Genomic DNA, 144,179 nt, shown 5'->3' on the forward strand with positions numbered 1-144,179 from the left:
TATATATATATATATATATATATATATATATATTCACCCAGGTTACCTAGAGGCAAGGCTCATATATCTGGTCATTTCCCCTTCACATTGTGGTTTACGAGCAGTTTGGAGCCACCAATTAAAGGGTTTGCAGGCAGGGGTAGTATGGGCATATATCATAGTTTCAGACTTAACACACTCCATGATGTTCATGCATCTACGGCCCCCACTCTGTTATTCTATCCTCTTCCTAACATTATGCGAGTGATATCTGTGAAGTATCACAATAGTTGACCCTTCATCCCAGTGGTATTTATGGATTGGTCCACAGTTCATGCAGTTGGACATGGGGAGCATGCTACTGGGATTTGTCAACATGGCCTTGCATTTGTGTTCTGTTGACTGTGTTAGTTTGTTAGTTGTGATCTCATGAGATACCATAAAGTAGCACTATGGGTGAAGCACAAGCCTTTGACAGAGGACTGTAGGCCATTTGGTAGTAATGCAGGCCATCTGCAGCAGACCGCTCCATTCTGTCACTCCTACATTCCCAGGCTGGGAGCCAGTGGATTCCCCTGGGATGACAGAGTACATGTGCAAGATGTTAATGGTAATAGTTCCTGTCGATATTGATCCATTGGTCTGGATGCAGTCAGGGTGCTGCTTACAGCTAAGGACACACCTGCATAGGACAGCTCTTCAGCATGCTGCATTCTGTGGGTATTCCAATACAGAAGTGGGGTCATACTGTACTCATTCCCAACAGCAAGGATATGACCTGTGATACACCTGTGGCTGATGGTGGGGTGAGATGAGTGCATGTGTGATGTGGAAGCTACCTGCAGCTGACTCACAGATATGCCTGGGATATTCCCCTTATGCTGCCTTGTGAAGGGACTTAGGCGGTCTCTCATTACTTCATAATTGTGCCTTTTGTGGTCTGCCATTGATTGGCCAGACTACACTAGTATTCCATACTACACAGACAACTAATGTGCTGCTAACCTGTCTGTACAATTCCAATGTTGTGTGCAGCTGACAGTTAAATTTTATGCACTCTGTCTAGGATACTTCCACCTGTGTACTGTGTGAATGTATGGCCCCACATTCATGGCATGTCCATCTTTCAGATGGTGACAGATATTCACATATGGAAAGTGAGTATGGATGACTGCTGACATGGGTATTGCTAAGAAGCATTGTGTTTGGCACTGCATTTGTCAGAACATGGCCCTGTCAACCACAGTACTGGCCATAGGCCACCAAGACACAACCCTCCATGCCTACATGCTGACCATTTCCAGACAATATTGAACACACAACAGCCTAACACACAGACCCTTGCATATTGTACACATGCAAAAACCTATCCTGTAGATTGGGCCAGCTCAGGTAATCTGTGATCCACTGATACTACTCCTCACACTTACATGTTACTGCATTTCTACATAGGATTGGGGGGGCACACTTGACAACTTTAAACTGTGCTATGACTGTACTGATATGTCAGGCACTCTGTTGGCTTCCACCTCAGTTTGTATGCTGATCTATCATGCAGACTGGAGGCATATCAGTAGAGTACAGATCTTGGGTTTTATTGACCTACATTTCAGTTTCAGACTTCTCACCCTTCGGAACTAACATACAACTGTTAGACCTGTTGCAGTCTGTCTGTGTAGGTCTGGAGGGGGGCTGTTAACCACTGCCATCAATTGGTGGCCTTAGCTCAGCCTTTATTTATGGTCATCTGCACATGTCCTGCTGGCTGAGGCTGGTGGTGGGCATGTGAACCTCACTGACATGCATGTGTGTGTCTTATGGGCACACATTTGGGCCATCACATGCACTGCAGTGGGATTTGTCACCTTGTCTAGTACTGCCTAGTGTATTGGCACAGGTATTTGTTATGGATTTCACGCTGCCCATATAGGTGTCCAGTATCTGCTGCCATCCCATTCAGCCACCCAATTCCCTTGCATGCTTGCGTCCATACCATACATACAACTATAACCTTGTGGCTGGGTCAGTATTCAGGATGGTGCTGGAGGGCTAACTATGTTGGCTGCACATAGTACACACCTTATATTTGGTAAAGCACAGGAAGTGTCATGTTTGGGATCCCTTTTACTGTATGTGCGAGTCAGAGAGAGGTGTCATTCCCTGGATCCCTACCGTGTCAGTGTATGTGCTATGCATTGCCCCTTTGCCAAGGTCTGGGCATACTGGGCATGCCTCCTTCTGCCTATATGGGCAGGCTCAGGTGGTTCCTCCTCCAAGTCCCCTCTGTACCTGTGATGGCCTTGGCAATGGTGGGAGGCTTTGTGGCCTTGCGCCGTGGTGTTCCTGCTGCAGCTGTTTCTGCAGGATCCTATTGTGTAGCATGGCACATACTATAAACATGTGTGCATATGTGGCTGGAGAGTACTGGAAGGCTCCACCGGATATGTCCAGGCAGTGGAACCATGACTTGAGCATCCCAAACACACGCTCTATTATGATTCTGGTTTGTGCATGTGCCTCATTATGGAGTTCTTGTTCAGGTGTGTGTGCATTTCTGAGGAGTGTCATCAGCCACAGCTCCAGTCCTTAGCCAGCATCCCCCACTAGGTGTGGCCATATGAGATGTCCCCACTGGCAAATGACTGGTACAGCTGTGTCATATGCCAGATGTGGGAGTCATGACAGCTTCCAGGGCTGCCAGCACACACATTCAAGATAATGCCCTGGGCATCGCACATGACCTGGCAGTTGATGGAGGGGAAGAACTGTAGACCATAACCTGCTCACCGGGTGGTGCTTTGATGTGTATGTGCATTCAGTCTATAGCATCCAACACCTCAGGGTATTCTGCTATTTGGTGGAAGAGATGCATACTGCTGGTCAACACCTCACGGGTGATGGGGAAATATATGTGCTCACTGGCATATGCTGCCATGGCATCTTAAGCCTACACATATCTTGGTATCCACTCGGATGGGTTCCCCTCTGTTGGTTCTGTGTGTGAGGTGGGGCCAGCACAGTTCCACAATTTGCTGTAGAATGTCCCTATCCACCCTATACCACTCCACTATCTCCAGCTCATGTAGGCCCTAGTAGGATACCCTGGGTCTGTACACTCTTCTCCTCCTCCTCACTGTAGGGTGGTCATCAGCATTCACATCTTCACCATCCTCAACTTCTTGCACATATTGATGTATGAGAGTGACAGCAGCCCCTATCATTTTGTTAGTTTTGTCAGGTAAAATTTCCCCGTCTGTGTACACCGATAGTGTAAAGTTTGTGGGAAAAACCAGAGTGAAAGGGGTTTGCATAGTTTATTGTTGTGTGCTGGGCTGGGCTGCTGCCTGTGTAATTGGCTGATCCTGATACATTTCACCTGCCAGCTATGCTAATTCTCCTTCATTGCCTTCCTACTGCTGTTTTCCCTTCCCATTGCCTTCCTGTTTAAGCCCCGAGGCACACCATGCACACTCAGTGCTCAGATGTGAACTGAGCTGCTATTTACTGTTTTTCTTTTTTTCTTTTTTTTTTTGTTTAAAACCCAGTGCGTGATGCGCACACTGATTTAAGCAGGGATAACAGTGCTAAACAATGTGAGACAGACCTCCTTCCTTTGCTCTGCTTAGCTAAGAGCAAACACGGGTCACAGGGCTCCAATAAGTTTACCCCAAGCATGACACACCCCCTACTGAATTTATCTTCTTATCCTGCCTACATGGCTCCCTATTTCTGCACCTGCACAATTAGGTGCAGGCTTCCACTAGGAAGAAATCTGTGATTCAGTATAGGTTCCTTCATTTGCATACCCCAGTGTGCAGGTCCATAGTTACAATTCCCAAGCACACCCTTTCCCCTTGGCAACCTGTGGTCCTTTATCTTGTTTACATTCTGCCTGCCATTAACTATAATGGCAGAATGCATATTGCTGCTAAATGGCAGTTTTTCCTTTTTTTTTAAATTTTTGGCACCCCTGTGTTTGCACGTCGCTGCCCTTAGCTTAAACGACTGAGATCGGCCAAAAAAAATAAAAGTTTTATTTTTAAAAAAAATGATGTGGCTTTTCATGCCAGTGTGGCCTTAAATTTGGCCATTGGCTTATCTATTCTACATAATATATGCTTTTCAGAAGCTGTCATGCCTCTGTTTTGTCAGATGCAAAAATGTATTCGGCTACTAACCGAATATATTTTTGCACTGACACTGTTCCTATATGAAATCCGTTCAGGTTGCTGAATCACAAAATCAACTAATTTGCATGGTTTTCATCAGCAAATGAGGTGATTTGCATACTGAATTGAATTTCATGCAGGAACAGTATAGGGCCGCTCATGCAAGTGAAAACGACCCTATCCTGGATCGCACAGTGGCCATATTTCATGGAGGAGCTGCTACACTGTTCCTGCATGGAATTTGGCTGTTCGTGAATCTCGGCACCTGTCTTTCATGATTGTAGGGGAAATAAAGATTAAAAAGAAAAATCAGTCATTGCATGTTCACAGATCACCCAGTAAGCAGCACTCATGATTTTAAAACAGTTTTCTATTCAGATAAAAAAAACAGTTTGCAGCTTACCTCTTCTGAGATCAGCTTCACATACTTTAGAATCCAAATAGGTAGGTAGCTTTTCCTAACACCTTCAATGAACTTTGATTTTATTTCAGCCTCTATATATACCAGCCAAATGTAGGCACTTCTAGTTCCAGGTTAATCCTCCAAGTTACCATTCATCAAAGACCCAGTGTGCACTAATGCATCTGCCTTAATTTTGTTTACGAGACATTCAAGGTCATGATTCTGTCTCCCTCTAGTGTTCCTGGTCATTACATATTTCCTTCTCAATGGAGTATGTTCTCGGCCCTGTATCTGCCTACACAAACATGCCCTCTGGGAAATGTATTCCTTCATATGGCACATGCCACTGCTAGAATTTAAGATTCACACCTCCCACATGCATATATGTTATATATTGAATAAAAGGGTATCAGGGCTTTTGAAACAAACTTCTGAAAGTTTTGTGGATTTTCTTCTCACTGCTTTCTTTCTGAAAATGTGGTTCACATTTCTACCTTTCACACTCATTCCCTAGGCTCATGTACCTTAAGCAAGGTGGAAGCCATAATGCTGCTACTTCAAGTGCTATTCTAGGCCCTCATGAAATACTGCACCCAGTTTGAGGATATGGAAAAAAAAATCCGGGAAGAAGTCCAGAGGAGGAACAATAAAATGTTTCTTCTGGTTAATGGCCAAAGTATATAAACACAGACTGGTCATGTTGTGGCTTTTCTCCTTGCCACCGTACAGAGAAAGGGACAATTCCAATACCTTCTGTGAAGAAAATGAAAAACACTGTCACCTGTGTGAGCATGTCTGGCAGGAGATTTATGTATATTCTTAGATTGACTTGTATTGTATGTCAGCATGTCTAATTGAGAAAATGTAAATATGTTTTAAATGTTGAATATCTCCCTGTTTAAACAGAATGTTTAAAGAATCTGTCAGTGTTTTGATGCATCCTTAACTGTGCGTGTTTGAGAGGGACATTGTAAAGTACTGTGCAGAATCAGCTGAACAGTGGTTGATGTCAAGTTCCTCGTTGCTAAGTGATTATTTAAACAGTGGATTGACAGAAAAACAGCTTTTTCAAACAGCTGACTGCTATTTTTTTAAAAACAAGACAATTGAGACTGCAGTTTGTCAAGTGCTGAGCAGTTTTGTGAAGTACAGCCAGTGGACACGCATGAAAGAGAACTCACCAAAAACTGTAAGCCTGCCTTTTGCCTCACTGTTATGTGTTAGATTAGATCAGGGCAGCATTCTTTAGTTAGATTAGGAAAACTAAGTTATTAAGATAGAGTTTTTCTAGAATATTGGACTCCTATCCTGCAGTTTAGATTTACATTTCTGGTGATTGAGGTCTGGTGTTTATTGAAAGCAATTGATTTAGATTCTTGTAATCATTTTACTCATTATAAAATGTTTTTCATTACTTTACATTGTGGCTGGACAGTCAGTGTATTCTTTAGAGATTATAGAGTGTTTATACCTGTCTGATACTTCCCAGGTCACTTTGAATGCCTGGCTGCTTCTAGTCATAGCTATCATTTATTTTTTACATTTAATTTTTAATAATTGATCACCCTTTGAAGGGCATGTAGACCTGTCTGACTCTGGTGGCAGCATTTACCATTTGTATTGTGGAAGGGACACAGCTGGAAATCTGTGTCAGGCTTTCCATAAGTGATTGAGTGTGTGAGATTTGAATTTAATTTGAGTGTGAATGAATCAGAGGTCTTAAACTGGAACACATTGCTCTGAAGTGTTCTAAGGGATTACATTTGGGATGGACAGAGGTGTATAGTCTAGTCCCAGAAAATAGAGCATGCTCCTGTTGTGTTCTTAAGGGAAATTGCTGAGTTTTACTCTTGTGTGTTCTGTGTTCTGGTGTTTTCTGTGATGCTCCCACACTGGAATCAGTGGTGAGGATTGAGGCCCCTTAATTACTGACCCAGGTTTTAAGTGGAGGGCATCACATTATTGGTAGCAGTCCAGTGAGATATTAACTGGACATCACATTTAATTGTTGACAGCTTAGCGGGATTTTTAATTGGATTTCAGTAGACTGTGGGTGGTTGTCATTAAGGTGTGCGCTTTTGACAGCCACAAGATAAACATTCAGAATTTCAATCCACCACAGTTTTATTTATTTTTTTAGTTAGCTAGTCAAGGATAGCAGGCAAGGATGTCAGCAGAAGATTTTAGTAAGCTGACAAAAATCCAGTTGGCTAAGGAGTGTGAAGTCAGAGGATTGGTGCATGCCAGCCTGACCAAAGAAGCAGTGATTTTAGCCATGGTTGCAGCCACATTTCAGACTAGCTATTCGGAGGACATCCAGTTTGGTGTTGGGTGTAGTCAGCCTACCGAGGCAGGACAGTCCACATTTTTTCAGAGGACCTGAGAATCCATCTAGAGTTAAAGAGACTGGAACTGGAGGCTGAAGAAAGTGAGAGAATGTGATGTCTGGAGGCCGAGGAAAGGGAGAGGAAGTGCCAATATGAACTGGAAACCAAACGTCTGGGGACCGAAGAGAGACTGAGGCATTTAGCAGCTAAGGACAACAACAAACAGTGTCAGCATGAAATGGAGCTTCAAACCCTTTGAGATTGTCATGGAGGTAATGGGGAAGGGAATAACTGGACCCCAGAATCATTAAAAGTCATTAAGCTTTTTCCTCAGTACAGGGATGGGGATGTCTTTGATAGTTTTATTCATATTTTTGAGAGGGTATGAAGATAATATGATGTTAACCATGAGCTCTGAGTTTGGCTCCTGACTCCCTCACTGTATGGTAAAGCTGTTCAGACTATAGCAAAGTTAAATGATGTAGATTGTTTGAATTATGACAAAGTGAAATGTTTCTTGCTTGACTGTTTCAAACCTACACCTGAGGCATATATAAAAAAGCTTTGTGAACATAGACACAAGGCAGATGAAAGTGTACGTGATTATATTGCTGACTTAAGTGCTTACTTTCACAAATGGGTGAGTGGGGTGTCAGGTCACCACTTTGGAGGGACTGGCAGACCTTTTGGTGAGGGAACAAGCCCTAAGTATTCTGTGTGATTACATGAAAGTCTGGTTAGCAGACCATGAGTGTAACTCTGCAGAGGTGTTGGGGAGAAAAGGGGGTCTCTACTTGGCAATCAGAGCACCACTGCATAAGAAAGAGATACCCAGTGCGGCACATGGATATAAGGCAAACATTGGGGGGCAGTCTAAACCACTCCAGCAGAGTACAACAGTAAAGGGGGAACTACTAATCCAAGTGCACTGTTAGGGAATGGATGTTTCAAGTGTAACCAGAGGGGACATATAGCAGCCAAATGTCCATCAAGGCAAGTTGAGAAACAAAAGGTGAGGGAGCCAGTGGCAATTTGTTTAGAAACAACTACAGTGTCAAATTATCACCAAAATGTATATCCTATTTTAGTAGATGGTAAACAGGTAACTGCTAACAGGGACACAGCTTCTGATATAACCATTGTGAAGCCTGCAGTGGTTAGAGAAGATCAGTAATTGCTTGGGCAGTCCACTCGAGTCAGAGAATTGGGAGGGACACCATTCCAAATACCTTTGGCTTGAGTTCAGTGACTGGGAGGGTGGAAGAGGAAGCAAGCAAGACAACAAGTAGGTGTGTTTGAGGATATTCCTGCAGATGTCCTGATAGGAAATGACTTTGATGATGCAGTACCTTGTGTACATGCAGTGACATGCAGTCAGGCTTGGAGAAAGGCATGTAGATCCAGTAGTTTGTGAGAGACCCTGAAAGATCTCATACCTGAAGCTGGGACTGGTGCGGTGGCTGTTTCAGAGAAGGTGTTGTCTGGTAGCAATAAGTCTGAATGTGAGCCACAGCTGATGGGTACGGATGTTCCCTTGGACATGATGACTGCAAGGATGGAGGTGAATGGTGGTACTCAAAGTGACAGCGAGGCACAGGTGTCAGAAGTGACTAGGCTTCCCATGGAAGAAGAGCTGGGGAAGGTCACAAAGGCAGAGTTGAGACAGGCTTAACTTATGGATCCTACATTACAAAGCTTGAGGGAGATTGCTAAGGAGGCAGCTGAGGCTTAAGGAAGAGGGAGTCTGTATACTGCAACAAAGGTTTGATGTATAGAGAGTGGACTCCTAGAGGTGGGATAGAAGGTGAAGTAATATGGCAGTTGGTATTGCCTAGAGCTTACAGTCTGCCACTTTTAGCCATAGCACATGGCATTCCTTTCTCATGTCATATGGGCATAAGATGTAACATGCAAAACTTCTATTGGCCTGAGATTGGTAGGGATGTGGTAGGATATTGTAGGACTTGTGAGCAGTGCCAAAAGGTTGGTAAAGCACGGGACAAGGCTAAGGCTCCATTAATGCCTTTGCCTTTACTGAAGAGACGTTTCAGACAGTGGCCCTGGATATTGTGGAACCTTTGAGTAGTCCAAGTTCTAGAGGAAAGAAATACATCTTGGTGGTAGTAGATTATCCAAGCAGATATCCTGAGGTGGTGGCTCTGTCATCTATTGAGACAGATAAGGTGGCAAATGATTTATTAGAGATCTTCAGCAGAGTAGGCTTTCGACTGGAAATAATGGCTGACCAAGGTGCCAGCGTCATGTCAAACCTGCTGAATTGTCTGTAGAAGCATTGTGAGTGAAACATCTAAAGACCACCCCCTACCATCCCCAGACTAGTGATCTTGTGGAGAGGTCAAACTCTACATATTGAAGACTATGGTATGGGTATTTGCAGACCAACATGTTAGGGAGGTCCTGGATTGATTAGGTAGGGCAGGATTGACCATCAAACCCAGTAAGTGTCAAGTGGGTATGGCAGATGTCACTTACTTAGGATACAGGGTGGGAAGTGGTAAAATTTGGCCAGAACCTGTCAAGGTGGAAGCTATTCGAATGTGGCCAGTTCCTGTTAAAAGAAACATGTGAAAGTATTTTTAGGGGAAGCGGGGCACTATAGGAAATTTGTGCCCAGTTACAGTACCAAAGCTGTACCTCTTATTGACCTAACTATGAAGAATAAACCAGACAAGGTAGTGTGGACCACAGATTGTGAACAGGCATGCCATACACTTAAGGATATTGTGGGAGCACCCCCTGTGTTAGCCAGCCCAGATTACAATAAAGAATTTATGGTACAGGGGGATTTTTCAAATTAAAGGGAGGGGGCTGTACTTAGCCAAGTTTCTGCAGAAAGAGAAGAGCACCCAGTGGTATATTTGAGCCTTAGAGTCCAACCAAGAAAAGAGGTTTTGTAGCCATGGAGAAAGAGTGTTTGGCCATAGTGTGAGCATTGCAAAACATGCATCCCTATCTTTATAGGAGAAAATTCACTGTACTCACAGCTCATAACCCTTTAACATGACTTGATAGGGTCAATAAGCAAAATGCCAAGTTACTGAAGTGGAGTCTAGGATTGCAAGCATATGATATGACCATACAACATCGCAGCGGGGTTAGTAATCCAAATGCGGATGGATTATTCAGGAAGGGAGTGGATTAGTATTCCCAGGTAAACCTACTTTTCTCAAGCTTTGGCTTTCAAGGGTCACTTGAAATCATGCTCGAGTCATAAGGGGGATGTAAAGAAAATGAAAATTACTGTCATCTGTGTTAGCATGTCTGGTAGGAGATTTGTGTATATTCTCAGAGTAACTTGTATTGTATACCAGCATGTCTAACTGTGAAAATGTAAATAAGCTTTTAAAATGTTGAGTAACTCCCTGTTTATACAGAATGTTTAAAGAATCTGTGTTTTAATGCATTTGAGGGAGATTCTAAAGTACAAACTGTCTGTGTATAATGAGCTGAACAGTAGGTAAGGTCATTAGAATGCTCCTGGTTGCAAGGTGATTATCTGAACGGATGGTAGACAGGAACATTAACTTTTTTCAAACAGCTGACTGTTATTTTTAAAACAAGACAGTTTAGACTATTAACCTGGTCTATATAAAAGAGATTGCTGAAGTCTGTTGTGAGCAGTTAGTTAAGAGCTGCGTGTTAGCTAAGATTTGCAGTCAGTTACAGTGCTGTGCAGTGGATACCCAAAAAAGGACTCACTAAAAACTGTCAGTTTGCCTTTCTCTTGTTGTTATGTTTTAGATTAGATCAGGGATGGTATTCTCTAGTTAGGTTAGGAAAGTTTAGTTATTTAGAGTTTTTTTTTAAATGATGGAGTTCTATCCTACAGTTTAATTTTATATTTCTGATGATTAAATTCTGGCATTTATTGAAAATTATTGATTTATATTCTTGTAATCATTTTACTTATTATTAAATGTTTTTCATTACTTTACATTGTGACTGGACAATCAGCATGTTCTTTAGAGATTAGAGAGTTTTTATATCTGTTTGATACTCCCCAGATCAGCTTGAATGCCTGGCTGCTTCTGATCATAGCTATCATTTATTCTGATATTTAATTTTTAATAATTGATCACCCTTTGAAGGGCATGTAGACCTGTCTGACTGTGGTGGCAGTGTTTACCATTTGTATTGGGGAGGATTGAGTGAGTCAGATGTCTTAAACTGGAACACATTGCTCTGAAGTGTATATCAAGGTATTACATTTGGGATAGACAGTGGTATATAGTCCAGTCCCAGGAAACAGAGCATGTTCCTGTTGTGTTTATGTATTTAACATTTGTTTACTGGGAAAGTCGGACTTGGAACAAAGCCAATTTTCAGCAAAGGCCCAGAGAGAAAACCCATACAAATGCAGGGAGTACATGCAGACTCCGCACAGAAGCCACTCCAGCTGAGGTTCTCCAAACCGGAGAACCTCTTGTGGTGAGGCAACAATGCTACTACTGCACCACTGTGCCATCCATTGTTCTGAACATCCATGTTCCTAAGAGAAATTGTGGAGGTTTACTCTTGTGTGTTCTGTGCTCTGGAGTCAGTGGTGACGACTGAGGCTTCTTAATTACTGACCTGGGTTTTAAGTGGGGGGATATCAAATTATTGGTGGCAGTCCAGTGGGATATTAACCGGACATCAACCCTAAAAACTAAAGGAATGGATTAACTTTCCAGGGGGAGTAGTATGGAAGGTCCATGAAATGGAAAACTTGGACATGTTGTCCAGTAGAAGAATGTCATGTTTATCCTTTCTAGATGCAGATATGACATGCAGCGAATAAATTACTGGGTAATCTCCAAGAAAGAGAATGTACCAGTACATATGAAACAGTTCTATCCTCTTCAGGTTGGTACTTTCCAAACTAGATGATATCCCAACCTGTCTTTCCAATAAAGGAGAGTGATTTCTGGATGCTCGACCCACCTTCTCTCCTCATTCATCCCTCATGTGATTCAGTTCCATTTATAAGCCTGAGATGTAGACAACGTCTATGTTAAGTGGTGTCATCTTATGGTTAACATCTCTCAATAACCTCAATAATCTATAGAAGCTTAATAATGTCTGTGCTTATTCTTCAGTCATGTGAGAGGTTAGCAGATTGGAGGCATGACTATAACTGCTTGCAGGGAAGTATATAAAGCCTTTATCTGCAGCTTTAAATGAAAGCTTTATCTTAACCTATAAGGACCAATAAAATGTAAATGGTACTGGGGTTTCGGCACAAAATTAACATATGTTCAAGATCAAACAGCTCATAGTATTGTCAATACACACTCACCACAAATACATTATGAACAAATCTCAATAAGATCTAGAAAAGTATTAAGCACAAACATGGACAAGGACTGCTGCATCATACTGATGCATAGACAAGATCTAGGCCCTCTGAAGTTCTGGATGTGTACAGCTGACAATAGAGTTATACCCATCTATTTCTTTATATAACGCTCTATCCATCCATTGCTGTCAAGTCACATCCAACTCCTACATGAAATGTTATCATCATCATCATCATCATCCACAGAGTTTATTAGGCAAGGAAAGAAAGTACATTGCCAGGCATTTTTTTTAGGTATGACATACACACACACACACACACACACACACACACACACACACACACACACACACACACACACACACACACACACACACACACACACACACACACACACACACACACACACACACACACACACACACACACACACACACACACACACACAGGTGGGCCCGCACGTGCACTAGAATGGGCTTGCTTCAGCTGCTATGTAGCTCATTTCTACCTACTGTACTAAATGGCCTATCAGTATGCATGTCAGCTACCTCTGTACTTCCTACATTATGCTAACAGAGCCAGGCAATTCCCAAGTCTACTGAAATGAAAAAAATGTGGACAGTGTATAAGTTATGTGCATCTGCTCTTCTTGCTTTTCTTCTTGTACTGATCATACTTTGTTAAAGTCAACAGCATTCTTCTTAAGCCTGCTGTGCTTTGTGAAATGATTTGTGATAGTCTGATCCCACTAGTACTGATTTTTCATAAATATAGTCACTAAACTTCTCACAAGTATATATAATAGGTAACAACCCTTTGTATTTGCACATTCATTGTGCTTATATTAGTGCTCACAATAAGTGATCATGATTTTCTTGAAACAATACTACTCCTGGCATTCCTTTTTTAACATCTTTGTCCTGCAATGCTGTTTTAAATATGTCCTGTGATTTTGAACTCTTATGTAACTGATTACTTATCGAGTATTGTCTTGCTCTTTTACTATTCATTTATTATTAAATATATTTAAACTTATCTTTGTGGATGATATCTTTGAGACATATTTAAGCTCTTACAGTGCTTGCATGTCTATTTGGCGACACTGTACAGGCCACTCCTAAATAGCCTTGCTCTCGGTCAGACTACCATTTGGATAATAGTAACATTACACAGAAGGATTGGACACCCTTTGTTAAATGCCTTAGAGTAGCTGATAAAGAGTTGACTGGTGGCAGCTAATGCTACCTTATAGTCTGGGCAGAAGGGGGAATAGCTAATAAACCTGTGCCAGCCTTTCTCAAGTGTGTGTGTGTTTGTATATAAATTAAATCTTTAAGTGTGTGTATGTCAGCTACTTGGGCAGGGACACAAAGCAGTAGTTGGACAGAAAGGGCACTGGAGGTTTTGGCTTGGCCACTCAGCTGAGATCTCAACCCTATAGCTGTGCCAGTGGGGAGTCTTATTGTGGATATGGAGAAAGAGGTATAAACCAGACCCAGACTGACTGTGATCTCTATGTGCTCTTAAGGGAAATTGCACTTTACTGTGTGTGTACTTGTCATCCTCCCAGTGTGTACATTCCTCACTGTTGCCAGTGGTGAGGATTGAGGCTCCTTGATTACTGGGCCAGTACATGAGTGTCACATACCCCTCTATTTTTTCAAATGTTTTCTATTTAAAAGTTTAGTAGCAGTAGGAAATAGGTAAGAGGGTACAGGTGAAAGGATAAAAGAAGAATGGCTCAATCATCTGGAGGAATCCCAGCGCACAAAACCTCAAGTATTTCCACTGCAAGATGGTGGGGCAGTGAAGACTCTGATGCAGCTAGCTGGAATAGCATGTCTTCAACATGCTGCAGCAAAGCCTCAGCTGGCTGAATCCTCCAAACAACTGCTTCTTCCAGCATGTCCTGAACCCAGTCTTGAAGTCCCCATTCTGTAAATCTTGCCAGCCTGCCACATGTTGGGGTGCCTGCTGGACCTCTGCCACCTCCCCAACCCTGGAAGGATATCACTGGATGTGCAGAGATTGAGCATTCCCTAACCCTGGGAGGTATGTGCCTGGGTTGCCCGAAGGGATTTTGAAGCTGCAGAAAAAAGAACATAAATGGCAGAGAAATAAAATAATAAAGGACAAAGGAATGCATAATTAAAATAACAAAAACTGAGAAAAAGGGAGGGTGGGAGAGACAAAAGAGAATAAACTCAATAAAATCACACATCATGGTACACAGTATTAAATTTCTAACTTTAGAACATATCTATTTTTATAAATCTTTAGTGAAGTAAAACATAATGTATGGAAAGTGTTCATGCATAGTTTTATTTGAAAGTGTACGCTTTTGCAGCTTTGGGATAGAATGTTGAGGAGTGCTTAAGCAGTCTTTTGGGATGAAATGAGATGGGAAGTGTTTATGTTTACTTGGCAGGCCAGTGGTTGATATCATGCAATGGTGGAGTTTACATTTTGCAGTCTGCTACTCAAAAATAATGAACTTATTTGCCTGATATGCTTTTATTTCTAATACTGCAGTAAGGACACCCATCATAAATAAATAAACAGAACTTACAATCATTTAAAGACAGAAATGTTGCACGTATATCACTCTTGCTCGCAGTGATTTAATGAGTGCAAATTTTTCTTTCAGTTATTATAATCTGCCAGTAATTTCATTATATGCAGTAGTAATGTTATTGTAAGTATAATAATAAAGACAGAAGTACTGCTCTTATATGCTGACATCTGTCTCACTCTTGCTTGATACAACATAATTAATGCACTATATTGCTTCAGGTAATTCTGTATGAACTACGATTAATTATTTCCCTATATATATATATATATATATATATATATATATATATATATATACACACACACACACACACACACACACACACACACACACACACACACACACACACACATATATATTATTGAAATCAGTTAAACACAGAATCTCTATAAACTAGTTTATCTAGGCTTACAGGAGGACTCATTCAGCCTCTAAAGCACCACTCCTGCTGCCTCCTGTTATAGGGGAACCCTGTCTCAGCTATAAAGAGAAGAAATACGACAGTTCTTGTTTACCTGTATTTTGCATTTTTTGCCATTTACATACAAGTATACCATTATTATTTCTAAGCAACTGCATTCATTGCATGTTTTGCTTACCCATATATTTGTTCAAATAAATAATACTATCTGAAAAAAACTTTCTTGCGTATGCAAACATGTGTGTGGTGTCATATCCTTTGACTTCTCTGTGGGCATATGTTTCAGGCAACAATTGTCTTTTGTATGGGTGACTCATAAACTGTACTTTTGATAAGGTGGCAACTTAGGAATGCTGGCTGTTCAGTATGGTGTGCATCCTCTAAATATGTATCTTCCTAAACATATGTGTGTGTGTGTGTGTGTGTGTGTGTGTGTGTGTGTGTGTGTGTGTGTGTGTGTGTGTGTGTGTGTGTGTGTGTGTGTGTGTGTGTATGTGTAGTTAGATATATATCTATATATACTTGTGGGTGTATATATATATATATATATATATATATATATATATATATATATATATATATATGGGTCTACTTCATAAGATCGACAGAACATTTGATCGACATTCATTTGGTCGACAGCTCATTTGATCGACATCTAGTATTCAATGCAAAAACCTGGGATTTGCCCCCCTCCCCAATGTTGTGCGACCCTGGAGATGGTATATATAGTTGGGGGGGTGGGGGGGCAAAGCCCCCCACCTATTTTCTTTAAAATGTGTAGTTTTGTTGTATTTTAATGTTTTAAATGGCTGTGCCCCCCACACCCCCCCCAACTATATATACCAACCTCAGGGTCTCACAACATTGGGGAGGGGGGGGCAAATCCCTGTTAAGTGCCTTAAATAGTGGTTGCTGATCAAATGAGCTGTCGACCAAATGAATGTCGATCAAATGGTCTGTCGATCTTATGAAGTAGACCCATATATATATATATATATATATATATATATATATATATATATATATATGTATCTGCATATAAATGTGTGTGTGTATATGTATCTTTGGAATGTTTATTGCTTCCACATTGTACATTCCCTATGGTAGCCAGAGTGTACTGCATGATATTTTATTGATACCATCCTGACATCGTACAGGTGGGATGGATTACTGTCAACGTCTTGTGCCCATGCTGTGTCGGGTACTGGGTATGGGACTTGTAACAGCTGGTATTGTATTGCAGGGCAGATCTGTGTGGGGGAGGGGGTGATATCAATACTTACAAGACGTATTAAGCTTGGGCACCCTCACCCCCATTAACAGTGTCTTTGGTCATATATGTATTTATGTTCTCTTTTATATCTATAGATATATATCCGTATATACATATATATATATATATATATATATATATATATATATATATATATATACACATATATATGTGGACATATATATATATATATCTATAGATTTATGCGTATGTATATATTTATATATATATATATATATATTTATATATCTATATAGATATAAATACACACACACACACACACACACACACACACACACACACACACACACACACACACACACATACATCTACATTTATAAATACATTTCCTGTACTGTTGAATGACTGTGCGGGCTGATATGTTTGTGAAAACATCAGGGTTATGTATATCTGACATGGCTTAGTAGTAAAATCACTTTGGCTATGGTATGTAGGGTCCTGGGTTTGAGCCTTGTAGAGGCTTTTTATTTTGTTGCTGGGGAGAACAAGGGCTGTTCGATACAGAGTGATTAAGGTACTTTTAAGCAGTTGTAAGTGGGTTTGCACAGGTTTGCACAAAGGTAAGCACTGCTAACTTCCAGTTACAGTTTCTTATACTGATTTAGCTTCTCAATTGCTTAACCTGTGTAGACATTGCTTACCCCCACGCAGACAAGCTTAAATCCGCTCACTGCTGCTTAAAAGTGCTTACTCCCACTTACTCCTGCGCTAATTTCTTTAAAAAAAATGAAAAAGGGTTGATAGGAAAGTGGCGAAAAAGGGGCACAAAGAGGGAAAGACAATAGGGAAAATAGCTTGGGATGTGCAGGATGGGTTTAGGGAAGGTCCATAACTGCCCATTTCTTCTACAGCAAAAGCTGTGCATATACACTGAATTTGGAGATAGATTTGGACACTCAACCCCCTGATAGAGGGGTGAGGACAACAATAATATATTGTGAAGCCAGTTAGACCAGATTACATGTGTCCAGTGGACACTTGTGCAAAATGGACAGCTATGCATGGGGTGGGATTATTTTGGGGGTAACAGATTGCCCTTTATTTCAGGTGAGAGTGGGATGTTGGGGAGGATAGCAGGTATATTTGTGGAGGTAGGTTGGGTAGGATAACAGACAAGACAGCATACAAGGACAGTATATGGCACATGTGGGGGCAAACTCCTTGATGGGGAGGGGTGTTTTGAAATCGGAAGCCCATTAGCCCCCAAGTGGATACAGTGGGACTGAGGTCCCCACCTATGGGCAGTCACCACTGCACCTTCACAGCCTCGAAAGTGTCTCTGCTGGGGGCTGAGTATGAGGGCCAGGCTGACCCTCTAGTTGCAACATGCTGCCCTCAAGCTGGTGTAGCAGATCTTCAAACTCCCTGCGGAGCTCACTACGCACCACTCCCTGGACCTGGTGATGGGTGAGTGTCCTGTCCGCACCAGGTCCCGGGAGGGCAAGCCCCATCCCCTGAGGCAGTTGCACACGAAGGTGGTGCAGGACCAGCAGACGAGGAGGTCCCGGGGTGGGCCCCAGATGCGCTGGTGCCTGGTGCTATGGCCAGATGAGGTGGGACAGGTGGGTCCGCTGGGAGCGGCCTTCCCAAACGTTCTATGGTGTTTCAATTTTACATCATATGTGGGTTAGTAATAGTCAACACATTCTAGGATTAGGTATGACAGCATGCATAGATATTCCCATTAACCCAAAACACCAGATATGGAACAGTTGCATAGCAAACAGAACACATGCATATATGGAACCAGAGTGGCCATTACAACAGCATGCAGGTACATTGATGGCAGCATGCCATCAGTGTGGGAGTATTTCAACGTGGCACATGCATAGAAACAAATTTAAATATTTATAAAACAATGGGACATATGTCCTAACAGTAGATTTAATGGAGCACATACCAATCGAGTTGTGTATTTAGTTTATTTTGCAGATAATTTGGTGGGGAGAGAAAGATGTCAATTAACAACTAGTATATTCCTGTAGTTCTCATTACTTTCCTAGTCATTGCTGTGATCCGTACCTTACAGGTATTAGTACACTACCCTATGGCCTTAGTTTGTACAGTGGTATGGATGTAGACAACTTTATACATGAACTGAGTTTTACCTGCAGTATACACCTCTTACCTGGTATACCTGTGGAGGAATTGTTGGTTAACACTACCTGTTTCTACACATATTCCCAGATTCCGGGTTGATGTTATGCACATACCTGTCCATCTCTTATTACACACACTCTGGGCATGTCTTGACCACATGCAGGTGAACCGGGACATATTTTGACTATTGCCCTCTTAAATCTTTGGTGAGTTGTACAATGACAGGTTTGTTTTCATTGACATTTTCCAAATATTTACAGACTTGACAGTCAATTATATGACATGAAATGCTGCCTACATGTCAGAGATTAGCACGCTGATATTCCAGGGGGGCAGGGTAACAGCCGGCAGATATGGGCCAATTAACTGGACATTCTGGACAATTCTGTACACTTGTGGGGTATGATTCTGCATACAACTTACTACCACTCCCAGGATTCGAACCATGGCTGTGTCTGCTAAAATAAAACAGTGTCCATCACAGTTGAGTGTGCTATATAGATTTTGCTGTGTAGCTCTTCTCTGATTTCTGTCTATAAGTCTCCTGTGGTTTTACAATCTGACCTTGTAATTACAGCACTCATACAGGATTTCCTAGACAGTTTTATTATGTAGCATAGTGTGGGTAACAGTGATGAGTAATACCTTATTATTCAGAGCAACTGCAACACTAACAATGCCATATAATACCGGAGTAAACATTACCAGTATAGGATATCAATCTTTTATTTCTAGGAACAGTTTTCGTACCTGACAGACCTGTGGGGGCAATGTTTGTTAGCACTACCTGTATGTTGCCACACATATTACAAGATTCCACATTAGTATTATGCGGATACGTCTCACTCTGTTACTGCACACACTCTGGTCACAGCTTGACAACATGGGGGTAGAGATGGGACATACTTGGCTTATTACTAACATTTTGGAAAGTTGCTAGAGTGACAGGTTTGTTCTTATAGTTGTCTGACAATCAGTTATATTTTGTATTTGCTGCCTAAATGCCTGGGATCATCCCACTGATTTGCCAGGGGGACAGGGTGACAGGCAGTGGATATGGGCCAATTAACTGGACATTCTGGACATATCTGTACAGTTGTGAGGTATGATTCTGCATACAGCCTACTACTACTCCCTGGATTCAAACCACGGCTGTGTGTGCTAAAAATACAACAGTTCACGTCTCAGTTGAGTGTGCTATTTGGATTATGTTGTCTATTTTTTCACTGTTTTCTAAGTCTCTCTCAGTTGTACTGTGATTACAACAGTCATATACAGACATTCCTACACATTTTATTTATGTAGCACAGTGTGGGTAACAGTGCTTAATACAACAGCACTATTAAGAGACTGCAACTCTACATTACCATATGATACCAGAGTAAACATATGCAGTCCAGCAGTTAAACCTTTATTGTCAGGTTATTATACTTTTATTTGCATACAACTCATATGAGACTCTTCCTGCCATATTCTCTGGTGTATGCAGTACATGCCTTATACAATACAGGTTTTATACAGGCGATTAACTTTCTACTACTTTTAGATTTATTTCCTATGACAGCACATGCAAGAGTATCACTAACCTGCCTCGCGTTGCAACCGCTGCAATCTACAGGGATGGGCTTTCTGGTTTGCAGCCTGCTCATCTGCCACTGTGAAAGACATAAGAGGAATATTTAGCCATACCTATCCATAATATACATGAGCTGGCAATTATTAAACAGGTAGTGGACTGATACTTACACATGGCTGGGCCATCCCCCATCCTCCTAGCCTCTTGGATCCACTGATCCAAGATTTCCCCTTTCTCTGCTTCAGATCGGCATAGTGATGCCTGACCTGCTCACCAGTTTGACGTATGCCAGTAGCACTGGTGAGGTCATGGGCGAGATGGTCCCAGGCTTATGCTTTGTATTGGGAACCCTGGTACTGGCCCTGTAGCAGTCTCTGGTCATGGTATTTAACAAGGAGACCTGTCATGACTCTGGATTTCTGGATGCCCCAGCACTGTGCCAGAAAGCGCACACCCTCTCCCATACCAGTCATAGTGCCTACAGGAGGAAGCTGCAACCAGTTATAAGATGTATTCCCACTTGTTGGGTTCAAATAGGGCAGATTTCCCACATTTTGCCATGATTACCTGAGGCTGGCATTGCTTAAAGGGGTATACCAATGGACAAACTGATTTATCTGGCCTACATATTGATTACACCTACTAAGCTGGGCTGTGCAATGCTTAGTGTTGCATAATTTTTAATTTGCATACTATTTGCTGTTTGGCATTGATTTATTATTCATTATATGGTATATATGTGTTTGGTATCCATGATTCATTTGTAAGTACACTGTATGGGGTCCTTGTGTTTATTAGGGGATTTCAACACTTTATTACAATGACACCTCACATCTTGGCTTAATGCAGTACTCCAGTTCACATATTTATGTTATGTAGTAGGTTATACAACATAAAACTGTATATAGATTCCTTTCAGATGTTAAGTTTGATTTTCCTATAGAGAGGATCTGTTTGTTGATACGTCAGTCTTTTGCACTGCTGTGATGGCTTAGTGGTTAACTACTGTGACTATAGTGTGCAGGGTCCTGGGTTCAAGACCTACAAAGGCTGTTTATTTTGTTTCTGGCCAGAACAGTGGCTGTTGCATACATTGTGATTAAGGCACTTTTAAGCAATTGTAAGTGGGTTTGCATGAGTTTGCGTGAAGGTAAGCAATGCTAACCTCCAGTTAAATATGCTTACAGAGAGTTAGCTTCAATATTGCTTAACCTGTGCGCGCATTGCTTACCCTGTGAAAATGGGCTTAAACCCACTTACTACTGCTTAAATATGCTTACTCTTGCTTAATAGTGCTTAGTCCTACTTACCCCCCACACTAATTTAGACAGTAATGTAAAATGTTTTTTGGGAAGGTGGTGGATTTGGACAGTCTATGGATGTATTATTCATTACACATTGTACCTTCAATTTGTATCCCTAATTCATGTGTACATATACCGTATGGGGCACTTGTGTTTATCTGTGGATTTTACAACATTATGACAATGACAGCTCACATCTGCATTTAATGCAGTACTCCATTTCACAAATATATGCTGTTTAGTAGGTTATGCAACAAAAAATATTGTTCATAAAGTGATTTGACATGGAAAATGGAGCAGACTGGAGTGAGACTCGAACGGGGGGATGATTGCTCATAAGGCGAATGCTCTGCCACTTACACTATTGCAATATTGCTTCATTTGCATATATCTTGATATTTATCCTCTTGTGCTATCTAAGCTGCAATAAACGTAGCTAAGCAATGGGCAAACCCACGCACCCATGGTTAAATTTTATCTGTTTGATAACAAGAAATTAGCTTGTTTATATTTTATATTTTAACTATTGCTCTTATAAACTTGGGGGGATGTTGTTGGGGGTATGCGAACACCTATGAGTGGTCTTGCTCATTCTTATTGCAAACTTGCTGTTCTTGCTTTCAGGGGCATGTATATTCTGAGAGGTCTGCTCTCAGACATGCCCCCTGCACTCATACATGCTCTGTGTCTGTTTAGGAGCTCAGGCAGAGCGCCTTCATTAATATACCTGGTGCGCTGCCGTGCTGCTCCTAAACGGCCACTTCCATGCAGGACTAAGCTATTCCTGCATGGAAGAATAGTGAATCTGGGGGGGGGGGTTGTTTTACTTGTATTCTGCTTTTAATTGCATATTTAAACTAGGAAAGAGACCACAGCTCTGTCTCTTGTGAGACACACAAAAATTAGAATAGGTCAATTAAGGTTAATACCTGTGAAATGAGGGTGGAGCTAGGAACTAAACCTTATATTTAAGAAATAAAATAAAACATTTCAAAAGTTTACTGGAAAAGCTTACCCAGACTCTGCCACAACTTGCTATGAGGTAAAAGTTAGTTTGCTTTTGCTTTTTTGTGTTTTGTATTGCTTCATTGCCTTCTTCTATTTAAATATTGTGATTTATTTTCTTCACCATGTTTTATTTGTATTCTGCTTTTAACTGCATAATTAAACTAGGAAAGAGAACATAGCTGTATCTCTTTTGAGTCACACATAACTTTTCCCCATCCTCCTACTCTAGTAATGGTGTCTTTTAAACTCAACTCTCTTGCAGTTGCTTGACCCTTATGTAAATTTGACCACATATCTCATTCCACCTCCTCTTTCATTAGCTACTGTTGAGTAAGCATAAAATTATCATTTTGTAAAATCACTCTGCTTCAGATCTTTAAATTGATTGGCCATCCCACTGTGTTCCATAGAGCCAGATTAAAAAATGCCCAACCCTTTCCAATCTATCTTGCAATTTAAAATTAGTGGCTGCCCACTTAGATAGCTAAAACGTAAACTACCCCCTTTTTCATATCTAACTGCTTGGTGCACATTGCAGCTCTTAGGATATTAACCCATTTTCCCCATCTTACCATTAAAATCTGCAACACCTACTCCAAGACCACCAACTATTGGAGAGCCCACATTCTGTCTCTCAATGACCATCTTGGGAATAGTGTTTCTTTTTTTCTCCTGATGAGAGAAGGAGCATAAGGACATTATTTCCTGGAGACTGCTGATCATCAGGAAAGCCTGCTTCATAGCTGCCAGCTTGGAATTTGTGCTTATTCATATTTTTCTCCTGATGAGAAAAAGATGGAGTGCATTGATTCCTGACTGTTTCTGACTGGGTAGTGAGTGCCTGTGTTTGACCACCCTGATTGGTCTGGTTGTTATTCAAAGCATCTGCTAGGAAAAGGCTACAACATGCCTACAGACCCTTGCTTAATCAGGGACAAGACTGCTGATGACCAAAGAGCCAGTGACCTATTTCTCATCTTGAGATTCGTGCTGTTTTGCTTTTGGTGAGAGAAGAAGCAAAGATGCATTGTATCCCAGCAGAGTGAAGCTGTGGAGAGACCAGCACTAGTAGTAGCCAGGCAGTAGCCATTCAGACAGATCCCCTCTTTTCATCATTCTTGACAAGCTAATTCTTTCTTTTCAGTAAGTACTGCTTGATTTGCTGCTGTCTAACCTAACTTCAGAATAAATGCCTAAATACTTCATCTATAAATCATCAGAGTCTACATATTAGTTCCTCTTCAAATGTTAAGAAGTGCCTTGTATAGACACTGACATCTTGATTTCCCATTTTTCCTGTAAAAGCACCATTGAAAATTCACCAATACCTAGTTGCATACAGGAAAACTAGTCTGCAGTGACAAGCACTGCCCCCAGAGTTGCAAACCAGATACTCCTGACATTACTTTATATTCTCACTCCAACCATAAATTCAATTGAAAAGGGTCTGTTGCCATTAATCTGAACTTCCCCACTATTTCTGCTACTAGCTTGGTGGATATGGGCATCCTGAGGCAATGCAGAAATTGCCTCATGTTAACTGACAACCAGTAAATTCTCAAACACACTGATATGGTATGTGATAGATGTATTTACACAATCTCACTGGAAGCAAAGTTGTAACATAAAATAACTCCTAATGTCTATCAGGTTGACAGTAGTACACACGCTGCACCCATCGCACACAATTCAAAGTAGACAATAGATCAACAAATGCTGAGCTACTTAAATGTAACTTTCTAAACCCTAAAGACATCCTACATGAAGCACACATAACAAATACCCTCAGCAGTTCTGAATGCACTCTTTCTAACAATACCAACATCAGCACATACAAACACATCTCATGGGGCCTCTACTTCTTAGTTTATAAGTCATGCCACCACACAATCCCACATTCTGGTCATTGGAGAGTCCATTGTGAGACATACTGATGTCTCTGTCACCAGGCTGAGTAAGGAAAAAGTAACATTAGATGCTTATCATGAGTCAGGATCTGCCACATTACTCATGCACCCAGGTCATTGGACCAAAATACCAGTATGACTCAGTTGTAGTCCATGTGGATGTAAATGACCTGAGACATACCTCACTAGACTATATGAAGATGGGCATCATGAAGCTCTCAGAATATGTGTCTCAGGCTGGTATGAACCTAGCATTGAGCAACATTTTACCTTCCTCAAGGATGATTCCACAATACAAACAAAAGATGACTGACTGTAATAATTGGCTTAGTTTCTAGTGCAACTCTAACAGGGTGCAATTTTTGTCAGGCTGGAAGGAGATGGTCAATAAACCATGCTGCTTTGTCAGGGATGGTCTGCACCTCTCCCTCTAACCTTTCAAAATTGGCTAAAACATTGTCCTCCCCCATAGTGCCTTTTTTAGGTAATGCCAAACTGAAAGCACTTCTGACATAGCAAAACAAAATCAAGAAAATCTAAAGGTGTTACTGCTCAATGCTATGAGTCTAAACAAAAAACTCTACTCCCTAGACGGTCTTCTCACCCTAGAGAATGATGATGTCTGCTTAGTCACTGAGACATGGTTTAAAGCCACGGAGAGCATACCATCAGTGCAAGGTCATAATGCCTTCCACACATTTAAACCAGCTACTGCACAGAGAAGGACTAAATGTGGAGGTGTCTTGAGTTACATCAAAAATAAATGTACCTCAAAGCTGGTCAAACAGGAAAATGCACTTGAGCTTCTCCAATTTCAAATTACCATAAGCAAAATCCCATACCACTTCCTTGAAAACTGTTAGATCCCCCTCTTTGACCTAGGAAACCCATAACATATATTTAACCTTATTGGAAACATTCACCACTCAGGCCAATACCATATTCATGGATGACTTTAATTACCCCACTACTAACTGAAAATCATAAATGATACCAAACATACAGGTACAGAGATTCCTGGATTTTGTGAACACAAACTTCCTGAACCAGCTTGTCAGTATGCCAACCAGAGGTACAACCATACTAGATCTGGTCCTTACTACTATGGGAGAATGCTGCACATCCCCTAGTGTAACATCTTCTCTGGCAAGGTCAGACCACAAAATGGTCTCTTTTGAAGTAAAAATAAAACCTGAAACCCCAACTAACCCTGGAATATTCAGGAACTACTCTAAGGCTGACTTCCAACTGTTAAGTGATAACCTGGCAAAATTTTAAACCCCCATAAACCCCGGGAACACTGCTGCCTATGTGGAATCGGCAGAAACCCTATGCAAGCATGTTAATACCTCTCAACTGGACAGACTCTAGCAGAATGTTCAGATTTTTGCATCATATTTTTGGTCAATTTTTCATAAAATTGTGGTTTTCTGGCAAATCAGTGGCAAATTATTAATGATTTAAGTTAGAAAATAATGACAGACATGACTTCATACCCTTCAGAAAATTTATGCTAACACAAATCCTGTAATGCTATCAACTTTCTAAGTTTGTAAGAGCAATATTTAAAAATCATCCCTATTTTTAGGCCTTTGTCCCCCTTTTATTTATGGCTTTGCCCAGATTTTGCGTTCTAAGAGGTTGAGATGTATGTCAATAGCTGCATAGAGGCAGCTGTACCCACCAGGAAGTACAGAGCTAACTAAAAAAAACAAGCCACCCTGGTGGAATCACAGCATCAATAGGCTGTATAACAGAAGGAAGAAATAATGGCAACAACTAGGAGATGCAGCACCCAGCAGGATAAAAGCACTCTCAACAAACTAAACAAGCAACTCAAGCAACAAATAAAGTCGACCAAGTCAAATTTGTGGTAAATTTGGCCTCCAAGGCCAAGGACAACCACAAGGCATTATTTTGCTATGTCTACAACCTGAAAGGCAATACACAATTGTGTGCATAGAAGATATAGCAAACCTACTGACCACCAAATTCAGCTCCAACTTTACTCCTCTCTCCCCCTCAGCATTCCTTCAGGAAATACCATCAAATATAACTCCCCCTATCACTAGGAAACAGGTCCCTAATGCACTCTCTAAGGCCAAGAACATTACATCCATGGGCCCAAACAATATCCTAGCATGCCTTTTAAATAGCATGAAACATGACTTATCCTGACCTCTGAAATTACTATGTAACTATAGCCTCCAAACAGAATAGACTCAGTGATTATTAATAATTTTACTATAACAACTCCTTTTTATTGCACTTGCAATTCTAAGGATTTAGTGTATTTGGCAAAATGTCAACACTTTGCTTTTTTTACATTGGCAAGATGGAGAAGAGATTTAAAGAATGTATCTATGAGCACCAGTATGACATTAAAAGTAAGAATGTAAATAATGCTTTTTTCAAACATATTCAAAAAATAAAAACACATATTTTTTTATTTTCTTTGTAGTGGACAAATTTGAAAAAAAAAACATGGAAAGACTTAATGGAGTTTAGAGAATTAGTCAGGTAAATAAAATTGAATTCCCATAATTATCCAGGAATAAATGAGGTTGTTTCCATTGCTTTTGTTGTAAAACTTCACTCGTGTGATGTTTGATGTAATTTTTTATCCTCAGCATTGTTATATACAATGTAATTATTATACTTGGCAGTTGTATTAGATTGTATTTTGTAAACACTTGTGTGTTTCTTTAGAGATTTTTGTAATTACTACTTGTTTATTGAATGTAACACCTATTTCATTTTTTTTAGGTTACTCAATGTATCCAGGTTTTGATTGGATGAATTTGTACATGTGACATCAACATTTTGTTTTTTAAATGCCTTGTTTGTAATTTATTTTCATTCTGAAGAAGTGTTTTGCTACATACAGATGAAAGCACTAAATCTTTTTCTTTTATTAAAGTTTTGATTTCGTTCAGCGGTGTGTGCTGGTTTAGCAATAGGTTGGTTTGTTTTAACTGTTCAAATGTGCTGTGCCAGGTGAGTCTAGGGCTGCCACTTTTTTAAATGCCCAAAGTGGGAATTTTTTGTAGAAATGTGTGATTTTTCAGGACTGACATACCCACTGCCGGTGCAAAGGACAGAACTTCACTGCTTTTGCCCAAATAAAAGCTTATTCTTGTACCATATGAGTTGCTTATACTATTTCATATAATATTTAGGTGTTTCAGATACAAAATAAATGTTTTGTGGAACTATTAATGAAAACTTGGTTAAATATTTTTTGTCTTACAATCTCAGGCCATCTGCCATTTTTTTACATTTTTTCGCATGACAAAACTGCCCAAAGTGGGACTGTCCCTCACAAAGTGGGACAGGTGGTAACCCTAGGTGAGTCACATGATGAAGCTTTCACGTTGTCCATCCACCTATGTCCTCATCCACATTTATAGCCAAAAGCTTTGGGGTAGTGACAGGAAGACACTGCAGATGTGAGTCAAACAAATGAGTTACTGTCACAGTGCGGTTGGGTCACTCTCCATGACAGAGTCAGGAACATAGCAATCCAGGAAGGCACTCCTGTATCTCATCAGAGTGCAACAGACTTGTCATCTGTAAAACATATGCATTAATGAGCTGGGAAATGTTTTTTACTGCAATATGTTCATGCTTTTCTCTCTGTTTCTACGTAGCCCTTAAGTATATCAATGATAATTTGCATATTTGGTAAATCATTGCAATAATGCGAGCTTCCTAAATGTATGTATCACAAAGAGATGAACTAAATCCTGTGACTAGGTAAGATATAGATGTGCACCCATTGCATTGGGGTATAAAGCCTGTGCACCCATTGCATTGTGGTATAAATCCTCAGGTGTTATGCTTATTTCTTCTTAGCCAGAATACTGTTATATAACAGAACCATAAATGTTATCTATGTAAAAGCTGAACTGTGGTGTTAAAGTATTTCTGGTCAGATGGGTACAAAGCAGATTCCAATAGTCTACCTTTGTCAATATGGTAGGCTCACTAAAATATTCTATAGCTCAGTCCTATCAGCACTTGTCATTATGCAATAGTAATTTCATTTTCAGAAATGGAAAGTAAATGACATAGCTCTCAAATGACACTGATCCTGATTTTACATTATACTTGCGTTTTTTTTTTTTTACATTTTTGGTTCCCTCAGACCTCAATGACACCATCTCCCAGACCTCAATGACACCAGCCCATCCCCCAGTGCCCCATGTCCATGCCACATGTACTGGCTTTCTCGCTATAACCCCCCCACAACTTGCTCTGGTGTTCTTCAGAGCTTGGCTGTCTGTGCTTCCATCTGATGTTTTTTTTATTTATTTTATATGCCCTGTCCACTATTCCCTTTCCCTGCCCCCCCCCCCCACCACACACACACACACACACTTTGTTTGCATCCAAGGGCAACTTCCCTCTTTGGACCAATCCACCCCTTAAGGAATATAATTGAGCACCCTCCTCCCAGGACAGGCATGCCCATCCCTCATTGCCACTCCATCAGTCGCCCAATCCACTACTTGATCCTGGGTTAGTTAGTCCATACTTAGGGTTTTATACCTCTATGTCACGAGTGATTATATTTTTGGTCTGTTTTTCATAAAATTTGTGGGTTTTTTTGGCAAATCATTGAGGACTGCAGTAATTTCATTTATTTGAATTATTTATTGCAGTTTTATAACTGGTTAAGTGGACTAGTCGACAAGCCTTTTTCAGCCACAGCCCAGGCACCACTGTGCATGACTCAAACAGAAAATTATATTGATTAAAGAATGTACATAGTACTGCAATATTAACTATAAATGCAAGTGATATTATTTACAGTATATACAATTAAGCTAGGCATTCAGCCAGTGGTCATTTGTAAGAAGTATATCTGTACAAGAAAAATGTGACAACAGTGTGAGCTGCAAGGACTAGCAGTTGTCATGGAGGCAAGAGCATTTTGTATCCATAAACAGTTGTTCTTTTAGTTTGTTTCTAAATAAGAGAAGCATCTTTTACTGCCTCACTTCTGCAGGAACTTAATTCCAAACAGATGGGCTTAGCCTAGCGATATTTCCCTCCTGCGGAGGTTTTACAATGAGGTCTGATGAGGACAGTGCTTTCTTCCTGGCTGACTCTTAAATGTGTAGTGAGTCTGTTTGATTTTTATATATTTATTAATTGGTGCACAGCAGTGTTCTATTTTAACAGCTTGTAGGTTTGGCAACTAAGCAGAAATGTGGTTCTGTCATTTACAGGTAGTCAGTTACACCCCTCTAGAAGCTGGCAGTGATGTTTGACATTATGCAAGAAGTAAAAGTTTGCAAATTTTGTTCTTAGCAGTTTGTATTTCACATGTGCTTGAACTGGAATGTAAGGTTACAAGAGGGACACCAAAGCCATGGAAAGCACTCCAGCAGTGCATGGCTATAACACCTTTCATACATTCCAGCCACCCATTGAACATGAAAGAGCAAAAGGTTTAGGTGCATCTATCGACATAAAGGTTAAGCACACCTCAAGGCTGGTCAAACAATATGACATGCTTGGACTTCTCCATATCCTCACTGGTAAGATCAGTTCACAAAGTGGTCTTCCTTGAAATAAAAGTAAAACTAGTACCCCCACCTAACCCCAAAAACTTTAAGAACTTTTCTAATGTAAATTAACCCTATTAAAGGATTGCATAGCTAGTTTCCAACCTCCTCAAATCCAGAAAATATAGAAACCTATGCAGAGGCATACACAAAAGACCCGTAAAACCTTATAAACAACTGCATAGAAATGGTAGTACCAGATTGAAATAAACACAAGTCAAACTGCAAAAACAAGCCACCCTGGTATTAATAAGTTGTATAACAAAAGAAAGAAAATACTGCTGAGAAATAATAGGGAATGTGCACAACAGAATGAAAAGTCCCTCATTTGTCTAAACAAGTGAATCAAGGAACTAGTGAAGTCTCTGAAAGTAGACTTTGAGGTAAAAATAGCCTCCAAATCTAAGGATAACCATAAGACCCTTTTCAGTTATGTCAACAACCTTAAGGGCAACACCCAACAATGTTCAGAATTAGTTGTAAATGGCGTCATCTATACTCAGCCTTACTCAACCCCACGCAAGTAATTCCGAGTGCCCAGACCAAACCAATGTAATCAGAAGCACCAAAAAAAAGTCCAGCACCATTTGGGAGATAGATGAAATTAGGATATAATGTGACAGAACAGCAAAAACAGCATAACGGTTTCGGCAAAACCTACAGCCTTCTTCAGTGCATAAACTCACATGAATCCATTACACATTTAAATAATATCAGATTAAGCCTTATTTAAAGCTGATTGGTATATACCATAATTAACTTAATTCATTAAGGCCAGGCTTAAACAAAGCCCCCAGCCTGACAATCCAACCAGATTCCTTAGTATTTAATATGGAATGCCAACTTGCTTTGTTAGATTTATGTCCTTGGATTTTATCAATGATTGTGAATTGAAATTTAGCAGTTGACATGGGTCACTGTATGTTTATAGAGAGCATTAGAAATTCTTTTAGTTCTTATGTCACTAAGATGTTCACTGATCCTATGTTTCAATGGCTTAGATGTTTGCCCTACATAAAAAGCAGAGCAAAAACAGGTGGCCAGATAGATGACCCAGTCACTGCTGCAGTTGCCAAAGCATCTGATTTAAAAAATATGTGGTATGTTGCTGCTGGTAAAATCTTTTGTTTTTCATAAATGTGTACAAAAGCTACAGTGGCCGCAAGGGTTACTGCCCACTAACTTGTCCCCAAATAAGGTGATTTGTTGTGTGGTGGTAGGTGTAAAATGTTTGTAGTGGGTTAAATGGGAATTGATCGTACAACCTCTTCTGTAAGAGAAAAGACACCATGGGGAAGGCATTCCAGCTAATTTCTCATTTGCCAACAAAATATCCCAATGATTGTTGATAATATTTCTGAAGCCATCTATATTGCTTCCAAATGTTGCACCAAACGAATGGGTTGGGGAGACTGTGCATCCCCTCCCTTGGATCCCTTGCCATAAATTAACAAATTCTTCCTGTCTTGTTCAGTGGCAAAACAGCATGCCCTGTTAATGTTGTTTGCATGGTGCTGGACTGTTTTTGGTGCTTCTGGTCATCTACACTCAGTCAGAAGATATATAAAATCTGCGGACGACAAATACAGCTCAAATTTCACCTCGCCATCACCTCTAGTTCTACCCTAAAAATGCTCTCCACCACTCCACCACCAATTATCACCAAAGAACAGGTTTCCATTGCACTCTCTAAGGCTAAAAACATGACTTGAATGGTTCTGGCAATATACCAGGTTGCCTCTTAAATAGATTAAATCAGAACTTATCAGGCCAATTAGGATCTCTGTTTAACAATAGCCTCCACACTGGCTTTGTCCTGATAGAGTGGAAGACAGAAATAGTCATTCCTCTGCATATCAGAGTGGAGGACAGCAACAATCATTCCTCTGCATAAAGGGGGCCATCTACTGACCAGGGAAGTTAGAGACCAGTAAGTTTGACTAGTCTTATATGTAAGGTCATGGAAGAATAATCATGGACATCATAAACAATGACACAGGAAACCTCCAAACACTGGATCCGACCCAATTTGGCATTGTCAAGAGCAGGACATGCCTAGCAAATCTGGTAGATTTCTTTGAGAAAGTCAAGGCCATGGATGAGGGCAAAAGAATACATACTGCCTACCTCAACCTGGTCAAGGCATTTGACATAATTCCACACTCAGGTATTATAAATAAACTCGCAAAACTGGGCATAAATCCTTACATTACAAGATGGATTGTCAATTGTCTCATGGACAGGACACATATTGTTAAAGTGGGTGAATGCAGAACCAGCAAGAGGCAAGTTACTAGTGGTGTGCCACTGACTCAGTGCTGGGCCCACTCATGTTCAGAATATACTTCTCTGAAGTCAAGACTAATGTGGAAGGCCTCTGGATGATGATGTTTGCCAATGACTGCAAGCTGGAGCCAATTATTGAATCCTCCATTGATGCAGATATCCTTCAGTAGGGTCTAGGTCAGACAAATGATTGGTATGGGGACCATGGCCTAAAACTAAATGTGAGAAAATGCATTATCATATCCTTTGGGAAGTCAAATACCCCTGCAAACTACAACATGAATAACAAAACCCAAAGAGTAGACTCAGAGGTGAGAGATCTAGGTACACAGATAGATAGTAGCCTGAACTTTGACCACCATGTGTCCACAGTGGTGAGGAAGTCTTTCTGTGTGGCAGAATGTATGATTAAAGGTTTGGCATCCAGACCCAAGAAATTACAGTCCAGCTGTACTCAACTCTCATTAGACCAATAATCAAGTACAGTACCCCATATGGCATACTTGACTAAGCACTTACGGCATCTGGAATGACCTCAGAGGTTCCAAACTCCTCCTTCTGCAGTTCATAGAGACTTACATGTATCAGTATATAAATTATTTTTTATGAGACACATGGCTCCTACTTTTATTTGAACTGCCTGGGTATCCTTCCAACACATTGCCCTTGTTTCTGTCTGCAAATCCTTGTATTTTATGACTTTGTGTCTGTACGTAAGACATTATAATTACTGGGTGTAACAATTTTAATGATCAATGCTACTTTTGTCTTCTTTTCTTTGACTACTATATCTGGTTTTCTCGCATCTATTTTCTGAATGTTTGGTAACGGGTGATCCCATGTGATATAAATTTCATTATTCTCTATAATGCATTGTAGCTCATGTTTCCAATGCTTTATAGCTACTTCAATATTATAGCATTTGAACAATCCCAGTATAACAGTCTTGCCACATTATTATGCCTTTCATTATACAGGCCCTCTGCCATTAGCATGTCATATACAGCAATAAGACATATGACTGTTTCCAGTTCTGTTCTACAGAACCTACATTTGTCTGTTTCTTCCACATGTTCAATGGACTTTGTAAATCTTGTATGTAGTCCACTATCCTGGGCTGGCAATATTGACTGTTCATGTGTGATTAAAACTCACCTCTCCTTAACCATTGCTGCATCAGAGCCTGATCGGCATAAGGTCATTCAAGGAATTTTCTGTACTTGCAACTATATTTATGCTTTTGCCATGTTTCTTGCTATCCTAACTGATCCTTCTCCTTAATTTCTTTCTTTTGCTTTTTGGCACATTCATTTGCTTCCTGATTTTTGCCTAGTTCTGCTTTGGTTTCCATTCCAGCTCGGCACTGATACGCTTCTGTTAAACTAAGCAGGGAAGTCATCTTAGACTTCTTCACTTCATGTTTCAAAACTTTCACTATGTTTGGATCTGGTGAGGTCAGCAGCTATGTAGGCAGTCCTACGATTGGAGATCTATTCATGTAATCAATTTCAGAAGGCCCATACGTCTTTAAAAACAAGGAATATATAATCCTGGTATACACTGATTTTTGTATATCATTGGATAAAAATGAAGCATTTTTCTAGCTTCCCTGCCACACTGATCCAACACCTTTTGGGGACAGTCAATCACTCCAAAACTGTAAGTTAGAACAGGAGGAGCAAATTGGTTTATAGTCTGGAATTTGTTCCTAGATGTCAGACCTGTTTACAGTATTAATTTTAGTCTTCTGAAATATACCTTGCTGAGTTTTGTTCACATTAGTACATGTTTTATTTTTGATGCTTCATTAATTCCCAAATATGTCCACACTCCCCTGCTCAAATTCCTTTATATCATATTCCTATCTCAGAAGGTTATTTTTTTGTTTGTGCTGCAGCTTTCCTGCTTTAAATTTTACTTTTGCACCCTTATCAAGATCAAATTACACTTACATTATTTGAAAAAGTTTTGACAGCCTCCAGTTGTGCTTTCAGTTCCTCATCTGATGAACTATACAGTTTTTAATTATCCACAAAAAGAAGATGAAAAATGTTTAGACTTTGTTGTTTTCTGGGAGCCAAATTGTAACCATAACCTAACCTGCTAAGTAGACAGCTTAATGCATTAAGAGAAAGACAAAAGATCAAAGGTGATAAAGAGTCACCCTAGAGTATTCTTTTTTGAATCTTTATCCTTGGGATAATAATTTGTCCTCTATCATGCCTGCAAAGTGAATTGCCACTGTTTTATGGTCACTGTAATGTAATTGATCAATGCAGTGTGTAGTTTGCATTCCTTTATCAATGCCATACCCCTTTTTACAATTCTCCATTATGACTTTATTTAACAACAAATGATCCTTTGTTCCATATGACTTTCTTTTGTTACCTTTTTGTTCTATTGCCATGATTGAGTTTTCTTCTACATGACTATAAACTCTGTCAGCATAAATTCCAGTGTATGGTTTATACGTCATCAGAAGGCAAATTATTGATCTATAGTTTTTAGGATAGCTTGCAGGTTCACTCTTAAGGAGGAATATAATTTTTCCTGTTGTTAACCAGATTGGTGTCTGTTATGGGTGCGCATATAAGTAGTTCTTACTTGGGGCTAAATTTTCATGTAATGATGCTAATCCATTTAACCAGAAGTTAGGTCCTGGATCTTTTCTTAATGTTCTTTGAATTTCTCTGCCTGTTACTTCATCCATTTTCATATCCTGTACATTTAAACTTTTTACTGTTTCTTTTACTTCCTCTATCCATCCATCATCTTTATTATGTTCCACAGGGTCTTCATTGACATTTTTCGAAAATATGCCTTTTTCTACTTTTTGATGGTGTTTCTGCTCCTTTTCCTTTATTTCCCAATTCTCTACACACCTTTTTTGGGTCATCAATGAATTGTTTATTTTGTACTTTTCCTTTATATTTATCTGCATATCTTCTAAGTTTTTCAGCCTGTGCTGATATCTTTAGTTTATTATTTGCAATAGTATACGATAAATCCTGGTCTGTTCTGATACTGCACATTGCTTTCATCACGCCTGTCTTTCTAAGTATTTTTGTTAACCTGTTCCCTCTTCTATACTCTTCTAACAGTGACACTGCTTGCTTTATAGTTTCCTCTATTCAACACTTCCATAATGCCATCTGATTTCTGGTTTCTTCCCTTTCCCCTTTCCCTACTGCCCTGTACCTTTGTGGTAAGATTTATCTGTTATTAATTTAACTCCACAGTAATATATCCTATTTACTTCTGTTATGTCACATGAATTTCTGTTAACAGTCTTGAATACTGTGTTCATTTGTTTTATTAGAGCATTATGGCTCTTAATGACTTTCTGTAATCTATTTCTTTCATTGATCTTTACATGTCTATCCATCTATATTAAATGAAGCAACTCTTCCCTTAGATCATTTTCTTCTAAATCGAGGGCACATTGTTTGTTCTCAGTTTCCTATGGGCATTCTACAGAAAGTTCCACAACATTTTCCTGTGAAATATTCTCTTCAGCTGCATCCTGCATGATCCATTGCTCTTTCATATGGGAACTCACTGGCCTATCACGCCACAACATTGACTGCATCATAGTTGCCACCGTTTCCTGTTCCTTCCCTTGTTGTGCAATTCCAATTGAACTTTTGTACTGGTTTTCTACTGAAGGCACTGAGTATCTTTGTGTGGCAAATGATCAAATGCTTTCTATTCCACCTGCTTCTCCTTAACTGGGGACTCAGTTTTCCATCATGCTGTGACATTACCAGACTTGGATTTTCTGCACCGAGTCCTTCACTTTGCAGGTAATCCATAACTCCTATTTCTCTTTCTTTAACATCCCCATTGCTAATCTGCTTTTCTACTTCCCCCTTTGTTTTCTTATTTTTTGTATTGTAAAATTTTCCATATCTGGATGCCTTTGTCTGTATTTCTCTTCAAATATTACATGCTGCTTTTTGTATTGATTAGTTTTGCTTTCTGCTTTGCATAAACATTGCGCTATATTAAATCTCTTTTTCTTTCCCATATACATGTTTCTTCTTCAGATGTCTCCCACTCCACCTGTTTCTCCTTACGATGAGGATTCATTGTTCCATCATGTTGTGACATAACCTGTGTTAGACATTCCACGCTAAATCCTTCTCTTCACAGGTATTCCATAATTTCATCTTCTATTTGTTTAAATTCCACTTTAATAATCTTCTGTTCTACATTTCCCCATTGAGATCTTATTTTTGTACTGTAAAATTTTCCATATCTGGTTGCCTTTGCCTGTATTTCTCTTCAAATATGTTTGGAGATGTTTTTTTTATTTATTTTTTGTATTGATTGGTTTGGCTTTCTGCCTTACACAAATATTATACCATATCAGATCTATTTTTCTTTCCCCTGTCCATATTTCTTTTTATACCTTCAAAAAGCTCTAGGTTTCGTTATTTATATTTTATACTGCCTCAGTCACTTCTTTTTCCAAATGGCCCAAGATTTATTGGTCTATATAATGTTTTTCATAAATCTGCTGTATTAATGAACACAAATTTGCATTTGAAGCTTTTGACAGTTTTTCTTGTGCAAATGTTTTTCTTTCCTCTAATTTATCTCTTAATTGTTTTAAATATCTTCTATCCAGAAATTCTGAGCCTCTTGCATAATAGTAACAATACTTATCCTCAGTCATCTTTATGGATCTTTCTTGGCATGTCAATTTTGTTATTTCCGTGGCCTACTACTTCCTTCTACAACAGGGTGCCAATCCTCCCCCTGAGCCTGGCCTAACTACATTCTAGGAATGTTTATTTGTCTTGGGGATTCTACACTGTCATTTTTCCAGGCCTAGTATCAGTGCATCTACCAGAATTGGGCACTTTTATCCTGGGACTTGTGCACCAAACTGCCTTTTTTTTTTAACCTACTTCTGTCCATGATAGATGCTATATAAAATGCAGTCTATGTATCAGTGTCATCTTGGTGAGATTTTGTAAAAACAGAGTCCGCCTCATGAAGGTGCTCACCTAGACTTCAGGATGAATTTAATTCCAGCAATACTACTCTCCTTTGCTTGCTGATTTTATTACCTTTCCATCCAGACCCGAAAATGTCATCAGAATAGCTTGGCCAATGAAAATGTGGGGTCCAAGGTGATCCCTAGGAACTTCTCTTCTGTTACTAGTGGTAGTGAGTTGCCATCTGTATAAGCACTAATTCATTTTGGAGATTTAGGCAGTTTTTGCAGGGTGCCAAATATTATTCATGTATTTGTTTATTTATTTGTCTTTGTTTACCGGGGAAGTCCAGTTTGGCAACACTCATTTTCAGCAGAGGACCAGGAAAAAAGCTCCATTTGTTTACATTGCATTATACTTAATTTCAGTTAAACACAGAGTAGCTACATTTCTATTTACATTTGTCCACATAAAGTAGTTATATTTATATATTCTAAGATTTTACAGAGAAGAAATATCAGGATGTAATCCTTTAGAAGATTGACTAGAAGCTTATTGTTATTCATACAGTGGCATAAATCAATAAAGCTAGTTTTCAGCTTCTTTTGAAGGGTCAAAGTGTTTCTACATGATTCAAGTAGTAAGATTTCATCTACATAAAGGACCAAATTGAGGTGAGTGATGTCAACGGATGTGTAACATTGATGAATAGGGAAAATAACAAGGATCCTTATCGAACTTCTATACTAAGAGTGCCTTCAAGTCTAAAAGTAGGCTCCCAGGTGTACCTGGAATTTTCTGTTTTGGAAGTAACTTAGGTTCATAGGTTGGTACTAGACTATTGGTCCTAGGGCCTATACAAGCCTAGCCATAAGAATTCCCTGGCTATTTCTTCCCACAATATTTACTTCCCTGGACCCCTGTCTAGCAGGGCGACTGACATGATCCCCGGGGTGAATTTCCTATCTCCGATCCAATCATAGGTTCATACTAGGCTATCTGCCCTAGGGCATTTATAAGCCTAGCCAGAATGTGTTTGGCTTTCACCACCCATTTTAAATTTATTTTGCTATGCCCTTTTTCGAGGTTAGTATACTGTGCCTCTGTCTAACAGTGACACAGAAGTGATACCCGGGGTAAACCTATAATCTCCCATCCACTCATCAAGATTTCACTTGAAGAGAGTCAATGAGGGACTCTGCCTAACCTGGACTGGGATTTTATTCCAGAGTGAAGGGAGCCTCTGAGTTATGAATCTGTCCCTCCAGCATGTCCTATTTATTTCAGTGCTGAGGTTCAAGTCTCTCGTGTAGCTCGATGGGATTTGGATTTTCTGAGGTGCAGCATGTCCATTAATTCCGGGATGGACATGGCTTTATACGTCAGGCACAGATCACCTCTGAACAGGCGGTATGCCACTGAGTAGAGCTGGAGTTTCTTTAACCGGGCAGCATATGGCATCTGTTTGAGCCCTTTGATCCTCTTGGTGAGGTACTTTTGGGGTCTTTTCAGTTGCTGCAGGTGTCTGGTAAGGTACATCCCAAAAGGGGCATTGCACTCAATTATGGGCCTGATGAGGGATGAGTTAAGAGGCATGATGACCTCCCCTGATCTAGATGTGAATCCCTTCATGATTAGGTGGGCTATATAAAATGTTTTTCTAACCACTTTGGCCATGTGGTTGTCAAATGAGAGATTGCTATCAACTTGGGTCCCCAGGTCCCTAATTACTTCTTCTGTACTTAATGGATTACCACCTATGTGGTAATTTGTGAGCACTTTGTTTTTGCCAGAGGGATGACTATACACTTTTGGCATTTAGCTTGAGGCCATGGCTCTGGCACCAGTTGTCTGTTTCTATGAGGCCCTTTTGGAGGATGCTTGTGTCGGCTGGAGAGTGGATTATGGCCCAGTTTGCAGTCATCTGCGAACTTGGTCAGCCACAGTCCTTCCGTGTTGGCCTGTACCTCCGAGAAATATATACCGAACAAGAGAGGTCCCAGGACTGAGCCTTGTGGGACACCACTTGTAACTGTTTGGAGTCTGACATGGCTCCAGCAATTCTAACCATGTGGGTTCTGTCCTTGTGCCAGTTTGCAATCCATCTAGTGACATAGGGGTTTATATTTAAGCTGGTGAGCTTATCTATAATGCCCGAGTGGGGTATTGTATCGAAGGCTTTTGTGAGGTCCAGGTAGGCTGTGTGGACCACCTTCCCCTCATCAATGGCCTTGGTGACTGTTTCAAAGAAATCAACCAGGTTTAAGAGGCAGGATCTGCCCTTAACAAAGCCAAACTGGGTAGGATCCAGTGTCTGTAGGTCCCCAATATCTTTATTTATGAGGTCCATGATGATCCTTTCCATAGCTTTGCAGACCAAGCTAGTCAGGCTTATGGGGCGATAGTTTCCAGGATCCATTGAGGCACCACCTTTACGGAGAGGGACCACTGTTGCTGTACGCAACTCTTTGGGCACATATCCTGTAGTAAGGCTGAGATTGAACAGTAGTTTTATGTTTGGGTTTAGCTCTTCTTGGAGTTCATGTAGGACGCAGCCCGGGACACTGTCTGGTCCCATTGATGCTGTGTTTTTTGCTTTGGAGAGGGCGGCTCTTACCTGAGCATCTGAGATATCAGGGGGGCAGGACTCTGCTGGGATAGATATTTGCCCTTTTGGTGGGGGGGGAAAGTTTGCGCTGAACCTGTCAGCTAGGATGTTGGCAATGTCTGTGGGTTCAGTGTATTTTTTGTCATTTTGGACTAATTCTGAGCATATCTGGGAATTACCACCCAGGTTCCTAACATAACTAAAGAAAGCCTTGTGATTATCCTTACTGTCCTGTGCAATTTTTCTCTCGAAGCTGGCCTTGGACAATTTTATGAGTGCCCGTAGTTTTTTGCTAATACTGATCAGTGATGTCTTCCCTTTTTGGGATTTTGCTCTATCAGTTAGTAGCTTCCTCCTTCTATTGTATAGTTTGTTTATGGCTGGGGTTCACCAGACAGAACATCTGCCTTTGGAGGATTGGGTCTTGGTTTTATTTGGGATCGCATGATCCATGCATTCCTGAAGGTGTTCATAGAATGCATTTATAAAGGATTCTGTGGTCTGGGCCATATTTTCCACAGGCTCGGGGGCTTTGAAGGATTCCACCTCAGTTTTGAGGAGTGTGAAATTTGCTTTAGAGAATTTTTTCACTGTGGTTTTCTGGGCAGGGGGTGGAGTCGGGATGTGAATATCCAGTGAGATTAGTTTATGGTCTGATCTTACCAGTGAGGGATACACTTCTGGTCTGGAGCAAAGAGTCCCCATGTTGATGATGATCAGGTCCAGTATGTTTTCCCCTCTTGTGGGAGTGGTAACAAGTTGTTCCATAGCATTTGAGTTTATAAATTCTAGGAACCTTTGGGCTAGGGTGTTGGAGCTAGAGTAATGCTCCCAGTCTATGTTTGGGTAGTTGAAGCCGCCCAATATAATGGTGCTTGGAGAGACCATCATATTTTCCAGTGTTCTCAGAAAGGCTGAGTGGGGTTCCTGGATTTGAGAGGGTGGTCTCTAGCAGGCTATAAACTGGAAGGCAGTTTTACCCACTGTTAGTTGCACATGGATAGTCTCTGATGCTTCGTGCTTTGCCACCAACCTGGAGGTGTGGGTATCTTTGATGAATATCAATACTCCTCCTCCTTTTGTGGTTCGGTCCAAGTTTTGGGGCCGAAAAGCATGGTATGAGGTATAACCTGGTAGTGCTGGGGTGCTCTCCGGAGCCCTGAACCAGGTTTCTGTTACTGCACAGATATCGATGTTCTCCATGCTAAGGAGACTTTCGAGTGCGTGCATCTTGAGGTTTAGACTTCTGGCGTTGAGTAGCATTACTCATAGTTTCTTATCCCATGTGATACCTATGGAGGTGGGTTTGTCTTTTGAGCCTTGCCTAAAAAAGGCACTATGGGGGTAGCAAGAGCCTTTGTCAATATCTGAAAGCCCAGGGGTGACAGGTGCAAGCCGTCCCTAGCGAAGCATCGTGGCTTGTCGAGCATATCATCCCAAGCTGACATTCATTGGATCCCCTTTGAATGACACCAGTACTTAAGCCAATTGTTGAAATTGATCATCTTGTCTTCATATTGTGGCATCATTCTTGGTGAGGGTAAGATGCTACTCAAGGTCAGGGTCATACTGGCCTGGGCTACATGCTCAGAGAGCTCCTTTATGTCTCTTTTCATGTAGTCCAGGGAGGTACGTCTCAGGCCATTCACACCAGCATGGACAATGACTGAGTCATATTTGTACTTGCCTTGGAGTGACCTGAGTGCTTTTGTTATGTGGCGGATCCTAGTGCCTGACAGGCTGCTCACCGTGACCCTCTCCTTGTTCAGTCTGGTGAGCGGGACGTCAGTGTGCCTGACGATAGAGTCACCTATTACTAGTGTATCAGGTGTGTTGTTTAGGTACCAAGGTATCGAGGTACCTTTTGAAGAGGGCCAAAGAGGTGCTCTGCTTGACATGTATGGGCAGTCTATTCCAGAGTATGGGGAGTCTCTGGGTCAGGAACCTATCCCTCCAGCATGTTTTGTTCATTGTGATGACAAGGTTTAGATCCCAGGAGTGTGTAGCTCTGAGAGACTGGGATTTCTTTAAGTGGAACATGTCCAACAGCTCAGGGTTTGATATGGCCTTGTATGTTAAGCAGAAATTGCCTCCGAGTAGACAATATGCCACAGAGTATAGCTGGAGTTTTTTTAGATGGTCAGCATAGGACATCTGCTTTAGGCCTGTGATTCTTTTAGTGAGGTATTTCTGTGGCCTTTCCAGCTGTTGCAGATGTCTTGTGAGGTACATAACAAATGGGGCATTATACTCTATAATCTGTCTAATGAGGGATGAGTACAGTGGGACAATGACCTCCTTTTTTCTGGATGAAAATCCCTTAGTGATGAGGTGTGCCACATAGAAGGATTTCCTGACTGTTGTAGTGATGTGGTTATCGAAGGTGAGACCACTGTCCACCTGTGTCCCTAAGTCTCTCATCACACTTTCAGTGTTTAGTGTACTACCACCTATGTGGTAATTCATGGGTACATGTTTTTCCCCAAAGGGGATAACTATACATTTCTTGGCATTAAGTTTGAGCCCATGGCTCTGGCACCAAGCATCTGTTTCTATAAGGCCTTTTTGTAGAATATCTAAATCATTTGGGGATACAATAATGGCTCCCAGTTTGCAGTCATCTGCCAACTTTGTTAGCCATAATCCCTTAGTGTTGGCCTGTATTTCAGAGAAGAAGATGCCAAACAAGAGCGGTCCCAGGACTGAACCCTGAGGTACTCCACTTGTCACTTGTCTGGAGCTGGATTTGGAGTTGTCTACTTTTACAGTCTGGGTTAGCCAGTTGGCAACCCATCGAGTGACGTAGGGATTTATGCCCAGCTTAATAAGTTTATCTTTGATTCCAGAGTGGGGGATGGTGTTGAAAGCCTTGGCGAAGTCCAGATAGGCTGTGTGGATGACCTTACCCTTGTCCACAGCTCTGGAGACTGATTCAAAGAAATCAATCAGGTTCAGGAGACAAGATCAGCCCTTCATGAACCCAAACTGGGTGGGGTCCAGTGTTTGAAGGCTGCCAATGTCTTTGTTTATAAGTTCCATGATAATGCATTCCATGCCCTTGCAGCTCAGGCTCGTCAGACTGATGGGACGGTAGTTCCCGGGATCCAAGGTGGATCCCCCCTTGTGGAGTGGGATAACTGTAGCTGTGCACCACTCAGTGGGCATGAAGCCTGAGTTGAGGCTATGATCAAACAAGACACTTAGGTGAGGTGCCAGTTCATTTTGTAGTTCATGTACTACACAGCCTGGGATGTCATCTGGTCCCATGGATGCTGTATTCTTAGCTTTGGAGAGTGCGGTTTCTACCTGTGTGGCCATGATTACCAGAATTTGGCAATCTTTTGGTATTGAGATGGGCCCTTTAGGGGGTGAGAGGGGGGGTGAAGTTGGCACTAAATCGATTTGCCAGGATATTGGCGATATCCTTGGGAACAGTATATTTAATGTCATTCTGTTGTAGCTCAGAGCAGATCTGAGAATTGCCATTTAGATTCTTGACATAACTATAGAATGCCTTGTGGTTGTCTTTGAAATCTTTGGCAATTTTATTTTCGTAACTAGCTTTTGAGGATTTTATGAGGGATCTCAGCTTTTTACTGAGACTAGTAAGGGAGTTTTTTGCATCCTGGGATTTTCTTCTTTTCTGCAACAGTTTCTTCCTTCTGTTGTATAGTTTGTTTCTGGCAGGGAACCACCAGATTGGTTTCCTTTTTTTGGAGGAGAGCATCTTGGTTCTATTTGGGATGGCACGATTCATGCATGAGTGGATGTGCTTGTACAGTAACTTAGTGTAGGATTCAGCAGTCGAACTTTCAGATCCCGTCTGCATGGGTGCCATGAAGTTTGTCACTTCTGACTTGAGTAGCATGAAGTTGGCTTTGGAGAAGTTTTTTATGGAGGTTTCCTTACTCGGGGGTGGGGGTGAGATGTGGATGTCAAGGGTGATTTGCTTATGGTCAGACCTGATCAATGAGGGGGTGACGACTGGTGTGGAGCATCTATCTCCCATGCTGATAATGACTAGGTCTAGGATATTGGAGCCCCTGGTGGGACAATGGATTAGTTGATCCAGGGCATTGGAATTTATGAATTCCAAGAACCATTGGGAAAAGGTGTTGGTACCCGAGTAGTTTTCCCAGTTAATGGCAGGGTAGTTGAAATCACCCAGTATTAGGGTGTTTGATTGTATCTTAATATTTGAAACTATCTTTCTTGTATTTGGTCCAAAATAGAATTTACTAACTTTGCAGAAGAGCAAGCTATAATTTACTGTTTCAGGTGTTCTTGTTATATCAGTGAAGAGCTCCTCTGTTAATTTTGAATTGTTCATATTGTTCTAAACAGTATCACTGGCTATGTATAGTGCTGTCAAGCTACTGAAACAAATTCCTGAAACCATGCCGTTTATCATAATAAAATACATATTTGTTTAGGTTATCCCAGAGTTTTATGTATATAAGTTCTTTAAAAAACTGTTATAAGGCACAGGTTTGATATTGGTATGCAGTCTTTGTATTTCCCAGGGTTTATTGTTTGGGGGAAGGGAATGATGTCCGAGTGCTTAAAGGTTGTGGGGAAAATCAAAGTGGTTATGGAAAGGTTGAATATATGAGTAAGTGGTGCTGCTATGAAGGGACCTGACATTATCATGAAGGTAGAGTATAGTTTTGAGCGCTTAGAGATGGCTTATGTCTATTCTGGCTTTTTAAATGATGACAGACATTTGAGTTTCAAACTTCATATCCTTCAGAATATGTGTTCTAATGCAAAACCTGTTATCCTATCAACTCAACTTTCCAAATAAATTAAGAGCAACATTTAAAACATGTTCCTGTTTTAGGGTTTGTCCCCAGTTCTTGTACTAACAAATGGACAGATATGGTAGAGAGTCTGACATTTTAAGTAACATATGATACATAATACTTTCATTAACAGATTTCTCCAGCTTCATACAATGTCTGTAACAAAACCTGGGGTTTATTTAGTGACCCAGGTACTGCTGGAGGCAGGCAGGGAGGATGAGGAGTGAAGAGACTTGGCTTGTTTGTCTTCCCAAGGTAGGAGGGCAGCACATAGATTAGCGTAAGTTCTCCAGTGGAAACTGGTGAAACCACTTCCCATGCTTTTGTGGAGGGGGTGGGGTGGGGCTTCTTGCTGCCAAAGTCCATTGTGAAAGTGAGGGCTGAACAGCACAGTCAGCCCCATGCATGGCCCCAAGCTCCATAAACTGGGCTATGCATTTGTGGGTTGGTAGAGCTAAAAGAAGAAAACCTTAGAATGGTCATGAATGGCTATCTTGACAACAGCATTTCCTGGTCAATCCTCTCCTTGGTAGTGGGAAAGAAATAGGATGTTTAGACTGATGGGTGCCAATAATCAATAGGCAGAGGGGGCAAAGAGTAATTAAAATAATAGTAAGAGCTGCAACTATATTTGAAACACAAAGTTAAGGTTCCACATGCTGGCAATTCTGTCTTGACAGAACAGGCTATTAAATATGAATTTAGCATGCATCAAAGCATTTAGCACTGAATCCATAAAACAGAAATCAAAACAATGAAAACACACAAACCTATAGGAAAATATACTTTCATACAAAAAATAAACATTCCAACATCCTTGCTTAATAAATATGCTGACTCCCCAGTCATATAGCTGTGGGACCCATTGCATCAAACATTCACCCCACTCCCTGAATGTAGAGCTCTGATCACTGAAACACAAAAACACAACCAAACTATGTTCATATAACTCTCAACCTCTTTGTGCAAGAAAATTATTAGGGGACGAAGACCCAAAAATAGGGATAGATTTTAAAAATTAAACTTAGAAAGTTGCTAGAATAATGGGATTAGTGTTAGTATGCATTTTCTGATGGACAAAACTTCTGAAACTCAAATGCATGTCATTGTTTAGAGACTTTGATCCTCACTGATTTTTCAGAAAATCACAAGTTTTATGAGGAAAAGACAAAAAATATGAGGTAGAAATCTGGACATTCTGCAAAAATCTGGACAGTTGAGAGATATGAACAAGCTTAAAACAGGAAAAAAAACGTTTAAAACAAACTACCTCATAATAAAGCATAAACTGAATACATGTTCAGCAAAACATTTAAAAACAAAACTTGTTTAAACTGTCATTCATCTCCCATACCAAAGTTTCACTCAAGAAATTGTCACCAGTGGAGTGACATGCTCCTCTAGACGCAGCATAAAACCATGAATCATAAATATAAACATTTCTGTCTGGCTACCTATAGTATATTCTGTAAAATTTCTGGGAAATCATTAAATACTTCCTCTAAACTCCAAACATGCATAATATCTGTCTATCTATATGTGTATATGGATTCCTATAAGATGATCAAATGCCTACAATAACAAATGTCACATTAACAGGCCAAAAAACTTGGACTATAAAATATTGAATTGCTAAAACAAAGCAAACAACAGTATTTTGCAGGGGGATGAGCCCCCTGCCCTACTGCACCCCAACACTTCCTGCTAATTATATATACTAATTCTAAGATCATGCCACAGTGGGGTAAGGACCAATATGGCAATCTCCTCTGGGATCCAGTCCTGTACAATGCAGGTCTCTACTAAAAGCAGCTGTTTGCTTTGTTTTGACAAGTCAAAATTTCATGATTAGTGCTTTTTGTCTCATATGATATAGTATGTGACTTGGCTAAAACTGGCCTTTAAGGGGATTTGTTCTCATATGTTGCATCAGCTGTTGCAGATATACATGTAGGACTCAGGCAGTATAAGAAGTAATTGCTTCAGTCACTTTGACTTAAAAAGAAACTAAACAAACAGAGATTGGATTACCTTGTATTTTTCACTGTAATCTGACTTTAAAAGTCAATATTCTCCTCTGAGAGCCATGGCCTGAAGCTCAATGCCAAAAAGTGTATTGTCATCCCCTTTGGTAAATACTCCGTATCCATGAACTACCACATAGCTGGTAGTCTACTTAACACCAAAAATGTGATGAGACCTTGGGACACAGGTAGACAGTAGTCTCTCCTTTGATAATCACATCACCACAGTGGTCAGGAAATCCTTCTACGTGGCTCACCTCATCACAAAAAGTTTCTCATCCAGAAAAAAAGAGGTCATTCTTCCCCTCTACTCATCACTCATTAGACTCATTATAGAGTACAATGCCCCTTTTGGTATGTACCTCACAAAACATCTACAACAACTGGAAAGGCCACAGAGATACCTCACAAAGAGGATTACTGGCCTCAAACAGATGCCCTCATGAACCGTCTCAAAAAACTCCAGCTTTACTCCGTCACATATCGCCTACTCAGAGGCGATCTCTGCCTAACATACAAAGCTATGTCAAACCCAGAGCTATTGGACATGCTCCACTTAAAGAAATCCCAATCCCTCTGAGCTACACGCTCTAGGGACCTAAACCTTGTCACCACAATAAACAGAACATGCTGGAGGGATAGATTCCTGTCCCAGAGACTTCCCATATTCTGGAACAGACTACATACCTATGTCAAACAGAGCTCCTCATTAGCACTCTTCAAGAAAAATCTTGATGACTGAATGTGAAATAGGAAATTCACCCCAGGGATCACTTCTGTGGCTCTGCTCGACAGGGTCACAGGAAAATAATTTTCTTGGGTGGCAAAAGCCAGGGTACATTTTTGGCTAGGCGTATATAGGCCCTAGGGCCAATAGCCTAGTACCTACCTATGAACCTATGGACCTATGAACCTGAGGCTTGCATTGTAATGTTTTACCATAATAGGCTGATGATCCTTGCATAACTTGTACAACTGTTTCTTGTTATTATTATGACTGACACTCTTTTATGTAGTCGCTTATTGCTTTCATGTCTTATCATTATTCTTCTATGTAGTTATTTAAAACAAAATAACCATTCTATATTTTTCTGTATATCAAGGTTGTCAAAAAATATTGCTTGTCAATAATGCTGAATTCAAAATGCAGAATTCACAAAGCTGTATTGCTCAGACGTGAGGAGGGCCTTGGCTCAGGAGTTATACTAAGAAGAGATGCATGACAGTGGCTGCTACATGAATCATTCAGATCATGTATGAACCGGTCAAAGATGCTTTCATGCAGATGAGATGTGCCCGAGGCATGCACTTATTTATCCAAAATGCAGCCAGAAGATTCATCAAATGAACTGAGATGGTCACAACCAAAGTATAAGCAGAATGGAGGTATGTTTGTCTTCTGCAAAGAAATAAGAAGTGGTCATGAATGATGTCCAAAGCTACAAGGCCAGAAATGCAAAGCAAAATATTTACTGTAACTGCAGGCCATGCAGAATGGCAGCATCTGCAAGGTAGTTGCTGCATTCCAGGTGTTTAAAAATGATGTCTGAATACCAGTAAAGTAGTAGGAAGCATTGGGGTTTTCCAAACAGTATGCTGAACTGCATGTGTCACAATGAACACCACAGAAACTACTGTTAAAGGCAGCACAGTGTTGGATAAGTTACAGTGTTTCTTAGAAAAGAATGGTGCATAGAGATGGATGGCTACCTTTACAGGAATGTTGTAACTAGAAAACACATGATAGTATGTCATACAAAACATGCACGACACTCTTGATAAAGGAAAATGAACTGCAGTGGTAGGAAGGAATTCCTGAGATATTCTACACCAGAGTGTTAAAACTGAATGCACAAACAGAGCTCCACAACTTGTATGCAAGTGTGAAGAGGAAACATAAATGGGCTCCACTGTAAAAATGTTTATTCAAGCCACGTAAATCACAAATGCTGTGTCACTACTGTCTGAATTTCAGCCTATGGAAACCATGTATACAAACAGCTTCAGACACAGCCTGCATAAAAAGAATGAAATACACAAACATAAAGCTTGAGGATATGCTTCCAGATGACAGGTCCTGTGGCACCCACTACCCTTTTTTAAATTATCACCCTGAGATTCATCTACAGCAAACAGCAGCAAAACACTTGAGAGATATTTTGCTGTATGTCCACGGTTGTACCACCTTAGAATAAAAATAACCACATTAAACAAACTGCATACCCACAAAAAACATCAAAGAAACAAGCAAGAAACAATGCTGAGGAGAAACACATTCTGGTAGGCATGATGAACTAGTTGAGAATCAAGAGCTGAAATATAAAGATTAATGATATAATAAGCTAGACTACATACGAATGGGCCACATGCTGCATTCATTAAATACTTCTGTAGTTTAAAAATATAAAGAAACTCACACCATCTAAATAGTTAAAAATAAAACTCCAGTGAATTCTATGTTCAGAAAACAGTTAAGACAAAACTGATATTTAGTTCTGTAGATGTCTTACTGTAACCATTTTTCTATTTAAAGAAAGGTCTTCCTATGTCCTTCGAGATTTCTGGAGTTTGCATTTAAAGACTGCTGTAACACAGTTTGAACTAATACCTGTGCTTAGCTTCCAGTGTTTCACAGAAATTATGAAGTAGCCCCATGAGGCCTGGAAATATTACAGACAGCTTTTATATGCAGATATTACTCTGAGTCTCAAATAAACATATTTATTTTGCAGAGAACAAAGTAAAACTTCAGAGAATAGTGTATTCACACAATGGTATTGCAGAACTGCTCTTCTGCTATGTTGCGGTCCCGTTGTAGGTATTCTTTAACAGGTGTGCATACCTGGAAGTGCTGCAGTATGGTGGTTGTAGAACAACAATATATAGGTAGGCCTTCTGAAAGATGCTCGATCTTCCCAATTGCTGGCACATCTGCAGATATTTTAGCTAAGGGCTCAGCTTGGCAGAACAATCAAGAATGGCTATCCACTGCAGGGGCACATAAGGTCAACACAGACATCCCAAAATAAGCTAAAAATGGACTATCTTGCATAATCAGAGCTATCTTGAATAACTGTAGGCTCTAAGACAGCTGAAATAGTAAAACAGAGGCTTGTATTTCCAAATGCTACTTGCCACAGTTTTCTTGGTCAGTGCCGCAGTGTTACCAGTCAAAATTTAGAATAAAACAGAGAACCTTCACAGATGGCAGCTACAAGAATATGGCGGCAGTGATGGTGTAAACAAAGCATCTACTTTTAGGGATTCCAGTAATAAGAACAGAATTCAGTAGGTTTTGGTGACAGAAGTAAGGTACATGATGACAAAACTAGAATGGACATAGAGTAAATTTTTAGTATTATAGAAGCTTCTGTTTATGACACGGTGTGCTATTATTCATATAAGAATAAATTATCTTGCTAAGGGAAGTGTCAGAAATGGGTAGTTGCTTTGCTTAAGTACACACAATCTTTCCCATTCTCAGAGGAGCTGTTTGCCTCTGGACATCTTTACATCTCACGTTTCTGTCTGTTTCTTCAGGTTTTACCTAGCATACTTCCCATTTTTAAATTTTCATCACTTTCCTCTACTTCATGAATGATGCCTTATCTTACTTTTGTAGCTTTTAAAGACGCAGTATTTTTAATGAATGTCCTAAACTGATCAGTTGACTACTGCAGTTGAGACTTAAATTTTGACATAACAGTGGCCAAATCCTAATGAAACCAAAATGTGTCAAGTAGGATAACTCACTGAAATTGTTGCTTTTGAAGAGGCACACATCAGGTATAAATGGAATGGGATGCTATACCGGAAGCAGGACTATTCGACCCCAGACAGTTCGACCCCGGACTGTTCGCACCCAGATGGTTCGACCCCAATGCATTTCTACACAATTTCATGTATAAATTTATATGTATTGTGTATGTGATTTTGTAGTGGATAGTTCAAACCCCGGACTATTTGACCCCAGACTGTTTGACCCCAAATATATTCTAGTAAGTACTTTATCATTATGTTATTATTTAATCAATTATACAATAATAACACTGTTCATTTTTCATTGTAAATATATATTTTTTACTTTATTTTTATTTAATTTAATTATTACATTAGTATAAATATAACACAAGCTTTTAAATATATTTTATTTTTATGCTTCTATTATGTATTTATTTAATAATTTCAGTGTTTAGTATACATTTATTACATAAACCTTTAGACTTGTTGACAGTCTAAATGTGTAAAGGTGACAGCTTAACAGATGTCTTTACTTGAAGCAAGTACACTGCTATTCAATGTAATAGATTTTTGTTTTTAATTAGTTCAGGAAACAGACAGCAAACTACCAAGTCTTCCAAATACTTTTATCATTTATTTGGAAAAACGTGTCCTGCGTAAGGGCCATGGAGTATCATAATAAACGAGGAATACTTAATTGAAAGCTGTTAACTCAAAAATCTGACTAAGATAACTATGCATTACTAAAATACTACCAACACTCTTATCTACCCTGCGTCAGTCTACAGTTTGCTTAATTCACAAATTAGTTTTATTTAAAAAAAGGATCTGTTCTTCCTTTCTGATTGTATTTCTGAAAGTCACTAGGTACAGCTCATTTGCAGGAAAGAGGGATGCCACCTCCTTAAAGAGATGGTGAGGACATTATCTCAGATGATTATGGCAGTAGTCACAGTGCTGAGTGTAATCTTGTCACCTGGGTTAAGCTAGTGGGCTGAACAATGTAAAGCCTGATAAAACAGTACGGAAAAAAGGATTAAAATAAAAGTTAATAATAATGATAGCTCTAGCCAATTCCCCATCTGCCTAGTACATTATGTTCGACTGTTCGCCAAATACACTCTCGCTGTCACTGGCGGTGTATCACCTATCTAAAAGCTGAAGTTCCTCACCTCTTCCCATGATGCTCTGCTTACTTCTCCAAACTAAGTGAGGCTGCTGTTCAGGTCCAACCGTCTGGGGTCGAAAAGGTCAGGGGCGAATTATCTGGGGGCGAATCGGCGGGGTCAAAATATCCTGTACCTGCTATACCCCACCACCACGTGAATATCTGCTAGCTACAGAAGTAATGAAAAGTCTCAAAAAACAGGTACTAATCCCAATATTTGAAAATGCTCTTCCTGTCATATTTATAACCTCCACTAATAATTTGTATAGAATATACGCAGTGCAAAGCAACTTTGTAGATTTGTGACTGGTGAACAAAGGATAGCATTGTGGTTTCACTTTTAGCAGCACAGTCTGATCTCCTAAGGCACTCATAATCAAACTATGTATATGAAATGTCATTTACAAACTGATTAATTGAGATCCCTGAAGATCACTCTGGATAACTGAGATAATTAGAATCAGTCAAGCCTGTTTACTAAAAATGTACTAGTAATTCCATATTATGCATCTTCATGGACCTTGAAAGGCTTTTTCTTTTTGGCCTAAAGAGAAGAATTATCCTCCCTATTAAGAGTGGAAATTGCTCACTACATACTCATTTTCCAAATACCTAAAAGCACTGCTCTACCCCCTAGCAGAAGGCATATTCTGTGGGCTATTACTGCCGTTTTTTTCATTGCTTCCAATACTTTTGTCCATGTATCACTGTATAACAAGGTAAACATGAACAACTGGACAAAAATGTATTTTATTTAAAAGATTGTTTCTTAATGTGAAGACAAATAATTATCCCCATCTTCAATATTTTGTGTCGTCCTATTGACATGTATGTTTTACTTGGGTAAAATGTATATTTTTAAAATATAACATTTTTAATTAAAAAAAATGACTGTCAGGATTTGTGAACTCAGTATGCCTGACATGAGCATGAATATAACAAACATAGAATACATCATGTGGATCTTTAACTCTGACATACCCTCATAGAATACATCACGGAGATCTCTGATTCTGACATGTCCTCATAAAATACATCATGAAGATCTCTGATTCTGACATACCCTCATAAAATGCATCATGGATATCTCTTATTCTGACATGCCCTCATAGAATACATCATGGAGATCTCTGATTCTGACATACCCTCATAAAATACATCATGGAGATCTCTGATTCTGACATACCCTCATAAAATACATAATGGAGATCTCTGATTCTGACATACCCTCATAAACACCTCATAGAGATCTCTGATTCTGACATACCCTCATATAATACAGAACGGAGATCTCTGATTCTGATATACCATCATAAAATACATCACAGAGATCTCTGATTCTGACATACCCTCATAGACCACATCATGGAGATCTCTGATTGTGACATACTCTCATGGAATACATCATGGTCTCCGATTCTGACATACACTCATAAAATACATCATGGGGATCTCTGATTCTGACATACCCTCATAGAATACATCATGGACATCTCTGATTCTGACATACCATCATAGAATGCATTACGGAGATCTCTGATTCTGACATACCCCCATAGAATACATCATGGAAATCTCTGATTCTGACATACCCTCATAAAATACATCATGGGGATCTCTGTTTCTGAAATAACCTCATAAAATACATCATGGAGATCTCTAATTCTGATATACCCTCATAAAATACATCATGGAGATCTCTGATTCTGACATACACTCATAAAATACATACTGAAGATGTCTGATTCTGACATACCCTCATAAAATACATCATGGGGATCTCTGTTTCTGAAATAACCTCATAAAATACATCATAGGGATCTCTGATTCTGAGATGCCCTCATAGAATACATCATGGAGATCTCTGATTCTGACATACCCTCATAAAATACATCATGGAGATCTCTGGTTCTGACATACCCTCATAAAATACATCATGGAGATCTCTGATTCTGACATACCCTCATAAAATGCATCATGGAGATCTCTGATTCTGACATACACTCATAGAACACATCATGGAGATCTCCGATTCTGACATACCCTTATAGAATACATCATGGAGATCTCTGATTTTGACAAACCCTTATAAAATACATCATGGAGATATTGGATTCTGACATACCCTCACAGAATATCTCATGGAGATCTCTGACTCTGACACACCCTCATAAAATACAGCATAGGGATCTCTGATTCTGACATGCCCTCATAGAATACATCATGGAGATCTCTGATTCTGACATACCCTCATAAAATACATCATGGAGATCTCTGGTTCTGACATACCCTCATAGAATACATCATGGAGATCTCTAATTCTGACATACCCTCATAAAATACAACATGGATATCTCTGATTCTGACATATCCTCAAAGAATACATCATGGAGATCTCTGATTCTGACATACCCTCATAGAATACATCATGGAGATCTCGGATTCTGACATACCTTCATAAAATACATCATGGATATCTGTGATTCTGACATACCATCATAGAATGCATTACGGAGATTTCTGATTCTGACATACCCCCATAGAATACATCATGGAAATCTCTGATTCTGACATACCCTCATAAAATACATCATGGGGATCTCTGATTCTGACATGCCCTCATAGAATACATCATGGAGATCTCTTATTCTGACATACCCTTATAAAATACATCATGGGGATCACAGATTCTGACATACCCTCACAGAATACATATTGGAGATGTCTGATTCTGACATACCATCATAGAATGCATTACGGAGATCTCTGCTTCTGACATACCCTCATAAAATACATAATGGGGATCTCTGATTCTGACATGCCCTCATAGAATACATCATGGAGATCTCTGCTTCTGACATACCCTCATAAAATGCATCACAGGGATCTCTGTTTCTGACCTACCATCATAGAATACATCATAGAGATGTCTGATTCTGACATACCCTCATAAAATACATCATGGAGATCTCCGATTCTGACATACCCTCATACAATACATCATGTTGATCTCTGATTCTGACATGCCCTCATAGAATACATCATGGAGATCTCTGATTCTGACATATCCTTATAAAATACATCATGGGGATCTCTGATTCTGACATACCCTTACAGAATACATATTGGAGATCTCTGATTCTGACACACCCTCATAAAATACATCATAGGGATCTCTGATTCTGAGATGCCCTCATAAAATACATCATGGAGATCTCTGATTCTGACATACTCTCATAAAATACATCAAGGAGATCTCTGGTTCTGACATACCCTCATAAAATACATCATGGAGATCTCCGATTCTGACATATCCTCAAAGAATACATCATGGGGATCTCTGATTTTAATATACCCTCATAGAATACATCATGGAGATCTCTGATTCTGACATACCCTCATAAAATACATCATGGAAATCTCTGATTCTGACATACCCTTACAGAATACATATTGGAGATCTCTGATTCTGACACACCCTCATAAAATACATCATAGGGATCTCTGATTCTGAGATGCTGTCATAAAATACATAATGGAGATCTCTGATTCTTACATACCCTCATAAATACCTCATAGAGATCTCTGATTCTGACATAACCTCATAGATTACATCATGGAGATCTCTGATTCTGACATACCATCATAAAATACATCATGGAGATCTCTGATTTTGACATACCCTCATAGACCACATCATGGAGATCTCTGATTGTGACATACTCTCATGGAATACAACATGGGAATCTCTGATTCAGACATGCACTCATGCAATACATCATGAAGATCTCTGATTCTGACATACACTCATAAAATACATCATAGGGATCTCTGATTCTGACATACCCTCATAGAATACATCATGGACATCTCTGATTCTGACATACCATCATAGAATGCATTATGGAGATCCCTGATTCTGACATACCACCATAGAATACATCATGGAAATCTCTGATTCTGACATACCCTCATAAAATACATCATGGGGATCTCTGTTTCTGAAATACCATCATAAAATACATCATGGGGATTTCCAATTCTGACATACCCTCATAAAATACATCATGAAGATCTCCAATTCTGACATACCCTCATAAAATACATCATGGGGATCTCTGATTCTGACATGCCCTCATAGAATACATCATGGAGATCTCTGATTCTGACAAACCCTTATAAAATACATCATGGGGATCTCAGATTCTGACATATCCTCACAGAATACATATTGGAGATTTCTGATTCTGACATACCCTCATAAAATACATCATAGGGATCTCTGCTTCTTAGATGCCCTCATAGAATACATCATGGAGATCACTGATTCTGACATACCCTCATAAAATACATCATGGAGATGTCTAGTTCTGACATACCCTCATAAAATACATCATGGAGATCTCTGATTCTGACATACCCACAAAGAATACATCATAGAGATCTCTGATTCTGACATACCCTCATAAAATACATCATGGAGATCTCTGATTCTGACATACCCTCAGAAAATACATAATGGAGATCTCTGATTCTGACATACACTCATAGAACACATAATGGAGATCTCTGATTCTGACATACCCTCATAGAATACATCATGGAGATCTCTGATTTTGACAAACCCTCATAAAATACATCATGGAGATCTTGGATTCTGACATACCCTCACAGAATATCTTATGGAGATCTCTGACTCTGACACACCCTCATAAAATACAGCATAGGGATCTCTGATTCTGACATACCCTCATAGAATACATCATGGAGATCTCTGATTCTGACATACCCTCAAAAAATACATCATGGAGATCTCTGATTCTGACATACTCTTATAAAATACATCATGGAGATCTCTGATTCTGACATACCCTCATAAAATACAACTTGGATATCTCTGATTCTGACATATCCTCAAAGAATACATCATGGAGATCTCTGATTCTGACATACCCTTATAGAATACATCATGGAGATCTCGGATACTGACATACCTTCATAAAATACATCATGGAGATCTCAGATTCTGACATAACCGCATAAAATACATCATGGGGATCCCTGGTTCTGACATGTCCTCATAGAATACATCATGGAGATCTCTGATTCTGCCATACCCACATAAAATACATCATGGAGATCTCTGATTCCAACATACCCTCATAGAATACATCATAGAGATGTCTGATTCTGACATACCCTCATAAAATACATCATGGAGATCTCCGATTTGGACATACCCTCATAAAATACATCATGGAGATCTCTGATTCTGACATGCCCTCATAGAATACATCATGGAGATCTCTGATTCTGACATACCCATATAAAATACATCATGGGGATCTCTGATTCTGACATACCCTCACAGAATACATATTGGAGATCTCTGATTCTGACACACCCTCATAAAATACATCATGGAGATCTACCATTCTGACATATCCTTAAAGAATACATCATGGGGATCTCTGATTTTAACATAACCTCATAGATTACATCATGGAGATCTCTGATTCTGACATACCCTCATAAAATACATCATGGAAATCTCTGATTCTGACATACCCTCATAAAATACATCATGGAGATCTCTGATTCTGACATACACTCAAATAATACATCATGTAGATCTCTAATTGTGACATACGCTGAAAGAATACATCATGGAGATCTCTGATTCTGACATACCCTCATAAAGTACGCCATGGAGATCTCGGATTCTGACTTACCCTCATAAAATACATCATGGATATCTCTGATTGTGACATACCCTCATAGAATACATTATGGAGATCTCCGATTCTGACATACCCCCATAGAATACATCATGGAGATTTCGGATTTTGACATACCTTCATAAAATAAATCATGGAGATCTCGGTTTCTGGCGTAACCTCATGAAATACATCATGGGGATCTCTGTTTCTGACATACCCTCATAGAATACATCATGGACATCTATGATTCTTCCATACCCTCATAAAATACATCATGGATATCTCTGATTCCGACATATTCTCATAGAATGCATCATGGAGATCTCTGCTTCTGACACACCCTCATAAACTGCATCATGGGGATCTCTGATTCTGACATACCATCATAGAATACATCATGGAGATCTCTGGTCTGACATACCCTCATAAAATACATCATGGGGATTTCCGATTCTGACATACCCCCATAAAATACATCATGGGGATCTCTGATTCTGACATACCCTCATAAAATACATCATGAAGATCTCTGATTCTGACATATCCTCATAAAATACATCATGGAGATGTCTGATTCTAACATGCCCTCATAGAATACATCATGGAGAACTCTGATTCTGACATACCCTTATAAAATACATCATGGGGATCTCTGATTCTGACATACCCTCAAAAAATACATCATGGAGATCTCTGATTCTGACATACCCTCATAAAATACATCATGGAGATCTCTGATTCTGACATATCCTCATAAAATACATCATGGAGATCTCTGATTCTGACATACACTCATAGAACACATCATGGAGATCTCTGATTCTGACATACCCTCATAGACCACATCATGGAGATCTGTGATTATGACATACTCTCATGGAATACATAATGGGAATATTTGATTCAGACGTACATTCATGCAATACATCATGAAGATCTCTGATTCTGACATACACTCATAAAATACATCATGGGGATCTCTGATTCTGACATACCCTCATAGAATACATCATGGACATCTCTGATTCTGACATACCATCATAGAATGCATTATGGAGATCTCTGATTCTGACATACCCCCATAGAATACATCATGGAAATCTCTGATTCTGACTTACCCTCATAAAATACATCATGGGGATCTCTGTTTCTGAAATACCCTCATAAAATACATCATGGGTTTTTCCGATTCTGACATACCCTCATAAAATACATCATGAAGATCTCCAATTCTGACATACCCTCATAAAATACATCATGGGGATCTCTGATTCTGACATGCCCTCATAGAATACATCATAGAGATCTCTGATTCTGACATACCCTTATAAAATACATCATGGGGATCTCAGATTCTGACATACCCTCACAGAATACATATTGGACATGTCTGATTCTGACATACCCTCATAAAATACATCATAGGGATCTCTAATTCTGAGATGCTCTCATAGAATACATCATGGAGATCTCTGATTCTGACATACCCTCATAAAATACATTATGGAGATCTCTGGTTCTGACATACCCTCATAAAATACATCATGGAGATCTCTGATTCTGACATACCCTCAAAGAATACATCATGGAGATCTCTGATTCTGACATACCCTCATAAAATACATCATGGAGATCTCTGATTCTGACATACCCTCATAAAATACATCATAGAGATCTCGGATTCTGACATACCCTCACAGAATATCTCATGGAGATCTCTGACTCTGACACACCCTCATAAAATACAGCATAGGGATCTCTGATTCTGACATACCCTCATAGAACACATCATGGTGATCTCTGATTCTGACATACCCTCATAAAATACATCATGGAGATCTCTGGTTCTGACATACCCTCATGAAATACATCATGGAGATCTCTGATTCTGACATACCCTCAAAAAATACATTATGGAGATCTCTGATTCTGACATACCCTCATAAAATACATCATGGAGATCTCTGATTCTGACATATCCTCATAAAATACATCATGGAGATCTCTGATTTTGACATACACTCATAGAACACATCATGGAGATCTCTGATTCTGACATACCCTCATAGACCACATCATGGAGATCTGTGATTGTGACATACTCTCATGGAATACATCATGGGAATCGTTGATTCAGACGTACATTCATGCAATACATCATGAAGATCTCTGATTCTGACATACACTCATAAAATACATCATGGAGATCTCTGATTCTGACATACCCTCATAGAATACATCATGGACATCTCTGATTCTGACATACCATCATAGAATGCATTATGGAGATCTCTGATTCTGACATACCCCCATAGAATACATCATGGAAATCTCTGATTCTGACTTACCCTCATAAAATACATCATGGGGATCTCTGTTTCTGAAATACCCTCATAAAATACATCATGGGGATTTCCGATTCTGACATACCCTCATAAAATACATCATGAAGATCTCCAATTCTGGCATACCCTCATAAAATACATCATGGGGATCTCTGATTCTGACATGCCCTCATAGAATACATCATAGAGATCTCTGATTCTGACATACCCTTATAAAATACATCATGGGGATCTCAGATTCTGACATATCCTCACAGAATACATATTGGAGATGTCTGGTTCTGACATACCCTCATAAAATACATCATGGAGATCTCTGATTCTGACATACCCTCAAAGAATACATCATGGAGATCTCTGATTCTGACATACCCTCATAAAATACATCATGGAGATCTCAGATTCTGACATACCCTCACAGAATATCTCATGGAGATGTCTGACTCTGACACACCCTCATAAAATACAGCATAGGGATCTCTGATTCTGACATACCCTCATAGAATACATCAAGGTGATCTCTGATTCTGACATACCCTCATAAAATACATCATGGAAATCTCTGATTCTGCCATACCCTCATAAAATACATCATGGAGATCTCTGATTCTGACATACCCTCACAGAATATCTCATGGAGATGTCTGACTCTGACACACCCTCATAAAATACAGCATAGGGATCTCTGATTCTGACATACCCTCATAGAATACATCATGGTGATCTCTGATTCTGACATACCCTCATAAAATACATCATGGAGATCTCTGATTCTGCCATACCCTCATAAAATACATCATGGAGATCTCTGATTCTGACATATCATCATAGAACGCATCATGCAGATATCTGATTCTGCCATACCCTCATAAAATACATCATGGGGATCTCTGATTCTGACATGCCCTCATAAAATACATCATGGAGATCTCTGATTCCGACATACCTTCATGGGAATACATCATGGAGATCTCTGCTTCTGACATACCCTCATAATATAGATAATGGGGATCTCTGATTCTGACATGCCCTCGTAGAATACATCATGGAGATCTCTGCTTCTCACATACCCTCATAAAATGCATCACAGGGATCCCTGTTTCTGACATACCATCATAGAATACATCATAGAGATGTCTGATTCTGACATACCCTCATAAAATACATCATGGAGATCTCCGATTCTGACATACCCTTATAAAATACATCATGGAGATCTCTGATTCTGACATACCCATACAGAATACATATTGGAGATCTCTGATTCTGACACACCCTCATAAAATACATCATGGGGATCTCTGATTCTGAGATGCCCTCATAAAATATATCAGGAGATCTCTGATTCTGACATACTCTCATAAAATACATCAATGAGATCTCTGGTTCTGACATACCCTCATAAAATACATCATGGAGATCTCCAATTCTGACATATCCTCAAATAATACACCATGGGGATCTCTGATTTTAACATACCCTCATAGAATACATCATGGAGATCTCTGATTCTGACATACCCTCATAAAATACATCATGGAAATCTCTGATTCTGACATACTCTCAAAAAATACACCATGGAGATCTCTGATTCTGACATACACTCATAGAATACATCATGTAGATCTTTAATTGTGACATACGCCGAAATAATACATCATGGAGATCTCTGATTCTGACATACCCTCATAAAATACGTCATGGAGATCTTGGATTCTGACTTACCCTCATAAAATACATCATGGGGATCTCTGATTCTGACATACCCTCAAAGAATACATCATGGGAATCTCTGATTCTGACATACCCTCATAAAATAAATCAAGGAAATCTCTGATTCTGAGATGCCCTCATGAAATACATCATGGAGATCTCTGATTCTGACATACCCTCAAAAAATACATCATGGATATCTCTGATTGTGACATACCCTCATAGAATACATCATGGAGATCACCGATTCTGACATACCCCCATAGAATACATCATGGAGATTTCGGATTCTGACATACCTTCATAAAATACATCATGGAGATCTTGGATTCTGGCGTAACCTCATGAAATACATCATGGGATCTCTGATTCTGACATACCCTCATAGAATACATCATGGAGATCTATGATTCTGCCATACCCTCATAAAATACATCATGGAGATCTCTGATTCTGACATACTCTCATAGAACGCATCATGGAGATCTCTGCTTCTGACATACCCTCATAAACTGCATCATGGGGATCTCTGATTCTGACATACCCTCATAAAATACATCATGGGGATCTCTGTTTCTGAAATATCCTCATAAGATACATCATGGCGATTTCCAATTCTGACATACCCTCATAAAATACATCATGGGGATCTCCGATTCTGACATACTCTCATAAAATACATCATGGAGATGTCTGATTCTAACATGTCCTCATAGAATAAATCATGGAGATCTCTGATTCTGACATACCCTTATAAAATACATCATGGGGATCTCTGATTCTGACATACCCTCACAGAAAACATATTGGAGATGTCTGATTCTGACATAGCTCATAAAATACATCATGGAGATCTCTGGTTCTGACATACCCTCATAAAATACATCATGGAGATCTCTGATTCTGACATACCCTCATAAAATACATCATGGAGATCTCTGATTCTGACATACCCTCATAAAATACATCATGGAGATCTCTGATTCTGACATACCCTCATAAAATACATCATGGAGATCTCTGATTCTGACATACACTCATAGAACACATCATGGAGATCTCTGATTCTGACATACCCTCATAGACCACATCATGGAGATCTCTGATTGTGACATACACTCATAGAATACATCATGGACATCTCTGATTCTGACATAACATCATAGAATGCATTACGGAGTTCTCTGATTCTGACATACCCCCATAGAATACATCATGGAAATCTCTTATTCTGACTTACCTTCATAAAATACATCATGGGGCTCTCTGTTTCTGAAATACCCTCATAAAATACATCATGGGGATTTCCGATTCTGACATACCCTCATAAAATACATCATGAAGATCTCCAATTCTGACATACCCTCATAAAATACATCATGGGGATCTCTGATTCTGACATGCCGTCATAGAATACATCATGTAGATCTCTGATTCTGACATACCCTTATAAAATACATCATGGGGATCTCAGATTCTGACATACCCTCACAGAATACATATTGGAGATGTCTGATTCTGACATACCCTCACAAAATACATCATAGGGATCTCTGATTCTGAGATGCTCTCATAGAATACATCATGGAGATCTCTGATTCTGACATACCCTCATAAAATACATCACGGAGATCTCTGGTTCTGACATACCCTCATAAAATACATCATGGAGATCTCTGATTCTGACATACCTTCAAAGAATACATCATGGAGATCTCTGATTCTGACATACCCTCATGAAATACATCATGGAGATCTCTGATTCTGACATACCCTCATAAAATACATAATGGAGATCTCGGATTCTGACATACCCTCACAGAATATCTCATGGAGATCTCTGACTCTGACACACCCTCATAAAATACAGCATAGGGATCTCTGATTCTGACATGCTCTCATAGAATACATCATGGAGATTTCTGATTCTGACATACCCTCATAAAATACATAATGGAAATCTCTGGTTCTGACATACCCTCATAAAATACATCATGGAGATCTCTGATTCTGACATACCCTCATAAAATACATCATGGAGATCTCTGATTCTGACATACCCTCATAAAATACAACATAGATATCTCTGATTCTGACATATCCTCAAAGAATACATCATGGAGATCTCTGATTCTGACATACCCACATAGAATACATCATGGAGATCTCGGCTTCTGACATACCTTCATAAAATACATCATGGAGATCTCAGATTCTGACATAACCTCATAAAATACATCATGGGGATCCCTGATTCTGACATACCCTCATAGAATACATCATGGAAATCTCTGATTCTGCCATACCCTCATAAAATACATCATGGAGATCTCTGATTCTGACATACCCTCATAGAACGCATTATGCAGATATCTGACTCTGCCATACCCTCATAAAATACATCATGGGGATCTCTGATTCTGACATGCCCTCATAAAATACATCATGGAGATCTCTGATTCAGACATACCCTCATGGGAATACATCATGGAGATTTCTGCTTCTGACATACCCTCATAAAATACATAATGGGGATCTCTGATTCTGACATGCCCTCACAGAATACATCATGGAGATCTCTGCTTCTCACATACCCTCATAAAATGCATCACAGGAATCTCTGTTTCTGACATACCATCATAGAATACATCATAGAGATGTCTGATTCTGACATACCCTCATAAAATACATCATAGAGATCTCTGATTCTGACATACCCTCATAAAATACATCATGTTGATCTCTGATTCTGACATGCCCTCATAGAATACATCATGGAGATCTCTGATTCTCACATACCCTTATAAAATACATCATGGGATCTCTGATTCTGACATACCCTCACAGAATACATATTGGAGATCTCTGATTCTGACACACCCTCAGAAAATACATCATAGGGATCTCTGATTCTGAGATGCCCTCATAAAATACATCATGGAGATCTCTGATTCTGACATACTCTCATAAAATACATCAAGGAGATCTCTGGTTTTGACATACCCTCATAAAATACATCATGGAGATCTCTAATTCTGACATATCCTCAAAGAATACACCATGGGGATCTCTGATTTTTAACATACCCTCATAGAATACATCATGGAGATCTCTGATTCTGACATACCCTCATAAAATACATCATGGAAATCTCTGATTCTGACATACCCTCATAAAATACATCATGGAGATCTCTGATTCTGACATACCCTCATAGAATACATCATGTAGATCTCTAATTGTGGCATACGCTGAAATAATACATCATGGAGATCTCTGATTCTGACATACCCTCATAAAATACGTCATGGAGATCTTGGATTCTGACTTACCCTCATAAAATACATCATGGGGATCTCTGATTCTGACATACCCTCAAATAATACATCCTGGGAATCTCTGATTCTGACATACCCTCATAAAATACATAATGGATATCTCTGATGCTGACATACCCTCATAGAATACATCATGGTGATCTCTGATTCTGACATACCCTCATAGAATACATCATGGATATTTTGGATTCTGACATACCTTTATAAAATACACCATGGAGATGTCTGATTCTAACATGCCCTCATAGAATACATCATGGAGATCTCTGATTCTGACATACCCTCATAAAATACATCATGGGGATCTCTGTTTCTGAAATAACCTCATAAAATACATCATGGGGATTTCTGATTCTGACATACCCTCATAAAATACATCATGGGGATCTCTGATTCTGACATACCCTCATAAAATACATCATGAAGATCTCCGATTCTTACATACCCTCATAAAATACATCATGGAAATGTCTGATTCTAACATGCCCTCATAGAATACATCATGGAGATCTCTGATTCTGACATACCCTCATAAAATACATCATGGAGATCTCTGATTCTGACATACCCTCATAAAATACATCATGGGGATCTCTGTTTCTGAAATACCCTCATAAAATACATCATGGGGATTTTCGATTCTGGCATACCCTCATAAAATACATCATGGGGATCTCTGATTCTGACATACCCTCATAAAATACATCATGGAGATCTCTGATTCTGACATACACTCATAGAATACATCATGTAGATCTCTAATTGTGGCATACGCTGAAATAATACATCATGGAGATCTCTGATTCTGACATACCCTCATAAAATACGTTATGGAGATCTTGGATTCTGACTTACCCTCATAAAATACATCATGGGGATCTCTGATTCTGACATACCCTCAAATAATACATCCTGGGAATCTCTGATTCTGACATACCCTCATAAAATACATCATGGATATCACTGATGCTGACATACCCTCATAAAATACATCATGGGGATCTCTGTTTCTGAAATACCCTCATAAAATACATCATGGAGATCTCTGATTCTGACATACCCTCATAAAATACATCATGGGGATCTCTGTTTCTGAAATACCCTCATAAAATACATCATGGGGATTTCCGATTCTGACATACCCTCATAAAATACATCATGGGGATCTCTGATTCTGACATACCCTCATAAAATACATCATGAAGATCTCCGATTCTTACATACCCTCATAAAATACATCATGGAGATGTCTGATTCTAACATGCCCTCATAGAATACATCATGGAGATCTCTGATTCTGACACACCCTCATAAAATACATCATGGAGATCTATGGTTCTGACATACCCTCATAAAATACATCATGGAGATCTCTGATTCTGACATACCCTCAAAGAATACATCATGGAGATCTCTGATTCTGACAAACCCTCATAAAATACATCATGGAGATCTCTGATTCTGACATACCCTCATAAAATACATCATGGGGATCTCTGTTTCTGAAATACCCTCATAAAATACATCATGTGGATTTTCGATTCTGGCATACCCTCATAAAATACATCATGGGGATCTCTGATTCTGACATACCCTCATAAAATACATCATGAAGATCTCCGATTCTTACATACCCTCATAAAATACATCATCGAGATGTCTGATTCTAACATGCCCTCATAGAATACATCATGGAGATCTCTGATTCTGACATACCCTCATAAAATACATCATGGAGATCGCTGGTTCTGACATACCCTCATAAAATACATCATGGAGATCTCTGATTCTGACATACCCTCAAAGAATACATCATGGAGATCTCTGTTTCTGACAAACCCTCATAAAATACATCATGGAGATCTCTGTTTCTGACATTCCCTCATAAAATACATCATGGAGATCTCTGATTCTGACATACACCCACAGAATATCTCATGGAGATCTCTGACTCTGACACACCCTCATAAAATACAGCATAGGGATCTCTGATTCTGACATGCTCTCATAGAATACATCATGGAGATTTCTGATTCTGACATACCCTCATAAAATACATAATGGAAATCTCTGGTTCTGACATACCCTCATAAAATACATCATGGAGATCTCTGATTCTGACATACCCTCATAAAATACATCATGGAGATCTCTGATTCTGACATACCCTCATAAAATACAACATAGATATCTCTGATTCTGACATAACCTCATAAAATACATCATGGGGATCTCTGATTCTGACATGCCCTCATAAAATACATCATGGAGATCTCTGATTCAGACATACCCTCATGGGAATACATCATGGAGATTTCTGCTTCTGACATACCCTCATAAAATACATAATGGGGATCTCTGATTCTGACATGCCCTCACAGAATACATCATGGAGATCTCTGCTTCTCACATACCCTCATAAAATGCATCACAGGGATCTCTGTTTCTGACATACCATCATAGAATACATCATAGAGATGTCTGATTCTGACATACCCTCATAAAATACATCATAGAGATCTCTGATTCTGACATACCCTCATAAAATACATCATGTTGATCTCTGATTCTGACATGCCCTCATAGAATACATCATGGAGATCTTTGATTCTCACATACCCTTATAAAATACATCATGGGATCTCTGATTCTGACATACCCTCACAGAATACATATTGGAGATCTCTGATTCTGACACACCCTCAGAAAATACATCATAGGGATCTCTGATTCTGAGATGCCCTCATAAAATACATCATGGAGATCTGTGATTCTGACATACTCTCATAAAATACATCAAGGAGATCTCTGGTTTTGACATACCCTCATAAAATACATCATGGAGATCTCTAATTCTGACATATCCTCAAAGAATACACCATGGGGATCTCTGATTTTCAACATACCCTCATAGAATACATCAAGGAGATCTCTGATTCTGACATACCCTCATAAAATACATCATGGAGATCTCTAATTCTGACATATCCTCAAAGAATACACCATGGGGATCTCTGATTTTTAACATACCCTCATAAAATGCATCACAGGGATCTCTGTTTCTGACATACCATCATAGAATACATCATAGAGATGTCTGATTCTGACATACCCTCATAAAATACATCATAGAGATCTCTGATTCTGACACACCCTCAGAAAATACATCATAGGGATCTCTGATTCTGAGATGCCCTCATAAAATACATCATGGAGATCTCTGATTCTGACATACTCTCATAAAATACATCAAGGAGATCTCTGGTTTTGACATACCCTCATAAAATACATCATGGAGATCTCTAATTCTGACATATCCTCAAAGAATACACCATGGGGATCTCTGATTTTTAACATACCCTCATAGAATACATCATGGAGATCTCTGATTCTGACATACCCTCATAAAATACATCATGGAGATCTCTGATTCTGACATACACTCATAGAATACATCATGTAGATCTCTAATTGTGGCTTACGCTGAAATAATACATCATGGAGATCTCTGATTCTGACATACTCTCATAAAATACGTCATGGAGATCTTGGATTCTGACTTACCCTCATAAAATACATCATGGGGATTTCTGATTCTGACATACCCTCAAATAATACATCCTGGGAATCTCTGATTCTGACATACCCTCATAAAATACATCATAGATATCTCTGATGCTGACATACCCTCATAGACTACATCATGGTGATCTCTGATTCTGACATACCCTCATAGAATACATCATGGATATTTTGGATTCTGACATACCTTCATAAAATACATCATGGAGATCTCGGAGTCGGATTCTGATGTAACCTCATGAAATACATCATGGGGATCTCTGATTCTGACATACCCTCATAGAATACATCATGGAGATCTCTGATTCTGACATACCCTCATAAAATACATCATGGGGATCTCTGTTTCTGAAATACCCTCATAAAATACATCATGGGGATTTCCGATTCTGACATACCCTCATAAAATACATCATGGGGATCTCTGATTCTGACATACCCTCATAAAATACATCATGAAGATCTCCGATTCTTACATACCCTCATAAAATACATCATGGAGATGTCTGATTCTAACATGCCCTCATAGAATACATCATGGAGATCTCTGATTCTGACACACCCTCATAAAATACATCATGGAGATCTATGGTTCTGACATACCCTCATAAAATACATCATGGAGATCTCTGATTCTGACATACCCTCAAAGAATACATCATGGAGATCTCTGATTCTGACAAACCCTCATAAAATACATCATGGAGATCTCTGATTCTGACATACCCTCATAAAATACATCATGGGGATCTCTGTTTCTGAAATACCCTCATAAAATACATCATGGGGATTTTCGATTCTGGCATACCCTCATAAAATACATCATGGGGATCTCTGATTCTGACATACCCTCATAAAATACATCATGAAGATCTCCAATTCTTACATACCCTCATAAAATACATCATGGAGATGTCTGATTCTAACATGCCCTCATAGAATACATCATGGAGATCTCTGATTCTGACATACCCTCATAAAATACATCATGGAGATCGCTGGTTCTGACATACCCTCATAAAATACATCATGGAGATCTCTGATTCTGACATACCCTCAAAGAATACATCATGGAGATCTCTGTTTCTGACAAACCCTCATAAAATACATCATGGAGATCTCTGTTTCTGACATTCCCTCATAAAATACATCATGGAGATCTCTGATTCTGACATACACTCATAGAACACATCATGGAGATCTCTGATTCTGACATACCCTCATAGAATAGTTCATGGAGATCTCTGATTATGACAAACCCTCATAAAATACATCATGGAGATCTCGGAATCTGACATACCCTCATAAAATACATTACGGAGATCTCTGATTCTGACATACCCACATAAAATACATCATGGAGATCTCTGATTCTGACATGCCCTCATAGAATACATCATAGAGATCTCTGATTCTGACATGTCCTCATAAAATACATCATGGGGATTTCTGATTCTGACATACCTTCATAGAATACATAATGGAGATATCGATTCTGACATACCCTAATAAAATACATCATGGGGATCTCTGATTCTGACATGCCCTCATAGAATACTTCATGGAGATTTCTGATTATGAGATATCCTCATAAAATACATCATGGTGTTCTCTGAATCTGACATGCCTTCATAAAATACATCATGAAGATCTCTGATTCTGACATACCCTTATAAAATGCATCATGGAGATCTCTGATTCTGACATACCCTCATAAATTACATCATGGAGAGCTCTGATTCTGACATATCCTCTTAAAATACATCATGTCGATCTCTGATTCTGACATACCCTCATAGAATACATCATTAAGATCTCTGATTCTGTCATACCCTCATAAAATACATCATGGAGATCTCTGATTCTGACATGCCCTCATAGAATACACCATGGAGATCTCTGATTTTGACATACCCTCATAGAATACATCATGGGAATCTCTGATTCAGACATACCCTCATAAAATGCATCATAGGGATCTCTGATTCTGACATGACCTCATAGAATTCATCATGGAGATCTCTGATTCTGACATACCCTCATAAAATACATCATGGAGATCTCTGGTTCTGACATACCCTCATAAAATACATCATGGCGATCTTTGATTTTGACATACCCTCATAAAATACATCATGGGGATCCCTGATTCTGACTTGCCCTCATAGATTACATCATGGAAATCTCTGAATCTGACATACCCTCATAAAATACATCATGGAGATCTCGGATTCTGACATACCCTCACAGAATATCTCATGGAGATCTCTGACTCTGACACACCCTCATAAAATACAGCATAGGGATCTCTGATTCTGACATGCTCTCATAGAATACATCATGGAGATTTCTGATTCTGACATACCCTCATAAAATACATAATGGAAATCTCTGGTTCTGACATACCCTCATAAAATACATCATGGAGATCTCTGATTCTGACATACCCTCATAAAATACATCATGGAGATCTCTGATTCTGACATACCCTCATAAAATACAACATAGATATCTCTGATTCTGACATATCCTCAAAGAATACATCATGGAGATCTTTGATTCTGACATACCCACATAGAATACATCATGGAGATCTCGGCTTCTGACATACCTTCATAAAATACATCATGGAGATCTCAGATTCTGACATAACCTCATAAAATACATCATGGGGATCCCTGATTCTGACATACCCTCATAGAATATATCATGGAAATCTCTGATTCTGCCATACCCTCATAAAATACATCATGGAGATCTCTGATTCTGACATACCCTCATAGAACGCATTATGCAGATATCAGACTCTGCCATACCCTCATAAAATACATCATGGGGATCTCTGATTCTGACATGCCCTCATAAAATACATCATGGAGATCCCTGATTCAGACATACCCTCATGGGAATACATCATGGAGATTTCTGCTTCTGACATACCCTCATAAAATACATAATGGTGATCTCTGATTCTGACATGCCCTCACAGAATACATCATGGAGATCTCTGCTTCTCACATACCCTCATAAAATGCATCACAGGGATCTCTGTTTCTGACATACCATCATAGAATACATCATAGAGATGTCTGATTCTGACATACCCTCATAAAATACATCATAGAGATCTCTGATTCTGACATACCCTCATAAAATACATCATGTTGATCTCTGATTCTGACATGCCCTCATAGAATACATCATGGAGATCTCTGATTCTCACATACCCCTATAAAATACATCATGGGATCTCTGATTCTGACATACCCTCACAGAATACATATTGGAGATCTCTGATTCTGACACACCCTCAGAAAATACATCATAGGGATCTCTGATTCTGAGATGCCCTCATAAAATACATCATGGAGATCTCTGATTCTGACATAATCTCATAAAATACATCAAGGAGATCTCTGGTTTTGACATACCCTCATAAAATACATCATGGAGATCTCTGATTCTGACATACCCTCATAAAATACATCATGGAAATCTCTGATTCTGACATACCCTCATAAAATACATCATGGAGATCTCTGATTCTGACATACACTCATAGAATACATCATGTAGATCTCTAATTGTGGCATACGCTGAAATAATACATCATGGAGATCTCTGATTCTGACCTACCCTCATAAAATACGTCATGGAGATCTTGGATTCTGACTTACCCTCATAAAATACATCATGGGGATCTCTGATTCTGACATACCCTCAAATAATACATCCTGGGAATCTCTGATTCTGACATACCCTCATAAAATACATCATGGATATCTCTGATGCTGACATACCCTCATAGAATACATCATGGTGATCTCTGATTCTGACATACCCTCATAGAATACATCATGGATATTTTGGATTCTGACATACCTTCATAAAATACATCATGGAGATCTCGGAGTCGGATTCTGATGTAACCTCATGAAATACATCATGGGGATCTCTGATTCTGACATACACTCATAGAATACATCATGGAGATCTCTGATTCTGACATACCCTCATAAAATACATCATGGGGATCTCTGTTTCTGAAATACCCTCATAAAATACATCATGGGGATTTCCGATTCTGACATACCCTCATAAAATACATCATGGGGATCTCTGATTCTGACATACCCTCATAAAATACATCATGAAGATCTCCGATTCTTACATACCCTCATAAAATACATCATGGAGATGTCTGATTCTAACATGCCCTCATAGAATACGTCATGGTGATCTCTGATTCTGACATACCCTCATAAAATACATCATGGAGATCTATGGTTCTGACATACCCTCATAAAATACATCATGGAGATCTCTGATTCTGACATACCCTCAAAGAATACATCATGGAGATCTCTGATTCTGACAAACCCTCATAAAATACATCATGGAGATCTCTGATTCTGACATACCCTCATAAAATACATCATGGGGATCTCTGTTTCTGAAATACCCTCATAAAATACATCATGGGGATTTTCGATTCTGGCATACCCTCATAAAATACATCATGGGGATCTCTGATTCTGACATACCCTCATAAAATACATCATGAAGATCTCCGATTCTTACATACCCTCAAAATACATCATGGAGATGTCTGATTCTAACATGCCCTCATAGAATACATCATGGAGATCTCTGATTCTGACATACCCTCATAAAATACATCATGGAGATCGCTGGTTCTGACATACCCTCATAAAATACATCATGGAGATCTCTGATTCTGACATACCCTCAAAGAATACATCATGGAGATCTCTGTTTCTGACAAACCCTCATAAAATACATCATGGAGATCTCTGTTTCTGACATTCCCTCATAAAATACATCATGGAGATCTCTGATTCTGACATACACTCATAGAACACATCATGGAGATCTCTGATTCTGACATACCCTCATAGAATAATTCATGGAGGTCTCTTATTATGACAAACCCTCATAAAATACATCATGGAGATCTCGGAATCTGACATACCCTCATAAAATACATTACGGAGATCTCTGATTCTGACATACCCACATAAAATACATCATGGAGATCTCTGATTCTGACATGCCCTCATAGAATACATCATAGAGATCTCTGATTCTGACATGTCCTCATAAAATACATCATGGGGATTTCTGATTCTGACATACCTTCATAGAATACATAATGGAGATATCGATTCTGACATACCCTAATAAAATACATCATGGGGATCTCTGATTCTGACATGCCCTCATAGAATACTTCATGGAGATTTCTGATTATGAGATATCCTCATAAAATACATCATGGTGTTCTCTGAATCTGACATGCCTTCATAAAATACATCATGAAGATCTCTGATTCTGACATACCCTTATAAAATGCATCATGGAGATCTCTGATTCTGACATACCCTCATAAATTACATCATGGAGAGCTCTGATTCTGACATATCCTCTTAAAATACATCATGTCGATCTCTGATTCTGACATACCCTCATAGAATACATCATTAAGATCTCTGATTCTGACATACCCTCATAAAATACATCATGGACATCTCTGATTCTGACATGCCCTCATAGAATACACCATGGAGATCTCTGATTTTGACATACCCTCATAGAATACATCATGGGAATCTCTGATTCAGACATACCCTCATAAAATACATCATAGGGATCTCTGATTCTGACATGACATCATAGAATTCATCATGGAGATCTCTGATTCTGACATACCCTCATAAAATACATCATGGAGATCTCTGGTTCTGACATACCCTCATAAAATACATCATGGCGATCTTTGATTTTGACTTGCCCTCATAGATTACATCATGGAAATCTCTGAATCTGACATACCCTCATAAAATACATCATGGAGATCTCTGATTCTGACATACTCTCATAAAATACATCATGGATATCTCTGATTCTGACATACCCTCATAGAATACATCATGGAGATCTCTGATTCTGACATACCCTCATAGAATACATCATGGAGATTTCGGCTTCTGACATACCTTCATAAAATACATCATGGACATCTCGGCTTCTGACAAAACCTCATAAAATACATCATGGGCATCCCTGATTCTGACATATCCTCATAGAATACATCATGGAGATCTCTGATTCTGCCATACCCTCATAAAATACATCATGGAGATCTCTGATTCCAACATACTCTCATAGAATGTATCATGGAGATCTCTGATTCTGCCATACCCTCATAAAATACATCATGGGGATCACTGATTCTGACATGCCCTCATAAAATACATCATGGAGATCTCTGATTCTGACATACCCTCATGGAATACATCATGGAGATCTCTGCTTATGACATACCCTCATAAAATACAACATGGGGATCTCTGATTCTGACATGCCCTCATAGAATACATCATGGAGATCTCTGATTCTGACATACCCTCATAGAATACATCATGGAGATCTCTGATTCAGATATACCATTAAAAATACATCATGGAGATCTCTGATTCTGACATACACCTATAAAATACATCATGGGGATATCTGATTCTAACATGCCCTCATAAATACATCATGGAGATCTCTGATTCTGACATACCCTCATAGAATACATCATGGTGATCTCTGCTTTAGACATACCCTCATGGAATACATCATGGAGATCTCTGCTTCTGACATACCCTCATAGAATACATCATGGAGATCTCTGATTCTGACATAGTCTAATAGAATACATCATGGAGATCTCTGATTCTGACATGCCCTTATAAAATACATCATGGGGATCTCTGATTCTGACATGCCCTCATAAAATACATCATGGAGATCTCTGATTCTGACATACCCTCATAGAATACATCATGGAGATCTCTGATTCTGACATACCCTTATAAAATACATCATGGAGATCTCCGATTCTGATGTGCCCTCATAGAATACTTCATGAAGATCTCTCCTACTGAGATACCCTCATAGAATACATCATGGAGATCTCTGATTCTGACATACGCTCATAAAATACATCATGGCGATGTCTGATTTTGACTTACCCTCAATAAATATATCATGGGGATCTCTGATTCTGGCAAGCCCTCATAGAATACATCATGGAGATCTCTGATACTGACATACCCTCATAAAATACATCATGGAGATCTCTGATTCTGACATGCCCTCACAGAATACATCATGGAGATCTCTGATTCTGACCTACCCTCATAAAATACATTCTGGAGATCTCTGATTCTGACATACCCTCATAAAATACGTCATGGAGATCTCTGATTCTGACATGCCCTCATAGAATACATCATAGAGATCTCTGATTCTGACATGTCCTCATAAAATGCATCATGGGGATTTCTGATTCTGACATACCTTCATAGAATACATCATGGAGATATTGATTCTGACATACCCTCATAAAATACATCATGGGGATCTCTGATTCTGACATGCCTTCATAGAATACTTCATGGAGATTTCTGATTATGAGATATCCTCATAAAATACATCATAGAGATCTCTGATTCTGACATGCCCTCATAGAATTCATCATGGAGATCTCTGATTTTGACATACTCTAATAGAATACATCATGGGAATTTCTGATTCTGACATGCCCTCATAGAATGCATCATAGAGATCTCTGATTCTGAAATGCCCTCATAGAATACATCATGGTGATCTCGATTCTGACAAACCCTCATAAAATACATCAAGTGCTTGTTAGAATGTAAAAATACACTAATTTAGTCAACAGCTACATAGATAATGAATCCAGATCAAGTAGGCAATGAGACAGAAAATTCACTTTTTCAATACAAGCAAAAGGAAAGGCAAATAAATAATTCAATATATCAACTGCAGTGTAGTAACGGAGGAGCTTATTAACCTCAATTTACAGTAGGAGTGGGCAGTTTAAAAATTACCAGGTTTAAAAAGCATTTCAGCAATGGGGAGAGTAGATGGGAAACACATGAAGGGAATCTCCAGCACTGCTTTTGTTTCTGCAATCTTGAAATCTTTTCAGCAAAAGACAAAGGGCCAGAAATTTACTGTGTATTTAAGTATCACTCAAGAGACAATTAACCAATGAAAAACCATGTGAAAGGTGCAGCCTAGATAACTCAAGTGTCTGTCTGCCACATAGAACAAAACCACCAAGCCAAGCGGCTTTCTTAAAACAGAAAACAAAATGGCGGAGATAAAAAAGAAAGCAGCCCTATCACAGACAAAAAATATGTTTTCTTTCTGCACTCAGCAGGAAATCCCCAGCAGTGCTTTAGTCTCTAGAAGCTTGAAATCTTTTTAGCAAAAGACAAAGGGACAGAAATTCACTGTGTATTTAAGTATCACTCAAGAGACAATTAACCAATGAAAAACATGTGAAATGTGCAGCCTAGATAATTTGTTTATCTCCCACCTAAAACAAAATTACCAGGGCAAGCAGATTTCTTAAAACAGAAAACAAAATGGAGAGGTTTACTTTCCTCATCCAGCAGGGAATCCCAGCAGTACTTTAGTTTCTGCAAGGTTAAAATATTTTCAGCAAAAGCCCTAAAGAAGAACATGCCCGAACAAGGACTTGAACACTGGACCCTCAGATTAGACGTCTGATGCTCTACTGACTGAGTTATCCAGGCTTCAAAAAGCTAATTTAGCAGGATTAATACCCTGTGTTATTTGTGCTCTGAACATCAGCTCACTGCTCTTATACCTGCTGCCACAAGGAAAGATGATTTCTGCTTGGAACTTTCTTTCAACATGCCATACACTTCTGTAGTAAACAATTGTGATGGATTGCTTAACACAGCATTGGTTACATTTTTTTTCTTAACTGTTGCACCCAAAACCAGTCTTGTTATTATTTCATATCTGCTTGTTAAATATCTACTGATCAGCATTATTGTGTTTTAGCTGATCAGGTATAAGGATAATAATAACTCAAATGCAGGTAGTGACAAGTATACACTGTGTAGTGTAAACTACATTGGTAGATATCACATGCTGTCACTGTGTTTATGGTTGTCATATTTTCCTGAGGTGTTGTATTGCATTCTAATTCTCTGATGTTGTGATGTCAGCCATTGACCATGTTACATTGCTCATCTTATTTGTATACAGCTATTGATATTTCCTCTGCTTGTTCATTGTACTATATATTGCTAAGAAACATATTTTATTCATGGGATGTCAGAAAGATACCTTAGTTGCACATAAACTTCAGTCATACTTGGGCTTACCTCTGCTATGGACACTTCAACTCAGTTGTGTCAGGCACACATACAAATAGTGTACAATAGAAAGTGTGTTTTTCTCATGGACTGTCTACATGATTATGTCGCATGGCATACACCAAGGTTCTGTAGCACAGGCCCCTATTCAAAATGTCATGCTGTTGGAGTCACTGTTAGTTTACAGTGTAGCAATTGTTTTGAATGTAGAAAAATGTCATTGTTGCATGCCCCACTGTCATGCCATGCTTATCTTGATGTGTTATGATATATATGTGTCTTGCTTTTATAAATGTTTGTTTTTCAGGCACACTGACGGCTGTTTCGTACTTTCAAGTGATATTAGTATTTTCTCCGATAACATTGCATTGCATGACATGTAATGCACTGGGGTAAATTTAAAACAATCTATGATGGACATAGTTTCCCACACATGGCCTTCTATTGCTATTGTCCATACATATTGATAATAGGACATTGGAAATGTTGCATGATCCGGACTGTACACCTGCTACCCTCAGTTATTTATATTATACAAAGTATACAGACACATTATGGACCATATTGTCTGATAAATATGTTTAAATGACACCTATATTGTATTGCAATATACCTTCAGCAAACAGTCACAGTTAGTGTCATATTATTTTGTCATGTTAACTCAACAGCATAAAATATGTCTTTCACAGTATTTATTTGTCCATCATGTAGTGTTTTATGACAAGGATGTATTGCACAGGAATGAATGACTTACAATGTTTTTTACACTATGTATTGAAATTAATTTCCTCACATATGTAGTTGCAGTTAGATATGGTCATAAATTACTGTGATGTGAAATAAAGAACCAGTTCAACCTATCTGTCATGTTATTTTGTTTATGTTATATAGTCCTAATTATGGGTGCACACAGGTTCTGTATTTGTTGTGTTATTTTGGTTTAACCTTGACAGAGAGTGGGATGCATGACATCTCACCAATTGAACAATGGAGGAGACAATGTCTCAGACCCCATCCAAGTGAATTTGAGTCAGAAGACCAAGAAGATGATAGGATGATGATGATGATGATGATGATGATGATGATGATGATGATGACAGACCTGGGCCTGCAAGTGCCATCATTCCTGCTGCTCAACATCAGAGATGTCAACCACCATGACAGGGAGACTTTTTAAAGGACCAGATCTAAGAGGTGATGATGGACATCTTTTAGATACAGATGAGGGGCCTTATGGGGGACTTCTTTCAGGACATGGTACAGGCCATGCACCACTCGGAGATATCACAAGGGAGGTCATTCTTGATGTTCAACCCCATCAGGGTAGGCTCTCAAGGCCATAAATATTGCCTGTGTGATCCAATTATGTAATGCTGCCACCATGGTGTATGCAGTTTCAAAAATTTAATATAAAGGCATCATTATGCAGACATAGCTATTACATAGCTGATGTATGTCCAAATGTACACCACAGATGTCATATCATAAGTGGCATTAGTTTACAGATGACATATGACACACATGAAAGGAGTACACGTTCATTAAGCAATTATATTTATAATGATATGCTGTACATAATGCACAGATTGCTCTGATCCATAAGGGCAGGGATGCTACACCTTAGCTGTGTGTGTGTGTGTGTGTGTGTGTGTGTGTGTGTGTGTGTGTGTGTGTGTGTGTGTGTGTGTGTGTGTGTGTGTGTGCATGTCTATTTGTGCACCCCTATTATGTGGCCCTGTATGTGACAGGTCAACTGTTGCAGTTACCATGATGCAAGAGAGGCATGACTGTTATGCCTGCATTGTCCCACTGTATACATGGATGGGATGACATCAAGTCAACAAATGTATTGTTCACACATTTCACACATAGCACAATGGGATGTGTCCATTTCTTTATGTACACATGTTATCCATGTATATGCATTGTACCTATTTCACTCTTGGTTGTTGCTGTCTTATGTCTGTTCAGTACATGACCGGTCCTTGTACATGTGATTCAATTAACATTGTGTTGTCATGCTGTAACACTGGCACATTAACTTTGAGTGCATGTACTGACATATATTGTGCCATGTTGTTTCACATTTGAGTCAATGCTCTTCATGGGCATTTATACTGCACATAATGCATAGCCAGTCATTTTTCTGTTACGTTTAAATAGAGTTGATGCTATATTTACATAACGCCTGCATATATTGATTCTCATTATTTTACAGCATCCGTGGTCATACTGGCATGGATTTTCGTATTTAGGACAATGATTTACATACATGTACATGTCTATTTGTGTATGATCAAGATAGAAATGCCCTTGTACATTGGAAACGCATACTTCCATTCTGTTCTTCCATTGTTGCTTACATGACTGTCCTTTTCTCCTTTTCTCAGTCATACACATGGACATTGCTCTGTTGCATTAAGTTTCCATGATAGCTTATAGGTTGGGTGGACTTCCCACCACTCTGTGTGGTGAATATATGCATGTGCAATGTGCCACTTTACGTACAATTGTCCAGCTTAATCGTGCATCTATTTCATTTGCTTGCATTTCCTTATTGATGTGAACCTCTGTTGACCACCTCCCTTTCCCATTTTACCTTTGTCAAATAAGCTGCAGGTATACAGTGCATACATTTAACATTGTCTACATTAGCATTAATGTTATGTAGTTCCACTGTTAAAGTGATACCTTGTGCAACAATTTTGCCATTATACACTAACAAGGCATATGCAGGCTAGGTAATTTTTCCTGTTGTACTTACATTATGAGTATTGAATAGGAGTTTTTTTTACTTCATTCCTAGGCACAAGCTGGCATTCCATATCTAGGATTATGTTTAATGTCATTACCAATTAATATTATGTGTCACTGTTGTATGTATGTCTAGTGACTTTGCTTTCTGATTGGATTCTGTTCACCCAGTGTAGATTACGTATATTACAACACATTGCCTCTGACATAGCATTCACATCTTTAGTCCACTTTGCATTTATTTAGGTTCTGTACATGTAGTTGTGTAATACAGTCACATACTTGGTTTGATAGAGTATTTCTGTTTGGAACTGTGCTTTTTGTTTGCCTTTCACATATGTGGTTGAGGTTCTAGTCTATCCTCCATTTGTCTCCTCCTGCTTTTCCCTGGCTTGATTGCTCATTCATGCAGCAGCTTGACTTATACTTGCACTGCTAACACACTTGATTGGATTTGATATCCACTGTGTGCGGCAATCACCATTTATTTCACTACAACCCAAAACTACTGGCAGTTATACACTTATAACTATTAGTTATGTACGATTGTCACATAATCCACAATACTACATAACGCATAGGTACATTTGTATTTTTGCATTGTGCCATGGCTGGTATGCATCCCTGCCCTGTTTGTCAATTTTCCATTTCCCATCTTGTACTGAGTGTTGTCTGTGCAATTTACCTTTGCTTAATGTTTTTTCCAACCTTTGTCTGTCACATATTGTGATATTTGTTAAATGTTTATCCCTGCTGTTTCCCTTGTCCTGCTCTTGCCCTGTCTTTGCCATTCCTTCTTTTCTCAAAAAAAAAGGTGTGTGTGTGTGTGTGTGTGTGTGTGTGTGTGTGTGTGTGTGTGTGTGTGTGTGTGTGTGTGTGTGTGTGTGTGTGTGTGTACATATATGTATAAATGTATGTGTGTGTGTGTGTGTGTGTGTGTGTGTGTGTGTGTGTGTGTATCCATATATATCCATATATCCAAAATTGTTTGCAAATATTATTCACGTGACTGTTACTGCAAGACATCCATAGGTGTTTGTAAATATTTTTCTGCTGGTGGACAGATTGCTGAAGATTTGTCATATTTTATTGATTTCATGTTATTTGCATTGAGGTTGCATTATTTAAACTGAGGGACATTGATAATGCATGGCCCAGTTTACGAAGCAGTTATCTGGCCATAAACAGATTTACTATGCAGGCTTGTGAGTGTGTCAACCTTGTTGGATATATCTGTTTTGCTCTGTTTTATTCTATGTACAGTGACATATATTAGCATAGCACATTAGCATATTTATTGTTTATCCACAACTTTTGCATGCAACTCAGCAGAATGCACCAGATTCAGCAAACTTTATGGAATCAGGACTACTGTGTATGTAGGCAAAATAACTGAGTGTAATATCATAGCTAGGAGATGTACAAAGTCCTGTAGAAGGAGGCAGTGGATGGTTTTACTTGCAGAATGATGGATAACAGGATGATGAAGAAAAAAAGGTAAATGACAAAAAATAATCAATTTCTTTGTGTGAAAAATGTTGAAAATACCCAGCATTGCATATGGATGGTGATGCAAGTGACCTAGCAAAAACAAAACAAAAAAAAACAGGACAATCTAAGAAAGAAAGAAAACATTATTTGGGACTGGATGCCCAACCAACTGAATCAATGATCTATGTTATAGATGTCATTAACTAGCCTAATTAAAATGTACTTTGAGGAACAGCTGAGAGCAGCACAGAACTGTCATTCTAAGGCAGTAGCAAGGTATGGAAGTTTCTAAATCTGAACGATACCCAGCACTACACTGAAAGCATCAGAACTCTATAGATACTCCACAAAGAGGATATTAACATGGTTTATTTTCACTGTATCACATGCCGTCTTTAAGGCCATAGTAGCCACAGTGGAAAACTGAATTTAATACTCCACATCACGACTGAGGTTCATCTTCTACAGTAATAATGTGATTCTATATGCATGATAACAGTGGTCAGTTGTCTGGTTCGGTTCTTAGATAAGGTGCTTTGTGTATACAGCCTCCCTTTGTTTCACACACACACGCACACACACACACACACACACACACACACACACACACACACACACACACACACACACACACACCATACAGATATTCACCAAACAACAACTGCTTCAGAATTTTCTCCTATTATGAAATTGTTTATTCTCTATATGCATAATATTTATGTATAATTGTAACTATTATTGGTTCATCGGTAAGTACTAGACCAGTTGAGTTGAGGGCCATTTTAAACCTAGCCAAGTTTCCTTTTTATACCTGAATTAACCTGTGACGACCCCACTTAAACCGAGGACAGTAACTAAGGAGCCTCAATCCTCACCCCTGTCTTCAGTAAGGGAGCATCACTGAAAGCAGGGATAGAAATACACAATTTCCCCTAAGAGTACACCAGAAACAGGCTCCAAATCTGGTACTGGATTATATGCTTCATTCCGGGTCCCCAAATGAGTCTTCATACTAACCACTGCAGAGCACGGTGTCCCAGTTCTAGGTATTTGACACACTCACTCTTAAATATTTGATATTCACACATACAGACAGTCTTGGGAAAGACTGGCACAGATTGACCTGCTATAGCTGCCACCAGTCAAATATCACAATACCCTTCAAAAGGGGTGTTCAATTATATTGGGTAAAATAAATATTGATATGAATGGTAGCGTGTATTCCAAGCAGTAAGGCTTCTTGGAGTGGCTCTGGTATTATCACAATAAGCATAACACTCTCAGATTACTAAAAGCACTCTCTAAATAACCAGATACAATAAAAGGTAGTAAAATATTTAATAATAAATAAAATTATTTAAAACATGTATACTGAATAACTGATTCTAATAAACCACAGAATTTCATACACAGGAATTATGAAAACAACACTGTGGGATAAATTTCACACTGATTGTAGAAAAATTCTAACTGTCGAAGTATAGTTCCCTAACTATCTAAAGATTAACTGTCCCTGTCTAATTGAATTAACGCAGGAAGGCAAGATTATAGTCTTACTTATGCCAGGCAAGATAAGAATTTATGCCCATACTTCAGGCTGTTGACTGGTCCTCAGTGACTGGAATAATAAATCCTACTACTATTGTTGAGTGTCTTTGGAAACCTCTGAGTGATAACTACTGATCTGGAAAACAACTGACAACCGGACAACAACTGAGCAACTACAACAACTGAACTTTAGCTGACTCAGAACTTGCTTTTACAGCAGAATTTTAAAGCTGTTATGAGAATTCTACTCTCTCATGACAGTCTTTAAAAAGTAGTCCAAAAAATGAAGAAATACCACAAAAATTGAACAAAATGACCACTGGCACTTCAACCCAAAAGAACACAGGTTTAATAAGATTAAGCACTTTTCGTCTCTACAATAGCAGACTTCGTCAGACAATTCAACAAAGCAAACACTCTATTTAAATACATGCCAGCTGTTGCCTTAAAAACTCAATCAACCAATCACATATAGACCTAAGGTTTCACTAGATACAAAGTACAAAATATAATAAAATGAGGTAAAATAAACTAAAGTAGAATGAAATGAGTAGAAAAATGTTGTGATCTCACTACATTAAAAACTGTTATTATTATTGTTATGCACATAATACAAAGTACTAAACACACATGTTTACAAATTGTATTAAATTATATAAGAAAAAGAGAAAGAAATATAGCTAGCTAAACATTACATTCCGGATAAAACATGTCTGATTGATACCTAAAAATAAACCCTAAGCAGACAAAGAGAATTCCTCTAACGTATTAAATTTCTCAATTTTAAAATACATGCAATAGAGGTGACTTTGTTTAACCCAGGAGGGTTGTATGAGTTCAACCTAAATTGCCAGAGAAGCTCCTGTTTTTCTAACATTAAATGGTAAGGACCCCTTTTTATACTCACTGTTACTTGACTAATTACTTTGAAAAGAAAGTGATGGGTAGGATATTCTGTACAGTGTCTAGCTAAAGCATTAGTAGGGGTCTTTTTTCCTAATGTGATAGATGTGCTCATAAATTCTCTCTTTTAATCTCCTGTCAATCTTCCCAACATAAAATGCTGGGCAGACTGCACAGGTGGCAGGTAAACAACAGATTTAGAATTGCAATTAAATCTACCCTTCACTCTTATTCTGTTGGTACCAATTCCAAGTTGTATCCCTGTGGTGATGTGTTTGCAATAGTTGCAACTCTCACACTTGTAAGTACCTTCCGTTCTACTAAATGTCTGGGGTTCTATTTCTAAAATGTTCTTTAGATTCTTACCCTTTCTGTACACAAATGATGGACAACTTCCTAATTTCTCTAAGACTTCTTGTTCCATCATAATTAGGTTCCAGTTTCTTTTCAAAAGTAAACAGCTGTTGTGGAGATTCTATTCCTTTCAGCTGTGGCACACAATGGCATCACATCTAGGTCAGCTGACTGGCATAACCTACATTTGTAATTCTTTTTCAAAAAACATGTACATTTGGCCAGCCAGAAGAACACTGTTTGATTCAAATATTTCACACAAATCAAAGCAACAATCAAAAAAATTAACTTATTTACAACATTATGGCTAGTCATGCTAGCATACATAACACAAGGTAATTTACAATTATTTGCAAGTATTTACAAAACTTCAGCCAGTCATGCTAGCACAGGTAACAATATATAATATCCTCACATAACCTATCCCATTTGGTTATAGATTGGCCTTACCCATTCCATTGTTGTAATTCTATATCACACCTAATGAGAATAACTTGGATTATACAATAGATAATTTGAGGGAATCCATACATGGGATAAAGCAGTTAGAAGCTGTTTCTGTTAATTAGTAGTACAGGGGAAGTCCTGCGGTAAATTTTCTGTTTCCCATTCATAGATCCAAGTTGTGTTTTAATATGGAGAGGGATGAACTTTGTTTTATGTGGATGGAGAGTCTGTTCCAGAGCAATGATATTCCCTGCAAGATATACTTCTTTCTCCAAACCATTCTGTTGATGTTGCAGAAGAGGTTTATATCCTTAGACTGAGCATTTCTAATGCCATTTGACTTGCTGATGTGAAGTAAATCCATCGTATTGGGTCAGAGGATGCTTTGTATGCCAGACACTAGTTACCTCTTAGCAGTATATATGATACCAAGTATAGTGACAGAGCTATGAGTCTGTCCATGTAAGACATGTTGTTTAGACCTTGTATGATGTCAGTAAGGGATCTATGTGGACATTCCAATTGTTGCATGTGTTCAGGCAGATGCATGCCAAAGGTGACATTATAGTCAAAGATTGGCTAATGAGGGCTGAGTATAGGTTCTGTACAATGACATCCCTATATCTAGACGCAATCCCTTTGTTTATAAGCTGTGCAATGTAGAAGGACATTCTTACAGCTATGAAGATATGCTGGTCAAATATTAGGTCACTGTCCACATAAATTCCCAAATGCTGAACAACTGGGTCAGTTATCAAGGGAAGATTTTAAATGTGGTAGTTCCTTAGGATAGATGACTTCCCAAAGGATACAATAATGCATTTTTTGGCATTTAGTTTTAGTCCATGATTTTGGCACCTGCTGTTTATTTGGAACAAACCTTCCTGCACAATGACAAAGTAATTTAGGGATTCAAAGACTGCTCCTAGTTTGCAGTCATCTACAAACTTAGTAATTCAGAGTATTTTGGTATTTGCTTTTACTTCAGAAATGTATATGCTGAAGAGAGAGGTCCCAGCACAGAACCCCAGGGGGATTCCACTTGTAACTAGTTTCTTTGTTGAAGTAACTTCCCCTATTTTTATTGGCAATCCAGAGGGTGACATATGGATTTAATCCCAGTTTATTTAGCATTTCCACTATGCCTGAGTGGGGAATTATGTCAAAAGCTTTGGCCAGGTCGAGGTATGTTGTGTATACCATTTTTGTCTTCATCCATTGCTTTGGTGACCTTTTCAAAAAAAGAAATCCACCAAGCTAAGTAATCATGACCTGTCCTTGATGAATCCAAACTGAGATGGGTCCAGTGTTTGGAGGTTCCCTATGTCCTGACTTCTTTCCATGGCTTTTAATATGAGGCTGGTCAGTCATATGGGTCTGTAATTGCCTGGGTCTGTGGAAGGTCTTCCCTTATGCAGGTGAATGACTGTAGCTGATCTTCATTCGCTTGGTACAAAACCTTTATGGAGGCTGAGATTGAACAGTGTTGTTAGGGGTGTAGCTAAATCATGTCTCATTCTATTTAAGATGCATCCAGAGATATTTTCAGGACCTGTCAGTGCAGTTTTTTAGCTTTCAATAACACTTTCAGAACTTGGTCTTGTGTGACAGCTGCACGCAAGCCAGTTTCAGGTATACCTTGAGGGATAGACAGAAGGGAGACGGGGTAAAGTTAGAGCTAAATTTATCAGCCAGTAAGTTTGCTATATCTTCAGCCTCAGTGCAGGTAAGATAATTCACAATCAACCCAGCACATTGCTGCATTGTGATTTTGAGATTATGAAAATAACTAAATAATACCTTGCGATTGTCTTTGGCTTGGGTAGCCATTTTAGCCTCAGACCTGTTTTTTCTGGATTTTATTAAGCTCCTGAGTTATATGTTTATTTCAGCAACAAGGGCTCTAACATTATGGGAATTACTTTTCTTACTTTTGGACAAAATTCTTTTCCTTTTATTACAACGCTTGTTAATATTATGGTTCCACTATTTGAGTTTGTTTCTGGGTTTACCCTGAACTTGTTCATATGGCATACAGATGTCTCTCTGCAGCTGTTTACATGCTAGGATCATTTGGTGATGCACATTTCTGCATATTTAGTTGAGTTAACTGGGATTTGTGGGGATGTGAAGCTTGCCAGTGTATCACTTAGGAGTAGGTAGTTTGTCTTAAAGAAATTTCTAAAGGTATCTTAGGTGGAAGGGGTCTCAGGTTTTAAGTTTATTTCAAATGAGACTGGTTTATGGGCAGAACTAACAAGTGATGAAGATATGCAAGAGATGCTGCAAGATGCTCCCATATTAGTAAGAACAAGATCCAAGATGTTAACCCCCCCCCCCCAGTGGGTACTCTGACTAATTGTTCCAGGGCATTTGTACTGGCAAAATCCAGGAATCTCTAAGCTTGTAAACTAGTGGTGGTGTAGGTTTCCCAGTCTGTAGTTGGATAGTTTAGATCACCTAGGAAAATGGTATTGATTTTAATACTGAGTGATTCTAGTTCCTGTAGACAGGCATTCTGGCTTTCTTGTACCATAGAGGGAATTCTATAGCTAGCTAATATATATGGTACGGGACTGTTCTGGTATTATTTGGACACAAAGAAGTGATAGTGTATCATCCTGCTTTATCAGCCTTGATGTGAATCTCTTCTGCATGTAGATTGAAATACCTCCACCTTTTCTCCTCCTCCTGCACAGTAGCTGGTCTAAACATGTGGAAGTCATTATAGTACAGCTGAAGTGCTCTCCACCATGTTAAACCATGTCTCAGTCACTACACAGATGTCAATGTCCTCCAGGGTTAGTAGGGCTTGTAGGGAGTGGAGTTTTTTGTTTAGGCTCCTAGCATTGATCAGTAACACCTTCATATTTTCCTTTGCTTGTTTCATTACGTTGGTGGGTTTATCAGGTTGGCATTGCCTAAATAGGCACTATGGGGTGGACAATGCCTTTGCCAGTAATCAAACTCCATGAGGGGGATAGATGCCCACCATCCATGGTGAAGAAGAGTGGTCTGTCAATTATATCCTCCTAGGCTAACAAATACTGGACCCTCTTTGAATGACACCAAAAAATATGCTAATTATTGAAGTCAATTATTTTTTGCTCATATCACAGCATGATTTGTGGAGGAGGTAGAGTGCTGCTCAATGCTAGGCTCATACCTGCCTTGGACATAGAGTCTGAGAATGCCATCATGTCTCTCTTCACATGGTCCAGGGAGGTACACCTCAAGTCATTGACAAAGGCATTGAATTATGGCAGAGTCATACTGGTACTTGTTGTTCAAGGACTTCAGTACACATGTGATCTGATGGAACCTGGCACTAGATAAGCAACTAACCATCACTCTTTCCTTGCACAACCTGGTAAGAGATGCATTTGTATGCCTTACAGTGGTGTCACCTATAGCAAGAATGTTTGGTTGGGTCAATGCCTGCCTTACAGGCTCGGTTTGAGTGACTTTGAGACTCCTTGAGTTGTGTGAGGAGGTAGACTTAGCTTGCTGAGTGTGCTTTGTGCTTGTGTTGTGTATTATTACACAGTTCAAAAATACTAAGAACATTTTGTTAAGTTGAATTACATTTGGTATCTGCTGAAAACCTCACTGCATGGTAGATTTTACAGCTTTCTGCAACAAGGGCATCATGTGCATCTGTTTAAGGCTTATTTACTGAACACTGTCATGTGTGATCACAAACCTGCAGTAACATCAGACACCCATCAGCCAAACAGAATTATTATTTTCAAGAAAAGATGCCATTCATTTGTTTTATCTCATTAGTGGGGTTCAGGCCACTAATGTACCCAAGCACTCAGAAAAGATTGAACAAATGGCCAGTTTTTTCAGGTTGGAGAATAAACCAAAATGGAATCCAAGAATGCTTTACTGACAGGGGAAACTGAGGAATGTAAAATGAATGGTTTAGCCAGTAATTCCTACCTCATATAACAGACAGTTCCATTTCTTAGATATATATTATTTATTATGCAATAATACGTCATTACTATTCAAAAATATGCATGCTGATTGAACTGCCCAGTCAGCGTGATTAATGCAAATCAATCATATACCGACAGGAGTGATCAATGCAAATCAATCATATACCGATAGAAGTGTTCAATGCAAATCAATCATATACCGATAGATAGAAGTCTGGCCACTAATGTACTCTTGAGCAGCTGGACTTTCTATTGATATATGCTCAGTAAGGCCATCCTTTTAAGATGGGCAGAACAAAATATGATAAAAGATCAGGAACAATCTGGAAAAGTCTGAACAGTTGCAAGATATGGATATCCATATTATGACAATCATGCTACCACTAACTATACATATCAAGTGTCCAGAGTTTTGCAGAACTTCATGATTTTCTTTATTTTTGCCCTGTCCCTCAAACATTTTTGACTATCTAGTAAACTACTGAGAATTTCTGTCACTCAGTAATACCAGACGTAAGAGTTTCAAACTTTTGACTGCTAAAAGAAGAAAAAAGACAGAGTGTGGAGGAAGGCAAGCAGCTACGGAGATGCTCTCTTCTCTGTCTCCTGTCTTACACTGTATTAATGTACTGTGCAAGCATGCAGAAAGTGCCATATGTATGTGCAGTATATCAAAATGTAACAGTGGGAGTGGAAGAACATTAAACTGCCATCATACAATGACATTATTTAAGAAAGATGAGCAATTTCTTTCTTACATTGTCATTATATTATAGTAATAGTCATGATTGGGTGTATCATAGGATTTAACCACGGATGGCTTTGCACGATCACTTGAGCTTCACCCTCATAATCTAAACATACCAGCCATAGTTAAATCCTGTGATACCCACCTCAAGGCATGGATTATTGCTAAATTGTGCATCATTTGCTCTCCTTAGCTTATGTTCACTTCACTCCTGCATATTTCATGTTTGCATTCTTTTTGGATTATAAAGGTTTGCTATACATACTACAAATGCTTTTCTCTCCACAGTTCTCTCTGGCAAATTAAATATTTGTCTATAGTATGGCTTTTCTTGTCAAATTAAAACACAAAAACATTCTAGTTGTTACATTTGGTCCTATGCTATTGCTTTCACATTTGACAATGCACTTTAGGCAATCAAACAAGAGACTTTGTCTGGAGTGGTATCACATTGATGTAATTTTGTTGGCTGTAGAGGCTAATTAGAGACCAGATTATCTGAGCCAAAAAAGCACTACTTACTTGCATAAATGATTCTATATCTGCTTTGTTATAGTTATGAAATTGGTGGTAATTAATGTATAAAATAAATTTTATAAATCTAATTTGACATGAACAAATGTATGTTTGACAACGTATGTTCAAATTATGTGATATTACTTTTTTCCTCAGGCCATTACAGCAAATCTCAGCAACAGTTTAACAGTCCTTAAGCCATCTTTTAGTTGTGCTCAAGTTAATATTTTCTTACTGTTGTGTGAAACGTTAAGGGACCACATTTATAACTCATTAGTTTTAGACCTGAGGCTTTAGACAAACACAACCAGTTATAACAGATGACAGAAAGGCAATAAGATGAGCAGTAGTCAAATCCCTGCTTACAGAACATGCTGCCAGTAGCTGTAAACAACAGAAAAGCATAGGGCCAGGCTCTGCTAAGAAATGGCTTCTACTCCACAATAAAAATTACATACTTTTCAGACATGAGAGTATATGAAAAATGTTTGTAGCTGTCCAAAGTGTATGTTTTGATACCATCTTTATATTACAATGTAAAATTGATTTTCTGTCAGTAAGTTGCTGAGTTGGCAATAGCCTTTTTAAAACAAGGATGACAGAAATCCTATAAATTGTGTTACTGTTGGTGAGTTGTGGCCCCCTTCCAAGAAAACACTTTGGCATATTTCTTTTGTTAATGATGTTAATTTTAGGGCCTAGATCTGCTATGCCTTGCAAATATTATTGACATCAAAGTGCATTAACCATAATGTTACTATAGGCTGCTCCTTATAAATGGAAATGCTTTTTTATTACATAAGGGAGGTATGTAATCTTAATAATTTGAATAGCTTTTTAGTCAACGGTCCCAAAACTGCTCTTTGTCATTTTAACTACACAAGCACTTTCTACTGGATCTGTAGTTCAATTACATGACTTCATGCATATAATAACTGGAACTTTTAATTCTGTTAGCAGCAATGATTGCAATATAGACTTTAAAATATGTAGTAATTTAAATCAGGCAAAACCTATAAATACTTAGGCTAACAGAAGCATTTCACTGGTTTTTATTCATCCATAAACATTCCTTATAACATATGTATTTTTTATAAGTTAAGCATAAATCAATGCAAACTGCAGTCTTCTAGTTAACTCCACAAATGCACATCTTCTTTATATGGCTACTGATACTTCTGCATGAGTAATCTGCCCTATTCCCAACAAAAACACATTTTTCATTCTCCTACTGGATTTGCAGACATGCTGTGATGAAGTACTTTCTCATACACTTAACTGTACCTTCACTAACAGATAATATACTTCTGGCAAACTCCAGAGCAGAGTTTGAAACAAAATATAATCTGTTCAGTACTTTTCCGTTATCGGGGCAACACTTGGTACTACGACTTCAAATGTAACAGGGTAGTGCATATTAAGAGTAGCTGATAAAATATTATTATAAAATTGTGTATGTGAGGTATTTGTAACAAAATGGAATCTTATTTTTTCATTATTTAAGTCAGTAGAGCAATCTGTGTTATCTGTCATGTAAACTATGATTGAAATCTTCGTACAGCTGTTAGCCTTCATGCGCTTGAAGTTTTCAGTTGTAAAACAGCTGTTACGTGGCAACATGTTTTTTTTTTAAAGTGGCAGACATTTCTTATGCAATGTTGGTGTGACAACATAAATGCTTTTTAAAGTAATAGGAATGAATGTAATTTGAAGAAATTAATGCCCTTCTTACTGTTTTTCAATAAAAAGGCCAGCGAGATGAATGGGGAAGGGAGTGACAGAGGCCTGGCACGGAGGTGTTGTCTGTGATAGTCAATCAGCTCTAGATGTGTGGACTGCATGCTGGATATTTACAGTAAGACACTTTACAGGGATATGGTTACTTTTCTGTAATTCCTTGTATGGCAGATATAAGGATATTAGGACAGTATTAAAAAAAAAAAAACAAACAAAAAAAAAACAGACATTATGCAGAAGTGCTGCATGTATTATTTTTTTCCATTTCTCACTCTCTTTCTTATAGGAGCAACACTTTCAATGCAATCCTTCAGCTGAAATTCAGTACCTTAACATGTCTGTTAACGAGGTGTGTGTAACATGTAAATAAATTACTTCTTATTTCTGAAAATTATTATTATTAAGACAAATACATTTTACACATATCTGCTTAACAGACATGTTAATGCACTGCATCTCAGTAGAACAATCCCATTGAAAGTGTTGCCCCGATAACGGAAAAGTACCATCTGTTCTTATAATATCATATAACTCTAACTTAAATGTTTACTTTTTAATAATATTAAATATAAAAGGATCTATTGTTAAAAAATGCACCACCAAACATCGACTGTGTTAAGCTGGCAGCCCAAGTTGTTGAGCATAACAGACGTGTAAGAAAAAAAAGCCACAACCTTGTATCGCTAAATACACTAGCTGTGAGATTGCTCATTCTTGGGGAAAACAAAAATGTTCTTTCCCCAGAGTACTGAGAACCTGATATTGACTAAATATGTGAATCAATTAAAAACAAAAAAGTGTGTGTGTGTGTGTGTGTGTGTGTGTGTGTGTGTGTGTGTGTGTGTGTGTGTGTGTGTGTGTGTGTGTGTGTGTGTGTGTGTGTGTGTGTGTGTGTGTGTGTGTGTTTGTGTTTAAATGTGTGCATATAGGTAGGAGTATGAATGAAGGTGGGGGGGTCTGGGCCAATGCGATGCATGGACCTCCAGTGTTGACTTCTGTAAGAAATGTAGTGTGGAACAAACTCATTTGTCCAGAGATGCTCTAGGGATTTATGGTGACGGTTAGGGTGGAAGAGGTGGTAAGAGAAAGAGAAGTTTTATATTGTATGGTGAATGGTGGAAGGTTTGTGGTGGAAAGTCAGGCAAGACAGAGGTGAGGATAGGGAAAGAGTGTTAGAGAGTAAGTAAGGTAAATGTAAGGAGGAGTTAATGTAGTTTTATGTAAGACTACTAGGATGAGGAGATCAGATTTAAGTGCGAACTTGCTGCTGCAGGTATTATGACCGAGTCGACGAGTAAGTACTTCTGGGAGCACGTAGGCCTCAGCTTAATAGTGGCATGTATGGTGGAAGTGGGTTATTGGATGTTTTAAGTGTATTTTTCTTCTCAGTTCGCCAAGTATGATTTGTGAATTTAAGTTAAGGAGGCATAGTTCTTCTTTTTCGGTTGGGGGCATGAGTTGGGATAATTTGGTTTCATTTATTAGGGAGATTAGGTGTGGTGTGAATGCTCTTTTTAGCTTTTGTATCATATTTTGGTATGGCTTATCTTTCTTCATGAAAGGGCCAGGTTGCAGTAACCCAAGGTCATTATTGCCAGATATTTTGCTTTGACAGTGTTTCCTTTGCTTTGTTGGCAGGTTTTGTTATTTCCAGGGCTTTTTGTTGGCTAAGAGACTTCCACAAATTGTTGTTATGTGGATGAAAATGTCATGTCATTGTTTCTATTTTTGCTTTTTGCAGTGAAGTTTTAGCCCTCCCCCCTCCTTATCATCTTTGGTGGTGCTGGTGCAGTAAATTGTGGTTCCTTGTTGCTGGGAGAGTTCCCAGATAAAGAGAAGTGTTTTTTGCAAACCGGAAGGCACCTGCAAGTAATGGTCACTCGCTATGCATGCAATGTGCAGCGTTAACTTTCTTGGGGGAGGGGGAGGGCGGAGCGCCTTCAACATATGGAAACTTGGTCTGTGTGATGAGTTCCCCTATTTATTTATTTTTTTAGATGCTCTTTCCGCTTCTGGGCATCCGATTTTGTAAAAAAAAAAATATATAAAAAAGAAGTAGAAGTAAATAAAAATAAAACAGTTAAGGGATAGTAGGTTTTAGTGAGGAATTCTTCTCACTCAGAAACACACATATCTGCAGGGTGTCAAGAAGCACCATTGTAGCTGGTGAGATTTTCAAACTGTTAGGCTGGGTAATACCTGGTGGAGTGGTTGGTACATTAGTTTAGTAAATAGAGAGTCATCAAAATGGCAGTTGGTGTTTAGGGTACTGAGGGACTTGCCTAGTTTAAGTAGCAGGTTTCCTGATATGAGTATTGTGTGGTCCGAAATGGTATCACATTTGGTTTGCAGGAATATGGGCAGTTTTATAGGTATTGAGTATGCCCTGTGCTTTGTTAATTTTAGACTGTTAAGGCAGTTGAGAAACTTGGGTATTTGCATTATCGATCACAGGGACTTCGATGATAGGGACCCAGTGTGGTTTAGAATGGATGGAGTACACCTGAGTGAGTTGGGCTTGGATTTTTTCAATGTACACCTAACATTGTTTTTGGAAGGTTTGGTGAAATTGTTGTAGTACTAGAGGAGGAAGAGCCTGTGGCAGGCTGCTGGGCAGAGAACATGGACTGGCATGTCCCTCTTCTGTTCCCCCTCTGGTGTTATATGTTGGATTTTACAAGGTGGTTGATTGGTCATGGAAGTGAGCAGTGTCATGCTGCTTCTAGTAAAGTCAGATTAAGTGAGCAGGTGGGGTAATGCTGCTTATTTTGTGATGGGACAAAGTTACCTCTCAACCTCTTAGAGCAAAAAATCTGGACAAAGCCTAAAATGATGGGGGGACAAATAGGGACACATTTTAAATATTGCTCTTACAAACTTAGAAAGTTGATAGAATAATAGGTTTTGCATTAGCATGAATTTTCTGATGGATGTGGAGTCTTAAATTCAAATGTTAGTCATTATTTAATGACTTCAATTCTCAGCTATTTGCAGAAAGGTACAAATTTTAGGAGGAACACACCAAAACTATGAGGCAAAAATCTGGACATTCTGCAAAAATCTGTACAGTTGAGAGGTGACACTGCTTCTGTTAAATTGTTAAGTGGATGTTATGCTCATATTGTGATTAATAAATTTTATGACTGATCAATTAACTCTGTGATTAAAAAGGTGTTCAATAGAGGTCATCTTCTGCCATGTTGGTGTAGAGCGTTTATTGTGAGAAAGGGATTGGGACAAAGGGCTGATTTGCACTTGCAGTAGTCAAGGGCGATTCAGAAACAAGCAAATTAGCTAGTAATGAGATCTTTTCTTGTTGTGGCTGAAAAGCCTCTGAATTGCATATTCCCACATCATGTAAACAGTTTGTTTTGGTTGCTGCTGTTTTCACCAGTGTTGGTGTTCTTTCGGAATCCACAGGACTATCTCTGTCTGAAGGAAGAAAGAAAGAAAGACAGTGTGATTGTATAACTATAAGAAAGAGGGAGAGAGAGAAAGAGAGGAAGAGGCAAGCAGACAAAGATAAAGGTATGCCAAATTAAACAATTTCCGGGGCAAGTACTCTGTAATATTAAAATTTTTATTTAGCATACAGTTAAACAACCCTTTTTATGATTACCAAAAATGATAGTTTCCTTGTAAGGCACTGCACACCAGAGAAATGAGACAAGAATAAATCATACTGATACATGTGGTTTGCAGCACAATGTCAACAATCTAAGATCACTGCTTACACAGCAGAGGCATTATGAAGTAAACCACTGTAAGCCAATGCTGGCAAATTTAATATAAAATGGAAAATGTTAACATTCATAAATATGTAGGAAAATGACTTCAGAAATGTATACCTCACATCTGACAACCCTAAAGAGTTCTGAGTTGTCAGAACCAGACTGTGAATGAAATATAGTTCCCAGAGGATACAATTTTTTTTCATAGTTGAAAGATGTCACCTAAATACCTCACTAAGCAGCAAGAAAAAATACTGAGCAAGAAATGTAAAACAGATGGAATTACCACTGACACTGACCCAAAAAGCACAAAGTCACATAGTATAGTAGGTCAAGATATCACTAACCAATTATCTTTTGGAACGTTCTCGTATCAGAATTGTCTGGAGTGCTGTATATGCAGCTGTTAATTTCATTATGTGTGAGGTGCGTGTGTGTGCGTGTGTGTGCGTGTGTGTGTGAGAGAGAGAGCACTGTAAAACCCTGCTATTCTTGCTGACTCTGAAGGAAGCAAAAGTTAATGTATATTTGACAAAAATATTATGGAAACCATAAGCATTATATTGTAGGAGGACTGGAAATACTTTATGTCAAACAAATCAAAACAAAAGAAAACAAGTCTAAAGCTATCTTGTCTTTACTACTTACTGGATTTTAAGGCTAATCTTCAGTCTACGTTTAATGCAGGTGAACTCCAAAATGTGCTGCCTACTTTTTAAACTATTTCTGCATGATGCATAGTTGCATTACTGAAATAGTAATCATTTGGGTAATGTATTTATCAGTACACTGGTTGGAGCTGAAACAGCAGTCTATTGTAATTGTGAAAATATTCTCTATTCATCATTTTCTATGTTAGCCTCTCGTAGCCTTGTGTGGCTTAGTCTATACTAGTAACCATATCCTAATCTATCCATGTTTATTTCTCTCATTTATTTTATTCCATTTTAAGATATAAATCTTAAAGTAATGTTTCACTGTTTTTCATTGAAACAAACTTGGCGCCTTAATATGGGCCATCTATAAGTGTGCCTACTATCAGGACAGGTTCATAAACCCTATTACTAAACCAACAATCTAGGCCACACTTCAAAGGCTTAAAACCTTCTGCCTTTCTTAGTCTGTAAAAGAGAGCATTTCACAACAATTGCACTCTGCAAATGAAAGGAACTTCTTTTTATCTTTATAGTTTAGAGACAGCATTTTAAGCCTTTTTTATAGTCCATTTCCTAAACTTAAATCATTTGTTTAGTAAAACAATTCTGTGCTCTTTCTAACCTTTTAAACTGATCACAGTTATAAGAATAGACAGCCACGTTGTATTCCTTATGTGATCTAGCCTCCGACTTGCAGAGTACCAGTAGCCTTGTTTATTCCTACTGGTAATGGTACATCAAATGTCTTTAATACCCATATAACATTCCTTATATTTGCTTCAAATGAAAATTTACTATCTGTTCCTACCCCAAGATCTATAATAGTAGATGCATTTTCAAAAATCATATTTACTCAAAGCATATGTATAATGCAGATTTTTGCACTAAGCACCACAGCACTATGCCTTGACCAGTACTATAATATGTCCATAAAACATTGCATTCTAAATTGGTCACGCTCTATAGACCGAACCTTTGTGCTGTCTGCAAATTTGATGAACCAAATATTACCATGTGTTGAAAAGTAAACATGAAAATGGTAAACAAATGTGGCGTCAACACCAAGCCCTGCAGAACATCAACTTCTGTATTTTTATTTACTGTAACTAGTTTCCTACCTAACTTATGCCATAGTCCTTAATCTCACTCTGCTTCATAGTGCTTAGTATTTCCACACGTGGCACAGTATTAAAAGCCTTGGCCATCTCACTCTGCTTCATAGTGCTTAGTATTTCCACACATGGCACAGTATTGAATGTTTTGACCATCTCACTCTGCTTCATAGTGCTTAGCATTTCCATACGTGGCACAGTATTAAAAGCCTTGGCCATCTCACTCTGCTTCATAGTGCTTAGCATTTCCATACATGGCACAGTATTAAAAGCCTTGGCCATCTCTCTCTGCTTCATAGTGCTTAGTATTTCCACACATGGCACAGTATTGAATGTTTTGACCATCTCACTCTGCTTCATAGTGCTTAGCATTTCCACACATGGCACAGTATTAAAAGCCTTGGCCATCTCTCTCTGCTTCATAGTGCTTAGTATTTCCACTGCTTCATAGTGCTTAGTATTTCCACACATGGCACAGTATTGAATGTTTTGACCATCTCACTCTGCTTCATAGTGCTTAGCATTTCCACACATGGCACAGTATTAAAAGCCTTGGCCATGTCCAAATATACAATAGCTACCATTAGGCCTTGATTCATAGCATCCCAAGTTAACTGGTAAAAACTGATTTTGTTAAACAGGAATGATAAAACATAAATCCATGTTAGTAAATGTCCAAACCGGAATATATGTTTTCACAGATTTAATCAGGTAAAATGCATTAAAAACATTTACCCAGAATGCAAATCAAGTTGATTGGTTAGAAGTTATCAATGGAATTAGATGCACCCCCATTTGGATATTGGTTCATGAATGTGTCTTTTTAAAAAGATGTAGCAATTCCAGCAGTAAGAGAATTCTGAAATAAATAAAGTAGACAAGTGAACATAAGGGCAACTATATTTGATAGGAAAAAATCGATTAACACCATCAGGTCTAGCTCACTGTAGTAGTTTGAAAACCTTCTGCATGGACTCTGTTAATATATTAGGACATAATTCTAAGTTATAAAAGTCTAGCCATACCTTTTAACTGTTCAGAATTTTGCAGAATGTCCAGATTTTTGCCTCATGTTTTTGGCTTGTTCCTCAGAAAATTTGTGGTTTTCTGGCAAATCACTTATGGTTGAAGACACTAAATGATACATTTTACAGTTTCAGACTTTGTTTCCTTCAGAAAATGCATGCTAATTCAAAACATGTTCTTCTAGCAATTGTGTAAGCTTTATAAGAGCAATATCTGAAATCTGTTCCTGATTTTTGCTCTGCCCCTCACCCTCCATTTTGGCTTCATCCAGAATTCTTGCACTTGGAGGTTGAGAGGTATGAGTCCATCAGGCTCTGATCTGGATTTCAATCATGACAATTTACAACTATATTAGCCAACAAATTAGGTTTAGTTACTATAACTGTGTGCTGTTTCAGTGTTATAATTAATTGCTTATTTTTCTACACTTCCATAAGTGTTTGAGTAATGTATCGTTATTAACTGCTGTGTGTTGAACAAGTTTAAGGTCACACCTACATCTAGTAAGATGGTAAAGGCTTCTAAATCTTAGCAAACCCTTTTGGAAATTGAATTTTATTATACACACTCAAACAACTTTCATAAATCTGCCAAAATGTCTTGTCTTTTTTTTCCTTTTCAAGTTTTAACACAGTTGGGAAATTGTTTCATGACATGTTTCATGACTAGGGAGTCAATAAGTTCATAGAAAATATACCACAAGATTGATATTTTCTTATGCTTCATTATCTCGTTGCAGTTCCACTTTTTATTTCCTTTATTAATGTACTGTAGTCAACTTTATAAAATGTCTTCTTGTGCTGGTTTGCAAATTTAGTCCTTTAAAGTCATTTAAAGCTAGTTTCCATGAAAAACATAAATGGTCAGAACCATCAAGCTCTTGCAAATAAATAGCAGTCACCATTAGCAAAGCATTGCTTAACCAGAACTACATCCAAGATTTTATCCATTCTTGTCGGTTTTGTACCTGTATGTGAGTATCCAAAATCCTTTTAACTCTTGCCTTAACCCTAGAACTCTTGCCTTAATCCTAGAACCCCCTCTAACAAAGTCTAAAATTGCAGCACAAAATGATTTCACCAACCAGTGGATGTGCACCTGCACTAGCCCAGGTTAATCTCCCTCACTATACCTCTCTAAGCGGCTTTTTGCTTTATATTTTCTCTTTCCTCATTTCTACTGGCATTTCTACCCAGATAGTGTACTACATCCTTTTCCTTACTTCCTAATGTACTCTATTTTTTCTCTTAATATCTCCTGGAATCTTTGTATATATATGTATTAATATCCATACTGTTGTTATTATACTTCATTTTATTTGTTAAATGTATACTGTATTTTGGAGCTTTTCTCCCTGGGCCTCCACTGAGCATGGATATGTATCCAGTTGGACTTTCCCGGTTAACAAATGTAAAATAAATGAATAAAATAAACTCCATTGTTAGTACCAGACAACTATTATTCCCAGATTGGAATTACCGACTGACATTTGAGGTATTTTAATTTACCATCAATGATGTCACAACCACTTACAAAGAGGTTATGCAAAGCAGTAATGAAAGTATTAAATTCTTACTTGTCCCGGTCCCCTTCAATAAACACAACACACCGAATGACATTTGACGACCTTTATTAAAACTTCCATAACATAACTATGATTACCAAAATTTGTTAAATACAACTGGACATAGTGTAGTCAGTTCTAAACGCAGCATAAACATCTTTTCAATGTTAATCAGGACAGCGTACCTGCTCATCCTGCCCCAGTAAGCAGCACCCATACCTTTGCTCACTTACTTTACTTATAAACATCCTTATAATATTAATCAGGACAGCGTACCTGCGCATCCTGCCCCAGAAAGCAGCACCCATACCTTTGCTCACTTACTTTACTTATAAAACTCCTTGTAATGTTAATCAGGACAGCGTACCTGCTCATCCTGTCCAGTAAGCAGCATCCATACCTTTGCTCATTTACTTTACTTATGAAGCTTCATAAACCATTCACTGAATTACATTCCAACCAAATAAGCAGCGTCCTTACCTCTGCCTGCTTATCTATTCAAGAAAACTCCTTGACACCAGACACCAGAAGGGGAACAGAAGAGGGCAAACCTGTCCCTCTTCTCTGCAAGTTCATGCCAAAATGTGATTACTTACCCAGCTACACTCATCTAAATCCCTTCAGCACCTCCCACCTTTATCTCATTTCCTTCTAATCAACCCTCCCACAATTTAACCCTTTCACCTCCCCAACCCACTGAACTTCTATCAATATCAACCTAACACCCCCTTGAAGATGTCCCAGGACAACTTGGCTTGTGCCAAGCCTCATTTATGCTGATTAGGAAGTCTATAAAATATAGCAGCATTCCGTTCATGTTTGTTATACAGGTATTAACCCAGTCATTTCATGAATATTGCTATTAAAAATAATAGCTGAGAGATGCTTAAGATTCATATAGATAAAAAACACCCTTCTTATCCTCTCTATAATTATGAGATCCTGTGAAGCCATGAAGACCAATAGGTTTATTAACTTTTGAGAACCAAGCTTCAGTAATCAATTGTACACGTTCTAAGACAGACAACATATTGTTTAAACTTCCAGCATTAGTCAGAAAACATTTTAATCCTATATAGTCTTTTTTGGTTCTAAACACATCTTCACCACCTATTAAAATAAGTTTTGATCATTTTAATTATCTTGTTAGAATGTAATCTATTCCTTTAATGGCTCAGATGGATTTTATCTTAGACAAAGTAAGTTATACTTGGCCTCTTTTCCTATGAGGTTATCTCCTGAAGGAAGAAGTGCAAACTCTGTCTTCTAATATTTATAATTTATCTTGCCACTGTTAAGCTGTCCCTATGTCAAGCAGCTGGGGAAATATCACATAAAATAGCCCTAAATCCTAATCCTTTTCTTAATATAATAATCCAATTTACTTCACACTGAAAGGAGAGCATATTAGTCATTCCTATGCCATTAGAACCACCAAAAACAATATCAGTGTTTTACCTCAGCTCTTTTAAATAGTTACATCTCTGCAATGCCCAGCATTATAGCTGACTGCTATATTTTCTACGGTTCCTTAAATGTTTGAATAATGTGTGCTGCTTTCAGCCAGTTTAAACTCATAACTGTCTAGAAAGACAACAGTTTTCTAAATTTTAGCTTACCCTTTGCAAATTGATTTCATTGTACACACCCGGATACCGTTTATGAAAGTGCCAAAAATGACTTTTCTTCTTTTTCCCTTTTCAAGTTTCATTGTCTACCATGGACAGGAACTGTTAACATGAACAAGATACATTGTCAGTACAGATTTCATGACCAGTGAGTTAATAAATTCATAAAAACTGCCCCATGAATCAGAGATTTTCTTATGCTTTGATATCTCATTCAAATTAAACTTATAATTTTCCTTTATTATTGGACTATAGTCAACTTTATAAGAAGTCTTTCTTGCAGTGTTTTGTAAATTTGATCCCGTAAAGTAATCTAAAGCTAGTTTCTATGGCATACATAAATGGACAGAACCATCAAGCTCTTGCAAATAAAAGTACAGTCACCATTACCGGTGACTTCTTTAACCAGAACTTATTTCAAGATTATAGCTTTTCTTGTAGGTTTTATAGCTATCTTTGAGTATCCTTGAACCTTGCTTAATTTTACTGTTAGTCCAAAAGAACTATTATTCCCAGAATGTGATTCACAGTCAGCATTTGGAGTGTTTAATTTCCCAGCAATGATGTCATAACCATCTTTAAAAAAGTCACTCAAAGCAGTAATGAAAGTCACCAGCTCTTCCTTGCACTGATTAGGAGGTCTGTAAAACACAGCAATGATCTAATCATGTTTATTCATACAGATACTAATCCAATTATTTGATGTATATTGGTACTAAAAATAATATCCAAAGAATGTTTAATGTTCGCATAGATGTAAAAACCCACTTTTCACATCCGCTCTATAATTATGTTATCCTGTGCAATCTCAAAGAGCAACTGGTATATTAATTTCAGAGAACTAAGTTTCAGTAATCAATATTACATGAAAATCTATATTTTTAAAGCAGAAAAATATTGCTTGCATTTCTAGGTATGAAACATTTTAATATCTTATTATCCTTTCTGGCTCTAAACAGATCTCTAACATCTAGGTTCATAGGTGATTACTAGGCTAATGATCACAAGGGTCTTTTTAAGCCTAGCCATGCATCCCAAATCTCTGACAAGTTCTGATACCCTTGATAAGCATAAGTAGGAGCCTAGGAGATGAACCATTTACAGGTTGCCTGTGTCCATTAGAGACATAGTTGCCCAACCAGGGATGAATTTCCAGTTCCCCATGCAATTTGGAGAACCTGTTCCATAGATGGGGATAGTCTATGGGATACATACCTTTCTCTCCAGTAGGTCCTATTTATATCACAGGCAAGGTTAAAGTCTTTAGAATGGGTAATTCTGGTGCTGTTTGTTTTGCAGATATGCAAGAGGTCCATCAGAGTGGAGTCTGACAATTCCCTGTATGTCAGGCATAGATCTCCCCTCAACAGCCTGTAGGAGACAGAATACCGGGATAGGGCCTTGAGGCGGTCTACATAGGACATTTTACTTACACCCTGTATTCTTTTAGTGAAAAACCTCTGTGGCTGTTCCAGTTGTTCGATATGCCTTGTGAGGTACATACCAAAGGAGGCAGTGTACTCATTGATAGGTGTGATGAATGACAAATGCAGTAGAACAATAACTTCCTTGGACTTAGATGCCATGCCTTTGTTTATAAGTTGTGCATCATAGAATAATTTCCTCACTACTGTAGACACGTGATGGGCAAAGGTTAGATTACCATCTATGTGTGTCACTAAGTCCCTTACTACTGGGTCAGCTCTAAGGAGTGTGTTGTCAATATGATAGTTATCAGGGATGGATGACTTCCCAAAGGATACTATCATGCATTTCTTGGCATTTAGGTTTAGTCCATAGCTCTGACACCAGTTGTTTGCCTGTGTCATCCCCTCCTGGAGAACATCTGTGTCAATGTGGGATTTAGTGACAGCTCCGCTGACATTAGCCTTGACTTCTGAGAAGTAAATGCCAAAAAGGAGCTGCCCAAAGACTGATCCCTGAGGGACTCCACTTGTGAATGGCCACTTTGTAGAGGTGGACTCCCCAATTATAACTTCCTGGGTCCTGTCTGGGAGCCAGTTGGCTGTCCACCAGGTGGCATATGAGATATCTTGTCAGAAAATGATCTATTCCCCTTAATGGCTCAGGTCAATTTTATCTTGAACAAAGTTAGTTATTCTTGTTGACCTCTCTTACATAAGGTTATCACCTCAAGAAAGAATGTTTTCTAATAATATTTATAAATTGTCTTGCCACTCTTAATAAGCTGTCCCTATGTAAAGGAGCTGGAGAAATATCACATAAAATAGCCCTAAATCCAAATTATTTTCTTAATGTAATAATTTGATTTATTTCATACTCAAAAGTGATCATATTAACTCTTCCTACATCATTAGAACTAGCAATAATAACACTATCATATCTCTTAACTCTTTTAACTAATTTCTGTAAAGCTCTCCTAATATCATCCATTCTAGCTCCACTTAAAGAAGAAACTGTAATACTGTCTCTCTTTATTATAGACTACAGATTTTGTATCCCTCTTAGGTAATGAGTTTTCAATGTCTAAGATCTGTTTTTCCCTCACTAAACAATAACCAAAACAATTACTGGTTGAGCTTTAAAATTCTTGCCTGATAGATCTATTTCTAAATTAGTACATTGTGTCGTAGAAACATCAAAAGAGCTACTGTTATGAGAAACTCCCTGAAAGCATGTCTTTTTTTCTTTCTTACTGTTTCTAAACTCACAAATTCCATATAATGTTATTCTTTATTACATAGAGGTAGCTAAAACCTGTGATTAGCCGAGTCTTTAGTTTTAGTAGATTTAACTGAGCCACTGCTCACTGTTTCAGAGATAGACTCAAGATGACTATATGCTTTTATTTTGCCATCTGACTTATTGTTATAACTTTCAAAATCTTTTAAATTTACAACGGTGTACCTCCCATCTTCTTTGCTGCATGTGTTAGTAAACAAGATTGAGTCACTCCCCTCTTTCTGAGAGATTAACTCAGTCTCACCATTTGATATTATTTTCTAATTTGCTTTATTATTATAATTTTCAAAGTCTTGAGAGTTTGCAACTGTTCTCATCCCAGTTTCTGACAAAGATTTCACAATTATGTGATCTTCAGTCTGCGTCTCCTAGTTTTCTTGAATGTTGACTATTGGGAAAATAAGAACATTAGTTTTCCTGTTCTGCACTTGAATACCAGCTTCACTATAGTTTGCTTTCATTACCGCAGCTGGAACCTCTTACATTTTAGACAATGAGAATTCCCTAAAGAGTCATACACCCTTTGTATAATTGTAAATAGTCTTGATCTAGTAGATTATTTAGGCAGTATTTTCCCATGTCTTCCCTATTTCTATAGTAAGGAAAAGCAATACTAAGAACAAAAGTAATAATTTGTATAAATGGGAAGGTGGCCTAATGGTTAAGGTGTTTGCCTTACAAACACAAGGTGCAGGGCTTGAGTCTCACAAGGGATAATTGGCTAGGCTTAAAATGGCTCACAAGGGCAGTTAGCTTAATACCAATCTATGAACCTATGAACCTATAAAGACCACCTGCCTCTCCTCACCTCTCCCACCACAAGGGTTGCCCTATGTTTTCAGTCACTTGCAAGAGTGAATAATATATGTACATGTCCCCAACCATAAAGTCTAGTGTAATTATAACAAAAGGCAGGTACAAGAAAAGCCCAGGACAGCAAATCATTTAAAATACAGAGGGGATACAGGATGTCTGTTAATCCAAGCAGCTATCACAGCCAGTACCCTTATGAATACACAAATAGCTTTCTTACAGCAGTGTTTAACCTTGCAACCACTCACTAGCATGAGTAATATATGTGTACTCCCTTCCAGCTTAAAGTTCAGTGTAATTAAAGCAAAAGACAAACCCAAGAAAAGCCAAGAACAGTGAATAATATAGTTAATGACATTAGGATATCATGCAACTTTCTAGTTCTCAAACAATACAATGTGAGTTATTTTCAGGGTTTCCTTTTTCCTTTACTAATGATACAAGTTGCCATCCTCTAAAACATACAAGAGTCCTTACAGAATTTCATAGGCTATCTGAGACTTTTAGTATATGAAGCAGAAAATTGCTTGTATATACAGATATTTCTGGTGCATGTCACATACTTTATTTCTTTTAGATGTTACATTTTATATATAAGTCTTATTAGGTGTTTGATATAAATGTGAACAACAAAAAAGAGTAGACATCTCCATTTAGCACCATACTGTAATACTAATTGAAGGAATAATGTCCTATCATCCCAGGCTATCCTTACCCATTAGAGCAGGTGTAACATTTAAACAGGATGCTGAAGAATTTTTGTTTGCTAACCTCTTCTAAAATCCCCTGTAAAAAGCTCCACGGAATGTGATCACACATTAAAAAGGTCTACTGAGAGAAAGAGAGGCATTTTCTGTGATTTTCCAGAACCTTTTTGCAGCAATAACTGCTTTCTGAATGGTCTGAAACATATTATCTGTCCTGTACTTATACTATTTGTCAGCTGTGCCACTTCGGCTGCTGAAATATTAGCCAGAATTTTAAAATTCACATTTAAAAATGAAAGTGTTCCATTTGTTTTAATATATTATTTATCCATTCTTGACTTAGGAACCAGGAACCATTCTGGGAAAGTATATAAAAACTCATTAGAGAAATGTTTTTTTTCTGCAGCATATATAAAATGTTGAGATTGGACATTTAACTTCTTCCATGACTCCATTTGTAAAAATGAGATGTCAGCCCATCATGAGCAGAAGTTTTCCACAATTACAGTTTTTGATTGATACCATGCTCTGAACACCAGTCCATACTGGCAAATGGCTAAAGGTTTGATGATTGCATACATGAATTCCCAAAGTATATACAAGCTATCATATACACTTGACTACCTTTTTATAAATTTGCCATCTTAGCCATTATTGAAATATGGATACAGGCTCAATCTATGGACTCTGAAGTAGTTAGTCTTGAGTATGAGATTCTCAAATGTGACAGGTCACATAATGGGACATTTGGGGTTCCTGTCACCTATACTATGTACTATGTTTCTTCTCTCTCCAGTTGCATTCAGTTACTTCAGCTACATGTGGGGAATCCATCTTGGTAACTGTCAAGACAGACAAGCTTAAATCACTACCTCTGTCCTGTATCCATGTTCCTTCTGATTCCAACAAGGATGTAACTGAAGAAGCTGCTTGTTTATCTTTCACAACCTATATGCAGGATAAGTTAAATCTTAGCCAGCATACATTTGCACTTTTTCTAGGTCTCTAAAAAGCATTTTACATTATAAATCCCCCCTTACCCTAGTCAGATTGTGAGTATATCAGTTGTCTAACCATGTTCATTAATGCATCTCTATTTACCTTCCTGTCAGAGCACAGATTGTAAATTGGGAAATTGTATCCTGTCTCATCTTCCCAGAATATTTACAGTAGTTCATTGAGTTATCTGTTGAGCCCTATCTTATCCATTCTTTTTCATTAAACAGATCACATTCCATTGCAGTAACTCTAAATTCTCAACAATTCTAAGATGTGCCTCTATAAATAAGGAAAAATAGGACTAGGATGTTTAAATTGACCAAAAACATAAAACAGATTATAACTGGAAATAGTATCATCAGAACCACAGTAAAGATATGGCAAATATAATAACAAAAGCAAATAATGCTTTATCCAGCTAAGTTACTTAATACTATTGATCTGGTATGTGCAAAAAGTTAGAGTAGGTCATAAACTGTGAGATGCAAAGACACCAAGTCAGTAGGAATCATCATATATTCGCAGTTAATGTTATGAAAAAAGGAATAAGATCAGTGTATGTGCTTTTATAACAGGAAATGTGTTATGGCATCAAGGCATGAATTCAGTTTATAACATACCTGGAAGATTAATTCTGCATACAGTTTGGCTGAATTATAAGCACATATTACTTTGCTCATATGGGACTCACCGCAGTATTACAAATAGAAAGAGATAAATGGCACACAACAAAATGAAATAGGTTAAGTAATACACACATAGTTTCACTATACTGTGAGCTAATGGCATTTAAATAAAACAAAAAGACATCTTTAACACTCTCTTTTAACATATTTAGGTAGGACATGATGCCATGTTCCTTTCCAAGATATGAAGAATAACAGCATGAAACCTTTGCAATAATGGAGAAATAACAACTAAGACATTAAAAAACATTTGATCCACATTCTCAGTAGAATACTCCTATCTCATTTTCAGATGTAACTCCTCCTATTTAAAATCAGGGAGTAAGGCCTAGTCAGAACTAATTAATTCTATATGCTTGAGGCTTTGAATAATAATACTGTCCCTAGCTGTGAAACCTACCACATCATACCTCTAGTCTCTATGATAGTGATAATGAGTGTGTATGATATGCAAAAAAATAATTTTGCTGCCAAGGATATTCATGAGCGAATAAAGTTGGGATGTTGCTAAAGGCAAGGTAGCTTCTAAATTAACATGAATGCTTGTTGACTACACTTTTCCCTCTACCCTCATTGACATTGCAATAATAAAATTGAGCTATAATCCTTGTAATGCTAGGAAGTGTCACCACTTAATGCCATGTAACTATGCAGGAAGGCAACACAGCACATAAATAACTTCAAGCAAGTCATCAACATACTGATATGGTAAAGTCGTTATCAGAGAATAAAAGGATCAATGAAAACACGGACATAGACCAGGTGATGTTGAATATTTATAATGATCATGGAACATTGGTGACTAAGAGAATATACTTTTGATGAGCATACTTGACAATATTTGTAAAGAAAAAATAGTCCTGTCAGATGTACTGCTCTTCATAAGATATAGATTAAGAGAATATTATGAAACAGTTTAATGTCTTTGATTGAGGCAAGATTGAAATACATAGAAGCAGTACGCCCATCTTTCAAAGAAAAGCATTTAAATGACCACCATCTTCAGGAACTGAAACATATATATTTATTGCCTTATCTTGGTGTTCTATACAGTATAATGCGATTGCAACACTCTAAATAGTTATTACTGCATTTCATTTAATTTTAACCAAGTATTAAGTGATACATAAAGGTGATTTGGGGCTTTGGCTAAACATACTGCACTGTCTTTTTTTGTGTTTTTCTAAACAATGGTGCATAATTTCTATTTTATAAAGTCAGAAATCAGTTAGCTGCAGGAATTCCTCCTTCTCTGGATGCTCTTACTGTCAGCAGTAACAAATTTATTGTCATTTAAGCCCCTGCTGCACTCAGACATAATGTGAAATTAAACAGCATGAAAGTGAGAGGTGAATCTTCAGAGATTCTAATATGTTTATAAGTCCAGTTAGAAAGAAAAAAATGAAGTGTTACAAACACTGCTTTTCACATGACATAAATCTTTAAACATGTGAGCGGTTATATAATGCAAGAGCCAGGGAAACACGTGCATAAAGTGTTGTGACGGTTCATCCAAATTCAACATGTTGTACACTAAAAAAAGTTTAATAGGGCATAAATGCTACAGACTGGGAGAATCATTATTGAAAAGGGTAACATTACCTCATGACTGGCTCCTCAGGACCTAAAATTTGAACTCTTAGATCTCCAAATCACCCTAAACAAGATTAATTGACACACCATAGCTAGGTATACAACACCCTCTAGATTCCCATCTGACCATGACTTAGCTGAAATACCCATTAATTCCAATACCTTTCTGTTGGGGGACTTGAACTGCTTGTCAATAAATTAGCTGATCTGCAGTGCTAATGGTCAGCATGCTGAAAGCTTCTTGGGCATTATAAATGTTAACTCTTTTAAACAAACAGTTTACCACCCTGCCAGTTGCCCAAATACCCTTGATTCTGACCTCACATATCTATCATCTTCCCTTGTTAAACCAGACCATAAATTAGGGACCATTTCTATTAGAAATGGTGGTAGCTTCCCTGGAAATGCAGATGGAAGATTAACAAAATTATATAAAAAGTATCCTAACTAAATTATATATCTAGAAAATAAAAATGTAACCTTTCTTGCAATTACCCAAGCACTACAAATAACATCTAAAATCCTTTAAATAACAAAAAGTCTCCCAAACTATATCAGAAATCTTCAACATTTCTAATGTCTGTCAGGGTACCCAATAAAGACTCAGTTTAGATGTGTAACTAATGCAATGACCAGGATCCAAAATAGAAAATAAATTCAACTGCTTCAAGCTGCAAGGAAGCACAAAGCAGAATATATTAAAACATAAGTTATTATATAAGGAAAGTACATATATTTTAAAGTATAAAACTTTGGTTCCTAAAGGTTTGAACAATGAGTTAAATTGGAAGTGTTTGCTTTAAATTTGAAGTATATTTAACTGATTAATTGAATGTAATTTGTAATTAATTATAAAAGAGATTGTTTTATGTGGCTTTTTTATCCTTGTGGTGACACAGAGGCACTAGAATAAAGTACATTTGTTTTACTACATGTTTGTTCCTTGCAGCAGCTTAAAGCAGTTGAATTTATTTTCCATTTTGGATCCTGGTCATTGCATTCATTGGAGAGACCGTATTTTGGTGTGTTTTTTGTTGTGGTTCCTTAGATGTGTAACTAGCTTGCATTAGACCTTTATTTATTATGAATGTTTTCTAGAAGGCCATATACCACATAACATTCATTTTCCTGTTTGTGAGTTTTCCATAAAGACTGGACACAAGCACTCTCTGAAGATCTATCTCTTCAAATAGCCTATTGTCAATTACAGACAGTTGTCTATGCCAATAGATATTATAAAAAACAATTAGCATTTACACCCTTGGCAATGTGCAATTAATTTCTTCTAATATCAATCCCTTATTTCTGTGTATAGTATATAGTTTATCTTATTGTGCTTTATTTTTCTTTAATGTCTTTAATTTAATTTTAATGTGTGTATGTTAAATATTTACATTGTTTCATGTTATAACTGTAATGACATGATTATTTTTTTAACCAATGAAATAAAGCCCAAAGTACTAAATCCATTTTTAGTAATAAACGGCACTGTTGTACAAGTATTTCATGTGGTATCATGCATTACTGTATACTGAAAAACTTTAAATTATCTTTAACTTTGCATTAATTTTTTTTTTTTTTTTACTTAAGATTCTGATTCACATTCCATAAACATTTCAGCGAATGCAACTTTCCAGTCTTTGATATCAAACTCAAATTACGAACTCTCCGTATAGCCATCTGTTTTTTCTACCAGTCTTTCCAGTTTAGGATATATTTAAAGGGACTGCTCTGTCCGTTTTTTTTTTTTTTTTTCCCTTTAAGATAGCTTCAAATTATGGCCTACGATAGCAGACATACTAGTTAAACTAAATTATCAAAAATACAAATTTTCTTTATTATTTTGTTAAAATCTCAAAATGTATTATTTCTTATCAGATGTCCCCAGCTTATTCTCGTGATAGTTTTGGCAAATTATACTTGAAAGCCAAATGTGATTTCTATACAATTTATATAGTTGTTTTTGTTAGATATTTGATTTTTTATATGGATGTTGTAATTCTGATAATGATTGATTTCTTTACTATATTGTCATTTATTTACTTGTGATATTTACAAAGTTATGCTACTCATATTGTGTATAACATATATTCAATAAACCTTTTTGAAGAAACAAAGATAGTTCTGATTACTCTCAATCCAATGAAGACCTGGAAGAAATATTTCCTCTATGTAACATTCTTGCATGGCTATAATATATCAGTGTATCTCTTTTCTTTCTCAACCTGTATCTGCCTCTCTGGACTAGACATTTTTGTCTTAAAGAGATGGCTTCAGTTTTTACTATTTAGCATTCCATCTATTCTTTGAGAAATGTAGGACCTCAATTCAGCTGTTAGACAATTTGCTGCAGCTTTATGATTCTTATCACACCACAACTGCTGTACTCTTACTTTGAGTTCTATCTGTAGTTCTGAGAGTCTTATGAAGTGCTTATAATACTAATGTCTGCATTTGTTAAATTATTTCCACTCTCACTTGTACTCTGGCTTACTAAGGTTGTTGACATTGGTCATTTGCTTTTTGTTCTCCAACTGATAAGTACATGAGGTAGTGAGAGACTGAGATTTTACAATGGAGGATTAGTACAATCCAGCACTGCAAGATGGCAGTCACGCACTGCTACGTTTATCAGGTTCCCATTTCCTTGATAGTTCTCTTCACATGTCCATTAGAATGTGGGTAATTGAACTTGTAGTTACACATTGGCATTTATACTCATGTCAATGACTTTTAAACTGCATGCTGTAAAACTGTGGTCTCTTGTCTGATATGGCAATATCAGCTATGCTTTGCTTTGAAAAAACAGACTTGGTTGTTCTTATCTCACTTCTTCTTGACGTAGCTTTAGATTGAATCACTTCTGGTTGCGCAAAGTAATAATCTATTCATATTAAGTACATGGCTTCTCTGACCTAAAACGAATCAGTGACTGCTCAACTTCATGGATGACCTTCTTTCATGCCGATTACTGTCATCGGCCATATTGCTTACATATATCACTAGTTTTCTATCATTTGATCATTGCTAACATTCATGTTCTATGACTAAAATATCTTCCTCTTTTCATACATTTCACTATATGAATGATATGATGTATATATTCATTTAAATGTCTCTCTTAGCTGGTTGTGCACAATAATATTGCCAAGTTTAAACATCAGGTCTTGGGCGCAAGTTATTTGCACAATGAAATAAGAGTAAGACTGAATTTCCTTTCTGATTGCTGATTTTACATTTAATAAACTTTTCAATATTACTACTCTTTAGTAATTTCATGCCGAAATCCATGTCACTACACCTCCAAAACCTTTTCACATTTGTCATGGGCAAAAGTGGCATTGTGCAAAAATCTCTAGCTCTTCTAGTAACTCTCTTTTCTGCTAAATATACCCTACTTGATATGATATATTGATATATCTATATGTACATGTATATGTCTGTACTTCACTTTTCAAGTCATACATCTGATGATAAAGCAACATCCTTGAAAACTTCAGAGGTATTTTACGTAAAAACATTCTGAATATGTTTACAAAATGTAATGCTCTGTTTCCAGTTCTATTTCTTTATTATACATATATTCATGGCATTCTTCACATCCATACAGTATTCCTAACAATTTTTATTCTTGATCTGAGTGCATTTCATTTGTACATAAGATGATGTAGCATTCCAAAAGCTCTCATTAATGTCCCTTTATCATCTGAATTTACCATTCACAGTACTTCCCTGACTTCCCATGAGTCTGGCTTCAACACCTGTTATGTTAGAACACGGCCCATATACTTCATACTTGTCAGTCATATATGTCTCATATAATATAAATTTATGCTGTTTTAATGTATTCAATAGGTACATTAGACTCTGGACATGTGCTGCTATCTGATCTGATCAATTATATTTATAGCTTTGATGCCTTTAATTACTAGTGCAGTTGCTTTTTAAAATGCATCTGGAATTGATACCTTCCTAATGCTGTACTAAAATCAGACACTCTGACATAAAATACAGAAAACAGTTACCATTTGGCATAAATGAAAGGCCATTTAATCACTTTATTTGGATCACACCAAGCAACACCAATGCACATATTGTCCGGTTTAACCATATAACTTGCCTATTCTCTTCACTCCCTGCTTCTTAAGGGTACTTACCTTTCCAGTCACTTTAATTCCTACTCAGTTCCATTTATGAGCCCTACTAGTGCATTCCTTGGAGCATCTATTACTGGCACTAAATCAAATATAATATTTTTCAGACAATCAACCCAAGCCTATAAATAGATACAGTGTCATTTTGGCTATGCAGTTGATACTGTAGGCTGGCAGAAGTAATTTTTAGGACTTGTGATTGTAATATTCATCAAGAAGCTTACTCCTTAAACCTAGAATAAACAATGTTTCATTATGCTCATCTTTTCACAAAGCAAATACCAAAAATGGTAGGCAAGTCATCAGACAATCTGTCTTTCTGATTCAGCTCTGCATTTGCAAGAGGGTCTTATATTTTCTAGTTTTACAGTCACATGGCAGTGACCAAGTAGCTTTATATGGTGTCCTGAATAAGTCAGTAGCTTGCACAGTACTTTAATTAAAGTAAACTTCAAGTATTTTCAGACATAATATTACACACCGCATCTATGTTTGGCATAAAGTCAACCCTTTATTAATTCTGAGCCCTTCTGTCAGTAGTTATGCTAATTCTGAGCCCTCCTGTCTGTAGTTATGCTAATTCTGAGCCCTCCTGTCAGTAGTTGTGCTAACTCTGAGCCCTCCTGTCTGTAGTTATGCTAACTCTGAGCCCTCCTGTCAGTAGTTATGCTAACTCTGAGCCCTCCTGTCAGTAGTTATGCTAACTCTGAGCCCTTCTGTCAGTAGTTATGCTAACTCTGAGCCCTCCTGTCTGTAGTTATGCTAATTCTGAGCCCTCCTGTCAGTAATTATGCTAATTCTGAGCCCTCCTGTCAGTAGTTATGCTAATTCTGAGCCCTCCTGTCAGTAGTTATGCTAATTCTGAGCCCTCCTGTCAGTAGTTATGCCAATTCTGAGCCCTCCTGTCAGTAGTTATGCTAATTCTGAGCCCTCCTGTCAGTAGTTATGCCAATTCTGAGCCCTCCTGTCAGTAGTTATGCTAATTCTGAGCCCTCCTGTCAGTAGTTATGCTAATTCTGAGCCCTCCTGTCAGTAGTTATGCCAATTCTGAGCCCTCCTGTCAGTAGTTATGCTAATTTTGAGCCCTCCTGTCAGTAGTTATGCTAATTCTGAGCCCTCCTGTCAGTAGTTATGTTAATTCTGAGCCCTCCTGTCAGTAGTTATGCTACCAATTAGATTGCTTATAATGCAACACATACTTAGTTCTTTCCATTTAACAGTATCCACAAACATTTAATATTTATGTTTTGATTCAATTATATGGTATTCCTTTTTAGCACTCTTAGTTTTCTTTTCTTTTATGCATCTTTACAAAATGATTATTTCTACCATGAATTCCAAAACTTATTAAGTGTTAGGCATTTCTTATAACCAGACAAAGTACACAAGACTTGAACACTCACAGTGCCATGCCTCCTATGTATTATTTTGCATCACTGTTATGTTTATTGCACATCCTCATTTCAGGCATACATTTTTCTTTATCATTTGACTTACATTTTATTTACATACATCCAGTTGCTAATTTAGCTCCTTTGACTATGCACTTGTAATTTCATTTGTTTTGTCACATTCACATTTTTATATAAATTAATTTCTGCTTCTCTTAAAAGACTGCACCTTGCTTGATTATTTCTTTTAAAACAAACTACTCTGATTTTTAGCATCAAATCATGCTCAGTCAACTCTTTACCTCAGTAGTATATGATCTATGGTGTGCATCAAACTTTAATTTCAAGTAAAGAATAAATTATGAGCAAATGAAAGACATTTACTCAGCTCACAATAATTCCAAAAATCTCAGCTGAGCTGCAGTTATTTTATCTTTTTTTTTTTTTTTTTTTTGTAAAAGGCAAACATGCTAACAACCTTGAAGGCATCTTTCTATGACATGCAGAAACATTTTGCATTGCATCTTTTTGGTTTCTGGGTTATTCAACTCACAGTGAAGAAGGAATCAGAGTGGCTGGTTCTCCCTGGTACCATCAAGTAAAAGAAAAGGAAACGCCTATTTGTTGGAAGTAATCCACTAATGTATTTATTCAAAGTAATGAGCACTTTCATCTATCAAACTTCTTCAGGGACAATGTTTCTTCCTGGAAGCAGAAATTAGTATTATAAGTACTCGATAAACTGGGCAACTTAAAGCTCAAACAATGGTTGCTTTATGTTTTTATTACTTGAGTTTGAGAAAGTTGCATTCTACTCTGGTTAGCTATCTACCTGCAAAATACGTACATTATATTTCATACATGTTAACATTCAAATGAAAACAAAAGGAGACAAAATGAAATCCAGGATAAAACTCTTTATTAGATCATAGCCTTAACCATCTGCATAATAGCACCCTTTGGTAATTTCCTCCCTTTTGTATGTGTGTTAAATCTGTTGTATTAATTTGAAAGCTAACTACTAAGAATATTTGGATTGCTTTGCAAATGACAATAAATGCCTCCATCCAACATAGTACTGACTATACGTGTATATATATATATATATATATATATATATATATATATATATATATATATATATGGAATCCCTTCAACACATTGAAGCAGCAACTTAACAAATAAAAAAGCCGGTAGATAGTGCAATCTCAAAGTTGGTAGTAAAATATAATTAGCAAGGGTTGTGGGGGGTGCAGAGGACCTTGTCCGCTGTAAAAAATAGATTTTGCTTTTTTTTTTTAAATCTTTGTGATTCGATGTATAGTGTATTTGAATCTTTGTGATTCAAACTGTTTTAGTGCTATGTCAGGCATTCAAAGTTTTAATACTTTGAATGTCTGCCATAGACTCATATGAAGATAGATATACAGATATATATAAGTACATATTAAAAAAACACGTCATTTCATACAGTAATATTTAGAGAAGACATCCCTTCTATTGTTATCTTCATTAAACCTATGTGGCATGTTACTTTAGAGTGTTTAAAAATTAATGATCCCCCTAGCAGAATGTTGCAAAATATGTGACTTATCTATGAAATAGTGATCTCATATGATGTTTTCAAAACAAGTTCACTATAAATGTGTCAGTCTTCTTCAAAATAAATATTAGCATGACTAGAACCATGTAAGCTCACATTTCTGTAACTTTCTACATATAAATCCATTCTTTGTAAGCTTAAATTTTACCAAATGTATCAGCGTATTAATAAATGTATTTGTGAAAGTATATTTTCTATAACATTTCTATAATAACCTCCAGCCCTTCTGCATGCAGTACATGTTCGTTGGTTGTGAGTAATCACCATATTAACCAATATCCCAATATTCTTCACGGTAAACCAAAAGCCAATCAAACAAAATAGCCTTTGACTCTAATGGCTGATTTAGAGCACGAGAGAGAGCTTTACTGAACTTAAGCACACAATCTTTGTAATACCACTAGCAGGAAAGGAAGATGTGAAATTAGAATCCTGGTCACCATTTATTTAGACAGTCTACAACCTGACTGTGTTATAAAGAACCAATACATTTTTTAAAGATTCTGAAAGGCAGACATAATTTAACAGTATCAGTGACACACAAACAGATTAAATATTTGACCACACACTCCATGGTGATGTACACAATCAAATAGAAACCAAGCTGGACTGTAAGATTCACAGCGATATAATCAATGCATGCAAACCAACATGTAAAGAGAACAAAGATATTTGTTCTTTCCCATTGTGCCATCACCAGTGAAGACACAAATAAAGCCATTGTAACCAGTTTATTGCATTTACAAAAACTTAAAATGGTACCTTACAACAACGAACAATGAAAAAATAAATAAATAAAATGAACAAGCAGTATTAAAACATGCTGCTGACTGTAATTTAACCAGACCCCAAGCCCTGGAGCAGTGTACCACCACTCAGTCCAACACAGGTAGTAAAACCAGTGAAAGAGCAAAGGGAGAACAGAAGACGGGCTCTTGAAACTAATGAACCACAATTACTCCACCACCAGACTCCCAAATAACAAACTAAACACACATAATAGCTAACTCATTAACTTAGTTAGTAAAATTCCAGGCAGGCCTATATGGACAAATATGTCTGCCTGGCAGGGCAAATTGACAATATAGTCATTCACTGATCCTCCCTCAGGATAAAACAGATGCTGAATTAACCTAAACTACCCTGGATCTTCTTGGGCACCAAACCCAAAAGCAACACATTAAAAACTGTGAGCATCAATACTTTAAATGCACCTAGAACCTTTCCGGCCTTAACTTCCTTAGCCATGAGACTTTGTGCCATGGTCTCCATTCCCTTCACTGATTTCAAATTTTGACTCACAAAAATTATACCCCCTACCCCGATTTAATTGAAAACCCCTCTGCAAACCTCCATGCTACCTGTATTTCTGCATTTTGATTCATAAAATCCCTCAATAATGCAGCTAGGATTTACATCTTAATGGGAAATTAGGAATGCAGGACTTCCGGTCACACCTCAAAAGGATGAGAAACCTTTCAATTCCCAAAACTCACCCCTACCTCTTAAGCTGCTCTAACCTGCTGATAACTGCCTAACAACTCACGGGACATCCAGGACCCTTGGAGAACTCCCCCTTTATTACAACATCATCTTGTTGCCAGATGGAGGCCTCCACAAGTGGAGCAAACATGGGTAAACTTGCAGGAGAGCCAGGAATACCTTTAAACTTTTAAAACTCAGCATGTCCCTGCCTATTTCCCCTATTCCCCTGTGTATGTTTTGCCTTGGTCCCCTGCTCTGTCTATCATAGTGCCAAGTCATATATCCACATGTCTTCGCCCCCAGCATAATGACCTATACACCACTTTCAGCTTCCTAAAATGCTGGTTATACTACTACCATGCTTTTCCACTTCGTAGCCTCCCTAATGGTTAGAAAATAAGCTGCCACAGGCAAACCCTGAGAAGAATTTTTTTTCATATATTATTGCCATGAGATAAGCCTAGGAGTCAATTGTCCCAGGTCCAAGCTCTGAACCTGCCTGGCCTCCTCTTGCCCCACTTATGTACCTGTGCTCCCCCTTTATTTTAAAATACTTAAATGCTTCACAAAACAATCAGCAAGAATGATACCAACCACCCTAACTGCCCTACAAACATCATGCTCCATGGTGCCTATCTGCCCCACCACCATTCATGACACAACTAAATACTCCCAAACTCTTTTCATACTACCAACCTTCCTCCATCCTTGCTAAGGAGCTAAGAAGAACCTCTCACTCAGACCATAGTCCCGGACTTGCAGCCTACTACTGCATGACCTTTACCTAAACCTTCACCATCATCCTCTCCTTCACACCCCTACTCCATTCTCACTATGCCTGTATTTCCCCAGAATGTTCCTATTTCTAGCGCAGCAACTGTGTATCATCCTAATCCCTCCTTAAATACCAGTTTGGAAGAAAAAAAAAAGACCATTCATAGTTTAGGAAAATGAAGCCCCTACCAGCTACTGCCCTATGTACCTCCCTGTGTCTGCCACTCACCACACTGTAAAGGTCTGGAATTAGTCCCAGATTGCTGGCCATGACCTGCTTGCTGTCCTCCATACCTTGCATGGCTGCTACTTCTTTCATTAGTTCAATAACAATCTATTATTTTATTTTAGTAAACTGTTTTATATTTATATATTTTTTTCTTAAATAACTCAACCAAGCTGTCTTCCTCAGCCATAGACAGGCTGTCAATTGTCTATGAAAGCCACCCTGCTCCCTGCCAACTGCCAAGCATGTGGCCGCACATAACATAACCGCTGTTAGGCCCACACACCAGAGTCTCTGAGGAGCTTTCGCATATCCAGGTCAACAAAAACCAGGTCAAGAAGCTTGCACCCATACCACAAGGCAACAGCAACTCTGCTATGCTCTTCTTCCAACAGCTGCCACAAACTACCATCCTTCAAATGAAAGAGGCGTATGTCCAGCAAAACCAACATATGAAATATGCCCTTATGATAGGTAGGTTTCTGGACAGTTATTGTAGCTAACTGTACCATTTTATTCTCCAGAGCCCTAGTGGCCCATTATGCTAATTTATTATTTTTATTTTTTAAATATAAACTGGGTACTAGTGCCCCTATCCTCATGAATGGAACTTCTCTCAGAGGCACCAGTTACATAAAAAGCAAACTTCAATACCACCAAATGGCATACCTGAGCAAGCCAGGCCTGGAACTGATCCCTTAATGGTTCCTACACTGGCATTCACTCCTGCTGCTCTAATATGTTTACTTCCCTCACTCTCTATTGTTCTTAAATTATTTAATAATAAGCATAAATTACTAACCCCCATACATACCAGCAAGCTCCAGCAAAACTCTGCTTACCGTAACCATAGACTAAATTATCTGATACTCACAGCAATTCTGGTCACCTGGACATAGGCAAAAGGTACCTCGTGTACTAGGTGGCCACGCCAAAGAGAGCAGACTGCCCCCAACCTAGCCTCCAAATAACTCTCTTTCATACCCCACAATCTGATCTCAATTCTTATCATTGGCCCTCTAACTTTGCAGGTACTTTCCCCCCTTTCATTATATTCAGGGTAAAATTCCAGGCAGGTGTATATGGACAAATATATCTACCTGACAAACCTTATTTACACATTAACAATTGTTTTATTTTTCATACTTATATTAAAAAGTCTTGTTCTTGTAAAAGTTTTACGTAGAGAAAATACACAATTTTAACAACTACATGGTCATGTCAAAAAAATGGTCAAAATTCTTCAACAGTGCACATTACAATCCAGGATGTTGGGCTTGAATATAGGGTGTATATTGTGAAGTCGAATAATAAAAAGAGCGAACGCTCTTTTATTGTACACTAAAAGTCGAAAGCACTGAATGCTGAACACATGGAACAGCGATTTTTTTCCCAGGGAAAAAAATTGTTGGGCCGTTTTCAGGACTTTGCCATTTCCTCCACTGTGGTGTGATCTCAGAATTGGTATATTTAAGTAGGGGGGTGTGGGGGGCACAGCCCCCACATAGGTTTTTTTTTTTTTTTTGCACAGCAGCAATTTTTTTTCCCCTCTAAAAAAATTGCTGTTCTGTGTGTTCGACATTTACTGCTTTCAGTTTTTAGTGTTTGATAAAAGACCGTTCACTCTTCTTATTATTCGACATCATGATATAGACCCTTGAATTTATACTTCAGTGGTTATAGAAATGAATCCTGTCAAATGGGAATATGATCATGTGTGCAGTTAGTATGAACTGTCTGGCAAATCAGATATTTGGTCTACTGAAGGAAGAACACTGATTAAAGACTCAGTCTAAAGTATGTCAAAAAAATCAGCTTCTGGTTCACCTATTGAGTTAATATTTCACGTATAAGACCCGGATAGCTAATTTTGTAATACTCAACTTAAGAACTGCAAACACTTTGTGGAAAATTAAAACATGTTAAATTAACACTTGAAATTATCTTCTGCAAAATTAAATTGAATCTTGTACATAGGCATCTGACTACACCCCCCAAAAAATTACTACATATAGGTGATCCTTAGGTTGCAAGCTGTGACTGTCAAGTTGTTGTGATTTTATAATGTAATAGTTGTATTTCTTGAATATATAATATTAAGTCTTTTATAACAAAACATTTTAAAACCAAACTGCAATAAGCAAGTTAGTCACCTAAGAAACATATAATGTGCATGTCTTTCTTTAGTAATCCAAGAAAGAATGAAATTAAACACATAATGAGAGTACAGAAAGATTTGGTCTGTTAGCCATGGCAGTGCAGCGGTTAGCATTGTCGCATCACAGCAAGAGGTTCTTCAATTTGATTTTCAGCTGGAGCGCCTTCTGTGTGGAGTCTGCATGTCCTCCCCGAGGTCAAGTGACGTTAAAGACATGCAGGTAGGGCAGGCGTGAATGGGCATGCCTTCATTGAAGGTTGGGTGTCAGGCTGCCAACTCAGCACAGTAAAAATCCACTGCCAATCATGAGCGGACCAGAGTTCTACTGTGGCGACCCCCAACCGGGAAAAGCAGAAAGACTTTAGTTATTTTACCAAACCCAGTTTACCTTATTCAGGATCAGTATAATCTAAAAAACATAAATGGAATTAAGTTTTTCAGTCTTTTAGAAAATTATATATTTTTGCAGAAAGACTTAGCACTACAGGGCCAGCTACTGGTGCTCATGTTAATAGCTTGCAGTACACCCGTTCGCTGCTACTTGCTTGAAAAAGCAAGTTCTCCAACTCCCACTAGCCTGATCTCACATTTCTACACAGCACTGCCGATACCTGATTCTATAAACTAAACAGCCCTACCAGAACCTAATCCCTAAACCTAAAACTGCCACCCAGTTCCCAACCCCTTGTTCCCTTAGCCTAAATCTCCACTCTCCCCTCCCCCTCCCTAATCCCTGATCACTCCTTAAACTTGAAAATCCAAGCCCTCTCCCTAAACCTAAATTCCCCAATTACTTCCTAACCCTAGCATTCACTTCCCTCTCCCTAAACCTAAAATCTCCAACCTCACTCCTTAACCTAAATTTCCCGATCGCTTCCTAAACCTAAAATTCCCTTCCTGTTCCCTAACTCTAAAATCCCCTCCCAAATCTGATTCTCCCCTCCTGCTCCCTAATCCAAAAAAGGAAACTGAAAGGCACAAAAGATTTTTACTTTCTGTAGCAGTTCAATAAATTCTGAATAAAAGTGTTTATATGACACTTTATAGTTTTTATATAGATAGAAATTCATTTTAATTGCTGATAATACAGGATTAGTTGACGGTTATGTTGAAATAATTGTTGAGTTTCTCACTTGATGAAAGTATGCAAGGAGCTTCCCAGAATTTCAGTTTAGACCACTGAAACTGAACACTTCTGCTGGGAGATAGCTGCTGAAACAAAATTGTATCCCCCCATTGGTTGGAGATATGAAACTGTACCCACAAGAAAATGTTTAAGTAGTTTTAAGTTTGAGCAGTTGGAAAAGGTGCTTCAGAAGAAGACACCTGTAGGGATTATACCTATGTTATGCACCTAGCAATAAGGCTAACATGCTATGGGAAGTTATTATACTGTTATAATTCATGCTATAGGAAGTTATCATACTGTTATAATTAATGCTATGGGAAGTTATTATACTGTTGGGAGGGTGGCCTAATAGTTAAGTTGCTTGCCTTGCAAACACAAGGTGCAGGGTTTGAGTCTCACAAGGGATAATTGCCTAGGCTTAAAATGACTTGCAAGGGCAGTTAGCTTAGTACTAACCTATGAATTCATGCTAAGGGAAGTTATCATAATGTTGTAATTCATGCTATGGGAAGTTATTATACTGTTACAATTCATGCTATGGAAAGCTAATATACTGTAATAATTCATGCTATGGGAAGTTATTATAGTGTTACAGTTCATGCTATGGGAAGTTATTATACTGTTATAAGTCATGCTATGGGAAGTTATTATACTGTTATAATTCATGCCATGGGAAGTTATTATACTGTTATAATTCATGCTATGGGAAGTTATTATACTGTTACAATTCATGATATGGGAAGTTATAATAGTGTTACAATTCATGCTATGGTAAGTTATTATACTATTATAATTCATGCTATGGGAAGTTATTATACTGTTATAATTCATGCAACGGGAAGCTATTATAGTGTTACAAGTCAAGCTATGGGAAGTTATTATACTGTTATAATTCATGCTATGGGAAGTTAATATACTGTTATAATTCATACTATGGGAAGTTATTATACTGTTATAATTCATGCTATGGGAAGTTATTATACTGTTATAATTCATGCTATTGGAAGTTATACTGTTGCAATTCATGCTATGGGAAGCTATTATACTGTTATAATTCATGCTATGGGAAGTTATTATACTGTTATAATTCATGCTATGGGAAGTTATACTGTTATAATTCATGCTATGGGAAGTTATCATACTGTTATAATTCATGCTATGGGAAGTTATTATAGTATTAAAATTCATGCTATTGGAAGTTTTCATACTGTTATAATTCATGCTATGGGAAGTTATTATACTGTTATAATTCATGCTATAGGAAGTTATTATAGTGTTACAATTCATGCTATGGGAAGTTATACTGTTATAATTCATGCCATGGGAAGTTATCATACTGTTATAATTCATGCCATGGGAAGTTATCATACTGTTATAATTTATGCTACGGGGAAGTTATTATACTGTTATAATTCATGCTGTGAGACGTTATTATAGTGTTACAATTCATGCTATGGGAAGTTATACGGTTATAATGCATGCTATGGGAAGTTATTATACTGTTAAAATTCATGCTATGGGAAATTATCATACTTTTATAATTCATGCTATGAGAAGTTATTATACTGTTATAATTTATGCTATGGGAAGTTATTTCAATGTTATAATTCATGCTATGGGAAGTTATTATAGTGTTACAATTCATGCTATGGGAAGTTATTATACTGTTATAATTCATGCTATGGGAAGTTATTATACTATTAAAATTCATGCTATGGGAAGTTATCATACTGTTATAATTCATGCTATGGGAAGTTATTTTACTGTTATAATTCATGCTATGGGAAGTTATTATAGTGTTACAATTCATGCTATTGGAAGTTATTATACTGTTATAGTTCATACTATGGGAAGTTATCATACTGTTATAATTCATGGTATGGGAAGTTATTATACTGTTACAATTCATGCTATGGTAAGCTTTTATACTGTTATAATTCATGCTATGGGAAGTTATGATACTGTTACAATTCATGCTATGGGAAGCTATTATACTGTTATAATTCATGCTATGGGAAGTTATTATACTGTTACAATTAATGCTATGGGAAGTTATCCTACTGTTATAATTCATGCTATGAGAAGTTATTATAATGTTAAAATTCATGCTATTGGTAGTTGTTATCCTGTTATAATTCATGCTATCGGAAGTTATTATACTGTTATAATTCATGCTATGGGAAGTTATTATACTGTTACAATTCATTCTATGGGAAGTTATTATACTGTTATATTTCATGCTATGGGAAGTTATAGTGTTAAGGTTCATGCAATGGGAAGTTGTTATACTGTTATAATTCATGCTATGGGAAGTTATCATACTGTTATAATTCATGCTATGGGAAGTTATCATACTGTTATAATTCATGCTATGGGAAGTTATTATATTGTTACAATTCATGCTATGGGAAGTTACTATACTGTTATAATTCATGCTATGGGAAGTTATTATATTGTTACAATTCATGCTATGGGAAGCTATTATACTGTCATAATTCATGCTATGGGAAGTTATTATACTGTTAAAATTCATGCTATGGGAAGTTATCATACTGCTATAATTCATGCTATGGGAAGTTATTATACTGTTATAATTCATGCTATGGGAAGCTAATATACTCTCATAATTCATGCTGTGGGAAGTTATCATACTTTTATAATTCATGCCATGGGAAGTTATTATTGTGCTACAATTCATGCTATGGGAAGTTATTATACTGTTACAATTAATGCTATGGGAAGTTATTATCCTGTTATAATTCATGCTATGGGAGGTTATTATACTGTTATAATTCATGTGCTCAAAGCCTGCAATTGGTCCATCCTAAAGCACCTTCCACTGGACGATGCTGTAGCCTACTTTAATTCCAGATTCCTTACTATTCTAGATTTCCATGCTCCTGTTCGCACCCATAGAGCCAAAACAAAAACTGCCCTCTGGCTCTCTAAAGTAACCAAAACCAAAATCATAGCAAGAAATAAAGCATGGGACAAATGGCATACCTCAAAAAATCCACTTGACCAAATTAAATTCTGACAGTTAAGGAATGATACTAAAAAATCTATATTGCTAGATAAAAAAACTTCTACCACCACCTTCAGCAAAAACATCAGAACAAACCTCAAAATTTTTGGGCAGGAATAAACAAACTGCTCCACCCTGAACAATCTTCCACTCCTACCCCATCAGCATGTAGCCTAAAATCCCCTAAGGAAACTGCAAATGCATTTAACAGTTTCTTTACAGAGACCATCCAATCACTAGTTAGCCAACTGGCTCCCAGTTGCTCTAACCCTGATTCTTCCTCAGCCATTACCCCACTCTTCTTTAACTTCCAGCCTGTATCTACATCAACCATCAGATCTCTAATTAATAAATTAAAACCTACTACTCTAGCAGATGACCTCCTTCCACCAGAATATCTACAAAAAGTGGCAGAGATCATTGCATACCCTATCTCTATTATTATAAACCGAACCTTGTCCAAACCCACCATCCCCTCTATCTGGAAGGTTTCCCACATTATTCCTCTCCATAAAGCAGGTAACTCACTAGACCTGTAAAACTATAGACCAGTAGCCATACTGTCACCACTGGCCAAAATAATGGAAATATGTGTCCATAAGCAACTTATGCTCTATCTCACTCAGAATAAACTACTGGCCAACTCTCAGCATGGCTTTAGGCCAAACCACAGCACCACCTCAGCCCTCCTATCTTTCTCTAACTCCATTAACCACAACCAAAACAGTAACAAGCTTACCTCAGCCCTCTTCTTAGATCTCTCCAAGGCATTTGATATGGTCAACCACCAATTATTTATCCACACCCTAAGGACACTCACACTAAATAACTGTGCGATTAAATGGTTCCAATCTTAACTGACTGGAAGACAACAAGCAGTACTATGGCAGAACTCACTATCCATCCATCTACCCATCACACTAGGTGTTCCCCAAGGCTCCATACTAGGACCACCTCTTTTCTCAGTCTTTATCAATGACCTACCCACAGTCACTCCCAAGGCTACCTGCATTCAATACGCAGATGACTCCACTTTAATCTCTGCAGCCACCTCCCCGGCTGATCTTATGACACTAACCCAGAATACTTTCAATATTGTTGAAAAATGGTTCACCAACCGTCAACTTATTTTAAGTCCCAACAAAACTAAGCTGCTTATTTTTTTCCCCCACTTGCAAGTCTTCCTCACCATACTTTACTATAAAATCCAATAATGGCACACTGATATCCTCAGATGTGCACACCAAACTCCTAGGGGTCACAATTGACAATACCCTAAAATACAATACCCACGTCAATCAAACTATCAAAACCATTAACAAAAAACTGGGCTCACTCTATAGGATCAAACCTTTCCTTACTCCATTCACTAGAATTTCTATTGTTCACTCCCACTTACTGTCTACCCTTCTCTATGCCTCCCCCCTATTCACTAACTGGAATAAAACCACTCTTAGCAAACTTTCTAGCTGTTACAACCATATTGCTAGATTTGCTACAGGTATGGCCTGTAGGACCCACCTCTGTCTCAACTTAATTCAACTAGGTTGGCTTGAATGGACTAGTCTACTCCAATATAACCAACTTATAATCGCCCACAAAGTTCTTAACCACCCCGATAAGAAACCTGCACTATCAAGATCATTAACCCCTACAGCAACCTGAGGTCACTTCATTCTGCCAATAAACTGCTGGTTCAAACATCCAAAAGCAAAAATGTGGCTGGTGACTGTCTATTTGCTAACTCTGTAAGCAAAACTTGGAACAGTCTACCTGCTGAACTCATTCTCGAACCCTCTGTAACCCAGTTAAAAAAACGTCTGAAGCTATACTTTCAAATGCACTGGCAATGTCCCTGTTCAAAACCCGACTAACTCCTACCCACTGACTAGGATACAATGCCTAGTTAAATCTGTCAACTAGCCTCTAAAATGTATATGATCTTACTTAGTTGCTTATCAAGACCTTGTCGTACATTGATGTCTACCTTTTTCTTTCTTCACAGTTCCTTCTCCTTTCTTACCATTTCTTCAGCATAGTATTGAGTTCTCAGATTCATTTCTAATTCTTTACAGTACAGTTTCAGGGCCCCCATCTTTCTTCATAATGCATACCTTCCAGACACACATCAACATCTTACTTATCTTTTCTTGCATTCTAACTGTGGGTTCCAGATTTGCATGCAGCATATCAGGTGTAGCTAGGGATGGATAAAGTGAATTGATTTCACTTTTAAATGAGATGTATAAACTAAATTTTAGTTGAGGAAATTCTTATGGAATGCATTTAACCTCATCATGCCAAATTACATATTATCAATAATTATATTTCTAGTATTGCTGATTATGATTTCATAATTGCTAAATACTCTAGAGTTATTTCCAATTAGATATAATTGCTTATTTTTACAGTTGGTGAAATGACACCTGGAGTATATTTGCAGATATTTGATGATTGTTTTGGTTGGAAATATCATATACAGTATTTGCTATTACTTCAACAGTATAATAAACTATTGATATAGTTCCTACTGTAGCAGATCAATAGATCCTAACTTCATTAACACTTAGTGTACCAAACTATCTCAATAAGTCAGGATGTAGTTTTTCTATATTAATATGAATAGTTCATGTAGAAAGTTGTGATTATCTAAATATTGAACTTTGTTCTTCTTAGCACTGAATCCCAGCCCCCAGCATTCACCAGTCAAAGAACTTGCTGAAATTCTCCCACATTGCAACACATCTGATCATCTTCACTTACAAAAGATCAGGTGCTGGGATTTTCAACTGAGAGATGCTCTGGTCAAATCAGCATGTCAGTGTTATGATAACATCTTTCAAACACCAGCCTTAATATGAATCCCTGTGGTACTAATCTTGAGCCTGAGAATAGCTGATGGTTGTCGCTAATCCACTATTGTGTGACAGTCCACTTCTTATCCATGTACATGTGTTTGCTGTGTATTAGCTTATTATTTACTATATATGGCTTTGTGTCTCAACAGCAATATTAATCAAGAGGGCCGAATGGTTCACAAGCAAAGGCAGCTTTCTGCAATACCAATGAACAAGGTTTGAGAACAAGTCCTGAATGCTGAAAGGGTTGGAGAGGAGGTAAGCAGTAAGTACCTTATGAATACTGCTCCTATCCAAAGGAAAGACATGGGGTGTCTAATGTGAAACTGCCGATCTGGGGTAGGAGTATGGCACAAAAGATACTGCCATAGCATATGCTTTGAGCGTACAAAGTGGAATATCAGCTGAGCAGTAGAAAAAAATCACAAGACAGACAGACAGACAAAAAGAAACAAGAAAAGCATGTGGGAGAAGTCACTAAAACTGTGATCCCTTTGGGCTGTTGAGCTTCCTTTTAATGGGAGTAATTTTTCAATAACAATTTTGGTTACAATGCTACTTATTTTGGGAATCATTCTACAATAGGTGCTGTTTTTTTAAGGAGTGGACACTTATTTCTCTTCAGGGCTGTCTGGACATGCCTCCATTTTGAATCTGTGATCTTCTGAAGGACTATGACTATCTTCTTTTTAATGGTGGGCCATGCTGTACTTTTTAAGAAATTACTTGCAATGAGCCGACTGTCAGAGTGGTAAACATAATTTTAGTACACAGCTTATTACTGCAGACCTGGGTTCCTACCAATGGACCATAAGGAAAAGCAGCTGTAACAGGTAGCATGGTGAGAAGCATGCTGATTCTATTATGTGTTAAGGATTTCTGGTAATGAATTACTTGTAAGTGCTACAATGTTTTCCTTGTAATAACTGCGTTCATTGAGTTACCAAACTTAGTGGATGTATGGTTTGATATTCGCTTTCCTGAAGCAGAAAGCAGAAGCATTTTAGGTAGCAGGCTGAGGCTCATAGCTTCAAGGAGGCCCATAACCAGCCACAATAGTGTAATAATAAAGTTGCTGTTACTAGTCCTGGACTTATTGCATTTTTTAATCAATTTTTATTCCTTATTATCTCCAAAACATCAGTCTTCCTCAGGCAATCAACCAGAGTTTTTTAGAGATACCCCTAACCTTGATCTCTGATTCATGTTATGAATCATGGAGGAGAGTTAGGGATAACATGAACACCCACATTATGGTATGTATCAGGGAGAAGGGTTATGGCAACTTGAACACCCACATCATGTTATGTAGAAGAGAAAAGGGTTATGGGTAACATGAACATCTACATCATGTTATGTATCCGGGAGAAGGGTCAGGGGTAACATGAGCACCCACATTATGTTATGTATCAGGGAGAAGGGTTAAGGGTAACATTAACACCAACATCATGTTATGTATCACAGAGAAGGGTTAGGGGTAACATGAATACACACGTCATTTTATGTATCATGGAGAAGGGTTGGGGTAACATGAACACTCACATCATATTATGTATCCTGGAGAAGGCTTATGGGTAACATGAACACTCCCATCATTGTAAGAGCAGTCTATGCCTCCCACTGTATGCAAACGCTCCACTACTTGCACAGGAGTTATTTCCTTCCCCCAGGATCCCTCAGGATTCCCCAGGGTGGAAAGGTGACATAAGACACTAACTCCCTCCCTTGCCGGTCTGCTCCATTAGTCAAACTCAGTCTATCTGGGTCATAGTTAAGGCTTCATCTCTGCATGCTACAGAGTCAAATGGTTTCATGACATTCTTTGCATGATCAGATATACAGTGTCCATATGAATTTACAGACACCTGCACAAAACGCTTGTAGACCTAATCATGTGTTGATAGCAAAGGATTATTTATCTTGACGACCACTGTAACATTGAACCATCACCCTGTCTGTACCAATGAAATGATACAGGCAGACACTGAGAGATACAAGCATTTACAGTTCATTCCACTTGGATGATGAGTATGTCAATATTTGTGGAAGTGTGTTCATTGATGTGAATGTTTATGCCATTTTATTATTTCTGTAGAGCTCTTTTGCTTTAAAGTTGCACTGTCATATCAGTTACTTAGCTTTATGCATGGCACTTGGATGTTGAGGGAGTTTTATGCACTGCCATAAATTACAACATGCCAGGCAAAGGGTTTCATGAACCCTCTATGTTAACAGGCTCTTTTCTCTGTATTTGGTCTGCTACCGAACTTCATCAAGAGAAGCAAAGTTTTTCTTTGTAAAAATCACTTCCTTCTTTTTTCAGCTACATAGTTGTAAACTTGTCTATAATTTACTGAGTCTTTTTACAAAGTACAGTCTTGGTTTTGGTTTTATTGCTTTATCAATTACAATTATTTCTATTTGGCAATATTCCGCTGCAGCCCTTGTATCCTTATCTTGGCTCCTTCCTTTAGATTTGGAAGAATTGTTTGCACTTTAATCTGTATTAAAACTTCTAATTCCTCTGGTTCTTTTCTGTAATTTCAAAAAAATTCTTATTTTGCTAGTAGTAATACAGAAATTATAGCTGGCAGTTTACTCTTCAGTTTTCTCCCAATAAGTAATTGTACTGGAGATAAACTTACTACATGGAGCAGTAAAGTCCTATATTATGAGACTAATAAATAACGTTATTCTGCTTTTGTACTGTTACATTTCTTTCATAATGTTTTTGCATTACCTTTCTATTTCTCCATTACTTACAGGGTAACAAGGGCATTGTGTGTTTAAATGTCCCTTTTTTTGCAATTTTTTTATATTCTAGACTGGCTAATCGTGCTCTACTGTCTGAAACCACTGATTCTTGTATTCCATATCTTGAAATGACTCTCTCTCTCTCTCTCTCTCTCAGATATTTTTATTCTCTGAGTTATTTTTTACTCTACTAATGGTAGTATCTTTCAATTGTGTGTCCTCTGGAAACTTTGATATAGTAGTCAACATACAAAGGTGGTGTTTTCTTGACACTGAAATAAAACTAAGCTTACTGTGTTCCAGTGTAAATCTGGTATGTCATGCAAAATCAGTTCCTCTGCTACAATTGGATTATGGTAGACATAAACTCGGTTTGAATTTATTTTTCTGTTCAGACATCATATACTAATATGTTATAGTTCTTGCTCATTCCTTACATTTAAGTATTCTCAAGGATGAACTGTATATTATTTCTAACATTGGTTTTCTAATTTGACTTATAGTTATCACTATAGCTGATTTAATCACTGAAAGCTCATTTCTGTGTGTGGAGTAAATATCGTTTTGCACTGCTGATATAGCCTTTGGCCATCTGTGCATAATTGCTTACTTTAATAAATGCATTTCCTTGTTGTTTTCTACTTATTTACAATATTCTTAAGCTCATGCACTTTATTAGATGAGATTATCTAAAGAACTTCCAAGTCTTTCTCTAGCAGAGCATCTTCATATGTTTTAGTAATATCTTCTTAGTGTATCAGCTGTGTGTATCTGTCTTCCTGGCTTGCACTCAACTTTCAGATCATAAGTCAATAGTATTCTTTGTAATTTATCTGTCTCTTTTTGAAGTGCTTCCTTAACTACACCTGGGAGTGGTTTCTGCTCAGATTCCATTCATGCTAACCTGTCGTAAATATAGTTATGAAACTGCTCACAGCCATATAAAACAACCATCATCTCTTTTTGTGTCCAACTGACTGAGATACATCAAAAAAATCTAAAGTGTTAGTGCTTATGTAACAAGCTTTTTTTAAGATCTCATAGCTTCTATTTTGTTATATTGACCAAAACCTGTTCTAGCAGCTTCTTCTATGGTCCTATAACATCTGGTAACTTGAGGATAAGCTGGTGGGGCACAGAAACAGCACAAAAGCGACTGTGTAGAAGATGCAGATATATGTGAAGTGTGCCTTTCCACATATAACCAAATTAAATATTATTGTAACTTTCTGAGAATAATATGTCATGACCCCAAGCTACAACAGAATATGCTTTGTTGGTGATTTAGTTTAATCTATTTATTAACCAGGTAAATCTACTGGACAAAGTGTCCCTTTTCAGGAGTGACCCAGGATGTCTGTCTGCTTACCTGAGTTACTCAGAGTCAGAATCTAGACAAATATAGATAGAAATAGTCAAGCCTTGTAACCTTAACTACAGGAAGCAGCTCGCAATCAGCTCAGAGTTTTAATCTTCTGCACTAACTGCCAGACTGATTCCAGGTGTAGTGAGCTAAAAATCTCTTACTAGACTCAGGTCCTTCAGAACATTCCACTTTTCTTGATCTAGATCTATTCATAAAAATGACCTTAATTCTTCCTCTCCTAGCCCTTCATAACCAGGCTACTCATACCCATAATACATCCCCCCTTACCTCCAACAACAGACAAAGATAAACTAACTGGGGCAGTTGTTTACTGAAAAAAAGGAAGATGACACTTTCATTCACTTATGTCACCCTCATGACAGACTGTCACAAGCCAACTGTCTTAACAGCAGAACCTTTATACTGTCAAAGTTCACAAGGCCATCTCTAAGAAAACAAACTACCAGCAGGAGTTCCTGACAGCTGTGGCCTTGGACTCTTATTTTTCATAAAATTTATTAAATTCCTCCCTATGCAAAGTCATTATTTTATATTTGGGTAATCTGGAATTCATTAGAAATGGTCCCTCACTCTCTGACATGTATTTTCATGCAGAAGATGTTTAATAAAACCTGTACATTTATATCTCTTACTCCTCCACCAGATATTTCAACAAAAACACTAGGACCCTAGGGGTGTCAAGCAGAGGTGTTCTAGTGACATAGCATTAAGAGGAGACATAAATGTGGCTATTAATCCAGGCTCTGATGCCATACCTAAACAGTACTTGTGAGGACCTAAGTAAATGAAGAGCAGGATTCATATGTATTCTAGGATTTATATCACCACCAGAAAACATGCATTTCCTTCAAACTGAAGTTCTGACTTGATTTAGATTTATTTTCTTTAATTACTTCCTTAGTGTTTGTTAACTTTGCAGGTTGTCCAATCCAAACTGATCCATTTTATGCTATGATTTGGACCACAAAGCAAATGGAGCTGCAGACTATCGGGTACAAGAAATATGCAGAGCACAAAATGAACATAACAGAAGACAGATTAACTAATCAGCTTTCTTACTCGATGTACAGTAGATCAAAGAGAACACTGCTAAAGCCCTTATGCTGGAAGACTGAATACAGAAAGACCAAAGTCAAAAGAAAATATAGGATATGTAAGTGTGTAAAACTGAAAACTAGATATCAGCTTGCAACATTATAAAACTTGACAGCATTAGACTGTAATATCTTCATAGGATTTAATCTCATAAGGTGTACTTCCCTGAACTGCAACTAATCAATCCTGTTTTTCATCTGAAGATAACTGCAGTACAGTCTGTACTAGTGTGCCAGCTGTGATTAAAAGCTGCTGGGATTTTCAGTGTTTGAAGTTGTGCCTTCCTCGAGTTAATATATATGTGTGTGTGTGTGTGTATATATATATATATATATATATATATATATATCTGTGTGTGTGTGTGTGTGTGTGTGTGTGGGTGTGTGTGTGTGTGCATGGATCCATCCTTAAAAACAAACAAAAAAACAAACAAACAAAAGCAAACCCACCAATGTGGGGGTCTGTGCCCCCCATACCCTCCCTTCTAACTAAATATACCAACTCCAAAATCACACTACCACAGAGTAAGAAGCAAAATTCAACAGGATGGCCAAGCATTTACTTACATGGAGTGGAGAGTTGGTGTTCCGGGACATCGGTGTTTTTCTGCTGTCAGTACTGACAGTAAACAAAGGTAATGAAAATGTCAATGGAGACTATTTCAGTTATTTATAACATTCCTCAAATGGAATGTACTATGGGGTTTAGATGGAAAAATGAAGTAGTGCTAAAACAGCAGTCACTGTGCAACCATAAGAAGGTGAGCTAATGCACAGAAGTGCACAATGACACAGAAAGAAGCAACAGAAGCTAATAACAATTGTATTTTAGATTACATGAAAGATTCAACAAGACAGTGAGTCAGTACGTAGAAGTTATCATAGAAAGGCATTGAACGTAAGTGCCAAAAGTTGCCTAAGCACTGTCAAATAAGCAGTGAAACTCAGAGCACAGGAGAAAGAAAACCCACAAAATATCTACTTTTCAAAAATTGATGCATAGTCCTTGTTATCTGAACTCCTCCAGTGGAATAATGGTAAACACAAGAATAAAACTGCACAAATGCTCACAAACTGCAAATGTAGCTCATCAGGAATAGAAAGTAAACTGTGAGGTAGAAAGCTGCGTGTCAGGTGTTCAGTACCCACATATGATTTCTTTTAAACTGTTAGGTGGAAAGCTGTGTGTCAGTGGTTCAGTACCCACATATGATTTCTTTTAAACTGTGAGATGGAAAGCTGTGTGTCACTGGGTTCAGTACCCACATATGATTTCTTTTAAACTGAGAGGTGGAAAGCTGTGTGTCAAGGGTTCAGTACCCACATATGATTTCTTTTAAACTGTGAGGTACATGGGATATATGCAAATGACCCTTATGAACATCAGGCGCTTCAGCTAATTGGTGATTCTGAATGCCCATGACTTGTTTCGTCATTTTAATGGACAATTTCAGACCAATAAAGCCAAACCCCACTAGCTGTGGATATGCATATTTCGGCCTTATGACCGCATCAGTACAGCACAAGCAGAGTGTTTGACTAAGCATAAGAAACACAGGGCTGTTATACCCAGCTGATGTCCATTATCATTAGGGTCACTGCAAAAATATCCCAAACAACAAACTAAAACAATAAGTGAGAAGGTCACTGAAAAACCAATCGGAAAAAAACAAAATGAAAACTACAGCAAAGCTAGAACTTCCACTGAACACTTGTGAGGTAGAAAGCTGTGTGTCAGGGGTTCAGTATCCACATATGATTTCTTCAAACAGCTCAGAGGACTAATCAAGTCTACCAAATCCAACTCTGAGTTAAAAATAGCCTCCCAGGCCAAGGGCAACCATACAGCTTTTCTTAACTATATCCACAACCTCAAAGGCAATACACAGCAATGTGCAGAACTAATTGTAAATGCAGCCACCTACACTGAGCAAAGGATTTAGCAAACCTATTGGCTGACAAATTCATCAGTGGTTCTACTCTCCTTCCCCAGTCACTCTCCTGGAAATACAGTCACAGATACCCCTCCCCAACTATTACTGGAGACCAGTTCCTCAATGTACTCTCTAGTGCCAAGAATACCACATCAGTGGGTCCCAATAATATCCCAAGATGCCTCCTAAATAGCATGATGTAGGACCTATTAGGACCACTAGAATTACTTTTTAACCATATGCTTCAGACTGGTTTCATGCCATATGAAAGGATAACTGCAATTCTTTCCTCTCTGCACAAGAGTGGGTCATCTACAGACCCTAGAAACAACAGTCATGTAAGTCTGACTAGCCTCATATGTAAAGCCATGGAAAGAATTATCATAGACATGATTAACAGTGAAAAAGGAAATCTATAGAAACTGGACCAACTCAGTCTGGTTTTATCAAGGGCAGATCATGCCTGCTCATTCTACTGAACTTCTTCAATAAGGTTACTAAGGCAATGGATGAAGGCAAAATGATGCTTGATGACCTGGCCAGGGGATTTGATGCAATACCCTGCTCATGCCTTTTAGACCAACTCATGGAATTAGGAATAAACATCTACGTCACTTGATGGATAGCCAGGTAGCTCTCAGATAGGACCCAATAAGTTAGGATAGGGGAGTCCATCCCAACAAAGAAGCTGGTCACTAGTGAAGTCCCTCACAGCTCTGTGTTGGTGCTGCTCTTTTTTAACATCTACTTCGCTGAAGTCGAGGCCACAGTTAAGGGCCTCTGGATAACAAGTTCGCTGATGATTACAAACTAGGTGCAGTCATAAAATCCCTCCAAGATACAAATATCCCCCAAGAAGGGCTGACTCAGATAAATAACCAGTGCCAGAGCCATGGTCTGAAACTCATTGCCAAGAAATGCATAATAGTATGTTTAACACTATTAGAGTAGACCTAGTAGTCAGGGATGTGGGGGTGCATGCAGACAGCAGTTTGATCTTCCATCATATGAATATGGTCGAAAGGACAGCATTATATTTTTACACTACAGTTGGCCCTCATCAGACTAGTCATTGAGTACAACATTTCTTTTGGTATTTACCTAACAAGGCACATACAACAACTGGTACAGCCAGAAAGGTTCCTCATAAAAAGGATGCAGGAAGTAAACACATGTCCGATGCAGATCACCTCAAAGTCCTGTTCCTGTACTCAGTCTCTGTCAGATTGTTGAGGGATGCTTTATAATGGCATACATGGCATCCTTCCAGCCCAGTTTTATTGCCCTTCTGCATATCCACAAAAGAAATAGCATCAGACATACCTGATCTAAGGACTTAAACCTTGCTTGTGACACAAAAAGGACGTGTTGGAGGAACTAGTATGTGTCTTGGAGAGTACCCGTTCCCTGTAAAACGGAATTCTTCCCTAACCCAATTCAAGTAAAATTTGGACTAGTGGACGGGAATCAGATATTCATCCTGGTCTATTACCTACATCCTTAATGTACAAAGGCAGCCTGTAATTGCTTGACCACCTAGGCCCTAGCCTCCATATACTCCTTAGAATAAAGTTGAAAGCCCTAAACTTGTCAGATATGTTTGAGATGCATGGCTGGGTTTAAAAGCCCCGTGTGGTTGTTAGTTTAGTACACATGTATAAACCTATAAATCACAGTAATTGATGCAACTACTGATGGCACATTTAACCCCTTAACTGCTAAGAATTTTCAAGAAGATCTGTCCACAGAATACTGCTTATTTTTTGTTATTTTTACTCATTGATTTAAAACTCTGTATCTCCAGGATGATTCAAAATGTATTTATAAAATTGGTATAACTATCTATAAAATATTCAATGGGCTAGGCTCCTACCCTTAAAGAGACAAAAAAGCACCCACATCATGAATGTTAAATAAAAATCATTTTAATGACATTTTTATGCCTCAATATACACAAAGAATGAATAGATCACTTTTACACATAAACATTCATTTTAAGGCTGAAGTTACTCCAACATGACTGATTTATGTTTGAGATAGCAATTAATTATTTTAGTCTGAAAGGAACTAAAGCTACTCACTTGTCTTCAGCTGATTGTTTCATAAAAGGTTCAAACTGCCAATTTACAAATATCATTCTGGCTTTAATTCGGGTTGCCACAGTGGTGCAGTTTTTAGCGTTGCCACCTCACAGCAAGAGGTTCTCTGATTCAATCCTCAGCTGGGGTGCCTTCTGTGCAGAGTCTTCATGTTGTGTGGGTTTCCTCTGGGTGCTCTGGTTTCCTTCCCACATCTCAAAGACATGCTGTGGGTGAACTGGATACTCTACACTGGCCCTAGGTGTGAGTGCATGCATGTGTGTGTGCCTTCTGTGGAAGGTTGAGTGCTGGGCTGGCAACTCAACACTGTAAAACTCCACTGCCAATCATGAGTGGTCAGGTTATCTGCTGTGGTGATCCCTAACCGGGAAAAGCTGAAAGAAGAAGAATTCTGGCATGAATTCCACCCTAACTTCAAATGAGAATCTCTAACTCTACTACTCCAAGATATTCTTATGAAACTTGACATGAAAGACAACCTTGATAATGTCACTTTCATTTTGTTTTGCAGAGCCCAGTAGCTTTTTACAAAAACCTGTGAGAGAACCTCAAATATAGGCATGCATATAAGTATGTGTAAAATACACATATTTTGTTAAAACATATACAAACAACAGAAAATATTACTTTTCCATAGAAAACAATATTATTTTGGTTGTAAGTTGAAATGAACATACAAGTAATATGATTATGATACATACTCAGTTTGTCAGCTTGAAAACATGCATATATATTGCATATATATATTTTGTGTGAAATTAATGGAAATCCCAGGGCATTCAAATGGCTACATAACACATCTAGTAGTACCGGTCAGTAAAGAGCTACATACAAAATGCACTTACCTGGTTATTCCCCCTTTACAGATGTATATGCAACTTGAGCTTCTTGCAATGCAGTTAACTGTGTGTGAGTTTATAGATTGTGTGTGTGTGTGTGTGTGTGTGTGTGTGTGTGTGTGTGTGTGTGTGTGTGTGTGTGTGTGTGTGTGTGTGTGGGTGGGAGGGTGTATGTCCAGTGACAAAAAAACCTCCTGTACTCATGGGAAATAAATTGGATTTTTACTTGTGAAGTAATGACAATTCAGCAAAGAAGCACTACAGGGCCATTACTGTACTCAAAATTGAACCCACAGTAAAAAAATATACAATGCAAATTACACTTGCACCACAACACACTAGTCACATAGTCCCTCAAAACCTACACCACCAAAACACACACATAGCAACACAAAACACACACCTACATTCGCGGAGACACTCAATAAAAATCTGCTCAAGCAACAGAGACCTTCAAAGCAGAAATTCATGCAACCTCCACCCCCAACACAACCCAAATGAGACATAGCCCACAAACTCAGTGTGCCACTCAACCACAGCCCATAAGGCATAACAACATACCCAACACGCTAGTCATAGGTGACTCTGTAGTCAGGCACACTGATGTTCCACTCACCAGGCTAAACAAGGAGAAAGTTACTGTCAGCTGCCTGTCAAGTGGCAGGATCAGCCACATAATGCACGCACTCGGATCGCTCCATAACAAGTACCAAACATGTTGGTGTGAATGACCTGAGACATACCTCCCTGGACTACATGAAAAGAGACATGGAGGAGTTCTCTGATCTTGTAGTCCAGGCAGGTATGACCCTAGCCCCGAGTAGCATCCTGCCATCACCCAGAATGATACCACAGTACAAGAACAAAATAATGGACTTCAACAATTGGCTAAGCTTTTGGTGTCATTCTAAGGGGATCCAGTATCTGTCTGCCTGGGATGACATGATCAACAGACCACAATGCTTTGCCACAGATGGGCTGCACCTGTTGCCCCTGGGATTCTGGATACTGGCTAAGGCTCTTGCCACCCCTATAGTGCCTTTTTTAGGCAAGGTTCAAATGACAAACTCACTACCGTAACTGGTACAAGTAAGCCAAATGTGAGGGTAATGCTACTCAATGCTAGAAGTCTAAACCTCAAAATGCATTCACTCGAGGCACTCCTTAAAATAGAGAACATCAACATCTGTGCAGTGACAGAGATCTGGTTCAAGGCTCCAGAGAGCACCCCTGCATTACCAGGCTATAATTCATACCACACCTTTCAGCCACCTAACCTGGACCGAAACACTAAAGGTGGAGGCATGTCCATATTCATTAAGGATATCCACACCTCCAGGCTAGTTGCTCAGCATAATGCATCTGAGATTATCCAAGTGCAACTAACTCTGGGCAAGACTGCAGTCCAAATTGTAACTTGCTACAGATCCCCTATCATGTCCCAGGATTCCCACTCCTCATTTCTTGATACACTGGAAAATATTAGGGTACAACCCAACACCTTAATAATGGGTGATTTCAACTACCCCACCATTAACTGGGAAAACTACTCATGTACCAACTCTTTTGCTCAACATTTTCTGGAATTCATAAATTCCAACGCCTTGGATCAACTTATCCACACCCCCACCAGGGGCAGCAATATCCTAGACCTGGTCATTACCAACATGGGTGACCGGTGTTCCACACCAGAGGTCAATTCCTCATTGGTCAGATCTGACCACAAGCTAATCAGCCTAGACATCCACATCCTGCCCCCACCCCCATTAGGGAAACCAGCGTAAAGAATTTCTCCAAAGCCAACTTCACGCTTCTTAAGACAGAAGTGGAAAACTTCACGACACCCATGCAGATGGACAATAGAGGTACGACTCCTGAAGCCTACACAAATACACTTTATAAGCACTTACAAGAGTGCATGGATCATGCTATCCCTAACAGAACCAAGATGCTATCCTCCAAAAAAAGGAAGCCAATCTGGTGGTCCCCTGCCATAAACAAACTCTACAACAGAAGAAAGAAACTGTTGCAAAAAAAGAGTAAAATCCCATGACTGGAAGAACTCCCTGGTCAGCCTCAGTAAGAAGCTGAGATCCCTCATAAAATCCTCCAAAGCTAGTTATGAAAACAAAATCACCACTGATTCTAAATACAACCACAAAACATTCTATAGTTATGTCAAGAATCTCAATGGCAACACTCAGATGTGCTCTGAGTTACAGCACAATGGCACTAAATATACAGAACCAACTGATATTGCCAACATCCTGGCAGATAGGTTCAGTGCTATCTTTACCCCCTCACCCCCTAAAGGGCCCATATCTATACCAGAAGAATGCAAAGTTCCTGTAATCACAGCTGCATAGGTAAAACCAACACTCTCCAAAGCCAAGAATACAGCATCCAAGGGACCTGACAACATCCCAGGCTGCATTCTACATGAACTACAGAATGAACTGTCACTCCACCTAAGCACCATGTTCAGTCATAGCCTCACCTCAGGCTTTGTGCCCACTGAATGGCGCACAGTGATGGTTATCCCACTCCACAAAGAGGTAGCCACCACAGAGCCCAGGAACTACTGCACTTTTAGCCTAACGAGCCTGGTCTGCAAGGCCATGGAATGTATCATCATGGAACTTATAAACAAAGACATTGGTAATCTCCAAACTCTGGACTCCACCCAGTTTGGGTTTGTAAGAGGCAGATCATGTCTCCTAAACCTGATCGACTTCTTTGAAGCAGTCACCAAGGCGATAGACAAGGGTAAGGTGGTTGACACAGCCTATCTAGATCTTGCCAAGGCTTTTGACACCATCCCCCACTCTGGAATTATAGATAAACTCACTAAACTAGGTATAAATCCCTATGTCACAAGATGGGTTGCCTACTGGCTCACTGACAGAACTCACACTGTGAAAGTAGCAGACTCCAAATCCAACTTCAGACATGTGAAAAGTGGAGTACCACAGGGTTCAGTCCTGGGTCCTCTCCTGTTTGCTATCTACTTTTCTGAAGTACAGGCTAATGCAGAAGGCCTTTGGCTAACGAAGTTCGCAGATGACTGCAAACTAGGAGCTATAATTGAAACTCCTAATGATGTGGACATCCTACAAAAGGGCCTCACTGAGACATATGCCTGGTGTCAAAGCCATGGCCTCAAGCTCAATGCCAAAAAGTGCATTGTCATCCCCTTTGGAAAAAACTCTGTACCCATGAGCTACCACATAGGTGGTAGTCTACTTAACACCGAAAGTGTGATAAGAGACCTTGGGACACAGGTGGACAGTAGTCTCTCCTTTGATAATCACATTGCCACAATATCAGGAAATCCTTCTACTTGGCACACCTCATCACAAAAGGTTTCTCATCCAGGAAGAAAGAGGTCATTGTTCCACTCTACTCATCACTCATTAGACCCATTATAGAGTACAATGCCCCTTTTGGTATGTACCTCACAAGACATCTACAACAACTGGAAAGACCACAGAAATACCTCACAAAGAGGATTACCAGCCTCAAACAGATCCCCTACGCAGACCGTCTCAAACAACTCCAGCTTTACTCTGTCGCATATCACCTACTCAGAGGTGATCTCTGTCTAACATACAAAGCTATGTCAAACCCAGAGCTGTTGGACATGCTCCACTTAAAGAAATCCCAATCCCTCCGAGCTACACACTCTAGGAACCTAAACCTTGTCACCATGATAAACAGAACATGATGGAGGGATAGATTCCTGTCCCAGAGACTTCCCATACTCTGGAACAAACTACCTATCTATATCAAACAAAGCTCCTCATTAGCAGTTTTCAAGAAAAATCTTGATGATTGGATGGGAAATAGGAAATTCACCCTGGGGATCACCTCTGTGGCTCTGCTTGACAGGGGCACAGGAAAATAATTTTCTTGGGTGGTGAAAGCCAGGGTACCTTTTTGGCTAGGTTTGTATAGGCCCTAGGGCCGATAGCCTAGTACCTACCTATGAACCTATGAACCTATACTGGCGGTAAAGGAACATGTATTAAAGACACAGGGCCTCTCTTTGAAAGGCTATGCCTTTGTGAAACTGCGGTTTCATTACAAAACTTCAGCAATAACAAGAGGACATTCAGCCTCCGAATGTGTCTAAGACTGCAGTTCATCCTAGTTACCTGTGTCTTTCTGAATTCGTTCCATTGGGGTTCATTCCATAACCTTGTAGAAAATTTATGTCAGACTGGTGGTTTATAAGAGTAAGGGTCAGAAATAGTCCCTATCTTACATATTGGGGCTATTACTGTTTTGTTCCAGAGCTCTTTTACATATGCTGTCATTAAGAGCTTAATGGGAGTTATTGATAAGAGTTTAATAAGATTGTCCTTGAGGATGTGCAGGAAACCACATAGGAAGTTATTAAGGACCAAGACGTGTAATTTTACTGACCAGTGGGTGACAATATTTCCATGTTTCTTTGCACTTTGTTTCCTATAAGAATAAAGCATTCATGTTTATCCCTTGAAATTTTGAAATCGGTGTAAAACATATATTGTTATCAATTCATAGTGTGCAATTGTGTTGGTTCTTTCTTTTCGTAAATGACCTCTTGGTGAACTTCACCAAGAATACCATCATCAGGTCTGCTATTCTTTCTCTCCATTCTCTAAGACAATTATTGGGACTATGTGTCTCTCTGGTATCACTTTTGACAGAAGATACTATAAGACCTGGAAGTGGAAATGATATAAGTTATCAGCTATTGAACTGAGGCAGGTGCTCTGTCTGCCATGTAGTATTATTTTTTTAATCCTCCCAGTACTTTTGTTAATGAGGTATAAAATGCCTTTATGCTGTCAGGCTAGACAGCAGTCATCTGGAAATATGAACTTTAAGGATGTTCTTTCACAGTTAGACAGGCTGACTATGCTACTAAATGCCTTTGCTTCGGCAAAATGATCATAACAGTCTGCAAGTGAAGTTCTCCATGGTGTAGGAAGCATGACACAATAATAGCTGTCTGCAAAAACAGGACAGTGTCTACATGTCGTAATGCAGATAGTACTTTGAATGTGGCTGAGTTAAATTGCCTGCAGGTTACCTTCATCACACTTACTGCCAGGCATTGCTTGCATCACCTTCAGGTTCTAGCATTCAGGGCCATGACTGCCCTTTATCTAACAGAAATATGACTTAGCTGTTGCTTGTGTCATCCTTTCATAAAAGAATTGAGGCACATTTGAGTAGAAGCTCTAAGGAACTGACACTTCTGCACACTTTCCAGAGCCCACTCCTCCAGCTATTTTGGTACTGATAATACTGAAATCCCAACTAGCGTCTACTCTGTCAGTAGCACTGGTATAAAGATGGAGTTCTTCATGCCAGAAGGATACTCTATAGCAGGTGCATAGACATTCTTCTCACAACTGCTATTCTTTATGCATGTCAAGGCTGATTCAAATCTCATGACACTTCTAATCCCCAGTCCCTTTAACAGCATTGCTTTTTCATGTGACCCAAGTCCTTCATGGCTTACTTATACTACAGGCAATGTTTGACAACCACACTGTTTTCATCAACTGACCCAACTATGTTTGTACGGTAATTTGTTGTATCTGAGGCACATTCTGTCCTGTCTGTCTTGTCTCTAAGGAGGATATATTATATTTGTTTTCTGGAAGTACACCACTGCACTCAATATCTTTGTCTTGTCTTCATTAGGTGCATATCCCAGTCAGTGGCATAAAAATCTGAAAAAGACAGTTTATCTTACTGTATGCCTACCCCGTTCTGACATTATCAGGAAGTCATCCATGTAGTGAACCATTCTGTGGCCCTTACCTGCAACCTCCCACATCATCCCATCCATTTGCCAAATCTCTCAAAGTGAACACATGTGAATGTACTCCCCTTAGGCATGTATTTCCCTTTGTAAAATGGACCCCACCTGCATGTCCAGTTACTGCTGGTGGCTTGAATTTGCTCAAAGGAGCTTAAAATTTGCCTTCATATCCAGCTTGACAAGTTCACTACGGCCTTTTGTCTGTGCTGCAGTTACAGCTACTGAATTTTAGGTATCTTCTTGTTTTCCACAGAGTTATAGTCAGTAACTCTCTGTACCCCACGTGACTTCATTTATCAGAAAAGACTACTGTAATTGCACTCTGAATTGGGCTAAGT

This window comes from Protopterus annectens, chromosome 12.part0 (assembly GCF_019279795.1).
Source record: "Protopterus annectens isolate FY-2018-M chromosome 12.part0, PAN1.0, whole genome shotgun sequence".
NCBI lineage: Eukaryota > Metazoa > Chordata > Ceratodontiformes > Protopteridae > Protopterus > Protopterus annectens.